General features: G+C 44.3%; 2 protein-coding genes across 2 annotated transcripts in view; one reads left to right on the plus strand and one right to left on the minus strand.

The window, feature by feature from the left end:
* Positions 1-15955, minus strand: part of LOC144097749 (uncharacterized) — a 20131-nt gene extending 4176 nt beyond the window's left edge. Inside the window, exons 1-9 of the mRNA XM_077630386.1 lie at positions 15832-15955; positions 14372-14478; positions 10061-10081; positions 9944-9976; positions 9306-9326; positions 9019-9159; positions 7652-7851; positions 3799-3875; positions 626-713 (exon numbers count right to left, since the gene is read on the minus strand). Coding sequence (XP_077486512.1) covers positions 626-713; positions 3799-3875; positions 7652-7851; positions 9019-9159; positions 9306-9326; positions 9944-9976; positions 10061-10081; positions 14372-14478; positions 15832-15914 — 771 coding nt within the window. The 5' untranslated portion in view covers positions 15915-15955. The remainder of the gene's footprint in view (positions 1-625; positions 714-3798; positions 3876-7651; positions 7852-9018; positions 9160-9305; positions 9327-9943; positions 9977-10060; positions 10082-14371; positions 14479-15831) is intronic.
* A 44796-nt stretch (positions 15956-60751) lies between these two features.
* On the plus strand, positions 60752-107325 carry LOC144097750 (sodium-coupled monocarboxylate transporter 1-like). The gene is made up of 15 exons (XM_077630387.1): positions 60752-61084; positions 64097-64162; positions 64267-64318; positions 65017-65084; positions 72935-73092; positions 75062-75202; positions 77264-77393; positions 87635-87723; positions 89952-90061; positions 90142-90209; positions 92487-92573; positions 94390-94562; positions 98272-98378; positions 100292-100392; positions 107176-107325. The coding sequence occupies exons 1-15, from the start codon at positions 60752-60754 to the stop codon at positions 107260-107262; spliced, it is 1770 nt and encodes a 589-aa protein (XP_077486513.1). The 3' UTR covers positions 107263-107325.
* Positions 107326-121896: the final 14571 nt, after the last annotated feature.

Here is a 121896-nt window from a genome sequence, read left to right on the forward strand (position 1 = left end):
TGGTCGGGAGGTCACGTGGCATTCTGACATTATCAAAACCTGCCCACGTGTAGCGAGCGACCTAACCAGAAAATCGAAATGAATAATTACAAATAATGGGATATACATATGTCGGCACCGTCACCGCATAGGGGATACCTGCTATTGCTAAGCAAGGGTCCATGCTATACAAACATGAACATGAAGAGAACAAGGGCACGCGCAGGATTGTACTGCGCAGTCACTTGCTTAACTGCGTACACCTGACTTTCCCTACAGTGAGAATTCTTGACCTGCTACTGCATCTAGTGTTCCGAACAGTGTGGTTAATGACGAGACATTTGCAAAAAAAAAAAAAACTGAACAAACAGACGTAGATGCTGCAACAGAAGCTGCATCAATTGCGATATTTCGTGCTAAAGCATTCTACTCTTAAATCTACTTAAGCATCAGCATAGATTTTGAATGTGAAGCATATAACACCCTCCTTCACTCCCTTATTGTCTCCCAAATGTCACTCAGAAAAGATCGAAAACGTTGATGCGACCATGACGCATACCATGTATTAACGATATTTTGACATGTCTGTTTATGTGCAAGGATTCCCAGAAATTTCACCACTATAACAGAAAGCATGCAAACTTACAATTTTTGTCTTGGGCTGAATGGCAGAAGCGGTATAAGGGCCTTGCGAAAGCGAAGTGTAGACACGCAATGAAGCAATGTGCACCAGGCTGTGGAGAGAAACGACAAAAAAGCGAAACTGATCTTAAAGGGCGAAATTTTGGTTTTAACCCTTAATATGAGCAGAGAAACTGCAGATCATTCTAATGTTTCGAGATTTGTCTCTTCATTTTATGATTCAATAATTGTGTTCATGTATATTTAGATAGAAAAGTCAGGGAGTGGCACCCCAAGTTTTTAAAAGCATGGAGTCCACTCAGTGATGATTCTGTTTTCTATATTTCTGTTGTATACTTTCTGCCAAAGCCACAGAAAAAGAAGTGGTGTTAGGAGTAATATCTGCAAGGACCCTTGACATGAATCTGCAAGCTCCTAACAGTTTTCGGGGTTAAAGTTGCTGTGAATAATTTTTCGAAGATTATTTTCACTCATGTATATTCAAAACACCCTTGGCGGCATAGTATTGCTACCAAGACAGTTGTGTGTGAGTTCGGCGCTGATATCCTATCTCCAACGTGAAAAGTGTTTTCGAAATCGTCTTAATATCACTTCACCAACAAAGCAGGAATACTCTGCCTTAAAAAGAGTTACCTTTTTTCACTCCAAGAAAAACAGCCGGAATATTTCCATGGCATTGAAGAAAGAAGAGGGTAGTAAACATGCGGCCTGCACAGCATTTGTCTCATGACGAGGCAGTATTTGCTCTACGCTTTCAGCTCCCCAGCGGTATTCGAAGCGTGCGTGCTGTCCGCATTTCAAAACTGTAAAAGGAGCAGCCCACAAACATGTGTTCTCCTTTCCCTTCTACGCGTGTCCATTGAGGAATTTCCGCTCACAGGCAAAGGCCAAAGTTTGCAGAAAGTTCCACGCAACTCGATGGCGTTTCCTCCCCAGAACCCCTCTGAAAGTAGGAAACTATCGATGGCTATGGGCTTGTGCGCCTTCAGAGATTTAGCCCTTACTTGGCTAGGGTCCGTTCTTCTCGAACATAGCAATGATATGCTTCCCGAGGAAATAACTTAAAAAAACGATGAGTTGCTTTCATGCTCCAGTTAGTAGCTGAGGCAAGCCTCCCCAAATTGCACAGCAATATCGTTACCCTCGTCATGATAATTAATGCACCTTCAAGGTAAACTAGACCACCGGACGGATGATGCATAGTATTAACATCCTATCACTAACATAGGCTTTAATGCGACCCTCACATCGTGTGCTAATGTGTCGTCACCAACGTTCACAAGATGGCTTATTCATTTTGCTTGGGGTGATTCTTCTGCAGAATTGTCATTTGTTGCAACTAGAGCTCCTTCTTGAGGTATTACTGTGCGGCCTCAGCTCCCTATATGGTTGTGCCTGATTAGTAACCATTGTTGGTAGAGTTTTAGTCTGAAAGAGTAAATGTCTATTCGTGCAGTTTGTACCAGTATTACGTCTTCCAAAAACAGCCGTACATGACATCATTCCTGCAATTAATTTTTAGCGCCTGCCGCTCCTTATGTCCAGTATCCACTCATGTTCTCAAAGTTCACATGACGCACCAAGACCTGTTTACTCCCCACGTCACGACACAAATCCCACAGAATGAATGAAGGGTTTAAGGGCGTTAGAGGTAGCGAACCTTTGCACTTGCTGTTTTGTTCTGAAAACCTCAGCATCGATGTTTATTACAGCGCGCTTCGTAAAAACCGGCATATGTGTGCGGACATAAAAACGTAAAAAAGGAAACTTGATGCATCGAATTTCGCCTGTTTAGGCTAGAAATGCCTTAAAGGGCAACAGAAGATGTTTTCTAATTTAACGAGTTTAAAGAGGTCGAATGCGTGAAACTTCCAGGTAAGGAGTGCGAAGTATTTGTGTGCTAGCGTTTGAAATGGTGACGGAATCAACGAATGAAGCCGCGTAGGCAATCAGGCTTCTCCGCAGTACGCAGCTGAGGGTGGAGCCCCAGTGAAGACGTCATGTACGGCGGAACTACGTTTAAAATGAAGTAACGGTTTTCTAGAAGGAAGAAAGCCAACGCCACCGAAGGTAAAGAACACGAAGCTTTTCTTGGTAGCGTCGGACGGCGCCTGGTAGCATGTAGGCGAAGGAAGTGGAAACTTTAAATCTCGGTGACAGTAGCGTCATCACGAGTTTATTGTCATGAGAAGAAGCCAAACGCCATAAAGAGAATGCAGTGAGGAGAAGCCTAAACATCATCGCTGTTTTAAGCTGCAATTACGTCGCAATTTTACACGCTAGCACAAAACTACTTGGCATGTTTCACTAAGAAGCTTCATATATTCGAATCCTTGAATCATCTGAATTTCTCGAAAAATCATTTCAGCTTCCTTTGAAGGAAGCCACACGGGGTGGTTTTTTTTTCAGCACTCATAGCGAAGATTGTATTCCATGTAAACTGTTTTTATTTTCATGTCCTAATAAATGAAACGCCGGTGCCCGAAGTTGAGATATATAGGTAGGCTACGAACTAAAGATTACATGCCTATGACACTTATGGTAATTTAGTTTTTTAACCCATGCAATTTATTTACAAGGTTCAAAAATATAATTGTAATTCTCATGCAGAACAATTTTCTTGTTGCATAGTAGGTGCTGCGCAATACACGGAAAAGGACATGTTCTTCGAATGTGACTTGTGCGTTCGTAAAGCAAACAGGCTGTAAGAGGAGCTGACCATCGTTAGAAAATCGCTGAAAAAATAGGGCAGTACAGGTAGCAAACGTCATTGATAACTTCATAAAAACCGTGTTTTTGATCTCAATCCCAATCGCAACAAACCGTGCAGGATTGAGACGGCGTGCGCACAATTTACAACCTAGAAAGTTATGTGTAGATGCTGAAATCAACATAAGCGAAGGCTAAGAAAATGCTAATGTCGGTAGCTCATGAAGCGCTTCTCTGAGCTCTTGCTCACGCTTCCTTATTTTCTTCATATTGAGTGCAAATGTTACGAATAAATATAGTCTTGGATAATGCGAACCAGTTGGTGAAAAAGAAGATAAATGAGACAACTTTTAACAAAAGGCGCTCAATATAAGCACTGCCTCTACATCCACATGTCGAGAACATCCCATGAACATTATGCTAAAGTTCATGGGAGGTCAGTCTAAATGAAACCAAGAATTTTCTTACCTCAACTCGACTTTGTTGGGCTTGTCAAACACAACGTGAATAAGGTACCCATTTTTATCAGCAAGTTGCCGGATTTCCTGCGGGAACAAAAAAGCGAATTTTTTCTTCGCGGCTTCCGATATGACTGTGAGCAGCTCATAGCTTAGGGATCCAATATCGTATGTCATAAAGTTGCAGGGCAGCTGCTGTTCTTAAGGAAGAAAAAATGAATTTCAGATTGCTGGTTTAACGTACCGAGGAAGTCTCAACGCTAGCCTTGTTGGTTCGTAGCCTTATAAGGGTCTTATGCAGCGAAACGGGACAAGACCGACATAGAAAACACCAGGACAGCGGTGTGCTGTTGTCTTCTCTCTGTGTCGTCCCTTAGCACAGCAAAAGATCCCTACAATAAGAAACACGTGAGCTATAAGTAACGCTATATTGGAGGGCTCTGGATTGATTTAGACCACCTGCGATGCCCACACATCGCACAAAACCCCGATGTTTTTGGATTTTGCTGCCTTCTAAACGCGGCCACCACTGCCAAGATTCAGTCACGCGCCCTTGGAATCAGCAGTCGAACGCCCAAGCCACTGAATGACTGTGGCAGATTTAACCAAGATATTTAAGGTTATTAGCTACAATCAGCTTAAATCGAAGTAAGAGATCAAAAATCTCTCCCTTATTTTCTTCACAAGGTGCGTGGTCTATTGCAAGTTTTCACGGCAGGGCACACCACTTGGGTGCAATCTTGGAACGTTAATTTTAACTCTGCCGCGCACACTAAAATATAGTGCATTTTTATTGAGCGTGTTGCATAAAAGGAGTCCTTTCTTTGTCTCGAGGGTGACCTGTACTATGCGCAAGGTTTCAGATGCGGGCGTTAAAGGGAGATTAGCGAAAACGTTTTTTACGTCGCCTGCTCTTTGATATTTCACGATATGAACAGATATATTTCATCCACACTTAATTTTCAGAATAACAAAGAGCATGCATGCAGACGCTTTAAAGGCTGGCGCTTTTCCAGTGGACTTGCAGGTCGTGCGTATTGGGGATAAGCAAGCGGTGCTAAAGCTTTCCAAACGCCCGCGAAGGAATGTACCTAATTGTTTTTATCCTGTAGGCAGGAATAAGATGTGTACGTACCAAAAAACAATGATACGAAATACAGGTACAATACAATTACCACAGCCTACACCCAAACACGCAGCTGCGACAGGGCTTTTAGTAATATATGGGTTATATATGGCCACATACTACCAGCAGGTATCCGAGTCGCTGCTAGTACTGCAGTCCGGAACTTATCGGCGAACATTTCTTGTTTGTAAGTAGGCGAAGAGGTTCTTAACAATAGAGACCTTGCGCTGAACAAGTGCTGCTTCAACCGTTCAAAACCGCAAAGAATAATCACTGCCGATAGCCTCTTGCGTCGCGACCAAAACGGCACAATTCCCTTAACTATGACAGACTCGCGTCATAATGACATAGTAGAATCTCGATAAACGGAAGTCGGTTAAACGGAAACAACTCTTAAATCTAACAAACGCATCGCATTTGGTTGGTTTTGTATCAAGGCAATGTAAAAAAATCTCGTTAATCCGAACAAAAATTTTCCGACCACCGTATAAACGGAACCGAAAATAGGCTCGAAACCGCAACTTGACGTGAACGCGCAGCCCAATCGCGGTACACATCACTGCCCCCCCCCCCCCCCCCCATCTCCTTTTTCCGATTGCCGTCTTTGGACGTTTCCGGTTTTCTCACGTACTGCAACCGCATCGCTTGCTTTCTGCCATGGTGTGCTTGCAGTTGTGTTCATCTAGGCTTAAGCCTTACATCCGCTGTTGAGCGTCATCTGCGACATTTCGTCGCGAAGTCACCATCCGATGGTAGCGCAGAAGCGACCTCACAATCCCCTTACGTTAGAAAGGAAGGTAGAGATAATCAACGACTTCCAGAGTGGCCGCTTCACAAAAACAGCGCTTGCGACGAACTACGCTGTCCCCAAGAGCAGCCTCACGAGGATACTTCAGGACAAGGATAAGCTGCGGCAAGCTTTCGGGACGTCACGCTTTGGCCCTCAAAGAAAACGACTGCGGGTGGCCAACCACGAAGATCTGGAGAAGTGCCTGGTGGTTTGGCTGCGGAGAGCCCGCAGTGAAAACATTCCGATCAGCGGGCCACTCATTCACGCGCAAGCAGAAGGATTTGTTCTGCAGCTCGGCATCGAAGGTTTCTCGTGCAGCGAAGGTTGGTTGACTGGATTTAAAGATCGGAATGGCATAGTGCGTCGTGCCGTTTCAGGGGAGGCTGCCGCTGCAGACACGACAGCATGCGCGGACTGGCGAGCAAGACGGCTCCCCAAAATTTTGCAGCAGTGAGCAGCCTGTCTATTGTGGGTGGCGCCATCCAAAGAAAACGGTTGCGAGAGCTAAAACAAGCAAACATAAAGTTCCTTTTCAGAAGCCAGTAAATTGCAGTTCCCTCTGATTTCGACGGAATGAGTGGACTATTGACATTTTTTTTTAAATTTCAGTAGTGTGCTGAAAAAAAAAAGTTCACTGCTTACTGCTTTTGTGCAATAAAGTTTGTGCCCATAGTGTACCGTTCTCTTTATTATCTAGATTTTGCCTTTGAGATCCGCTTCCGCGGAGATTGCCAAATGCGCGCACACCTGCCTCGTCGGGACCAAGCAGCGCGGAATGGATTGCGAAATCCTGAACCTTCTCTCTTTAATCGAAACTCCTGATAAACGGAACATCTTTGGCCTCATGCCCTTGACACGGCCACAAACTGCAGATGCTGGTCTGCGCATATACTTTACAAGAAAATCGCGTAGTGAAAACAGTCGGCGTCCTGGTCTAAACATTTAAATGTGTCCGATTATTGTAGATCCCAATCTCAACCACTCAGTCGAGCAGCATTTCGAAACCGCGGTGAAGTCGATGTTAAAGAAAATGATGTAATTTAACTCCAAGGTTCCTGAACGATGCAAACGTTTTCCGCCAAAAAAATGCACAGCAGGAAACGAAAACTTCCCCAGAGCATCTTCCCAAGCAAGATTCAAACCAACGCTACTGCAGATAAACAATATTCGTTTTATGCCATCGAGGCCACCCGGTCATCGCCATATTATCTGACGTTGCATGTTTTGAAGTGCTTCATTCCAGTTCCAACAGGCTTAATTGCCGATGTCGTGGTTTTTGTCAGTTCTTCGAGCGTTTGCAAATGCTCCCGGCGGCCGTAGTTGTACAGCCCCGGTCTCCTTGCTATGGAACCGCATAATTCACGAAATGGCACCTTTTGCCTATGTTGCCAATTGCAGCTTAATGTAGCAGCCCAAGAAGGTGAGAAGGCGGCCAAGGTGGCTGAATGCGTTTGAAAGGCTGAAGAAGGCCGATTGAGCGCTACGCCCCGTCAAGCAGAAAAAAGTAGCAAAGGAGGCAACGCCCACTGCTTAACACACACAAAAAAATAAAACGCCTTAACTCGTTAGCGCGCAAACGACCAAAAGCGGTGAGAGACGCTGAGTACGCAGAGGCCTTGGATAGAAACGGCCGGTGGCGGCGGATTCTTCAAGGTGCGAAAATAGCCATGGGGACAAACCACGCTTTCGAGCTGAAATAACAAAAGTGATCGATTGTGGTGGCGCATGCAGCAGCCAAGAGAAATAACTGGCTGTATCCTTTTTAAAGAGTGCGGGTACCAACAATTATGAGCTATTATATAACTTAACCTCCATTCCTGCAATGCAGTTTCTGCTTGAGCCTTGTCTTGAGGAAACAACACATATAATTGTTTTCTTATCGCTCACTCCAACTCTGCAGCGTTCTCAATTTGAGCGCATCTGGAGCAACTGCGGTAACGTGCTCACCGACAGAACTTTCAGCCAGTGCTCTTCGCCTTGCGTGTAGCGGACATCGATGCCGTGGAAGACAGAGTCGCGGGCTGAGGCGAATGCTCTGTCGAGCTCATTCGAGGTCAGTGACGAGATGTCGTCGTATCTGAACGAGAGCAGTTTCTTTACTCCGCCATTCTTTGTCATCGCCTTGAACTGCTCGAATCGCTGGTTAGCTGCGAACCAAGAGCAAATACAGTGAGAAGACGGACTGCGAAACGAATATCATTGAAACTTTAACGGCATACAGAAACTTACACCGTTATGAGCCTCTCAGCACTCAAGATGATTAAGGAGGTAATGGCACAAATCTTGATCTGTATAGCACTGTTAGTGATCCTTCCGGTAACACCGTGCTCAAATTTCCACGCCGAGCGATAATTACATCTTAATATCAGCTGTAATATGACACGAAACGCGGATTAACGACATCCTACTCTAAATCAAGAGGAAGAAATTGGCATGGGCAGGGCATGTAATGCGAAGGCAAGATAACAGCTTGTTCTTAAAGGTAACGGAGTGCATTCCAAGGGGAGGCAAGCGCAGCAGGGGAGGGGGGTGGGGGGGGGCAGAAAGTTAGGAGGGTGGATGAGGTTAAGAAGTATGTAGGGGTACGGTGGACGCAGCTGGCAAAGGACAGCGTTAGAGAGACATGGAACAGGCCTTCGCCCTGTAGTGGGCGCAATCAGGCTGATGATGATGACGATGATGACACGAAATACGCGGGTTCGATCCTGGCCACGCCGGTCGCATGCAGATGGAGGCTAAATGTCAAATGTCCGTGTAATGTCACATCAAATTACATCCCATCGTAGGGTAACTGGGAAATCACAAAACTGCTTTGAAAAATTTTGTTTCCATGTAATCCTGTGTGCGCTAAGCCTACTTTTCTCACCCCCATCTGATCCACCCGCCGCGAATTCCCCGATGTGGTTGTAAACACGGTGTTGGTCTGTTTTGTACAGAGGAATGTTGTGCGTTGCTCCTCAGTCCACGAGTGAAGAAATGTGGTTTCTTTAAGCGCCATCTGAAATGAGATCCAAACACACTGCGGCACTGGCAGCGTCATTTAAAAAAATATTTTTACGAATGTCAAAGATGGCGATCATAGCTTGTCGGGCATTTGCATCCATCTCACAGAGTACCTGCTCCGACTATAACTCATTTTGGCTCTCGATACAAATGTGGACATTTAATGCTGGGCGCTATTTATGTGGAGCAATTTTTATTTTTAAAAGGTTTACTGATAAAATACTAAGCGAAGACGCATACTAACGCTGATGCATGCGTATTCTATGCAGAAGAGCTGCACGATCTGGCGTATGTATTTGGGTGGCCCTTACTTCCGGCAACTGGCGCGGCTGTTAGCTTCGCCTTGTCAACCGTGGCCGAGAGGAAGATGATGTAGGAGCACATGTGCACCGGGTAGTCGTATTGCTTGCTGCCGTCAAACGAGCACAGCAGCGGGGGCTCCTCGGTGGTCGCTGCGGCAGGCACAAGAAATGAGTCATTGATTCAGTGATGATGAATTTAGTGAAATATGTAATTGATTTAGAATATCAGAAGTTCACCTTTCTGTATTGATTTATATCACTAGCCTAATATTCAAGAGTTTAGGGGATAGACTTACGTGTCCAGGTTAGGTTATTACCTACGAAAACAAAGAATTCATTTATGTAAGATATGAATACATTTAAAGTCCAGAAAGAAGGCTCGCCCTATTCGTTACGTAACAGAAATACCAGAACTGAAATTATATCCAAATTTATAACTATTAAATAAAGGTTGCGAAAGGTTACTGTGACGTTCACTTTCTTTATGCGCAACCTACAATGAAGCGGCTGTAAGCGAAACCAGAGGAAAGAAAACTGGAGTGCAGTCTACTTGAACGATAGCGCCCACTAGATCAAAGTGACTCTCTTTCGGAAGCTTCTTCAGAAGAGTATATGCCTAGCGGACGATTAAATAGACTTGACCTCACACTAACTGGGCATCGAAAACGTTACTACTTTATTAACGACTTCTTAAAAAGTTTTCTTCAAGTTTGCACTTCTTTTTGGAAACCACTCTTTACGTATAGCGCCTAAGTCTAAATAAAATTTTAGGTGTTTTTCTAAAGTCCACTGCTGTAAGTGTCCACTTGCAATTTTCGCAAGGTATGCTATACCAATCTGGTCTTCGACCACACTGAAGAATAGCAATTTTATTCAGGCGCACCTGCTTGCTGTCCATGTGCGCATTGAATTAAACCTAACTTCACCTACTTACATGTCTCGTACGATATGGTAGTGGTGGTCTTTTCTGCGGACAGAGGAATAGAGATTAACCTATGGCCCCAGAAATAATATGCAAACGTAGCACAGTTTAAGTCAGTTCATATATTACCTACGTCAATGTGGCTTGGACCTGTATGGAAAAAGAAGTATATAGTTTAAATGTTAATTTTATTCGGTACTTTTCGAGTTTTTGCAAACAGAAGTTTTGCACCCGAATAAACATCGTTGACTCGCACAAAAATATCCGGCATGCTCGACAAGCTCATGTTTATTACAACAGGTGGCAAACTTGCATCGGCGAGAACAGCGGAAATACAACTTATCGCAAGGTAAAGAAAAAAAACCCAGAAAATTCAGACTTGATCATTCAATTTCAGAAATGCAGTGCAAAGATAATGGACGAAAAATTTAATGAAAAAAGACGTTTTCAGTGCAGTGACATGCCTTCGAAACGCATACCACGAAACCACTTTACCAAACCCATAGGTAAAGTATGGTTAATAAGAATAGGTCTTCATTACCATCAGCCATAAACACAAAGAAAAACACCTGAGGCACAAAGAAATATTTTTCGGGTGGTCTGAGAGCGAGAGAATATTGCAACAAGTGCACCTTCCTAAATATCAATGCGTATGAAAATAGGTCAAGTTCAAATCGCTATTGGATTGGAAGGTTGCGGAACACCGCCGCAGCCTCGAACTATACTACTATTCATTGCGCAAGGAAGCACCGGCTCGTGCTACAATTGCGCCTAAAAGTTTATGCCATGAATGACTACGAATGTGCCGAGAGCATGTATATCAGTTATGAGCCAGTGGGTTGTAATAAACTACTCGGGCAGATAACTACGGCATGGTTGGAGCTATTTTTCGCCCAACATCGAAACGGTGTGCAGTACGGTCTACTGCGAAACGAGCCTTCCCCTAGTGTGGCTATGTCGCAGTGAATCGGCGACACCAGACATATGTACAGTGAATGTGTAAAAAGCAGAGCGGAAAAATATGGAATGCGAAGGGTGAACTAAAACAAAACCAGATATTCCGTGCAGAAACATAACAAACAAGTATTTCAGCGATATATATTTCCTTCAATTTCTATTCTTCTGAAGCAATTATTCCATCATACAAGTGTTGCAGGAGAGACATTCCTAGTACTCGTCCACTTCTCCTGTGAACGTACTGCAACAACCTTCTTTTGCTGCAGCGGGGCAATTATTATGTAAAATGACAGGCAGCCTGTAAAGGCATATTCCCGGCTTTGATATTTGTTGTGTCACTGTCACACTCGGTGGGTACTTGGTGTGTTGTGTGTTTGAAGTGTTGTGGACAGTAACCCTATTCTTTCACATAATGATCGGCCCACTGCAGCAACAGTGGGTTGCATTTAAGAGCAGAAAGTAGGCGACAGCGAGGGGAGATGACTCTCCTGCTCTACTCATGTACCCCAGAAAAATTGCTTCAAATAAATCGAAATGGAAGAAATATATTTTGCATAAATACTAGGCTTATACGTAGCTGCAAGAAAAAAATATTTCTTATTTTTAGTTCGGCCTTCTCCTTCCATATTTTCTACCCCTGCAAGCCAAGCACCCCCAGAGGGACGTAGCAGACGACGCGAGGCTGACCACACCTTCTGCACTCACTGCGAGTGCTCTTGGTGTCGCTGATTCTCACTGGATATAAAAGGGGGCGCTTCGAGGGGCACGTCGGACAAGCTGTCGGAAGTTTTCTTTGACACTAAACCGTACTGTAGATCTAGAACAAATCTAGGGTTAAATCTCGTGTTACAAGGACGCACAAATCTCGATGGCGTCACTGAACTGTAAGTACCCGGAGCAGAAGCACACCCTTACAGTCGAGATCGAAGCAGGCATGTTGATTAGAAAATATTCTAGAATAGAGTCCCACAATCAGCCACTCAATATCTGAAGCGCAGCCAAGAACTTTCCATCTTAAGAAAATGTTATAAACTATGCAGCGCTTTATATTTTGTTGGCGCATAAATGGAGACGCGGTAGCTAACGCCAACATACCAGCGGCCTAATTCCTAACGCGTCCTCAACGCGAAAACTAAATTTAACTAGCATGCGGAAGTAACTTTAGCAGCCTTCGAAACAAAGCAATGAGTCAGGGCGCCGGTCTGTTAGCAACAGCGCTAACACGGGAGCTTCCAGAGGTCTGCTCCTGATTTCCTAACACCTGCTGTAACTTGCACACCAGTGCTATAAAAGTGAAGCACAGATGCTTGACACTTTGGTACTAGAATGCAAACTGGTCTGCAAGACGATTTCACGCTTTCCGTCTGCTGCACGGTCAGGCCACATGTGGATGCGGAAAAACAAATTGCTCATGTACAAGATTCCTCTGCAAAGCTGTAGCTGAGTTATGGGGGTGGAGTGGTAGGACCTGTACATTACTAAACTGTTTAAATTCGTAAGACTTTGGAAAGCGCGAACTGGCACGGGAAGGACGCACGCAAACACACATGACTAAGGACGCTGTGTGTGTTCTTTCTGTGTCAGTTAGAGCTTTCCAAACCATTACGATGAAATATCAACTAGGCCGCATAGTAGCTCTTATGTTTAAAAATCGAACATAGAACCAAATATGAAATCAGCGAGAATACACAGTCCGCAATAAAGAAATTATTATGAAAGAGAGTGTTCGGGGGAGGGGGGGGGGCAATGTAGTTTCAACGTGTGTAGAAAACGGCAATATTTCCCCGGTAGCAAGACGGGTCTGCTATGTCATATGCCGTATATTGCCATACGACCACTTGAAGAGTATATACATGAAATTGAAACAGTAAGATGAACCAAACCAAAGAGCTAAGAATGTAAGCGCGACTTTCGGTCCCACGTCATACAAGATATATTTTCAGTTTTATGGGGTTTATTGCCCCAAAGCGACTCGGGCTACGACGCACGCCGCAGTGGAGAGCTTTGGATAATTACGGCCACCTGGGATTCATAACGTGCTCTGATTTTGCGCTGTGTGCGGGCCTTTAGCGATTCACCTCCGTCACAATCCAACCGCCGCTGCCTGGATGTAATATGTGTATAAATACCTTTCTCCGGCTTGCATTTACGAGGTTGAGACTTTCATTTACACTTTTTCGATTTATCGCATCAGGGCCTAAAATCAGAGATTCAGTGCCTGCTTCCGAAAGAAGTACCATCTCTTTTCGTACTAACTCCACGACCGTGTCTGAACTGTTTCATTGGTAATGTTTTTACTGATCACCGAAAATACACCTCCCGTTTGGCACAAAATGTATGGTGGTTTTTTTATGCGCTGTGCCACATCACTTGCATTTGGGAGCAAGAATGCTTTTGACGCAACCATAGAACGTAATAATTCATCCGGCATTGTGTTTTCTCTTAGTCACGGTAACTTAGCTTCAGCAGCGAAAATATGCAACACTAGCCTCTCTAAATAAAAGAACAATTTGACAAAGACCACAACTGGGCACGTGGGTTGAAGAGACAAAATTCCAGCAATAGATAGGGTGATAACATTTAAGGTTCGCGATTTATGAAGAAAAACGATGAGCTGCATAGGAAATGTCGTTCTTGCACATATTGCAATTGTCATACGCGAATCAATGAAGTCTTTATTCCTCATATAGTGTCAATTATTATAATGAGAAGCTAGAAGCGACTGCATTCCTGGGAAAGTCTATATAATCGAATACTCATAGCATGCGGCCGAATTTGCACGAAATTTTCGCAATTACCCATGCAAGCATGGGTAATTGCGAGCTCCGAGCTCCGAGCTCCGAACCGAGCTCCGCAAAGCTCCGCCTTCTCGGGAGGCATTCGTTGCATAAGTCAAGTCTTCCCTCTCGATAACTGATCGTTAGAAGAAAGTAGCTATTAACTTACCTGTGGCTCCACGCCGTTGGCAGACGAAACAAGATACGTAAACTCTGTCACGCGTCGGGGAAAGGTTTGCTCCTATTTTCCCCTCCTTGCATGCATCAGTACTGGTAATAATATCGATAGTTTTAGGCCAAAAGCTTGAAGCACGTGCGCCATGCAAGAGTTGTACCGAATGGTATTTGTTAAGAGTGCGATCGCCGTATGTTCCTTGTATAAGCATGGGCTCTAAATGCGGCCACCAAAGAGTTTATTAATTCCCCTGCCTTGTTTAGGAAAATAAGGAGTACACGTATATTATCTCTTTTTGTCCTCCTTCTTACACTAACATATGCTTTTCCAGCCCTTCGATTAAGGCTGGAGATTTTTACTCCGTCTATCTGCTTACTTATCTGACAGTGTAAGAGCTTTGAAGAAATCTCTGAGGGCAGCCTGCTTCGCAGAGGTAAAGGTATTCAAATGGGTTCATCTTACAGCCATCGCGGGCTCCCGTTTTTCCGCTCATTTTTGTGGCATACTAAGAAAATGAAGTCGCATGAGCACCTTTGTCCTTGATGAAAGCGTAGTAGACGCCGTAGGAAAACACGGCCAGGATCAGAACGCAGACGGTGCATAGCGTGCAGAAGTGCATCGGGTTGCCTTCTGGGCCACTGAACATAATAAGTAATTTGTGAGAGAATGAAATTGTTATTGATATTGCAGTATATAAATAAAGAATAGTAAATGCACCTTGCACACGAGTGATTGGTACCACAGAATGTTTGAGAGCAATTTCATCGAAAACATCGCCTTAAAGCCAATGTAGTCAATTTTAATCTTCGTAAGTTCTCATTAAAAAAAAAAACGTCAGAGAGCAGTGGGTGCGGTTTTTTACAGGTGGACTGTAGAGCAAGGGGGACATTATGCACGTAATAGAGCTCAATTAATTGACGAGTAGCCAACTAAAATAATCAAATTCTAATTCAGTAAAGCATGTACTGGCATATTTTGTTACTTTTTTTGGCATTCAGAGTTTAGTCTTTACGTTCATCTGTCTACACCATGAGACACTTTGAGAAAACAGAACACACGAGGAAAGAATAGAAAAAAAATACCAGCTGAGAGCCTTGAATACATTTAGGATAACTAACGCTGCAGCTAACCTCGTGAAACGGTTTTCTTAAGCATCCTTTGATTCAGATATTACGACGCAATATCTTGGCACTCGAACCCTCCCCAAGTCTTAAATATAGCGGTCTTTGTCTCTGAAGAAAAAAATGAATACCGCAAAAAAGTGCTCCCCTCAAGTCCCTTCACCCGGCGTACATCAACCTTACCCGGCGTACATCTACGCCATACGATGAAGAGGTCCAAGCGGTTAAGCATCTGTTAAGCAACGTGACTGCATGAATGCATAGACTTAGTGATCTTCCATAAAAGAGCTGTCATAAGCGCGTTATCGTGTGCGTCTCGCTCGTGAACAATTTTGTAGTGCTAACTTTTCAGCTGAGAGAATGAAGCACCAACTAGCCAAGCTACAAGTTTGGCAGCGTAACTACGAAGGTTTCCGAACAAGATCACAGTGTAACTCGTTCACGCTGAAACGTTTCGCCAGCCATCGTGCTCCTCTTTAACATCCACCCCAGCCTCTTCTCTCAGGCGCAGCTCTAGCAGGCTTGTCTTAAATGAATGATGGCCCTTAATCTTCTTCTGAGCACCAACGACAGATTCACGACACCCAGCTGGATTGCGGTCTGTTTGTCAAGAGAATAGTTGGATATCTTTCGGTTACAGAATTTAAAGTCAATAATCGTCGACAAAGTACGCCACAACCGCCACGGATGACAATCATATAGCTCCAGGTCTAAAGAATTCTTATCGCTATTTACCGGCTCTTAATTTTGCTTTCGAAAAATGTCCCCAGACCACTTTAATCAAACTCAGGAGGAAATTATTTAACGGCCTTCTATGACTGCTCAGCTAAGTGGAATATTTATCACGAAGAAGACGCCTTGTTAACTTACCCAGAGTCGTCTATAATCCTCGATAGACCAGATCGCATCATGGACCGCATCATCACGGAAGGAAGCACTGACAGCTCGCCCATGGTGTCTAGGGGTTGGATGGGCCGTAGTTGACGCACACACCAGAGTACTGGAAGGCAAAAGTAAGGCATTTACTTGGTAACTGTCATATATTCCCCCTTCAACTGCTCGTGTCTACCAAAGAATCAAATAAGCCAAAGCGTCAGAACAAAATTTTTTTTTCTAACAGGTATTGAAAAAAGAAAAACAAAATGCGGCATGTAAGACTTCTGCTAACCAAACCAAATGCCAAGATGCCATTTAGTCTAATAAAATATACCCTGACTGAGTTGCCCCTGCCACCTTTCGGGGGAAAATAAGTGACTGAACAATAAATGGCTTCTATTCGGTACTCTCAAGCTTACATGGCATGCGGGTGCAGTTACACCCTGTTGGGCTTCGCCTAAAGAGATAAAAATACAGCAGCGGGGGTCGCATTCGCTACTATCAAACTGCTGAGAACTGCAGGCTTGCGGAAGTAGTCTTTCAGGACGTTTAGACCCAACCACAAAGACTGAGGAAATTGGGTAATGAACTCGTATAGTAGGACAGCGAGTGATATTTCAAAGATGAAGTAGAGCATCAGAAAATATGTTTTCTGTAGCTTTAACTGCAGTAATGTGTGTTCCAAAAGTTGCTTATACCCCTGTCACACGGGGACTTGTAAGGCCTTAGAAATTAAGGTCCTTTGCCCCTAAGGCGCGTGACGCGCATCTGCACGGCAAAGCGTCGAGACCTTTGCGATAAAGGTCCGTAGCCACAAAGGCGGCCGTCAGCGGCCTTAAAGTTGCTTAAAGGAGCAACCCAGGCGGCAGCGCCAGCTAGCGAGCTCAAAGAATAAAAAATTGACGCAATTTTTATTTTTTAAGACGTAAAAACATCTAATTTATCTTATTTAATGGTTAATTTTGCGTTACAGTGCACTTAGTCGTAGAGGAGGCTATGACTTAAGACATCTACACTGCTAAGAAAGGACTTGAACGCTTTTCAGCAGCCGCATCGACACACACGTGCTCGCGCTTCTCGCTTCGCTGTTTTTTCTTCGCTTGCTCTTCATGGCAATTACACACTTCGTTCTAACGTCTTGTGGTGCGTCGCTCATGATTACGGCACTACGCTAACCAGGCACAACCTAATTTCTTTGAAATACGCACAAGGACACAGGCAACAAAGCAAGCTTCTCACACAGAACGAGGAGCCGAACGGAAAAGTGCGCCTACCGTGGTCGGACCGGGAACGATGAAAAACAACAACTTTTGTTTCAAAATATTTGTTTCTCACCTTCAAAACGCTCGTTTATTATCGTGATAGCTACTTTTTCCAACATAAACGAAAGCACTAGTCTTATCCTCTTAGCTGAAGTGCTACCGTCTGCTTTAATTTCATAATGTTACTAGCGCCGCTTCACACACAGCGGCGACTTTTGGCATTCACGGAGACCGCGTTCGAGCTCCTTTAGTGCAACAAGACAACTTTACGGCAAAGGCCGTGAAGAAGTCCCGGGTGACAGGGGTATTAAACGCTAGGAATAAAGTGCTCGAGATTCAAAGGCGCAGTTATCTTTGGCCTTATTTCTGCTGTTTTTTATGCCACCACCTTGAACTTTTGATTTTTTTTTTGCCTCATGGTTTGCGATCTATCTACGTTAACATATCACGAAGAAAAGAACTTCATTCAAATAATGCATCTGTGGTTTGAAATAAACGGCGGAGCGCTTTTCTTACAATTTCAAAGATGCTGCTTGTTGCTGTCTAGCGGGTAGCCGTTATAGTTCTGTGTGGGTAGGGTATACTGCTTTTGTGCCAATTCGCAGGTGATGAACCCCTACTCCCCCAGGCAGGACTTCTCAGAAACTACGAAAAAATAGTGACTTTCCGAATATTGAAGAAAACATGGTTGGCATTTTCTACCCAAAATTCTCTATCAGGAAGAACGCACGAGAGAACACAAATATTTGAAAGAAAATCACCACTATGGTTTCGGGACAACTAAGGTAGCTGGGAATAACTAATAAAGTTTCTTGCAGGGAAGGCTGCACTGAATATCAAACAAAGTACCAGATTTTCGCTGGTTTCGTTCATGCTAAAAAGTAAGCTGTAACAAATAAGTTTTCGAACTTAGACGTACCTGACGTTAAATACCGAACCTTGAGGTATCCCTTGAACTCACTGTGAATCACTAGATCACTGTGAACGTGGCTCGCTTGCACTCAGGAAAAAAGAATCTCGATCACTCATTTTATGGCTAATTGGTATGTTTCGCGCTGTCACGAATTTGAGTGATGTGTGATGATAGTATTTTTGTAGCGATAGCTGCATTACGGTAGCATTTCGAGCCTTCAGCGTGGCGTAACAGCGAAAGATGAACTAATCTCACAAAGTGCTTGAGCACTTCGACTTGGGACTCAGTACGGCTGAGAAAACAAAATGAAAGTTATACCTGAAGCCTTTGGAAGATGCCAGGAGGGGGAAGGCAAGAAGTGGTAGCGGCAAGCAGCTGCGGCATACGTCCAACTTCTTCTTCTTAAAACATGGCACACATCCACATGAGGGGATTGGACAAGTAGTGGTGGCATAAACAAGGAAATTTTCATAGGAGATTAAAGCAAAATTTTGGCACCTAGCGTGAATTTTGGAAAATGTACAAATAAAAACGACAGAAAAATACTTAAAGTAGAATAACTGACAAAATTTTGGTGAAAAAAAGACAAAATTAGCAAATCAACCTACGAGTTGCAAATATGTAATCATAGTGAATCCCACAAATTGAACCCAACGCAAATATTTTGGCGCTTGCACCGAACGATAATAAGACTGGTAGAAATAACGGGAACCCTAACCTGGTGAGAGGGACCTCCAGGTTAAGCTTGCTCTGAAGTGCGAACTTTGGACAGTAGAGCAGAAGGTGGTCTACAGATTCAACTTTCCCGCATCCGTCTGATAGGTTTGTCGGTGTCGACCCACACCTTTATAGATATAAATTCAAACTGGGAATCCTGCACAGCAACAGCGTCATTGATACCTCACACAGCCTGGTTTTACACGAACGGACGTTCCAATTGTATGCTAAGTGCTGATAATCAGTGGTATTTTGTAAGGGATCACGTAATCTGGCTGATATGTGTCGGAACCACTGAAACCTGGAAATCGCCAGCAAGCTGAAATTTGGGACGGGATGCCTGGATGCCTCACTGACCCGTCAAGAGCTGACCTTGCTAAGTAATCAGCCACCTCATTTGAATGAAGAGCTGCATGGTCAGGGACGCAGACAAAACGGACCTCCTTCAAAGTGCATGGGACAAAGAATCGTAGGAAACGGCCCAGAAAATCTTTCTTGTGAAGTTTCAAGGGAGACTAAAATTGACAAACAATGGGCAAGAAAAATAACGTGAGACACATGACAAAATTTTGTGCACGGCCATTCCAAGAATAAAAAACTCCGCAAAGAATATAGGAGTATAATCTTGGATGCGGACAGAATAGCTCCATGCAAAATCGTGCGAAAAGACACCAACTGCAGATTTTTGGCAGCTGATGGAGGAATCGGTAGAAAGCACCGTATGATGAGGGTATTCATCTATGTAATTAGAGAGAAGACGTTCAAAATGTTTGCGGGCATGCGTTTCGCATGAAATGGGAAGATGTGGTGAAAATGGAATTCCACTGCTGCCGGCGTGTCATCAACCCACTGCAAAGAACTGAGATCAACACCAATCGGTGTTAAAAGAATCTGCGTTAACATAATTTGTGGCATTTGATACCGTGGCCAATGATGAGAAAGGAAAAAGGCCGGCTGAGACACAAAAATAGGAGTACTGGCATCAGTCACCGGGTCCAACGACCTGAGCAAAGTTCGCACCGTGAGTATTTGAAAGCAGGAATTTAGATCGGGGATACGGGCTTCGAGATTAAGCAGGGAGTTTAAAACTGATTTTGGGAGACCAAGGAAGAGACGAAGAGCACGGCTTTTCAGTAAGATTAAGGGTTGAATCTTGTAGCTTGCGCTACCAGAGAACAGAATGCAACCAAATTCAAGTATAAGTCCTACATAGGTTTTGTATAGTAACTATAATGTGCCTCGGCACATTCCAAACTTCATATTGGCGATTATTGTCAGCCGGCCTAGAGCGCGTTCTTTTTTAAACACATTGTTCTTTATATGGCGGCTCCAATCTAATGCTGGGTGATAAGTAACACCTGGGTCTTTAACGGATTCCATTTGTGGAATCTGGCTAGAGCGATGGACTAATGAAATGTGCAGAAGCGTGTCTAAAGGAAATACCAAAACAGCGCATCTGTCAACATTCAGAGCAAATTAATACCGTTTAACCATACTACAAGAGCATCAAAATATGCTCGCAGAATCGCTACTAAACGGCTGTACTATACGGTTGAGAAGCAAAAAGTTGTTCGGTTACTTTTGGCAAATAGGGGATGTTGTGTATTCTTGTGGCCAAGTTGAAAAGAGTGCTGTCGATTTTTCGCCGGGAGACAACGAGGAGAGGGGGCGGATAGGGTCGGAAAAAATAATCATTTTCTGCAAGAAAATCTTTTCTCTCAAAGGCGCGTAAGCTTGACCCTCCCTTTATTACGACAGTTTCACTTTGCGATACAGGGCAGTGCTTTCTGTGCGGTGTTTTATTTGAGGTTCTGAGGGCGCATAATTCGTCACTGTGTTCTCCTGAACTCTGATGCCCTGGTGTGCGAGCGCACTGAAAATAAATTTTTCTTGCCTCTGCTTTGTGCGGGTTTGCAAATATGAACTCTAGGGCTCACTACTAGCGCAGTTTTACCTCTCACTAAGTAGTGCTATTTTTTCTGATGACTGTTTTTGCAGCGGAAGCTGTTAACCCTTTCAGGCACAGTGATCTCTATTAGAATTCACAAATTTAGAGGCCGCCATTCTTCGGTTGATCAAGAAAATCCGACTGTTCTTGCAGTTGTTCCGATATTCGCCACTTCAGCAACTTATTCTAACGACCTTTCACCTGGCCGACATATGCAAGTAGGCAAGAAAAGTTTATAGAAACTGAGTGCGCTTTGATATTGCCATCGGCTCCCACCACTTCCTCTATTCTTGCATCGTGTAGAAGAAAGAAAACCATTTCTGTTTTTTTCTCTAAAGACGTGAAAGGGTACAACTGAGCTTCACGTTACTGGTTCGAAAAAAAAATATATTTCGGTAAAGCAAATATACAAGTGCTAAAATATTTCGCCCAAAATAATGATTCCAAACGAAATCAACAGCACTTGGATGCGCTATTGAAGAATAAGCAGTGCGGTTGTGTTTGAGTCACATGTGACTGCTTTTGTCGTGTGAATACCGCTTCTTACGGAGCCTATATGTAAGAATAAACGTTGATTTCTCCGAAGATGTCTGCATTCTGCGCAAGCACTTTCATATGAAAGAAATAAGTTTCAAGAGCGGCCCACCACACCTGTTGAGGTCATGATTCATCCGATGGAGAAGTAGCAGAATTCATAGTATAAACATGAAGAGAAATTATAACATGAAAGCAATGAAAGTCCGGCAATACCACCTATGGCAGCAAATTGAACACATGGGTATGTAGAACCCAGTTGTAATGCAACTATGCCGAAGGTTGAAAGACATCCAGTTTTCAGCCTTCTAAAAGCGAACCAACTCACCCAAAAGTTCGTGCTGTGCATCAAAAAAAAAAGTCACCAAAGGAAATTGGGTTTTGGGGACACAGCATGTTGCCGCTGAACAGTGCAGAAATTAAAAATACGACGTCCACCTCGCAAGGACCACTTTGCTTGTATGAATACTAAAAAGCTTCAGAGCCAATCAAATCTTTGAAAATATCGCATTAAATGTTTCAGTGAACGCCGAAAAGTACATGATAGCACGAGGCACGAAATGTGGATACTGGGAGCGTGGTCACACTGCCTCTTACATTGCATCCCTCAAAGGAACCAGTGCTTCTCTACAAACAACTCAAATATCCCTCTTACAAAGGCCGGCACACTTGCCCGCGCACAATGAAAACGTATCAGCACAGGTATAAGCTATGTATCATGTTATTCTCGCGTTTTCTTGGTAACAGCTGTGACACACGCTATACTTCAGCAAGCACAAGTGCTGTTTCAAAGCAGTTGATATTCAATTAACTTTGTAAAAAAAATCTCTCTGCTAAGTATTTTGCAACCACGAAGTCCCAGTGATCCCTTTTGAAATTATGCAAAAAAAAACGAATAAAGAAGCAACGAAACTTTGGTTTTGTGGTCTCATTGAATGTTCCAACAAGAAATTTTGAACACTTGAAGAAACAGACCTGCCATCATCATCATCATCATCATCATCATCATCATCATCATCATCATCATCATCATCAATTGCCTGACAACGGCCACTCCAGGGCAAATGCCTCTCCCATGTCTCTCCAAGTAACTATGTCCTCAAAGAAGGGCTAAAATGCTTGAAAGGCTCCTGCGGCAACTTCATCTCAAACAGGTGAGGCGGCGACAGCAGAGATAAATAATCTGTACAGTCGATTTCACGGTGAAGTGCGCAGAGGGTTGACAGCGCCAGACCAGACCTGCAGAGATGAAAATTTGCAGGAGCGATAAAACAGCGCAGCCTCGTCAGAGACTTTAAGCTGCCGAGTTCGAGAAAATTTCCTGCTCCACGAATATCTCAGATGCCGATAATCCTTTGATGTTCGAAGTGCTCCGTTTTGCGCGCTTAATAACGCAGTCGCTCGAAACCAGCTGCAGTGGTATACGCAGCAGCCGGGAGGATATTTAAAGCTGGCCTTTGCGAGGTTGTCAGCAACTTCATTTATTGCCACACTGCTGTGACACGGTATCCATATTAAATGCACAAGGCTGAAATGCAAGGAAGCATGGATAAGAATGTGGTTAAAATAGAAGAGTCAGCAGGCGAAACGAGGAAAGAACACAAAAATAAAGTATCAATTATGACTGTAGGTGTGAAACGAGAGGTGTCTAGCTTGCGTCGAGCAAGTACTACCTCCATAAACTGTGCTTGAAAATACAGTTGAAATTAAGAATGCACGCGCCGCGGTGGCTCAGTGGTTAGAGCACTCGGCTACTGATTCTTAGTTGCCGGTTTCAAGCCCGACTGCGGCGGCTGCGTTTCGATGGAATCGAATCGCTAAGGCGCCAATGTGCTGCGCGATGTCAGTGCACGTAAAAGATCCCCAGGTTGTCGAAATTATCCCGAAGCCCTCCACTACGGCACCTCTTTTTTCCTTTCTTCTTTCACTCCCTCCTTTATCCCTTCCTTTACGGCGCGGTTAAGGTGTCCGCCGATATGTGAGACAGATACTGCGCCATTTCCTTTCCGTAAAAACCAATTTTGAATTTCGAATCAAGAATGCGGAGTCAAAAGGACCAGTATAAAAGCGGACGGAATATTCCAGCTCCTGCCAGTTCTTTGAATTGCGCGAGATCGGCTGCTATCGCAGTGTTCGTAGGACGTATTGTTAAATTATCTAGTAGAATGTGGTGTGGTAAATGTTTTGCATTTTGAGAGATAATGCCGTCATACACAATTTGAATAGACGACTCACTGCTTAGTGCTTGAAGAATGTTATAAAATTGCACATTTAAATGCTCAAGTAGGCATTGCACAAACATTTACCCGTGAGGTATGAAAACACGGCAGAAATAAACCAGAAAAGGAGCACGGCTGGTAACAGAAAATTCTTCCTTAGCGGTGCAGACGCGGTTCGTATGTCCTTACACAAGACTGCACAGTTAGAAACTGAAGTTTAGATAAGGGAAGGAGAATGCGGGCTTCAGAGTAAAGCAGATTGGCAGCCACAAATTTGGGGAAGGCGAGGCACATTAGACGCACTTCCCGCTACAAAAGGACGAGGGGACCAGCACTGTAAGCACCGGAGCCTGAAAACAACAAAGATCCCAATTCTAAGATGCGTCTGAGTTACATTATGCAAATTATTAACAGCGCATATCTCCGCATTCCGCACCGGTTAGTACATAGCTTACAGATCATGCCCACGGCACAAGCCCCTTTCACAGCGACATTGGCAATGTCGCCTCAAACAGTCAGTCACCACCTCGAACAATCCCTCCCGTACAGGCAAGGTAGGAAGGAATAGAATAGCTTACCAAAAGTGAGGCAAAGGAAGAGGAGTTTAGAAGATCTCTTATACAGGCGAAGTCTGGGGAACTGCACAGAATCCCACCGCATCTAAACTGTGGCGATCAGTGATTGTTTCGTAAAAATAAATGGCTCACTAGAGCGCAGCCCTAACAGCCTCAGAGTTGTTCATTTCGATTGCACCATCAGCATTAGGCACCAGTGCAACAGGGATGCCGCTGACCCCGCAGCGCAAAAAAGCTTACAAAACCAGAAGATCAGGATACAGGGAAGCCGACCCGGAGGAGCTCCGCTAGCCGCGAAACTTAGTGTGAATTAGCTGGGCTTACCACCTTGCCGCGTCCGTTATGAACCTCAAAACAAGAAGCGCTAAGGCGACGGCAGAGAAAAAGAAAGGCCTCAACCAGCTACATGCAAGTCAGCCGGCCCTTCTCAGAACGGATCGTCCTCCCCAGCTCTGCGTTCGCCTTAAGAACTAGACAGCGTTAGGATACCAGCACGTGGCGACCAGAGCCACGAGTTTCATGGCGCTCGTCATCCACGCCATCGTAGAGAACGGAGAGTATACGAGCATGTGCAAGCTGAAGTTCGACAGCTAGCACACTCCCAATATTCCAGCGTCGCGCTAAGGTTTCAAGGTCCCTAGCATTTCGCCCTGCGCGAGCACACCGCTTCGTTTTTCTTTGCGGTAGCGCTACAGGTTATACAGGCGACTTAGTAAGCATTTGGGCTGCTCTCCTAAATAAAATAATCGTAGAGCGCGTTGATTGTTTAATGCCTCTATTTTTTTTTCAGAGCATTTCATTCTGTTAAAGACGCTTACAGAGTGGATGTGCTTACAGGTTGTTGATGCAACATCCGTGATATACGGACTCCTTTAACTAATATGATGTATCTCCTGCCATAAAAAATAGCAGAGTTTATCATGGCTAAACTCGAAAGATCGAACGGTAGCACTAGCTACGGTGGGCACATACGGTCGTTACGTGCTGTTATACCTAAAGGCTCGTTCGACCTAAAGGCCATTGACTTAAAAGCATTTATCATAAAGGCCCTTAGCCAGGGGCATTTACAATGAAAGCCTTCATCGTAAAGTTCTTTACTTTAAAGCATTTACTTTTAAAGCTTCAGGGCTAAAGGCGTTTGACCTAAAGACCTTTACCACGAAGACCGTAGGCCTAAAGGCTTTTACTGTGAAGGCATTTATTTTCAATGCCTTCATTAAGGTGAAGGACAGCCAGGTGTAGACGCCTACCAGGTTGCTCACAACCCGGTGGGCACATGGGCCGCCTCTCCCCAAAGCAAGCTTCAGGGACGTACTACGTATATATACACGAAATCGAAAAATGCGCCTAGTAGTGCTACTGCACTGAAACATGTCTCGGCTTTTTTATCAAGGGCTCATGTAATACGAATATTTTATTCAAAATACTATGCAGGACTGCTTTATCATTCCGCACCAGAGAGAGAAGAAATTTAGGTGCAATCCACGGACTAACACTTCGAAGGAATTCATGCATGCTGGACAGTTTTTTTCTGGGGCATACGCAACGATCGTTATAATTGAATACACATTTATTTCATAGTTTCACGGCGCTTATCATCCACACCATCGTTCAGAATTGAGAGTAAGAGCATGTGACAGCTTAAGTGCGACCCCCACAGCATACTTCCTGTATTCCAACGTATTGCGAAGGTGTTAATGAATACAGCTTCCGTATTTGGTGATGCCGATCTTGTTGGCGCTGGTCGTCTGTGGTCAATACCATCACTTCATTCGTACTAATCTGAAACTTTTTATTTGTTCTCTTCTTTCGTAGGTATGAGAAACATTTTTGTTCATTAATGCAACGTCCATATCTCTTTTATGTCTCTGCTCCTCTGAAATTAGGCCGTCGCTTAGCAATATTCAACGTGCAAAACTTTAATTTGGAAACAGATGCACACCAGAAACAAGCACAGATGCACTTCGGTGTCAGAACTGCCATTTCTAGCTCCACACATGTTTCCGACTGCACGCCAGACGGGCGTACTATCCGAACGCGAGGTAGTCTAAAATTATTTCGGGCAAAGTGTATTTTCGGAAGTTTGCTACCGGTTCGATGGACGGAATGAATTTTGCGGGCATGGCGGACTGAAGCGCTAGACGTAACCTAACACAACGATTATGAAGCTAGCATAAATATATGGCACGAAGTTCGGGAAAATGGTAATTCGTTTTCCACAACCGCACGGTTTCAAGCTGAAAGTAAAGTTGACTCAGAATCATGACAACTAATTTTTGTGCACTCAGCACCCCTTTGAAATGTTGAGAAAATATCGGCTATGCGTCGCAGAGAACCGTAGCAAAACGAGTCCACTAGTACCCGCAGAAGAAGGCGGATATTTCAGTGGAACTCTGAGCCAACAATGGAATAACTCTGATACGAAGCATTTGTCGTTCACTCGGCCGATGTTTTGCAGAAAGTTTCCCGGTCATTTTCAGGTAAGCAATGCTTGAGTGTCCGCTCATATGTGGCCAGCTCGTGCAACTGGAGTCAGTCAAGATACTGTGCACAGTACAAAAGACATCTTTAAAGTTGTGCCACTTGTGAGCTACTACCTCAACTAGGTTTCTTCGCAGCAGTGAAGTCCTTCCCCCTGCTTGGTGTTCGTAAATTTTTTTAGAGCTGACAGATTATTTCACAGAGGATTCTTCACAGAGAAGGCCCCTGTGGCTCAGCCATGAAAAGTGAAACTGAAGATCCTGGTTTTGCTAAACGACCTCCTATGCATTTTTTATTCCACGGTGAGCACACGAACCATGTGTTTCTTATGCGTGATTTTCCTTTATTTTGCAGTCGCAGGTAGCCAAATGTTTAATGTCTTAAACTTTCAACCCTTCCTAGAGATGCACACGAACGGTACTGAAATTGTGTTTGCCGCCTACTACCTGCGAGCAACTGTGATTTCATGGCTCCAGATTATTCCTGGCCGCTACACAGTTCGGAATTTAAATCAGCCAGATGATATTCAACAGCATTGCTCAAAACAAGGCTTTCAACGTTCGTCGCTGTTCTTCCACGAGTGTACATGAAATTTGTAGTGAATTGTTTGGCAACAAATCCAAACAGTGTCGTCTTAAATCCGTACATCCTTGTTGTCGATACAAGCAACTTTTACATGTTGGTTAAAATGCTGAAAAATTCACTTGCAATAGCTAATGTGCTCGCCTTGAGTGTTCACCAAGTCACCGGATCCGACATCTTTCGCTGCTTGCTAGCATTGGCACAAGAACCATGGGCGCAGGTTCGTACTTAATTTAAAGAAGGCCGACTCAGAAAACCACGACTGCCATCACACTTGCTTCCTGGAGAGATTATAACAATGGCTGTTTTAGTCCAAGTTTAGACAACTCTTGTTATAGCACTTATAACTCCATTTAAGGGCTCTCCTGGCGACAAAACTATTTCTACGGTTATCGCAGAGCAGAGCATGTTTCGTGACGCGTATTTTAATATACGACATACTGATACGTAGCGAAATTTTCACCGACCGTAGGCATGCAGTAGCGTAATTTGCGGAGGCCTATTTTTTCTACGAGACATTTTGCGCTCTGGCTAACCACACGCGCATTGTGCCGCTGGTTGAAGCTGTTGGAAGCTCGTGGTGCGTGATTACCTCACTGGTGCGTTTGACGCTCCGCGCTTTAACTGCTGCTGTTTTTTGTCGCGTACAGTGCAAGAGGCTCTGGGTGTGTTCTACTCAAAGAGAAGAGGCTATTTTCTTTCTGGCATCACTGCTGGGCACCTCCTCAGCAGAGCCGCACAGAACTACGGTATTACCTTGTAGATTTGTGTACGCTCTCTGGTATATAGCAATACTCCCTTTCTCTGTTTATTTCAGGGACAGCTCATAAGTAACAATGAGTCGCCCTGCAGACCACATGAACACTCTCAATAAGCAGGAAGAAGCGCTCGATGAGAACAAAGCACATTTATGCGCTAGCAATGAGTCAGTTTCGCACGGTTCGTAGAATGCAACTTTTCCTGTTGGGTCTAGAACTCTGTTAAAGAAACTGATTAACTTCTACAAAAGGAGCGAATGAGTCGTTAGGCGGTGATTTTATGAATGATGAGTGCTAATTTTGCATTATAAATGTTAACCATATGTTTTATTAACCAGTTGCCTACTTGCGTGGTAAAGCACATATCAGGCGTGTCTGAGTTCAAGGAAACATTTCGCATGACCTTAAAAGCGTACCCAGTAGCAAATAAATTCTGGGTTATTCGTCCATGGAGAAGATTCATGCAGGCCGTGAAAGAAGGACTACTAAAGGTCAGAGCGTGCTCATGCGAAGGCGAAACGGGGATTGCTGGTGATACACTGAAAATCTGGAGTTTTGTTATGCATCATTTCGTAATTATTTCTATTACATGTGCCATGTGCTGTTGTCGCTGCCAAAGAACGCCTAGTTATGAGCAGATGTTTCCATACTTGTATCAAATTGCTGCCAGAAGGACACGTCGGTTGATGTCAATGGCCTCCTTGAATAAAAGATAAAATCAGTAAAAGAAAGTATTTTTCAGAGAGATGAACTGAATTAACGGCAACACTCAGCTGATGAACCCGTTCCTCTCAGGAGGCCTCGAAAAGCTATGCGGTTTGTAACTAACGTAACTAATAAATAAATTAATGTGTTATTGTCGGTAATATAGCGGCATGACCTACGTAATTGGAGATTTGTGGGGAATACATTTATCGTGTTGTTTACGAATAAATGCTTATTTGTTGATAATGATAATCAACAAACATGTTGATGCATACAAATAATCTACATTTTATATTTTGATACTTATGGACATTTCACGAATTTCATGTTCGTTTTCTTTTCATTTTTGGGTGGAACATGAGTATCGAAATCAGGCTGATGCGAAATGACCATATTTGTAGCACTTCCAAGCGGTGATGTGGAGCGGGCCGTTGGTGGCTCATTGTGCGCGAAAGAGACACAGCGAGTACTCTAGCCGTGAAAAAAAAAATCATTATTTGTGACGATAAGGAGCAAAACCAGAGAATAATGCGTCTACCCGATGCATAAGTTCTCTTTCAAACAGATTAAAAACAAAGATATAAGCTGAGAAGAAATAAACTAAAGGACACTCGCAGGCATAAAAACGCAAAACACACATCGACGAGTGGCAGCAGACTGTGAGTTTGCAGCCGACATCTGTCGCGCCGCACAAAGTGGCGCGTTCTAAGGATATTGGCAAAAAGACAATTCTTTCCTCTGTATTTCATTCAAGAAAAAATACGCTGATACCAGAGGACCAAATACACAGTCAAGCTATGAAACGAGAACTGACTATAAGGTGTGTAAAATTGGGGTGAAATTCAGAACAGTGCTGTGAATTTGCTGCGGAGAGACAAGCATGAAAGGACGTGGTGCTAGTCATGAAAACAGCAGCCTAAGTATCCGCTGCAAACGCCTTCCTCGGCCAAATGCATAAACCTGACCTGCCGTTCCTCACGATAGTTTCTGTTCGCTATGCAAGGCAGTGCGCAAGCGTTTTGCTCAAGCGTGTTCACTGCGGATGGTTGGTGCCATTGTCCCGGAGTACAATCCATTGAGCGAGCTGGTTACAGCGCATTCGGCTGTACAGAATAAATCACAGAGAAGAAGGAATCATGTAACACACAGAGCGCTGTTAAGCTCGCATCGTCCTACTAAAGTCAGATTGCCTGGATCGCACACACCCTCCAGATTCTTTATTCTTTTCTGGTTTTTTGGAAATATGAGTAATAGAGGCTACTGTTAAGACAGCTTTCTCCCTCACTGCATATGAATTTGGAGTCCTTTTGCCGCGGCAGTTGCCAAAGGCCTGTGTCCTTGGTTTTCTGCCGTAGCAGCTGCAGTAGTCAGGGTCAACGGAAAATGGTAACCATGCAAAAGGAAGAGGGTTACCATGGGAAGGAGGCAGTGTGGTGAGATCGGATCCAGAGGGCGTGTGTTCGGACCACGCCGGTGGAACATGGTTGTTTTTTCTTCTGCTTTCTAATCATTGATCAATTCTAATGAAAACAATATAAAATTACTAACTTCTCATTTATGAACACCGTGTATAAAAATAAAAGACATTCTCCTATGATTTTCTTGGTTTCGATGACTTGATTTTCTGCACATACAGTGCACATTGTGGAGTGGCATCATGGACTTAAATGCGTTTCACAATAATTCAAACTTTATAAATTCATCTCATATGCGCCGAAGTCGGACGTGGCTCCTATACTTGTTTCCTTCAACTCGATTATTACTGAGGTCGAAGTACAATGAATTAGCATATGTAAACTTTCGTAGAGAACAAGTGAGATCTTTTGAAGGGTCCAACGCTATAAATTTATGCCGACAAATCATATCTACTAAAGTAGGACTTCCAGCTCGTATATGAGGATCCCAGAGGAGCTCTGGCCGTGCACCGCAGGAAAGACTGGCTGGCAACTTGTCTCGCCTGGCCCAGGTGGCCAGTCGCAGCAGCTTGAGAAACGCGAGTAGAAATACAAAGTAAAAAAACTAATAGTTGATGTGTATTCCCGGACTCCAAGCCTGAACTACAAATTTCAGGGACGGGTTCTACACCTCACCACCTGCCAGTCTCTGGCAAAAGAGGTCACTTAGCCCCTTTCATCTGCTCAAGAAAAAGGTCACTGAATTGTAGTTAATGGATCCCTGAACAATGCGGGCTCGATGGAAATGAGAAGGCGCACGCTGAAGCAAAGAGTGGTCTCAGAGATGGCCTCCGTACAGCTGTTCTTTTCTTGAGACCAGACACCGCTTGTCTTCTCTCAAACTTTATGAAGAGTACGACGGCGAGATACTGGACCCAGCCAGACACTCGAAACATCCACCTAAAAACACTAGATCTGGGTATAAAATTTTGGGTACCGTGGTTTTATGCATGTAAATTCCGTGGTGTCATGCATGGTTGATACAGAGACTTCGTTCAGACGTCGCTTTAACGCGAAAGTACTTGCATTTAGTTGGACGAGCGGACACCGCGGACTGTTCCGCTTCCATGGCACTTCCATGACTGCTCCATGGCTGAGACTGTGGGCATGTGTTAGTGGTTTGTCCGGTATATGCATGCCCAAGACTAACGTTGGCTGCTTCCTTGAAGCGTTTGGACAGCAGGCCACTCTCTGGGTACCTACTGCTAGGCGCGTAGCAGCAGAGTTGGCAAGCCGCCCAGGCAGGGTTGGAATTTTCGCGTTTTTTAGTAACACGGGCCTTGACTCGCTGTTCTGATGCCATCAAATGTGCGTGCACATACTCTCATCTCCCTGCTCACCACGTCGTCACTCATCATGACCCTCTTTCTTCTCCTCCTTCCCTTCCCCAGTGCAGAGTAGCATCACAGATCTCAATATTTCTCACCAGCACACGGGGCATCTGGGCACTGGGCATCGGCCAGCACACTGGGCATATGCTCAACGGAGGGCACAAGCATTTAACCTGACATTTAATTTCGTTCAACTGGCCGCCGAAGTAAGAGACATGCACTGTGTACACGTGAAATCTCCCCCCCTCCCCGGCTTTGTGCGCCGCACAGGAGCAAAATGACGTCACCCGCACATGCGGTACTCTGCACCTTTGAAATATAGGTAAGGCAAGCGGCGAAACAAAGCGGAAGCCCTACTCTTGGCGAAAAAATAATTCATAGCGAGCGCGAACAGCACAGACCAAATCGGAAACCTCAGCCTGCCCTCCCTGAGACCGCTAAAGACGCCGTAGTATTCCCTTTCGAGAAGCTGCTGGATGACATGCAGCGGTGAAGCAGTAGAATTAGTTCGTCGAAGGTATCGTTCTATTCGCGCGTGTTAGAGGCGGTCTAGTGTCTTTCCTTAGTCCAAGCTCACTACAACCACGTTACGCTTGCGCGCATTAGTGACTTTAATCCGATTCTGAGTCCGACTTCGAAAGGTGAACGCACGACGTCCACGAACAGAGCAAGATTGCTGGGTGTAGATAGATAAAGAGGAGGAGGGAAAGGCAGGGATGTTAACCAGAAAGGAGTTCCGGTTGGCTACCCTCCACTGGGGAACAGGAATTAGGGGACTAAAAGGAGAAAGAGAGCAGGAGAAAAAGCCATAACACACACACACACGCACAACGCTGTCACAGTTTGCAACTCAATCCAGTCGCACTCAAGTAGGCAAAGAGTGCCTTGTATGCCTTAAGGGCAGTCGACTGCTGTGGCCACGGACCGAGGATCTTTTGCTCTGTTAATGGCGAGTAATTAGTCGAGGAAGAAAGCGGCTAATTCTTTTAGCAAGAGCTGTAAGGATATTGTAGTCTGCTTAGCAGGGTAAACGTGCTCCAACTGGATGCTGGCACCTGTCTGTGTCTAATTTCTGGAGCAATACAATTAGACTCCTGAACTAGCGCAGAGGGAAACCCATTGAAAGTGCGCCATTAAGAGTCCCAATTAGCACTGGATGCAATTGAGATAGCCAGGCGTTTTGCACCGCAGCTGCAAGCACGCTGCTTTACTGCCCTGCGTTGCGAACCCAAAGACTTTGAGTCGCTCACACCTCGGTGTCTTGCAGGCCACAGAAAAGTTGCACATAGGGCTGTTCTCCGTGCACACTTGCGTATGGCCGCGGTTCTCTAGCACAGCTGTGTGTCCTTTATGGCAATGTAAATTTCTATCAGGATAAACATTTACAGTCGGATCACCCGCCCACGCGTAAACACGTTTCGGCTTTGATTGAGCGTTCTATGCTGGACACCTCATGGTTTTCCGTAGAGCAACACTCTACCAGCCGCACTTCTTGGGGCAGGTAGCGATACCAGTCGGTAGAATGTAGCGAATGCAACAGGTGTTCCCGCAGGGTATACAGGCACCCGTTTCCTCCACAAGTGCACAGGTCCGGATGCAGGCATTTTCGTGGCGTTCAAGCGCACGAACTCGATGCACTCACCGGCATCGACCTTCAGATTGCACGCAGCTCTCGGCGGCGCTAAGCTTAATGTATGCAGCGAGCATTATAAATGAGACGGGGCGACAAAAATCACGAACATGGCAGCAAATGCCGCCCATGATCATCAACGTCCTGAAGCGCTCTTGCCGTGTTTTGCGTAAGAAACAATATTTATAACTCGATTTGCCGGCAGCCATAACTAAAGAAGGAAGGAAAACAAAGGAGATGCACTGAGTCACTATGTTATACTTACAGTGATGGGTAGTTAACTCCTATCATCGGTCGTCGTTCGCCGCTCCGTCGGTGCGGCAGATGCTCAGCCAGCAAGGAACTCAATGAAATGGAAGGGAAGGATCGGGAAGATATGTGCAATTCGTAGATGATGAAAGCTGAAAAAAAATTATGAAAGTTTCATTACGCATGTGTGACGTTAAAGAGGGATATGGTTTGCATATAAGGTGAATCTGACACGGGTACGTGCATTATGCAGATTCAGAGCACACGCTGCGCGGTGGCTCGTTATTACCTCATTTCCCTGCAGCTTGATTTTCGGCGCATGTGGAAACAATTTGAGTAAAATTTTAACTTCTTTATATGGTGTGGTTAGCTTTGACTAGAGCGCGTAGACTTTTTGAACCGGAAATCCATCGTCAAGATCGATGGGAAGCGCCGCGCATAGACTTCCTTGAGTCCAGTCACCTTCATATAGATAGGAAGCGCAGCTACACTGCCGTCATTTAAACGTTCACTTACCAGCCAATATGGCTTTTGCAGAAGTGCATGGGCTGTGCGTAAGAAGGGCCGCGCACTTTCGAGAGGTTCCCATTTCATGAACGTTTGCTTCAACGGAACGTGTTCAATACCCTGACCGTTGTACTCGAGAGCTATTTAGGCAGCCACACGCTGGTGTTACGTGGAGTGGCAAACGAGATTTAGTGAGTGGACTGCACGCCGGTTTGAGCTTTCTGGCATTTACCTCATTTTATTGCTGCTCTGTAGTAAGTAAAAGGTGCATAATATCGTTAGAACTGAACCGAGTAAGAACCAGTTGTCGGTTGTGCTTTCCATTATCCTTGATCAAAATTATGCTATTGGCACTTTCACTTTCTATTCGCTTGTTGCACAGTAGGGAAGGCACTGTGCGCCTTCTAATACTGATTCACAAAAAACTGACGAGGGCTGTAAGTACATCGGAGACAGGTTCAATCTTGGCTAATCATCGAACCACTTTTCAGCCCTTTTCTTAATTTCCGCTTCTTAAGCTATTGCAGTGCGTTAGCAATCAGGACAACTCCAGCTTTCTCGGGCCAAAATTTTGAAAATTGAAAAATTGTAAGACACTTATAAAAACATTGAAGGTAATGGTCCATTATACTGGTATGTAGCAAAATATTTCTATTAAAGTGTTTCCAGCGATCGCATCGAATACTTAAGACTGCCACAGAAAATGAATGATGGGCGCTTTGGACGATAGAAAAAATGTGAATAGAAAAAACTATAAGACTGCCGTCGGGTGACCCGCGGATATATGTATTGTTAGAGTGAAATCTTACATAATATTAAAAATGGCGTTCATAAACGTTTTTCTGCTCAAAAATGTTTTATCCATAGTGCTCGGCATGAACAATCCACCATGAAGAAACTCAGCAGTAGTTTGCTCAAGCTTAAAAAAAAGCGGCTCCTTGACAACACAGTAACCGATGTAATCAAGTCTCGGGAATAGAAACCGGGAAGTAATAATGAATGATGTCTTCGTCCTGAGTCCTTTTCATTGGGGGCATACATTATCGAAGAAATGTTTGCACTGCATATCTTGTGATCAAGTGAGCTAAAAAAAAACATTAGCAATACCTTCAAGTTTGCTTTAAAAATTAGGTGATGAAGCAGACTGGGTAAATGCAAATGTAGACTGCAGCTGCCACGGATATACAAAAGCGCGTTGTGCAATCATGTTCACTCTTCGTCCTGTGTTTCTGCGCTGAGAGAAGTCGCATATGTGCTCCACCCAATTTTTATTCTTCTGGTCATTTATCTCTCATGACACGGATCAGCGGTCACTATACTGCCCCAGGTAGATGTATTCAGCATCATTGCGTTTTGAGGAGTTAGTTGTTGATAGTGGATGAAAATTTTGCGCACGCAACAAACTAGGACAAGTAAATCCTCTGTGTGTCACCTTTCTTGTCCATACTTGTTGTGTGCGCAAAATTTCCATTCACTAGATATACTCTTTTACCACTTCTAGCACTCGCTACCAACCGTGAACTGCTGTTCCCTTCCGAGAGGGTTGAATATTACTTTGGTTTCTTGCGTCTTCATTTTGAGACCCACCGTTCTGCTCTGCCTGTCAATCTCATTGATCATGATTTGCAGTTCACCTCCTGAGTGGCTCAGGAAGGCAACGCCGTCAGCGAATCGCTGATTATTTAGGTATTTTTCATTTACTGTTATTCCCACCTGGTCCCAATTTAGGCCTCGGAATACCTCAGGTGGTGAATAGCATTGGTGAGATTGTGTCTCCTTGCCTGACGCCCTTTTTTATTGGAATTTTATTGCTGACTTTATAGAGGTCTACGGTAGCGGTGCGGTCGTCATAGATATCTCGAAGTAAATTCACACGACTCTTCTACATCCTGATTTCGCAAAGTATGCATGACGGCTGAGGTTTCCACTCAGTCAAATACTTTCTCCTAATCAATGAAGACTATATATAGGGGTTGGTTTTATTGTACTCATTTATCTATCACCTGATTGATGGTATGAATATGCTCTATTGCCGAGTACATCTATGAAGAAAATCTCCTTGATCATTTGGTTGATTAAAGTCTAAGGTTGCCCTGCCTCTATTAGCGATTACATTAGTAAATACCTTGTAGGCAACGAACAGTAAGCTGATCGGTCAGTAATTTTCCAAGTCCTTGGCGGCTCCTTTCTTACGAATTTCGATAACATTAGCGTCCTTCCAAGCTTCTGGTACGTTCGAGATTAAAGGGCATTGCGTAAACTAAGTGGCTAGTTTTTCTTGAAGAATCCGCCTTTCACCCTTCAACACATCTGCTGATACCTGATCCTCCCCAGCTGATTTCCCCCTTTGCATTGCTCCTAAGGCTGTCTTTACTTCCTCTTTCGTTACTGACGGGATGACGCATTGCTGTGCGCTACTGTCTCTATCATTAACGCTGCTCTGATTACATTGCCTACTGCATATATTGGGGTAGAACTCGTTTGCTGCACTATCTTCTCCATACTGCTAATGACATTGCCCTCCTTGTCTCTTAACGCACAGATCTGGTTTTTACCTATGCTTAGTTTCCTTTTCACGCTTTTAGACTGCCTCCGTTCTTTAGAGCATGCTGATTGTCTCCAAATTATACTTCCTTATGTCGAATGCCTTGGGCTTATTTATCAATATTGATAACTCTGGCAGTTCTAATCTGTCTGAAGGTTAGACGCTTTCACGCTTTGGCCTTTCTTAATCAGATCTTTCGTCTCGTGAGACAGTTAAGCTGAGATAGCTCGAATAGATAGGAATGCGAATGCCCGTATCAGTCAAGCACAAAAATGATCCAGAAGTGCATAGAATATTTTGTGATATTGGTATTTATAGGTCAGTTGTGAGGAGCATATAGTCCTGAGTAAAAAATTGACAGGCGCTAATAAAAAAAATAGGAGCAGTGGACAGTGAGAGTTGGTATACGAAATGATTAACTCAACAATGACTTCACGCATAAAGATAACGCTACTTTGCTTATTTATGCTTTGGGGAGAGAGGTTAGAATGCTTGCTTTGCTTTGAATGAAATTTTCTGGCACAATTACGGGTATTTTATCGGGCAGTGCGTCTGCAGGCACCTCAACGAGGGCGTGCTGTGTGTTCCAGCCACAGTTCGTGCATGGCCAGAGGCACCCAGGTTACGTGGAGCGCCCTGGGCAGAATGTTGGTTATTATTACGCCTCTCAAGTAATGTCCGCAATAGCTCAAGCCTTTTTTCGCATCTTGATTTTTTACTGCGGAAGCTTTGAGTCGAGCGAAATGCGTGTATCTAGGCGAGTGGGGATTACTCGACACTACAGCCACTTTCAGATTCATACCTTTGTTTAGTAATGTTGTCGACTGCGTCATATTTGTACTATATCATGATTTTGTTAACAAATTTCTTCTGCTTTATGACGATGACATTGACATCTGCAGCAAAGACTAGTGCGTCAAGTGCGATCTGAACCTGTGAGCGTGTTTTCCGTGTAGGCGACTAAAGGCGTTTGCCGGCATCTTAGAGCTCGGGCCGAACCCTATAACGACGAAAGTGGCACGACGCAGGCGGCACGGGCGCCGTGCGTGAGGTGATCACGTTATCGAGGGCTAACCGGGTCCTACTTGATGGCGGCGATGGTGGCGCGAGGCACGTGTGCTCTCGTGCCAGTGGTGACCGCCTTTCTCTACGCTTCGCAATGCTGGCAGCGGCTACGCATTGGCGAGGAAATGTCTAAGCAACAGCTGTCACATTCAAGTCAAGATACCTTGTACAGCGTCGGCGCAAAATCGATTCCACAATAACAAAACACAACTTAAGCGTGCCTTACATTAGGAAGAAAAAATGAAAAAAAAAAAGATGAGGCAAAGCCTAAACCTTTTAACTACACCAGAAAGTGTACAATCCGGCTGAGTAGGAGGAGCATGTTTACTATAGCCCTTCAGCCATTCCCGTTTAAAAATTGCTGTCTTTTTGCTTTATTTTCGTATGTCAGACCGTGTAGTAAAGACCTAGTGCACTCTTGCTTGCTCTCTGCGATCTGATCGGCCTAGTAATCAACGTATACATTTCCACTCGTGGAAGATGGTAGCCTGGAGAAGAAACACTGTCTTATGATATAACGTTAGCTCGAAACGAGTACATCCTGTTGGATTGCAGAAGCTGCGGATGAACTGTAGCATGAAGAGATTTTCCAGTGACGTGAGCTGTGGTTTTCAATTTCTGAACCAGTGCTTGAAAGTTAAAAGCTGGTATTGATACGACTTTCGACAATTTACACCGACGTAACTGTGAGGCGTATATCTGAGAACCTACCGCGCAAGAGTACATCGTGCACATTTGTTCAAGGAGTTGCTCCTATTTTATGAAAGGGGCCAGCAAGAAGCATAAGCTTCAGCCATAGTGCTAGCACGCACTCCGAGTATTTTCTAAAAAACTGGAATAAAAAATTGTTTGCGGCTGTGGCAACTTCTTCGCAGATGTTCTGACTGCAGCACCGAGGCGCGCGGTCCTGCAGTCGATAAAATCGGGATTGTATACAGTCCAGTAACGGCCGTGGTTGAATAGACGCTCGTTTATTGCAAACGAAGGCGATGGTCGCATCGGATTCTGTATTATGTTCACTGGCATTGCGTCTCCAATAAAACGAACCCCCAAAACTCATTGCTCGTTTATAATGAACGACGAGGCTCCGTAAACTCGCCCTCGCAGTTGAAACCTTTATTGTTCTTTATTATTACACACACACACACACACACACACACACACACACACACACACACACACACACACACACACACACACACACACACACACACACACACACACACACACACACACACACACACACACACACACACACACACACACACACACACACACACACACACACACACACACACACACACACACACACACACACACACACACACACACACACACACACACACACACACACACACACACACACACACACACACACACACACACACACACACACACACACACACACACACACACACACACACACACACACACACACACACACACACACACACACACACACACACACACACACACACACACACACACACACACACACACACACACACACACACACACACACACACACACACACACACACACACACACACACACACACACACACACACACACACACACACACACACACACACACACACACACACACACACACACACACACACACACACACACACACACACACACACACACACACACACACACACACACACACACACACACACACACACACACACACACACACACACACACACACACACACACACACACACACACACACACACACACACACACACACACACACACACACACACACACACACACACACACACACACACACACACACACACACACACACACACACACACACACACACACACACACACACACACACACACACACACACACACACACACACACACACACACACACACACACACACACACACACACACACACACACACACACACACACACACACACACACACACACACACACACACACACACACACACACACACACACACACACACACACACACACACACACACACACACACACGCACGCACGCACGCACGCACGCACACGCGCACACGCGCACACGCGCACACGCACACGCACACGCACACGCACACGCACGCACGCACGCAAACACAAACACAAACACAAACACACACACACACAAATTTATTAGCTCTGCATGGATTTTTCTGGTTAGGCAGTTCGGATACAATGGTACCATGTTTCTATTTTTGTTGAGATGTTAGGAACGCCTTTTTCTTTTGTTTTTGTATTAGATTTCCTACTCTAAAGTATGCTGTTTTCTTGCGAAGTGATTTTTTTTTCATTGTACATATGATTCGGCATTTAGTCACCAGTGTCTTGATGTGTATGCCGGGGTGTAGGCCTGGTCAGGAGTCATGCTTTGCCTGCCTCCTTTTGCATCTCCCTGGGGGCATATTGTAAATATGGCGGAATCAACTGTTCAATTTCTTCGACTTTCTCGCGATCGCAGATACAAAACAGCCTTTCCCGCCTCCAGTGGCTGGGAAACGCTTTCCTTTAGAAACGAATAATGACTACGTAACTATTCGAAAAAAACAACCGAAAAGGGGTGGGGGGGGGGGGGGGTGGGGGGCGTGTGCAAATGCCCAGCGGACTACAGTTTTTCCAGGTGCGGTTGTCAACAACACATGCCACGGAAGGCTGCATATGCGCAGGCATTAAGCTAAGCAAACATCGCATTAACACCCCTTTGTGAACACGCGTGCATAGCAGCAGCTGTCGGCTGTCGTTTGATATTAGCAAGGCTCGCAAAGCAGTGGTATTTAGCAACGACGTCATACAGTCGTGCGCTAGATCGGTGCACCGGAGAGAACACATGCATCATTCACGGGTGGCCTAGGGCTCGAACAGACATCTTATCGTGCATGCACATTTATATGGATCTAGTGCCCTCTATTTTTAAATGCCATCTTTGACCCACCAGGCTGCGGCAATTGTCATAAGTTCACAAAGAGCCTGCTCTTTGAGCACTCCAGACAGGTGTGGACAACTGAGCGCTGCTGGTACAACACAACCATTGGTATGAGGCCGGACTTCTCTTTCTTTGTTTCGACAATATTGCCGCTAGGCATCACTTTAAAAGAGGAATAGGAATAAAGTGTAAATTATTCGGCGAGACACTTGTTAAACCCGACTATAACACGGCTAAAAAAAATGCAGTGTTTAAACTAGTTAAATCAAGTAGACGTGCGAAAGCATGTGCTTAGTATGATTGGCTCATGGCTTTGCTTTCCAGGGTCGACAGCACGTCTGGTGACTATATCACACTCAGGTTAAGCTCCGATTGAGATTAAGCTGATCTGATCTTTGCGCGCTGTAGATGGACCTAGATGAAGACTATGTGCAATGCACAGTGCTATATTTACTGAGGTAAAGAATAAGAAGCGCGAGAGTTTTTTTTCTTGTTTGCAGTTTAACAAGAGGTGTCATCGTTTTTAAACTGCACACATCGACGCTAAAGTGATGATGGTAAAGTGATGTCTTGCAATTGATGGTGAATTGCCGCCTGCGCAATGCGCCAGAGACCAGTGACCATTTTCTATTCTGTGCAATGATGCTATGTTCTTCTGGGACATATTACAGGGAACACTTAAAAAGGAGATGAAAATCACACCCTAGAGTATCCGTTTTTTTTTTTACTTCGGGAGAAAAACTCTGTAGTGCCAAGCTACCGATTTATGTTGCTGGGAGTATTTAGTCTCTGGAAGAGCCGTATAATGGATCGCCCCGACGAATCACCACAGTCGTCAAACTCTTTGTTCCGTGAGCAGTGCGCTTTGGTGCGGGGAGTATATGCTGCCCTGAAAGAGCCGCCTAGCTGGCTCCCCTATCTGGATGCATGTGTGTGCCTCCCAGACTTTTTATTCTTGGGAATTGGTGGGGACGTGCAGGGGTAGCATAGGCTCATATTAAACAGTGTGGTGTTTTGTGGCAAGGGCATACTCTGATTTTCTTTTTCGGCACTATTTCCATACAGTAAAAAAAAAAAAACTGCGGCGATAGCATAGCGCTCTCGTGCAGTTGCCAGCGAAGCCGATGTGTTCGCGCCGCTGATGATTTGAATCCCAATCGCGGCAATATTTATTTCACTTATTTTATTTTGAAGGTCAAGATAACGGTCAAGGCTTGAGCGATGGCCCGGCTTTTGAAGTTCTAATTGTGAATTACAGACAGCTCTGGAGCGCACGTCGTGCCGCGGTCTCTGACTGCGGTCACCATGCTCTTCTCGCAATCGAATGCGACGCGCAAGACCAAATCTCAAGGTATGGACATCATTTACGCGATCCGTTTGTCGTATTGGTCGTGCTTCCTCCAGCGCATTCCGACAGCACTTAAGAGACAGCCTGCCGAGGTCCTGTTCTGGGCGTCTTTGTTTGCCGCCGCTGAAAACTTAAAGAGATCACTAAAGGCAACTATGAAGCTAAGCAAGATGGATAGATTAGTCGTCCGGAAAACTATTGACTTTTTCTTTATGGCGGAAATGGGGCTGCGTTGCTGCGAAAACCGCAATTGTAAGTCCCGAAAGCAGTCCACATTGAAAGCGTCTGCGGAAAATGAAATGCCGTGACGTCGTTTCTCTGACGTCTTTGCAATGGCGTTTTCCGACCAATCAGAGGCGCCGCTTCCAATGACCGGCAGCGCAGTCGGAAAACGAGAACAGAAACTGAATAGATCACTGGTCAGGGCGGTAAGGTGCAAGTAGAGGCCACCTCAGACCTCTGACCCTTACGGCGGAGGTTAATCCGGTTTCGACGATCTTTGTCTAAAGCAGGCTTGACCTTGAAAATGGAACCTTCTATCGTAACCAAAGTGAAAACCGAAGTGCTACCGCTCTTAATTTGCATTGTGCCTGATCATACTAAGTGGTAATTTTTTTATGTAATGCATGTGCGCACACGTTGAATATCTGAAATTCCTTGCATCGTGGGCTAGTTTCTGCACCTCTTCTGAGTTCATGGCGACGATGATGCGCTCAGACGTTTATCTCGTCAGGCAGAGAAGCACAACCGATAAGTTGTATCCAGCGGCATAAATTATAATAAAGAAACATCGCACAAATAATTTGCTTTCAGAGCAGACCACCGACAAATACGAGACGATTCATACGTAGTAAAATTGAAGTCGTGAGTATAGTGGAGCACGCTGGAATTCGCATGCTAATATAGATCATATGCAAGCATAAGTCCAAATGCATACTATAGTACACTAGACGAAAGTCCAATCCTTGGAGTGCCTTGGGTGTTGTTTTTAATCGTGACGAAACTTAGAATTTCACAGGGCATATATAGGAATGCGGGTCTTCACACTGTAAGTAAGAAGCTAAATTAAAACACTATCCTGCCATTGCGGTGACATTATATATAACAGCAGATAGTTCTGGGGACATAGAGATGTTTGATTGCGAAGCTTTCGCGAACAAAGTCTTCAAGCAGCACAACAGTTTAACTGAATAGCAAAGTTGTGTAACACTACTGAAATCTACGTGCATCAGTAATAGTATAATTTAGCATGCTCTGGTATACTTTACTATCCAATGTTATAATAAATAGATATACTGTGCTAAAAACATTTATAATGTAAAGTGCTATTTTAGTATACTCTTAGACTTGTGTTTTGCTCGAGGCTTGCACACATGTCAGCTTTGGCAGGCTTGTGCATAACGTTAAGGGTGAAACATTTAGTTCCTTTAAATGTCCATCCTATATCGCTTTCCTCTGTGGCATGGCGGGAGGGTAGAAGCTGAGCGAACTGAGCTGCGGAACTGTGTTCTATGAAGCGAATTTTGCGACCATGGGTGGCCGGACTACGATGGTGTGCCGGAGGCACGGTGTAATCTGTGTGCAAACATTGATGTGCATGGACGTTGCATATGCATGTCAATAACGAAAAATCAGAGCTCATTTCAACCTCGGTGTATCGCTTTGAAAGCGCTGCTTTTGTAGCTGAAAACGACAACTTTGTTCGCTTGCATGGTTCTTCTGTGCAACACAGCTGCTGCTACACTCTGTTCTTCGGTTGAATTTTATGCATAGACATAGCATATTGATAGCCGATTCCAGATTTAACAGCGCTCAAGTGAAGCTTTTGTGAAAATGTTAGCTGCGATGTGGCAAAACACATGTATAATATGTTCTTGGCGGCACCTTCCTGTTGACACAGACGAATACTGGGCAGTTTCCACCACCGGTCTGGGTATATTTAAAGCACTAGCGGATATAAATGTGACCAGTTTACAGGGCTTTGCTCTCCTGAGCAGTCACAGGACGTCGGATGCCATCGAAGCGATAGCGCGTCTGGCTGATATTATCTTAACTATGTTAGCTTAAGTATAGTCCCCTGAACTATAGCCCGACTGAAAAACACCTGTCACGCGATGAAAGTGCTATTAACCAGTTGAGCGCCGCCTTTTGGTCTTCGGTACTCGCAACAGGTCAGGAAGCTTTTATTACAAATCCCCTGTTATTAAGTGCAGGTTACTATATACGAGAAAAGAGTTGTATATTAAGTGATTTTTCTCGTCAGCACTTACTTTCGAGGCTTTAAGGCGCAGTTGAACAAAAACGGTAGATATCAGGCGGTGTTTATATTCCCTAGAACAAGAGAGAAACACATTTCTAGTTTACCTCGTCGTGAAGATTACATGTAAGCATAAATGCATTGCCGGGAGGTCGTCGCGCATTGGTAGATAGTGGCAGCCTCCCTCCGGTATGAGATATTCGTATAGGCTGCTGAACACGCCCAGTCTTCGTCCGTTTCTGTTCTTCGAGCTAGGCAGCGTGCATGCCTGCTCTGGCTCCTTTCGCGGCTTCACGAGCCCCCGCGATGAGTCGCTGTTCTTTGCTGAACAGCGCACTTGCGTATACCTTTGCCGCTTTTGCTTCTTTTCGTGCCAATTCGTTAAGCCGTTTCTTTTTTCACGCCGGAAAGAGCGCTAGCTCTTTCCGTACCACGCTTGTTGGCCATCGATAGCCCGCTAACAATGGGTGCAAACGTAAATTTCAAAATCGTCCGCACTGTTCTTGATTGGTTTGGTTTTATGTGGGTTTAACGTCCCAAAACGATTCAGGCTATCAGGGACGCCGTAGTGAAGGGCTCCGGAAATTTCGACCACCTGGGGTTCTTTAACGTGCACTGGCATCGCACAGTACATGCGCCTCTATAATTTCGCCTCCATCGAAATTCGACCGCCGCGGCCGGGATTGAACCCGCGTTTTTCGGGCCAGCAGCCGAGCGCCACAACCACTTAGCCCAGGCGGCGGCTTGCACTGTTCTTGAACATACGCATCCATCTACATTAGCTCAATACAACTGGGGTTTAATTGTTTCTTTAGTCGGCCTTTTTTCTGCTTAGCCGTGATTATTGAACCTCTTTTGGAGCATCGCACTCATCCTGAACGCAGCAGCTGCGTCAACGGCCGACTTTATCGATGATCTGGGTTGAAGTTACTCTGAGCATGTTGCCTCATCAACCGACTTTAGTTCAGAGAGCGCAGGAGACCCGAGGAGCCAGCCTAGAACGTCAATGCCAGCGCCATGTTTAACCGTTTTTCTGAACTCAAAGGATGTATTGGAAACGGTATTGACGTCACCGTTGTTATTTGTCGCATTTTTAGCGTACGCACATCATTTGGACTGACTTGATACCGCCAGCGCTTTGCAAGAGATCGCCCGATTCTTTCGCACAATAACAACTATAGATCCTAAAGGTATTGGTTTCTCGCTTGAAAATTGTGCGTGATAGAACACTGATTGATTTCGAAGTATTTAGAATTGGCTGGGGGGATATTTTTTGTGTCTCAACTGTTTTTAACACTTCCATTTTTGGGTGCAGGCATACTGCTGCCAGTATAGTTAAAGTTTTATCTCATAGCTTCGTTTTCTTATGTAAAATTTCAGGAGCAGGCATTAAACACTCTAACGCAGCTGGTAATATATAAAGTGTGTTTATTTTCCTTTATTTTGATGCATTTAAATAAATTTCAAACCTCATAGTTTTAAAAGGGAAGAATTCGCGAAAGCTCACAAAATACGGTCATTTTTCTGCCAGTGCCGAAAGAATATAATTCCTTCACTGCTTTCAGTGTTTAAATTACCGTAGCACTCAGTCGATCTTCATCGGCCTTGGAGACGAGTTTGGCGGGGGGGGGGGGGGGGGTGACAAAGCCGGCGCTGCCGACAATAGGCTACCGTTTCAACCTCTTTACTCGACCAAATACTGTTTGTTAGCGACCATTGCCTGAAAACGAGCAGTTATAGACGCGTTGAGGCAACGGATGAAAGTTGAGGGAAATAGAAGGTTATCAACTCTATGGTAGAAACGCCCCCGACTGTAACGCGATGCGCGCGAATCTGTGCTGAATGTTAAGTTTGTACTCTGTATGACATTCGTATGAATGCTGTTTATACCTCTACCTTTCCAAGCGGTACCTCTAGAATCGTGGCTATAAGAAAAAATATTTTAGGCTCTTCTTTGCACTGACGTATATGTGATGCATCGCAAGCCATTGAACAATCCTTTTTATATTGAAAGGGTACAATTTTTATGTGGAACCTGCGACAAAAGACATTAGAGGTAGAGTTAATTCTAATTTAGCCACAGTCTGCGACAACTTATACCCAGTGGTCATGATCACGAATCGCAGAACACGTTATTTCTGCTTGGACTGCACAGCCTGTAGTCAACGCGTATATCAACCGGAAAGCTCAAACCCATGCTTTCCCTAAAGCACATTTCAGTCAAATGATGCTCACGGAAATTTATGGCGAAAGTGATTTTGCAATGGGATAGTTTTTCATTGTTGGTGTGCTGTCTCTCCTTGTCGCGTGTTTGTCGAGTTGGTTGGTGTTTTTCATTTGGGTAACCTTTCCGCACCCACTAGCTGGCTGCTTTGTAAATAGTCTCTAACAGCAGTAAAATTGCAATAAGGGATGGTGCCAGGCAGGGAGACACGATTTCGCCAATGCCATTGTCCGCCCTGTTACAATAATTATTCATAGGCTTGGATTGTGAACACTTGGAGATAACAGTTAATGAAGATTACCTTAGTAATCTGCTATTCGCTCATGACATTGCCTTCCTAAGTCACTAAGAGGATGAAGTGGAAATCATGATCAATAACTTAAATACGAAGAGAAAGAGTGAGTCTAAAAGTTAGTATGCAGAAAATCAAAGTAATGTTCGAGAGTCTCGCAAGGGAATAGCAGTTCACAATTAGTAGCGAGGCGCTGTAAGCGGTAAGGGAATACATCTACTCAAGGCAGCTAGGGGCCGCTGATCCAGGCCACGGCAGGGAAACAACTAGAATAAGAATGGGGGGGGGGCGCATTTTTCCGCGTTTCTCAAATATTTAATATCTGGTTACCAATATCCCTCAAAAGAAAAGTATATAACGGTGCTATGTTATCGTTACTCACCTATGGGGAAGAAACATGGAGGCTAACGAAAGGGGTTCAACTTAAACTGGGGACAATGCAGCGAATTATTGAAAGGAAAATGAAAGGCGTAAAGTTAAGGAAGAGGAACAAAGCATGGTGGATCATAGAACAAACATGCGGGAAAAAAACAAACCTTTTATTTACGTGTCTCTTTGTTCGTAACTGCAGCATCAGTGAAAGTGATCATTATCGTGCCAAACTGTACCCATGAATGTGAGGACAATGTAACGCCTCTGTCGAAATCAAGAAATGGGCTTGGGCAGGGCATGCAATGCGAAGCCGAGATAACTGATGGTCTTTAATGGTAACGAACTGGATACCAAGAAAAAACAAGCATAGCACGGGGCAGCAGAAAGTTGGGTGGTTGGATGGGATTTTTGAAGTTTGCAGGCATACGGTGGGCGCAGCCGGCACATTAAGTGGTATGGGAGAGGCATTTGTCCTAAAGTGGACGCACTCAGAGTGATGCTATCGCCCGTTCTCGTGATAAAAGTTTTTTAATAGTAGTGCATATATATATATATATATATATATATATATATATATATATATATATATATATATATATATATATATATATATATATATATATATATATATATATATATATATATATATATATATATATATATATATAAATAATTTTTCGTTTTGCAATTAATTATTTAGCAATTAATAAAAATTTTTGAAATGCGCAAATATTGATTTCAGACAGAAAATGTGAATAGCAAAGTTGGAGAGCACCTTCAGAAACCCCCATTGGATTTATTTGTGATAAAGAAAACCTGAAGTGAATCTTTCTTCCGAGCTTCAAAGAAAGCCCGCGTAATGCGGAAGAAATCACGTGACTTGCGCATTCGTGCGCCACGATTGTGCTGCTCTCATTCCTGGCTTGAATGAACGAAATCAGCTGCTGGCAAGGCGCGATGACCCCATTGCTCCGGCAGGCCGATATGTCGACGGTGGTTGCGACGCCCGCGCGAGCCAGTCTGCAAGCGTGACGGTGCAAGTTTCGGCGTCGCGCTTGCACATGAGTGGTGAGTTGACCTCATAGCTTCGAGCGCTGGAGGAGGAGAATTTCACATGGACGCAGTTGCCGTTTCGGCTGGCGCTGGCTCGGTACGATCTCCAACAGCAGTTAAAATATTGTCTGGAGGCAGTGTCCAGTGCGGTGTAGAGTTATCTGTTTTCTGGTAGGTGAACTAAGTTCGATGCATTCCAGCAGCGCCTGTCACTTAGCAGAAAGGAATTACGGCCTCTCTGTCAGTTTTGAACGGACCCATGGATGAACGCGATATTTTGCTTCCAGTTGTGGGAACTCTCACCCGAATGAGTCAGCCTCTAGAAATCTAGGGGACCTAGCACCGCGTCTCCCATCACTGTACTGCTTGGAGTACGACTGGTTGTCTGTGAAACTCTCGAAGACTGGTTTCAGCACAGCGGTCGAGCGTACGTGCCCCCAGAAGGCATTCCGGCAATACTGAGCTGTGTTCTGGGTTGGTGACCATGCAGGATCCTTGCGGGTTGCACGCCTGTTGTCACGTGCGGTGTCAACCTTTACGTGCCGAAGTAGTCGACCAAGGAAGTCTGCAACGGCCGATTTTCCAACCTTGCCAATTATATGACATCTTTGACTACTGGGTTGGAACTTTCGATTGTACCATTTCTTTGCGGGTACTATACTGAAGAGCAACGATGTATAATGCTCCTCACACGCAATAATTCTTCGAACAACTGGGCTTAAATTGTGTATTCCGTTGTCCGTTCGACTTCATGCGGAAAGCCTTCGTGGCCTAATACCCAAAGCAGAAAAGCGACAATCGCATTTTATGTGACTGTTGGTGCAAATGCAACCTCAGCCACTTCGAGTGGTAGTCATTCAGTGTTATTATGTATCTGCAGTTGTTAGGAGCCCACTCAAGCAGTCCTACAATGTCCTTCCTGGGCTTTCGCCAAGTTCCTTCTTGAAATGTCACGGGCTGAAAGGGCATGTACAATAGCTCAGCAGACATATCAAGTGTCTGACACATGTTGAAGTAACTTCAACTTTTTTCTCTATCCGAGGCCACCAATAGATGTCACGCAGCGTTTGCTTAGTTCTTACAATGACAGGGTGGTTTTCTTATGCAAAGCTGACAGGCGTCGCTTTCAGCACATCGGGGATTGCAATCTTTTCTCCTCGGAGCAACAAGCCATCTCCTAGAGAGAGTTTTGTTCGCAAACTGAAGTAGGGAACGACTTCAAGTGTCCAGGTCTTTTTCAGGAGCAAGTCTGTAATGGCGCATTCCAAAACCTTTGGCAACACCTCGTCTGTAGCAGTAGCAAGCTGTAAATGCTTTTTTGTCCCGCATGGCGAGAGTATTTGCTCCTCTCAGGTTTGCTTTGAAGCGCACTCAATAGGCAGACGTGAAAGCATTTCAGCAATGACATTTTGAGACCCTTTTTTGATACTCAATGGAGAAACTATAGTACAGCAGCCGAGCGGACCATCTAGACCGCCGAAAGGGCCGTCGTCAGGTCGCAGCCGACGAAAGCAGGGTTACCAGTGCTTGATGGTCTGTTCGCAACACGAACTTTCTTCCCCAGAGGAAAACAGACATGCCAAGGCTTCTCGCTCACCGGCGGAATACCTCCGTTCTACTGCAATCAACGTGCGCGATGCGAATGCAACTGTGCGCATTACGCTGTGGAAACACAGCATCAAATCCTTGTCCCAAGCATCCGTAGTGAGGATGATATCTAAATATGGGATGAGTATTTGAATGATAGGACTAGCTGATAAGACACTTTTGAGGAACTCAAACTGCGTTGAGCCTTCTCAATCCCAGCGAATTTTTGATTTGATGGCAGAAGCTTTCTCAACGGTCTCACCAGATCAGCAAATCAGGGTATGAAATGGGAGTAGTACCCCACAAATTCGAGTACTGAACGCAGGGTTGTTAGATCATTTCCATCTTTTACATCCAATGTGCACAGTATGTCCCACTAATCCTCTTGAATAACGTTGTCGTAGGCTCCCCTGATATCCGGAAATGCTAGCCATAGGGGCCTGTGTTCCTTTTCGGGAATTTCTATACGCTGCATCAATGAAAACAGATTGTCCAAAAAGAATACCAGTGTCCAAAATCTTCTGCAACTAGGAGGAAGATGAAAGCCCTGATGTGCTTGTATCCTTGCTTGCGATGTGCAGCCTGCGTCGAATTTTCTTTAACAAGGAAATTAGACGAATTCTCTAATTCTGAAATTGCGAATAACATGTCTTTGTTGCAGATTTGGTTAACATTCAATAAAACGTCATTTAAAATCAATTGTGTGCGCTCCTTGTATTTGCTTCGAACTTTGTCTTGGTCCAGCATCTACCATTTTTTGCGCTGAAAATATTTACGCACACTAGAGTTAACAATTACTGCTTCTTTCTCACATAACAAATATACTACGCTACATTACGTGGTACGGCGCTATGTACAACACTGCATTACTTCACTACGTACAGGATTTATCAAAAGTTTACGTCGCATTATTCGAATTTCTAAGTGTCGCAGATGTAAGCACCGAGAGTGCTTAGACATTAAAGGGTTCCGTGGTTATGGTGGCTCGGCTGCTGAGCCGAAAGACGCTGGTTTGATCCCGGTTGTGGCAGTAGCATTTCAATGAAGGCGAAATGCTAGAAACCTTTATACTGTGCGAGGTCAGCGTACGTTAAAGAAACCCGGGAGGTCAAAGTTATCCGGACCTTTCTACCAGGCGTCCCTTATAAACATGACTCGCATTGGGACGTTAACCCCTATAAAAGAAACCCTTTACATTCAAGAAATTTGGAACGGTGGAAATGCAAAACCAGTCGCAGAGGTGTGCCGAAAACTCTCCGTGCTCATTAAATTTAACAAAAGGCACACATTTCAAGAATGCTTGCTGCGACGACGTTCTATTCGTCATCTGTTTTTCTAGTGGATTTGCTGAATTATCCTGTGACCTGCTTTGTTCTCTCCACTGCAGCGGAGATGAAAAGTTATTCCTTCTGTTTTTGACATTGTGTCAGAGGGGACAGGTGAACAACCGCAGCTTTAATGTCTACCCTTCTCACACGAGCACAACTAGACAGGCCACCTGAGTCAGACCAGCTGCACAGCATTAGACGTGACGCGAGAGGGCTCTAGTCTTACGACGCACATGGTAGTGGACATGACTTCCGGTCGATTCTGGCCGTTCGATTCGGGCTGCGTAAATTCCCGCAGCTGTTAGTTTCCCGCCACGGTCGTGCTCGGTAAGTCGCTTCTCCCGAGTTCATTGTTTATTAGTGATGAGCTAAATAGCCTAGAGCGTAATGTTTCCAATCCGTGCGCTCCTAAAGAGTCAATTTCCAGACTTGATTGCAGTTCACTTCTTTTACTATGATTAATCTTTGTTCTTTAGCGTGACCAAATATTTTTATCACGGCATAACAGATCGCTAAATGCATCAACCTGAGATCTCGTGACTGCAAGAATAGGCAGAGTAGCGCTGCAATGTCTTCTCTTGGAAAGAGGTAACTTTGTAGGGAAAAGCTTGGCAGAAATACACAGGAAGCATTGTGCTTGCCTAGCGCTCTTAAAACGAAATGTAGTGCGCGTGCAATGTCAGAAACAGATATGGCTACAAAATATTTTTTAAACTGTAAAAGGGGGTTGATTTCGTGAAGCTGAGGTTAATGGGACGAGTGGGGAAAACCATTCTGATGAAGTTTTCACCCTGAATGCAGATAGAGGATTGCCCATTTTCTTCTTTAAAACGACCCACGGGTAGAAGAGGAGTCATCCCGGCGACTCATGGAGACGACACTGCAACCGGGCTGAACTAATGCTTGAAGCGCTGGAAACGAACGGTCTAACGTCCGCGACGGTGGAGACTGAGAAACACCGTGAGCAGCCGAAAAATGTAATTGCGCCATGTTAACTAACTGTAGTCCAGCGTTCTTCAACATCAATTTTGATTATGAGGCAACTGTTGAATATTGTGAGATATTGTCTTGAATATATTGTTTTGAAGAGTAAATTCCTATGCGTAGCAAAATCTTGCTTTAAAGCTTTGATCTACATTCGCACCGAGCAAAGAGAAGATTATATGAAAACAACGCGGTTTGTTTTTGACAATAATTGTGAACCCGCTGCGGAATGCTGTAAGATACTTTTGTAAGACATGTTGCTGGGAATGGCTGATCTTTCGATGCCTAGCAATATTCTTGCTTTTAAAGTGCCTCTTTTGCGCGCTCTAAGTAGTTAAGAGTGCCATTTAAAAAGACTACAGTGTGTTTTTACAATAAACAACACAAACTTCCGAGCGCCTCTATGAAGACTCCCTGGATATATTAATCCTTATGATGCAACCTTACGATATGCGCAAAAAAAATGCGTTCATAAATCCTTCCTGTGGAAAAATGCGCTGGTCCAGAATTTCTAGCTGTGACGAAGTTTCGTAGAGAGGCCGAGAGTACTGCGCACGATCCACTTCCACACGAGCCAGCCTTGCTAAGAAAGTCGGTAGAGGCTGACTGTTGTCACAGCGGTACTTTTGGCGCCACTTATTGTTTGTCGCAAGACAACCGTGGTAACTGGCGGCAGCATAATGCGTTCTGGGTGGCCTCGAACACAGCTCCACACCTATATATACATGCGTTTCTGCGGTAGGGAATCACTGTGTCAAAGGAAGAGGATGAACTCCGAGCGTAGCGCAAAAAGAAAGGAGAGTAACCGCCCTTAAAAAAATTTTTAGACAGTGTATAGACTGTCCAGAGACTTCTGCCTATAAAGTCTAATACTGTCTATAGACAGATCCTAGAGAACAGTTCATAGGCAGTAAAATGCTATAGAAAGTATATAGACAATATATAGATTTATGGCCTTACACTTTTAGTAGAATTTTTTCTTTGGACAGTCTATAGATTATGATTAGAAAAAAAGAAATACCTATGGAAAACAATAGTTTATAAAAAGTCTATAGACTCTCTATAGATCATTTTTCAAGGACGGTAATGGTCTACATGACACTGTTATAGCCACAAGTAATAAAGGCACCTTGCACCCTCAGGCCGCATTCGTTGTTGACTTCTGGTCAGCGCCTCCGCGGGACCAGTTCTACATCCTCGTCATAAAAGTCTACACGCCACCGCGCGTTGCCGAAAGCAAAAGCAGCCATCAGTGGCGTTTCGTTACTCGTAGCTGTGAGATACTCGCCTATAGATTATGTGCAAGGTTTCCTTGGAGGCGTGAAATACTATCAGCGGCACAAGACATTTTAAAAATAACCATATCGCTGCGTGAAATTGTAGAGATGTTTCCGTCTGGCGGAAACATGTAACAATGTGCTGTCAAAGACTAAATCGACGATGAAAAAGTGATCTCAAAGGTGTTATTTTAGCAGTCAGACCTTATATTTACACTTTTCTTGTGCAGCCATTCTTCTCCAGGCCTACACGTGTCATGAGCTTGTTTAACTTAGAAGTCCAGCAAACGTCTATATCCTTAAAATGATACGTAGGAAAAATAGAAAGCAAAAGTGGTTTTGACAACGAACGAGTTGAATCTAACGCTCGCGTGCCTCTTCTCTTCCTGTCGAGTTTGCAGCCGGTTGTGTAGACTAAGCGATTCCAAAAGAACATTGTGAGCTTGCGAGCTGTAACGTTTTCAAAATTGAAAATTCCGTTAGGCATTTCTTTTTCCATCCGTTATACGTCGCCGGTAACTCTCACAAGCAACAACAAAAGTAAATTGCATCGCTTTGGCGCGATGATACGATTGGGATGGCATATTTTCTTTCTCTTTTTCTCAGAGCAGACGTTAGTTTAGGCAAAAATTAAAGTAAAATCAAAAACGGTCGTATTAGGCCTCGGCACGACATGCACCTGTTTGTCCGCCTGAAGTGAAAAGGCATTCTTTCTGGAAGCCACGTCATGCAATCAAGAAAAACTGACTCACGTAATTCATGGTGCCTAGATTAGGTGGAAACAAACATCACGCAATTCCAGTAAGGAGCAATAACTGAAATTAGATGTAAGAGCTAAGCTGAACATCTGCTGCGGGATTAGTGCATCCTGGTGACGTCGCAGTGGTAACAGTGTGACACCCCAAATAATATTTATTGCTCTGGCTTTGAGTTGGCAGTGGACAGATGCAGCAGACCTTAATTTTAGATGGAGATGGAGATTGTTTTGCATAAGATCTCTGTCTCATCAGCCGGCTTGGTTGGCGTGAACATGTAAAGCAAGCCAAAGGCTGGCTGAGGTTGGGTTCTCAGTAACATGGATGTTCTCTCACCCGAGGTGGACCCTATTGACTATAGGGCTAACCTGTGCTTCCTAAAGGGGGTACGGCGCCTCGGGACTGACGGTTGTTTGGAGCTGGTGAACCGCGGTCCCAACCAGAACATTGACAGTTTCGCAGATGATGGGCTGGAATGACTGGGCCGTCTGGGCTCGGCTGCCGAACCGGAGGGTTTGGCTACCTGGTCGCAGTCTAACTCTGCGACCGGGGCTGTGGAGTACTAGGTTTGCTCCCAGGCCGGGTAACGCTGGAAGGGGTAGCGTCCTCCTGTAACCTAGCGGGGGGCGGGCGGCTTCGGCGATGAAGGCTCTAGGCGTAACGCCGGCAGTAGCTGCGTGCTCCTGTAACCCATTGAATTGGAGGCGACTGTCGTTGGTGAATCTGGGAAGGGCTGTGGCGACCCCCTCCCTATGACCAGAAGCGAGAAAGTTCACACGCCGTGGCAGCTTAGGGATAGGCTGCTGTGGCTAAGTCTCACGCAGAGACGCTGCTGCAGGGAAATTCCCGCTGACTAAAGTCATCAGGGGTAGGGGCGTCCCTTTGTAACCCGAGCCCTACCATCACTCGGGAGTGCTGCTTGGGTCTGCCCGCGGTCCCCCTCCCTAAACGAGGGCCATCTTTAGGAAACGCTGAGGCCTACGGTCGTCTCAGTTGGCTGAGGGATCGAGGGCGAAGCGAAAGCAGAACTGGCGCTTGCGTCCTTTGAGAGTCTGTGAGTTGTACCGCTGCTAGACTATAGGGGTGTGGGATGAAGCCCACACTCGCGCTTCCCGGTACGTAGGCGGTAGGTCCTGACTTAGTACACCAGGGCCGGTGTCAAATCCAAGACGCTTAACAAAACTTGGTAGAATCGGGCTCTCGCTTGGAGCGCGTCACGAATAGGATACCCGAAGTCAAGGGCGCTTCGGCATCTGGCAGGGGTGCGCAGCACGGAAGCGCACCACGGGGTGTAGCGACCCCGCTTATCCGATGCTCCTGGGTTGGACCCAGAAACGACCAACGGGGTGGCAGTAGTGGATCAGCCCGCCACGCTCGATGGGAGGGATGACCAAACCTCAATTGGTACAAGAGCAGTCCCTGGTGTGGGGGTCCGCCAGTTGTCGAGCTTGCTCCAACTTATGGGACTCGCTTCTTGGGAAGTGGTCTGGCCCCGGCCTACTCTGTGTATGGCGGGGGGGGGGGGGTGACTTTTTGGCAGACCGAAAACTTCTTCACAGTTGTTTTGACTGATCAGCGATAAGTTCCGCCGTCAACAACGTTAAATCGCCTCGTGCGATAGAAGCCCATTCGTGGCCCTATTTCTCAAGGTTGGGTCAAAGACCCATTTTCCAAGCAATTCACCTTAAATAAGCCGAGCACCAGACCAGGGGAAAGCTTGTACCTATTGTATCACTGGTGGGTACTCCGCGGCACTGCGCGAGTTCACGAATTTGCGCGGGTGCTTGATATCTCAGGGCAAACGGACGTGGTTTTTTTTTTATTTCAGCAAGGCCTTTGATAAGGTGCCACGTTGCAAACTTCTCTATAAGATGGAATGTATGGGTATGCCTTTTTTATCATTCGACGGATTCAGGCCTACCTTACAGACAGACGGCAATATGTGGAAATTAATAGGACCGCTTCTAGTGTTGTTAATGTGCACTCTGGAGTTCCCCAGGGATGTGTGCTTGTGCCATTGTTGTTTTTAATATATGTCAATGGTTTAGTTACGGTTGTTCCTGATGATGTCTCTGTTAAGTTATTCGCAGACGACTGTGTTGTGTTTAAAGAAATTTCATACGAACATGACCAGAGCTGTACACAAAAAGCAGTTTTTGCTATTGAAGAATGGTGTCTGAAATGGGCTATGGAACTTAATAATGAAAAAACTCTCCTCGCGTATAACTAGAAAAAAGTTTCCCAGTTTGCTTCCTTGCCTTCTTCGCGGCAATATGATTTTGGAAGTTGAGAAATATAAATATTTAGGTGTAACACTTCACAACAAGTTAAAATGGTCGGCACCCATTACTAATATTTATAAAGCTGCATTACGAAAGCTAAGGGCATTACGAAGAAAGCTAAAAACTGCCCCAGCACATATAAAAAATTGGCTTACGAAACTTACTTAAAGAAGAGAATTGCGCTAAAAAAAGACACGGACGAGAAAAGACAAGGACGGGCGCGGTCTTTACTTGAATATGCTTCAGTAGTGTGGGACCCATACACGAAAAAAGACAATGATCCTTGAAAAAGTCGGTAGGAAAACGGTTAGGTTTATATACAAAAAATAGAAAAGGGAAGACTCTCCCTCGCAGTTAATGATCTCAAATAACATTAATACACTAGAAACCCGAAGTAAGATTAATATATTGATATTCTTGTTTAATAGTTTAACAGGAAAAAAATAAACTCAAGCTTCCAGAGTGAATTAAGCGTGCTGTAGTGGGAAGGACTCGGGGCGTTCATGAGCATTCACTTGCTCCCCTTTTCGCCAAAATTAACAGTTTTAAATACAGTTTTTCCCTAGAACAGTGCAAGATTAGAATTGTATACCGGCATCTGTTTTTTCCTCACAAAAATTTTCTGATGCGTTAGATCATGTACTTACCTGCTAATATTGTTTATATTATTGTTTTGTATCCGTGTGATGCTAATATTGTATAATTTTATTCGTTTGGTTTATTATTTTGGTGTCTGTGTGCTGCTAATATTACATAATTTTATTCTTTTCTTTATGTAAAATGTAAATTCATTCCTGCTTTGACCAAGCAGTGGCCTGCAGTATTCTGAAATAAATAAATGAAGCAGAAGCCAGGCTGCGCCTAACACTTACGCCGTGACACAGGCAGTCAGACGACTGCCTAGCTCGGACGGAATGCTTGATGGAATTTGGATTGTTGGGTTTTAACGTCCGAAAGCATCGCAGGCCGTGCTGTGCGCTGTAGTGGTGGGCTCTGGATTATTTTAAACCACCGGGGATTCTTTAACAAGCATTACTCAGCACACGCTCGTTTTTGCACTTCGCCTCGATGAAAATCCGACAGCCATGACATGGATTGAACTCGTGGTCTTATGAACTGCAGCCAAACGCCAAAGCCACTGAGCCACCGCGGTGGGCCGGAGTACTTGACAGAATCTTTACCAGCTGTGAAAGGCAAGACATTGCCGTTAGGAAAAATTTTGCCCACTTTCTCTTAAATGCGTTATGCGCCGGTCATGAGGGCTGTTTTAGGCAGACACAGGTTCACTGCAGTATAAAGCGATTCTACCTACTCCTCTTATGTTTGACTAAAGCCCGCCACTAATTTCTGAAACTAGACTTTACAATGTAAAAAAGGGGATTTCGCGGAACAGCAGTTTGAATGGTGGAGTACGGCACTGTGATTGGTGGAGTACGTCAGAAGAAGTTGAATCAGGTTAAGTGGTAACCACGTACCTTAAATGCACTTTTTGCCTTAACTATTAAAGATAGACACTTGCTTGCAATTAAAGATTTGTGAATGGGGATTTCTAGTAGCCACCTCACTATTTCGGAAACGCGGTTACCCTCAGCTGTGTGGCTGGAAATGTTTGGCAACTGCACGCGCGATCTGAAAATCGTGCGCCCACCTGCGCTCGTCACTTCGTCTCGCGCGTGCCAGGTGACAGTCTTTGTCGCTCCCGCGATACTGCACTTGTTGCTCCTTGCTGCTCGAGCCGAGACGGGGCAGAGAAAGTCGCGTGGCACGTGCACACTTGGGCGTAGCCGGGCGTGCTATTTTGTTGAGCCAGGATCTGTTGAGCGACAGTGGCGAAGGTAATCTCGTTTCCGAAATTCTTAACCCATATGTGTCTGCTACAATGGCCGGCTAGAAATCTCAGATTAGAGCTTGACGTCTATTTCTAATACTTGAAAATTTAACTAGCCACGCTCATGGCTAGCGTGGTTTAAGATTGTTTTTCAATGTCGTTAAAGGTTGGCCTTACTGTGCTGTAAAATCCATCTTGTTAGATGAAAAAGACAGTTTTTAATAAGCAATAGCGGCCTTCTCTCAACCCCCTGGAATAGCAAAGACACACATAAAATGATGGCTGAAAAACCTGCCGTGCATTTTTTTCTGTATAAATGCCTACAGAAGTGTGAGGGTCATGGGAGCTGTTAGGAATGTCGAGGACCGCGCCGTATAAATGGCCCTCGTGCAAATGCCAAATGTTACGCTCATTTCCTCTCCCCAGCTAATTGTGACCACATGTCGACCGGTTTGCCTAAAGTTAGCCGAGCTAGATCTATTGGCTGCGGTGTTAGCGGGCCGATTTAACGCCTGTTGTGTTGGTCAGGATGATGATCGCAGCGTAGCTCAGCATTGAAGGCTATGTTATCCTCTTACCTCTGGAGATTATCAACTTGCTGGTTTTGATTTGATTTGATTTATGGGGGTTTAATGTCCCAAAGCGACTCAGGCTGTGAGAGACGCCGTAGTGAAGGGCTCCGGAAATTTCGACCACCTGGGATTCTTTAACGTGCACTGACATCGCACAGTACACAGGCCTCTAGAATTTCGCCTCCATCGAAATTCGACTGCCGCGACCGGGATTGAACCCGGGTCTCTCAGGTCAGCAGTCGAGCGCCATAACCACTGAGCCACCGCGGCGGCTACTGGCTGGTTTTGTTGGGGCAGAATAAAAAGCCATATTTGCAAAAGTACTTTTGAGACAATAAGATATGTCCACCGAGGTTTACTCCGCAGAACGTCCGAGTGCTAACTCTTTGTCTTAGCACACATTCCTGGCAGTTTTTTGCAGCCCTTTGTGCTTATGTAAGCAGCTAACCGTGAATTCGCACTGTGAGAACTGCACATCTCATGCGACCATCCAGCTTCAATTTCGTCTAGTTTGTCATTAACGAAACACATCGCATGACAGTGCCGTTTCGGGATTGGTTAACGTAGTTGTTTTTCTGGAAAGGGCATTTCAGTGGTCTGAAACTAAATGTTGGGAGTGCGACAGAATTTACACGAGGTAGGTAAAAGACGCAAGCAGTAGTTCTTGATATGCGGTTTTACGATGGGAAGTTCCAACTACATTTTTCCGTGAGAAGTAAGTCCCGCTGCTGCAGAATAAAAATGTAGAAAGGAAGTTAAGCGAAACGGCACATTTAGTTGCGTTGGAGAGCTAAGGGTTTATCCAGGCGCTCACTTAGGTCTCCACTGCTGCTTTATGAAAAATGAAGGGGAATGCTTAAAGCTGACATCACCAAAGTGCGTTTTGAATTAAGCACTGCAATGCCATTTTTTTGGGGGGGAAATTCCATTTATTATACGAAGAAGAGGCACATTCTATAGATAAATGAACGCTGTATACGAGACACCACATGAAGGGTTTGATGTCCAAAAAGCACAGCGAGTCGAAATGAGGAAGGAAATCTAGGTTAGCCAAGTGGATGCAAAACTAGGTCATCGCAGTGACAGTTCACAAGATGGAGGCACTTGTGACACATTACATCGAAATGCTCCGGACACAACAAAAGTTTTCAACCGCGCATGTGACAGAGTGGAAGTGTGCAAGAGTTGAGGTGGGACGAATCATGCCCGCTGACTTAGGCTGGTGCCGATTGGAAGGACAATGCGCACTATAGGGAATAAATTCTGCCAACCCGTATGCTCGGATTTTCTACCTGACGTCCGCCTGCAGAACTCTCCAGCTGCGTTTTTATAAGGCCTACTTAACGAGGACTACCGGCTAGCAGAGTTTGTGGGAAGCTTGTCTTCGAAGGTGACCATGACAGAACTTAGCATTGCAACAGTTCATGCAGAAATAAAATATATATTGCGGTAACAAGGCTTCTAACCCGCGGTAGCACGAACAGATCAGCTTCGTTGGCCACTGCACGAGAGCACTGTACTATCGCCACAGCCGATCACGCCTCGTGCTTACCTGCAACACGCTCGCGCGCTATCATTGCTCATAGTCGTCCTCATCAGCTGTCACCTGCGGTGTGAACTGATCAGATTAGCTTATCCTCGATCACAGCTTAACCTGAGTCTAATATCGTCGCCAGACGTGCCGACGACCCAGCAAACCAAACCATGAGCCAACTAGGCTAAACACATGTTTTCCCACGTCTACTCTGTTTGGCTACAATAAAACCCTGCCACTTTTTTCCATTTACTCTTGTGTTACGACTGCAGTTAGCTGCACGCATATAATTAAGTAAAAACGAACAATATAGTTGATTACCAAACGGTACTCGCCGCATTCACGAGGGTTGTTGGGAAGTACCATAGTGGCAAGAAGGAGGAGTATGTTTGCTACTCCCATAGCTTTTGCATCTACCAGCATTCGACTGACTGTGTTCTACCTGGTGGCCGGTGGTGGTACATCATTCTGAACTTACAAAGCTATAGATAACAAGAAAGTCTTTTACTTTCGTCACCTATGTGCTCTTTTCTTCGTTTTCTTGATATGCCCGCTACCCTTCCCCCTAAGCAGTGTAGCTCTTCTGATTTACATCTTCGGCCTTTTTTCTTATTTTTCTCTCTTTCAAGACAAGAAGAAACATTGGTTCCGTTTTCATCTCTATAATTAGATCGGTCACCCCAAAGGCCATCTCGCAAATGCTGCAACCAGTATATGTGTGCGGATAAAACAGGATTGAGGGTGGCGTCTCTGCTTTAGCCGATCTTTGTCTTTTGCGGTATGCAGTTGATGTTCGAGAGCTGAAGTGGACCATGGTGCACGTGGCAGACTACGCCGTCTTCTCTCTGCTGACTGGGGCCAGTCTGTCTGTGGGCGGGTACTTCTCCATCCGCAGAAAACCAGGACTAGTGGACACCACGGACGAGGTTTTTCTCGGCAGCAAATCGCTGCGCATTCTCCCACTGGCGGCCTCCGTTCTGGCCACTGTGGGTTCAGCTACTGGCATCATCGGAATGCCGTCGCACATGTACGCCTACGGTCTACACTTGGGTTGGCTTTCCGTGTCCAACCTGATACTGATTCCACTCGCCGTGTTCGTCGTCGTGCCCGTCTTATATGAGCTGAACATCACGTCAGTATTTCAGGTTTGTTTGTCTAATTTCGGTAATAGTTTGTGCCACTTGCTGCCTTGTCCCAGGAGTTTTGCTTTTCGACAGCACTGCCCTCTTGTTTTGCTTGTTCCCGCTACTTATAAATGGAGAATGATTGTCGCAGCAGAGAACAAAAAAAAAACACAAAGCAATATGTGTTGTTGTTAATTAGAAAAAACCAGATCTTTCTGCCTAGATTAAGATTTATCTACTTGAATACAGAACAATTTTTCCTCTTATAGAAACACAACTAATTCGGCGACGGAATATTCCATCCCGTGTCCAGAAACGTTTCATCCTATTTCAGTACAAACGACGTCATGTAGAATTTAGAAGGTGCCACGCATAATATGAGAGAAGAAGTGACCAATTTCTTGGTGTTACAAGCGCCGAACGCGAGCAATCTAATAACACAGTGCTTAAGAGAAAGCAGAGCTCTTTCTTGCCCTCCTTTGGCTGAAAGAATTAATTATTGCTCGTTTGGAGCACTGAAAGAACTATAAAGTTCGAGTGAAAAATTATGGCTCAAATAAAAATTTATGGCAGTAGAAACAATGCGTCCCATCTTGAGAATGGCGCACCTCACCTGTTGAAAGTTTCGTGTCTGCAACGCGGTTTTACTCCGCTTACGGGGTCAATGCACAACCCAGGAACTAGCAACAATAGTCACAAATCACCCGGTGCCAATGGCCGGTGTCTTCTTCCTGCTAAGAGCTTCGAGTGCCTCAGTTAATGTGACATGGGAATCGGTGAGAACACTGTCGAGGCAGCATTTATGAATCGAGTAGTGTCTAGCTATTATTTACAGCCTAGTGCATTCCGCCAGCACTTTCACGGATCCATATTGGTTTCCTAAGAAATTGGAGCTAAAACTTTAGCTAAAAATAAAATACGTACGCGTGCTCATGACACACTTAACATTAGCGATTAAGTTTCGTTGCTACAGAGTATTTCGTCTCCAGTTGGACAGGACACTATGTATGCACTAGGCAGCAATAAAAGTTGCCGTGAATTATTTCTCGCATTATTTCGGCAAGATGATCGTTATTTGCCCCAAAACAAACCGTATATGAAGTCTTTTTATTTAATTCGTCCTGACCTTCTTATGAGGAGCGAAAAAAATCAGCAAGCGAAATGTGTTGAAATAAATGTGAGAACAGATGTATGTACATTGTAAGAAATTCAAAGTAATTTCCTGCTGACGAATTCAACGCACAATAGTTAATACAGATAGGGTTAATGTTAAATACAAATGTTCCCATGAATTATTTTGTATACTAGTTCACCAAGATGATCCTTTTTGTCGTGAAACGAACGGCATATGCAGTCTTTATTTCCGGCATCCTGACTTCATTATCGAAGACGATAAAAAAGCAAGCGAAATTTGTTACAATAAATTTTCGAACGGCTCTACATCGAAATAAATTTAAGTTTCTGCTGACGAATGCAATACTACAACAATTACTAGGGAAAGGGTGCATGACAAGTAAAACGGCCATAGTTGCCGATATTGTGTAGCAAAGCAAAGCTAATACAGCAATCGATACATAGCCAGTTATTTGGCGATTAGGATGACATGTTTCGAATGAATGGTCATTAGCTCTGGAGAGTGTAATTATCATCTTGTGAGTTTGAAATGTAATCAACCGGTGGCTAGAGTATTTTATTAAGCACAACTTTTACAACCAAGAGATTGAAAGGAAAGCTTACAGCTTAATTACATAGAGACACGTCTTATTGAATGAATGTACCGAGAGCAAACGGCTTAATATTATGCTGATAGCAACGCTCATACTCTCTGCTTCAAGTGCGTCACTTACTTTGATGAAGCACTCCCGCCTGAACGTTGAAAATAGTTTTTCTTCCATAATAAAAATCAGTAATTGTGAATTTAACATTTTTCTAACATGTGCTTTCGTTTATATAAAACTGCCGTGGCCTATGGAAAATAAAAATGCTCATACCATGTTCTAAATACACAAGCCGCACGCTCGTGTCACTGCGTTAACCTTATTTCAAATCCTGTTTTTTACTACCTGCCACCTCGTTCATGGTGTAGAAACATAAAGTACCACAACCTAGGCAGAGTTTTTCATCGAAATGACGCCCGATTTCTTTTTCCTCCGAATGAGAGTTGTTTTGCACTGGTAATGGTAGCGGTACTTACGTCCAAGCGGTGGTACAGCTGGCTATGCGTTTCTCGCATTCATTCGGCTCCAGGGGGATCGAGAGTTCTCTCATCGAAATGACCCAATACTTCTTTTACGGTTTATGGGTGTTCAATGTCCTAGAGCAACTCAGGCTATGAAGGATGCAGTAGTGAAGAACTCCGGAAATTTCGACCACCTGGTGTCCTTAAACGTGCACTGACATCGCACAGTACACGGGCCTCTAGAATTTCGTCTTCATAGAAATTTTACCGCCGCGGCCGGGAATTGTTTCTTTTTCTTCCGAATAAGAGCTGTTTTTCAATGATAAGGATAGCTTTACGCATGAGCTTGCTATGCGTTTCTCACACTGATTCGACTCCATGACGGTCGAGAGTTTTTTTATCGGAATGCCGCACTTTTTTTTTCTCCGAATGAGAGTTGTTTTGCATCGAGAATGATAGCGGTACGCATGTTCAAGCAGTGGTATAGCTGGCTGTGCGTTTCTCGCATTCATTTCACTCCAGGATGGTCGAGAGTTCTTTCGTCGGAATGGAGCGCTATTTGTTTTCCTTCGAATTAGAGCTGTTTTACAATGATAATAATATTGCTGCGTATACTCGCGTTGGTACAGCTGTTTATGTGCAATTCTTCAAGTAAGGGACTAATCTCTGCCGGAGTAGTTAACCATTATCATGAACCCTTCTTTTTGCAGAATTTTTGGTATCAGTTGTGTGCTATCATCTTTTTATTTAGCCTGTAGCTGAATTACAAACAATATACGCTTAAGAGCTAACTTACTGAGTATTTTGGTATCTTATCACGTGTACATAAGTGACATCCAAGTTTTCTTTTTCAGTACGTACGTATGCGCTACAACTTGACGGTGTCCGTGATAACGTCTCTCACATATATCGCGTTGTCAGTAAGTATGGATTAACTTCTATTTAATTTAAATCTGAGGGATCTGAAAACGTTGAGATGGTAAATTGTACCCTGAATTGCATCAAATTTCCCAAACGTTTTCAGCATATGATTGGAGCCATAGCAATCTACGCATCAGCAGTCGCAGTATCGACGGGTAAGTTGCAATTACACATGTATTCACTGAATACCACTGCGCGTCAAATACCGCACCAAGTAGAGACTCTCATTTACATTGACTACATTTGTAGCTGATATCGAAAGCATGTGTCAAAAACACGTATGATGCGTTTTACTGCAGTGACCTGCTAGGGAGGATGTAGTACCCTTGTCAAAGGTGTCCAGGCACGAGGTTTCTCAGACGTATGCTTCTCTTACGGCATCCGTAAAAACGAAAAGGTCCATGAAAGCAAGGACAAGGACTACAATGATTTTACAGAGATTTGAGGAAAAGGGCTGCCATGTAAGTTTAGACTGAACGCCTGGTATAGTTTACCAGATTTTTTTTTTCGAGGACGAAATAATTATAAACAATTCGCTGCCTTTCTCGTACACAATTTTTTCTTCCGAGAATACCAACTGGTGTGTCCATAAGAATAAAAGCTACAGTTCTAGCTATGCACTGCAAACATGAATCATTAGCGTCGCAAAAGCTGTCGTTAAGAGGTGTTTGAAAAATAAACTTATTTTCAGCCATAGAGGAGATGAGTTGGCCTGTCGTATTTACAGGCCTGAAAAATTTTGCCTCTTGTGCCTGCGCTACAGTGCCAGACCTAATGCTTCGAAAAAAAAAATTCGGCTGCGTAGTGACACGCAACATAAGCACTAGTAATCTGCTCTCTCTTTCTGTTCCAGTCTTCAACCTTAGCACCATCTGGTGCTCTATCACAATTGGCCTGGCGGCGACAGCGTACACATCTTTGGTAATTATAAACAAGACACATTAAGGCACACGCTCTCCTTGCTGGCAACTCTTGTGGTGGCCGACAAGTTCTATTCTTGCATAATATTAAACACAACTGCTTCATTGCGTATTATATACTTTTTACTTGTAAATAATCTCGAAAGACCGGAAATAATTTTCAAAGCTATGCTTTGCTACTTAGTGAAAGGATCAGCGTAAGCTTTCAGGACTTTGGTTTAAGCACTTAGCTTTGCATACTTCTTCGGAACAGCCCGTAGGTTGAGCATTTATTCGCCCTCTTCGTAACCTCCTCCTTCCACGGTAGGCAGCATGTGGGCTCTTCCCGTCGCAGGCATTCCTCCACTTTCGCCATACCCCGCCCCCCAACTCACAAGATCACCCGTCATTTCCCACCCTATCCGTGTCTTCTTTCTTGCACTGCCCCCTTAAAGTGGAGAGATGTATGACTTCCTCTCCAATTTGCTTCCGGCCAAACGTGGCAGGTTGTAATTGAATGGACTTCCATTGATTGAATTACCGGCAATAAAATAAACGTCATCATCTTGGATGAAATAAAAACACAAAAGAGTAATTAAGGTACTTCCGCTGACGGTGCTGATTCCACTGTAGAATGCGTAGCTATATGACTGAGCCAGAGCTCTAACCGCTTTAGCTCTAAACTAAGATCATGCTGTCAAAGAACAGGATTTTATAAAGAGGCACAAATATTTCTCCACATATCCATCCGTGCAGGTCAATAATCTTTACGACATTTCTAGAGCAGCCAGAGTTTCTTTCGAGTGTTGTTCGAGAAATCACTTTAAGGATCTTCTGGACCGTTAGACATGTCTAAAGAGGCTAGAAATATGCTTTCATTGAGGAAAGTTTTTTAAGTGCACCCAGTCAGGGCAGAACTCAGACTGGAGCTCATAATTCGATATATTTCTTGTTCTTAGGCAGCGCTAAATTGACTATGAGCTCCATCTAAGGCGCAATGTCTTAATGTTTATTGTCTGCGCTTTAAAGAACGGCATCATTATTTAGCTGGCAATAAATAGTTCAGGTTCCTAAGCGGCTGGTGTAGGGACGTATTTCAGTGGGCGCTTCATTCGCTTTTGGTGGAGAGCAGGTAAGAACCCACAACCCGCTAGCGGTGAAGACAGCGAGAATATTTAATATTAAAAATTTAATATTTATTAATTTAATATTGGAAACCTCATGTTGACTACATTATAAATAACGCTAACCGCATCCTTGGATACCTTCGCAGAAATTTTTCATGTGCACCGAGTTCATTAAAACTACTACTTTACAAAACTTTGGTCCGCTCTAAATCGGAATATGCTTCATCGGTGTGGAACCCTGGGATCGAATCTCTCATTTCTGACTTAGAATCTGTTCAAAACCGCGGTTGTCGTTTCATACTTTCCAACTATCATCGTACTAGTAGTGTACCTGCTATGAAAGCTAACCTTTCCCTACCGCTTCTTTCCCATCGCAGGTCAATAGCTTCATCATGTACTTTTCACAAAATTTATCATAATCCTAATCGTAAAGAGAGGTTGTTGAAAAAAAAGACCATCATATATTTCAGCACGCATTGATCACCGCCACAAAGTTTGGATCCCTCCTTGTCGCACGAGGTGTTTTCACGATTCATTCATACCCAGAACTTTTGTCAGCTGGAATCACCTTCCCCACGATATTGTTGAAATTACCGATACTGTTGCCTTTCGAAACGCTGTTACTAATTTTATATAAGTCTTTGTCTATATCTATGTTTTATTTTATATGCTGCTGTTTTCTTTTGTGGTTTGTTTTGTGTAATGCTGCCTTTTGCTAGTGCTGTTACTAATCTTAAATCAGTGTGTGCTGTAACTATATTCAAATTTTTTAGCTGCTGTTTTTGTTTTTTGCACTTATGTTATTCCCACTCCCCTCTGTAACGCCTAACGGCCCTGAGGGTAAATAAATAAATTAAATGAAATGAAATGTGAAGAAATGGTTAAGCGAGAAAAATTAGGGATATATAGAAACACACAGAATTCGACCAGTGAAACTATTGTGATTGTAAGGCAAGGTTAATAGAAAGATTATTTTAAGGCATAAGCTCCTCACCTTATTAAATAATCTACGCGTCTTGTTCAAAGCATAAATACTTTCTTCCTACCTACTCGCTCAGTACCCTCAAAATTAGCGGTCGTGGCTGAGCGAACTCAGGCACCGGAGATAATGTATAAGGTGAATAATTTTTGGAAGTGGAAATTTGGAGCCTTAATATTTTGAAAAAAAATGTTAAAATACTTTCACACTAACTTTTGGGCCAGTTGGTGCGTTGTCGGTCTGGAAGAGGTACCAGCGAAACACAAGGACGTGACACAAGAAAAAAGTGTTTGGCATGGCTGGGCGCTCTCCGTGTGAGACACTTCTTTCTTGTCCCGTCAACTGCCTTTTTGTTGTGGACGTTCTGATGGTACCCTCCACTGTAATCATATTTTGACTACAGCCGCCGCGGTGGCTCAGTGGTTATGACGCTTGGCTGCTGACCCGACAGGCGCGGGTTCGTGTCAGGGCGTGGGTGTCGAATTTCGATGGAGCCGAAATTCTAAAGGTCCGTGTATTGTGCGATGTTAGCGCGCGTTAAAGAACCCCAGGTGATCGAAATTTCCGGAGCCCTTCACTACGGCGTCCCTCATAGCCTGTGTCGCTTTGGGACGTTAAACCCCCATAAACCGTACACCATAATTAGACTGCAGAGCAAATAGACGAGGGCAAAGAGAGATGAAAGAACAAACGTGCGTTTTTTTCAGAATAAGTGTCTTTATTCTGAATTCATCAGATATAAAGCATAAGGAAGTCACACACAAAAAAACACACGCCCAAAACACAGGCACAAGATAAATGCCTCATACACGTCAGAGCAAAAAACGATAAATGCCACCAGGATAGCCAAGCTACTCGGTCAAGTTTGTCAAATACGCAAGCACTTTATCCTCCATGACACTGAAGGATCTCTTCCGCAGCTACCAACGTCATTGTCTACGAAACAAGCTTCCCGCGTGCTGTGGTTGTGTCCCTTAATTACCACCACTACTTCGAGGTATTAGCGCAGTGTTTACAAATTTAAAAACGTTGCCAACTGTAAAAAAAATTTAAGCCCATATAAGCGTTGTGGCAATGTTCACTGCCACAACGCATATCACTTTGTAAAGCACCGGTTTCCACCGCACCAATTCACATGCAATTCAGATATGCGAATGCCGCATTTCACGTGTAATTGCACTCGGCCCGCCCGGTGTCGAAGCGCCGCTTATTGCTAATCTTTTTCCTTCCTATTCTTTTAAAGTTCTGCTCCAATGGTGGCGATTCCCACGCCACGGCCATTTGATCTCCCGTAGACGCCGCGTGCCGAGTGCTGCGTGCTGCCGATGATCACGAAAGTTGCAGTTTCCACCGCTGCGGCGACGGTGGCGCTGACTGTTGGTGAAGGCTATCGGCATCGTTCGAACGAAAGTGCATTTCTATGCGGAATCCACTGCCTTGGGTGTGTCACGATTTCGGAAATAGAAAGCATAACGAATAGTGAATAACGACGATTGAAAATATACAGTGGCTCAAGAAAAATAATTAGTACTGCAAGCGGGGACTTTAATCGGCTGTATGTACGCGAAGAAAGGCTGTGCTTCAGCTCCGTGACTTCTGCTTCACTGCCAGAATAAAAATGTCGCGGAGTATAAAGTTGCCGTCGTGTATCAAAAAATACAGACAGGGCGCGTTAGTTTCCAGACTGCCTGAAGGCTACTGCAAGAACAGTGACTGCGAGTAGTATCCCTCCTGTGAAAACAGCGTAAACATTTATTACGCATTTTGCTAGCTCAGGAGGCAATAAAATATTTCACACAGCCGGGAGTTCTGGAACGTGCGCTGACACCGCACAGAAACGGCGTTATTTTATATCACTTCGATCGAAATACAGCCGTTGAAGGCGTCATCTCACATGCAATAGCGCGATCAGCAGCCGAATGCGAAAATTTCTTAAGCAACCCAGCAGGCTCCAGCAAATCATTTGGCAATAAATGCGCAGACATTTTGCTTTCACGAGTAAGAGTATACCAATTTTTTTTTCTAGCTTCATCTTCGAGGCTTGCACAAAACCAACAGCAGCTCACAAATACTGAAAGGTTGGTCTCTGTTTTCTGGTGTTTAACGTCTCAAAGCGACTCAGAATACGAGGGACGCCGTACTGGAAGGCTCCGGATAATTTCGGCCACCTGAGGTTCTTTAGCGTGCACTGACATCGCAAAGCAAACGGGCCCCCTGGCATTTCGCCTCCGTTGAAATGCGACCGCCGGGACCGTGACAAACTCGCGTCTTTCGGGTCAGCCACTCAGCCATAACCATTGAGCCAACACGGCGGCTCAATTGTTTATTAATGAATGATGATGATCATAATCACCCTAACTACACCCCTGCAGGGCAAAGGCCTCTCCCATGTTTCTTCAATTAACCCTGTCATTTGCCAGCTGCGCCCACCATATCCCTGCAAACTTCCTAATCTCATCTGCCCACCTACCCTTCTGCCGCCCCCTGCTACATTCGCCTTCTCTTGGAATCCACTACGTTACCCTTGAGGACCAGCGGTTATCTTGGCTTCGCATTACATGCCCAGCCCAAGCCCATTTGTTCCTCTTGATTTAAACTAGGATGTCATCAACACGCGTTTGTTCCCTCACCCACTCTGCCCGCTTCCGGTCTCCTAACGTTACACCTATCATTTTTCTTTCCATGACTCGCTGCGTTGTACTTAATTTAAGCTGAACCCTTTCCGTTACCCTCCATGTTTCTGCCCCGCAGGTGAGCAACGGTAAGATACAGCTGTTGTACACTTTTCTCTTGAGGGATATTGGTAAACTGCTATTCATGATCTGAGAGAACCTGCCATATGCGCTCCGCCCCATCTTTATCCTTCGTGTTATTTCCATCTCATGATCCAGATCAGCTGTCGCTACCTACTCTAAGTATATATACTTTACCACTTCCATCACATCACTGCCAATTGTGAACTGCTATTCTCTTGCTAGACTGTTAAACATTACTTTGGTTTTCTGCATGTTAATTTTTAGACTCACCGTTCTGCTCTGTTTCTCTAACTCATTGATCATAATTTGCTTTTCATTTCCTGAGTGGCTCAGCAAGGCAATGTCATCAGCGAATCTCAGATTATTTAGGTATTCTCCATTATGTCTTGAAAAATTAAAGACCGATCAGCATACTCTCCTTTGCCTACAAGGTATTTACTAAGGCAATCGCTAACAGAGTCAGGGCAACCTAAAACTTTAATCAACCAAATGATCATACAGGCTTTCATGAATATTGCACAGTAGATCTTATTCACACTATCAATCAGGTGATAGAGAAATGCGCAGACTATAACCGACCACTATATATAGCCTTCACTGACTACGAGAAAGCATTTGACTCGGTGGAAACCTCACCAGTCCTACAGGCATTGCGTAATCAGGGTGTAGAAAAGCCTTATATCCAAATACTGGAAGGTATATATAGCAACTTCACAGTTACCATAGTCCTCCATAAAATCAGCAATATAACTCCAATAAGGAATGGCGTCAGGCAAGGAGACACGATCTCGCCAATGTTATTCACTGTTTACAGGAGGTATTCCGAGGTCTGAATTGGGAACAGCTGGGAATAATAATAATAATAATAATAATAATAATAATAATAATAATAATAATAATAATAATAATAATAATAATAATAATAATAATAATAATAATAATAATAATGGGTTTTTTGGGGGAAAGGAAATGGCGCAGTATCTGTCTCATATATCGTTGGACACCTGCACCGCGTCGTAAGGGAAGGGTAAAGGAGGAAGTGAAAGAAGAAAGGAAGAGAGAAGTGCCGTAGTGGAGGGCTCCGGAATAATTTCGACCACCTGGGGATCTTTAACGTGCACTGACATCGCACAGCACACGGGCGCCTTAGCGTTTTTCCTCCATAAAAACGCAGCCGCCGCGGTCGGGCTCGAACCCGGGAACTCCGACTACTGACTACTGATCTCTCTCTCTCTCCCTCTCTCTCTCTCTCTCTCTCTCTCTCTCTATATATATATATATATATATATATATGTGTGTGTGTGTGTGTGTGTGTGTGTGTGTGTGTGTGTGTGTGTGTGTGTGTGTGTGTGTGTGTGTGTGTGTGTGTGTGTGTGTGTGTGTGTGTGTGTGTGTGTGTGTGTGTGTGTGTGTGTGTGTGTGTGTGTGTGTGTGTGTGTGTGTGTGTGTGTGTATGCAGCACATAGCGTGTGCCCGCAGAAGCGCAAGCGCTTGTGGGTGGGCACGGCAGTCACAATACGCGGTCAATAAAAAACACTGAAAGTACACAACTGTCATTCTTAGCAAAACAAAAAGAAGAGAAAACAATTCCTAGAACTTATCCCATAGTCGCCTACCGCCTGGTCGCTAGCCTGCTTCTTGCAGAACTTCGGACTGTGGTCGCCCATCAGTACCGTGTACAGTGATTTTACTTTGTTCATTGCCACGTCTTCATAGAAGCTTTCAACGGTCTGGTCATCATGACTGGATGTTGGCGCGTAGGCCTGCACCACCTTCAGCTTGTACCCCTTATTAAACCTAATTACGATAGCTGCCACCCTTTCGCTAATACTATAAAACTCATCTACGTTGCCAGCTATATTCTGATTAATAAGGAATCCCACGCCTTGTTCTCGTCTATCCGCTAATCCGCGATAGCACGGTATGTGCCATCCTTTAGTACTGTATACGCCTCACCTGTTCTCCTAACTGCACTAAGCCATGTGACATCCCATTTAATGCTTACTAGTTCCTCGAAGATCGATGCTAGGCTAGCCCTACTAGATAAGGTTCTAGGGACAAACGTTGCCATGTTCAGATTGTAATGGTGGCCTGTCCGGAGCCAGAGATTCTTGGCGCCCTCCGCTGCGACACAGGTCTGACCGCTGCCGTGGTCCGATGCTCTGCAGCCGCTGGGGACTGAGGAACGAGGGTTATTTGATTGATTCAAACTGCTGCTTAATGACGTATTCCGCTTCAGTCCGCCTGACACTGCTGGCGAATTCGGGCTCCGTGCCTACAATATGCAAATCTAAAGTTATGACTAATCCGTTCGCACATTCTTAATCATAATTAGCTGGCAATATCTTGCAAAACGTAGCACGAACTGACCTGAAGGCGCATCTAAAATACTATGTTCAACGACTGTTTAGCATGAGTTGTTAGCTCCTGGCAAGAATATCAGTTATCACGCCTTTTTCTGCAACACTTTTCCTTCCACTTTCTCTGGGGATAATTTTGTGCAGAATAGGGAGCCACCTTCTGTTATAGAGCTTCGCTTCTGGAAATTTGGGGTAGGAATTAAATAACAGTGCAATTTATAGGCGCCGTGAATCGTGCTGTGTTTCCTGTAATGTGCATGTAAGTTTAATGATGCTAGAGCTCACCGTCTGCGCTGCGAGGATGGTATGGCACTGTTTTTTCTTCTGGAAGGCACGACTATGAGCCATCAGATGATTAGCAACTACGAAGAGTGCTGAGCTTTTGTGCACCTGATTCTTGCAGCCTGAACGAATAGGCACCAACTGGCGTTTTCTCACTGTCATCTGCAGCAACATGCCATGCGCGCGACAAAACAAATTTCTGAGGTCGAGAATTTCGCTGTTTTTTTCCTACCTAGCACTCCAGGCAGGGCACCTTTATTTTAAATTGTTAGCCTTATTAACCTATGTCGCTATCCTGCGTGAATAGGAAGCCGCAAAATTTCTTTACTTTTCTCGTGCCAACCGAAACGAATGTCCCTCGCCTGCAGGGTGGACTCCGTGGCGTTGTCTGGGCTGACTGTCTGCAGGCTGTGCTGACACTCTCTGCACCGGTGCTCATCATTTGCAAAGTGGTGTTTGACGCCAGTAACGGCGACGACCGCATTCAGCCTCTGGCGGAACTGGACCTGCGCAAATATTTGTTCAAGTAGGTGTCATGATGCGTTTATAGAGGGTGAGCTGGCCGCTCTTGGTCACCAAATATTTGTTTGTTTGTTTGTTTCATCAAAACACTACTTCCTTCTTGTACGTCTACAACAAATTACGTTTAGCATCGTGGCGTGAGTTGGTAGGACTATGTAATTGAAGGTGCAAATGGAAGCGCTCAAATTTGCGGGGCTTTTCTATGAATGCAGGTGTCCTTCGTGCAAATACAGGCAGCATAGTTTGCGATACTTATTGGTAAACGCACAATTACTTTAATAAGAAGTGTTCAGGAACCGTATTATTATATGACACATCTCCGCGGCAAAAAAATACCAATCGTTTTTTATAATTTAGGACATGTAGAGATTTGCCGAACTTCCGTGAAAGCTTGATGTAAACTTGACTACATCATAATGAGCTTTGTAAAAAGGGGCGAAGGAGTTGGAAGCTTATTTGGCCACATTCATGTCACATTGTTTATTTATTTATGTGAGTAACTTAGGTGCCTTCAAACAGCATTCCCGCTTAGGCAGTGGTGCACCATTCTGCAGTCCATAAAAAAACGAAACAGGATATGAGGCCTTCGTTAAGCTTATACAACCGTACATAATCTATTCTATCAAACACAATTACACAAGATACTGTATCTTGAATCTCTTTGGAATAACAATGTCTACATCTAGATTTTTGTAAAAAATGTCACTTTTAGACATATGTTGAAAGCGCGAAAAGGGGCGGACACATTTGCGACAGTCCGCATAAAAGTGCAGGTGGTTTCTTGTACTTTGCCTGGGCGATGTGAGTTCAAGTGCGGCGTCAATTCGGGAGAGTCAGGTGATTCATGGAGACCTTTCGGTAGAAATGCACTGTCTTGTAGTCCGCGCCTCACCGAAAGTGGGGCCAGTTCCGGCGCAGACAACAGACGTTGTTAGTGAAAACAGTGTTGCCTCCCAAAGTAACGGTCGTATAAGATGCGGATAAACCTTTCTTTGTCGCGCACAACTCTCATGATCTCACCCGCTGTGAGTAAATTCCATTCATCGCTACAAATTTCAGCATTGAGCGAGCAAAGGACTTGTAGAAGTGTGTAAATATTTTTAGATTCGAACTGTTTCCTTAAGCGTACTACATTCATGCCAAAAATTCCAGGTGAGAGGATCACGAATATTACATGTACATCAAAGCTAATTACAGTCTAGGTATATTCCTAGATCACGGCGAATCACATCCACAAGTCTTACTGCCAAACAGCCTCGGGTCTCTAAAACACTACAAGCTCAGTTCTAAATTGCGATGTAGCCAATGTAGCGAATCGTGAAGCAGTCACGAGTGCCTTGTAGTTTGCCCACCTCAATGACCAAGGCTCCCAGATATTTCTGAGGAAAAGTAAAGGCCGAAACACACTACCTTCCTTTTAACCATACAAGTGATGGGAAATGAGGTGCTCGTTATGGCATACATGACGGAAGCCAACAGCCACCGAAACCAGGGAGCAAATGAGTTGTTTTTGTAGTAATTGGACCAACCGGCAGGAGTTCAAGCAGCGCAGCCAAGAAGGAGGCGAAGTGAGGCTTGGATTTTCGAGTGACGCCTGTGCCTGTGTCAGTCGTGTCGCCGTTCGACCAACGCCAACCAACCTGCGCTTCGAATAAACACCGTTATATTGTTTTAGCTTGTAGTTTGTAATAGAGATTTTGTAATAGAGAGTTTGGTACCCCAACACAGTTGATTATCTGGAGTATTTATCTGCATTGTGCAGCCCTTCCTGACATCAATAGCACGTTTGCGATAAGCATGTCGTTACGTGAGCGGACTCGCGGCCGGACACTTAGATAATACTTTAAGACCGGCTTAAATAATAATTTATCGGATCTTACCAAAATGTCTTGCCAGAGGAGAGATTTTCGGTCTAGCCATGAAGTTGGTACAACAGATGACTAATTTTTTACCATATTTCCTTTGCCGGTCAGCATCTCTGCCGACGTCACCACTGAGGAAAACGTTTGGTCCATACTGATCGGTTCCGCACCGATATTTATTAGCCGTATTTGCATGGATCAGGGGACCGCTCAGAGATACCTCGCATCCAGGACCCTGCAGGAAGCAAAACTGTGAGTGTTTTTTAGTGCTCACCTGCAGCCAAAAAAGAAAGCTTCTGGCGGCGGGATGCAGCTCTTATTGTCTGACAGAAAACGCCGTCATCCAGGAACACAGACCTACCGCATATAGGCTGGTGAAAAGCCACAATGTAATAAAACAAGCTGGGATCGGCAATCAGCCAGAACCTCTATTTTAGTGACTGCTCACACTGTTTACGAAAAGCCGCGATGAAGTTTCTCTGAGTTAAGTGGAAAACATCTCCAATTTTTTCCCCTGTAATCGAAAAAATTTTTTTCTAACAATTGCTAGCACAATAATTCTTGTTTAACCGGTTTTCCGTCCAATCGGGAAGTGCCAATTTTGGATCAACTCGCACTGTATTTTATAATAATATGAAAAAAATCTCATTCAACGTGTTTCAGTTGCTTTAAACACAGTTTTAAGCGCCAGACTACACGGCTAATTTTTCTTTTTCGTCGCAAAACAGGCCGTCTTCTTGCTTGCGAAATATATCTTGAAACGGAGCGCAATGAAAGCGGCAGCTTGAATGACATTGACATAATCCTCCTGGCAACGCCCACTGCAGGAAGAATACCCCGCCAATATCTCTTCAATTAACCCTGCCCTGTGCCAACAGCGCCACACTATCTCCGAAAACTTCTTAATCTCATCCGCCCATCCAACCTTCTGCCGACCCCTGCTCCGCTTCCTTTCATGTCGAATCCAGTCTGTGACCCTTAAGGACGATCGGTATATCTTGCCTTCGCATTAAATGCCCTGCCCAAACCCATTTCTCCCTCTTAATTTGTACTGGAATATCATTATGCAGTGTTTGATCCCTGGCCCCCTAAACTTTCTTCCTGCCTATTAACGTTACACCTACCAATTTTCTTTCCATTGCTCGCTGCGCTGTCTATATCTTAAGTTGAACCTTTTTGTTAGCCTCCACGTATCTGCCCTAAGTACCAAGTAGAAAGCAAGTAGGCCAAGTAGAAAGCAAAATCTGTTCAAGGGAAAGCCCGCGAATATCGCACCAGGCATTGATACTTACACATAGACTCTTCATGATATATCGTGACAAACACACACCCTTGTCAAATGGAGTTACATATCGGAGGTTTACTTTTGCCTGCAAAGGCCAGGCGCTACGGCGTACTGGCAATTGTTTCGGTTCAAAACAAGCTCAAGAAAGCGGGTGGCATAGTAAGCAGAATAATATAAAACCGGAGAGGACAAAATAAAAATAAGAAAAGGTCTATGGCATGCCATACTTCAGCGTTCATCACTTTCAAAACGGATGTGGAATATGAGCTGCCTGTTGGCTGTGGCAAGAGCTACGTAGGTCAGGCAGTACGTTGTGTAAATGTACGGCTAAAAGAACACGAGTAATCGATCTCCGGGTCGAAGTCCTCGCATTTGGTGGACGATTGCTGGGCATGTAAAGATTGTAAGCCGGATTGTGTGCCGGAATGTAAGCCTGTTTTATGCGCAAGCAGAAATTATGCGCAGCCTTTATGCGCAAGCAGAAATTTTGTCAACTCCTAAAGAACGACTTCAGCGCAAAATCACGGAGGCTTTTTATATTTAAGGATAAGAAAAGGCATGCATAAGCGCACCGTCAATTTATTTAACACCAAAGGACTGGCATACCTGGACCACGCCTGGAACTAATTTCTTCCGTCCTTACTCTGATTTTTTTGTGCTTTTTTGTTTTCATTCTCCGTGATTAAAACCATGAAGCTTCCTGCTTTTGCACAATTTATCATGTTACTTAGCATTCTTCATATGCATCGTGTCCTACGATTTTCTTGATGTTATTTTGTATGTTTCCTTTTATTTACTTTCACGAGATAGGTATATATCGTAGTTTTCCATTAAAGTTTTAGTTCCGAAAAACCGTTCGTGAGTAGGCTTTCTCCCACCTTGCTCCTCGTTTTTGGCGCTAACTACATCCTGAAACGAGTACCTCCAGCCTTTATTTATGCTGACAGGGTCATTGTATTGTTAAAATTTTGCCGAAATGCGGATACGGTATGCTCTCTACTAGATGCATTTTTCTGCGTCCCTTTCAGGATTGTCGTCGCGGGTACACTTATGAGTTGCCTGTACTATGCTTGCATGGCAGGAACAGGACTGGCACTCACTCTCAGGTACAAAGGCTGCGATCCGTACCTCGCTGGATTAATACGAGGACCTGATCAGGTAGAGTAACTGCACAAACTTCCATTCGCCGCGTGGACTAAAAACACTGCCCTTTGTGTAGCAGATTTGAGGGTCTTAGCGGCGTTGCGTTAAGGGCAGAAAATGTGTCTCTCTGCTCTGGCAGAAAATGCTCTGGCAGAAAAGGCGTCGTTGTCGTCGTCGGCATCGGCCTCGTTGACCGTGAGCGAAAAGATCCACGAAAAATCCCCGGAGAAGCAACCTAGAAGGGCGATGGGCAACCTTGGTCATGTGACCCTGCGGCGTCCTCACAACCTGCCCACCGGGTTTTGAGAAAACTTCGCACCGCAGCAGGTGGCAGTTAAATTAATGAATGGTCTTGAGAGGTTTCTCTCGGAGAGCACCTCAGGTTGCACAAGCCCCACCGGTGGCAGCACCTGCCATCGCAAGGCGGTGGCGCATCGCTTGATAACCGCTGCAGTACTGCGCCAGGAGTGGTATGAGGACTCCCAGCGATCGATAAATGTAAATTCGAGAATTACCAATTCCGCATACATGGGCATTAAACTATTAAAGATGTCGCGTTATACCCTTAAGGTTGAGCTTAAGTGTCCCCTCTTCAATATGTTGTGGCAGAATATGAAGTGCTGCTGTTTTTCGTGTAAAGCTAGAAGACTGCTTATAAATGAACAATGATTAGAAAAGCTCGTTATGGCTTGACTATTATTTCCTAGCGTGCCACTAAATATTGCGTCGAAGGCGGCCAGGTATCACACCATGGTATTTCAGAGCTGATATGCTGATATCAAAAGAGTGTGAGGAATGAATTAATCTAGTTGCCCTATTTTGAACTGATTCAAGTGAGTTAGTAAGGTATATTTGTTTCGGAGACCAGATGGGCGATGCGTATTTTAATTTTGATCGAACTAGTGATTTGTATGCGAGTAGCTTAACATGCCAGGGGCCGAGTGGAGATGACGCTTTAAGAAGCCAAGCGTTTTGTTAGCAGATGAAATAATGTTCGCGATATGGCTATTCCAGTTGGGGCCATGACTAAGGTGAACACCGATATATTTATATGATTGGACAGGGCCGATAGGAGCTTTAGATATAGTGTAGGGAAATAGAAGAGGATTACTGTGACGGTGGAAAGATATATACTTGCATTTGTTTATATTAAGTGTCATTAGCCAGCCGTTGCACCAGTTTTGTACCAGATTTAGGTTATCTTGTATGGATTGCAGGTTAACGGAGTCAGTAACTGTTTCGTCGGCAAACATCCGAATATGTCAATATAATTTCTGAGGTAGGACGTTAATATAAACGGAAACAAAAGAATTAGAGACAAAAGACAAAAAAAATTTGAAAACCTACAGTCTGTTTTTACTGCTTGTGCTACAGTTTCAAATGCATGCTTGTCTGGCATTTCCGAACAGGCCCAGGCAGCTGGTGTGATCTTGAGTGCTCCATAGGTTTCTTGCAAATGCATATTTGTACTGTGAAACTGAAGAGTTCAGTCGCGAAACAAGTGCACGTGGAGCTCACTGAGCCAAGGCGATTGGTTCGATTAATGTCCCGCACGATACATAAAGGTGCTCGCAAAAGAATTCCTGAATCGCCTTTCTGTTTCTGCATAGCGTTCATGTTGTCCTTCAGGAAGACCTTTAATAATCGAGTTGTTCCGTCTTATTTTTTGTTCATATCTTCCAGAACAGCTATCAGTTGATCGTTTGTTTTATGCACAGGGTCTGTGAAGTTTCCATGCCACAGGTTTTGATCTCGAGCGCTATTGTCGAAGGGTTGCGACACCTCCGAGGCCCTAAATCTCTATAAATTATAGGAGAAACATCTGTCTCACATCTGAGAACCCTGACAGCTTTATTGCTATCATACGCGGAAGGATATGCCGTTGAAAAGCAGACCCTGTGGCCTGGGAACTTCTGAGCAACCCTTTACGTAATTTGTCTTGACTTCCACGAAACAGGGCACGGAGTAGAAGTTTTCCTTCATGTGATGTACACTCGACGCAGTTTTCTTGATTATAGCAAGATAGTCCTGAATGTTCTCTATTCTCTGTTTGAATTTTTTTAGAGAGCCTGAGTTTTCAGCATGGCATTCTTTTAACTTGAGCACCTCGGCTCCTCATCCCCTTCTGGTAATGCGCGCTATGCCACCACGCAAATCTCACGCATGAGAGCTGCAGTTCATGGATGTAGAGCGTCTGTCCGCGGCGCTATTGCAACAAAGCTGTTTGTGCTTCTCACCAAACATTAACTTTATGCGTAGTGGCCCTATGCGAAACACTGTACAGTGGATTAGTATCACATAAGGGTATGGTGCTAAAAAGATTTCTTTAATTGTTTTGCACGAGCAAATGTGCGGCAATGAAATTCCTCCTCGACAGCTTCATTGCCAAACTGAGCGTGAGATCAAATGTTCCCGCAGGACATTGCGTGGCTGTCACGGGCTATTTGTGCCGTGTACTCCTGCAACAAAATTGCTTAGATGTAGTGTCTAATTACATTCTCAGAAACTGTGACGTCAATGATATGAATAACTATAGAGCTATTTGTGTATAATCCCTATATTTCCAAATAGGGTTAGGAAAACTGATCTATACGCAAATATTCAGTTTCTTTTACCAACAGAATTTAATCTCAACTGCGCAGTTTGCTTCTTCAAAAAGATACCTACTTAATTGGTCTTGATTCAGCAAAAAAAGAATTTATTTTATCCCAGATTGAAGAAAACAAGCTAATTCTGGGTATATATGAATATTTTTCGAAACCTTTTTACTGCATCTATCATGGTGCGTTATTGTAAAAGCTTGAAATCTAAAAACCGGTGACATCGTTCGTAGCTTACCCACTCACATCTTAATGATAGACAGCAATTTGTTAAAATTGAATCCTATCAATCTATTTTGAGACCGGTCAAAGGAGGTGTTCCCGACGGCAGTATCAACGATCCACTGCTATTCAATGCTTATATTAATTTCCGTACCAATGCTTCTATTAAGCAAAATTATGTTCTATGTGCGGATATTACTAGTATCTCTATAGGTTGTAATACACTTGTAGTCCAACCGTACTCTTTCCTTACAAACCTACGAAAGTGGTCAGTAGCAAACCAGTTAATAATAATTGTTATTCAAACAAAAGGCATTAATTTAGGTCAAATTTAAAACAAATTAACATTTCTGTAAGTTTAATGTGCTGAAAAGAACTACGAATAGCCGATAAGATGAAAATCCTGGAAGTAACTTTCTATCAAAAAAAGTTGTGGGATAATCATGTTCTCTCTATTTTAACGCGTTGTACTCGTATATCACGGCCCAGAACAGGTTTGCCATTTCAAAAAAACAAATACATTACTTCAGGATCCTTATGACTCTTTTGAAAAAGCTTGAATATTACCAGTGCGACTTGTCTACAATTATAAGCTAACTGTGTCGCGAATCGGTAAGGCGTCCCCGACTGCCGAAGGGGAGCGCTATCGCGTGCAGGTTCGAACGAAACAACAAACAGATCAGACAAAATAAAACAAAGCCGTATTTATAATTTAAAGGGAAAGAGCCGATACGAAACGAAAACAAGTAAGACACACACTCCACACGCATACAACAATACAGAGTAAACGAAAGAGTTCACCAGGTACTGAGCGTCCCAGGTGAGGCGGGGATGCCTTGCAGACAGGGCGGACGTGGGTGGATTTAGTGCGACGCGTCGCTGGCGTTGCGTCGACGGAAGCGGCGAAGAAGAACCAGGTGGTATCAGGAGCGGAGAGGAACAGAGGAAGACGCCGGTGGATTCCCGTCAGCAGCCCCAGGAACTTGGCAGCAACAGGAGAAGCGTAGCCAGGTCCCGTCGACGACGTCCCGAAACGCCGTAGGCTTAATGCAGGCTATCCAAGAGAGCCTCTCGGCAGCACGGACCCCCAATCCACCGGCTGCCACCTCCACACTTGAAAGGAACGCAGGAGACTTGCGTCGGCGATCCAAAGGAGATCCACGGCAGCACAGACCCAACATCCGACGGCTGCCACCTCCACGCTTGAATGACCCGAATTCTGTTGTGGTTAAAAAGCATTTCGCTGCCCAGCCATTCGGCGACTGCTATGAAAGTTATAGCTTGGTACTAAATTTGACCAAAATTGCTAATTTCGCGCGAGTCATACTTCTAAAAGCGCTGCCCAGTGCCGATGCTTTTGGCACAAAGTTCTAGCAGAAATTTGAGATAAATTGGCAGTGGCCGAATAATCACTGCTTTTTGCCCGACATTTGTTCTGCCCAAAATTTGCTCTGCCCACTTCGCCTGTGCCAGGGCCATAGCGGCTGACTCAGCCGGGGCCGGAATCCTTGTTGCATTCAGGTGCAGAGACAAGGGATGCATTTGAGCCAGCATCACAAACGCCCAGCTTTGTGGTTAATGCGGCTACTCCTAAATCGCATATCTGTGCACTCATTCTGCCGCCCAGAGATTAGCACGGGAGATTAGCACACGGAAAAGAGCCTTTTATCTGCGTGCATTATTATCGCGTCACATCACAAGAGCAAGTAGTTATGATTTCCCGGCGTTGTAGATCCGTGTTAGCAAGAATAAAGCACGTGGGCTCAGGCCACTGTGACTCTCCTCCGCGTGTAGCTGACGACGCGCTCGACCGGAAGTAAGACTGGACTTACTTAAGATCCGCCGTTAGTTCCCACTTACGGCGGAGGAATGAAACAACCCTTTATACTTAAAACCGGTACTACATGATACAGGATAGATGAGAAGTGGACGAAAACGACTGTTTCACCAAAAACACCGCATTCGGCCGAACGTTATTGTAAGTCACGTGCCATCAATCGAGATGCATACTAGAGGTCGATATATGCCACGTAATTTCCGTTTGTTTATGAAATTGAACGATCCATCGTGTGAAATGCTTTGGGGACATCTTAAAACATGAAACCGACATATCTACCAGCATCAATATATGGTACAATGGAATGGGCTAAACAAATCGGTAGGGGACTGACAAACTTCGAGAGCGAAAAGAGAACTGACAAGGACTGTGTATAGTAAATTAGGTTGATTAGCTCTAAAGGCAATTAGCGGCTTTACTTACGACTGGAAAACGTAGAGCTGTGAGACGGGTCACTGTAGCAGCTTAGTGTTTTGCGATTTTAGCGCGCCGATGCCCGCTGGAACAAAGAAACCTCATAATTCTGTCCCTCAGAAAGAAAAATTAACAGACTAATGAACGAGATTGTGTATCGAGTATTCAAAGTCAGTCAGAACAAAGCACTCTTTAATTTGATAATGCAAGGCATTACATAAAAAATATTTGGACCGATAGCCGTGCGGCTAATGAAACGGTTCAGTACAAAAATAAAACAAAACACACCAGACAAGCCCCGCCGCGGTGGCTCAGTGGTTAGGGCGCTCGACTACTGATCCGGAGTTCCCGGGTTCGAACCCGACCGCGGCGGCTGCGTTTTTACGGAGGAAAAACGCTAAGGCGCCCGTGTGCTGTGCGATGTCAGTGCACGTTAAAGATCCCCAGGTGGTCGAAATTATTCCGGAGCCCTCCACTACGGCACCTCTCTCTTCCTTTCTTCTTTCATTCCCTCCTTTACCCTTCCCTTACGGCGCGGTTCAGGTGTCCAACGATATATGAGACAGATACTGCGCCATTTCCTTTCCCCCCAAAACCAAATATTATTATTATTATGACCAAACAACCGTAAAGAGCAAAAATTGAAAAAATAAAATAATACAAACACAAACACCAACAAAGAATGACGGAACAAAATGCGCACTTGAAGTATCACTTAAAAAAAACCACAGAGTGATAAGGAACAAGAAAGAATAGCTCATAAACGTCAACAAACTGCTAAAAAAAAAGGTGGAAGTCAGGGCCCTGCCTGGTTGTTGTTAAAGAAAAAATTGGCAGTGGCTTAGTTCGGCTATGCCAGGATATACGTAGCGAGAGGTACGTTTCCCTGGCTGAGCTTGTTGTGGTCACTGTATGTTTAGCAATGAGAGTCATTGGGTATACACATATTTTATTCATTTTGCTTGACAGAGACGAAGACTTCCCGATGATCTGTGAAGTAGCATGCTGTGACCTCAATTTTGTCGACACAGCATTTAGATTTGGTGGAGCCTCTTCAGTATACAAGCTCTATAGAAGTTCCCCACTGTGTAGTCTGGACATGAGGGTCCGAAGCTAAATTAAAGTCAACCTTTTCTTTCATGCACTGACTAAGGGAGTCCTGTTTCCTGTTGAAATCCCCCCACCCCCCCAAAGTCACAGGCAACTGTAAAACCGTGCCGTATGCTGGTATACACGTGAAAACCACATCAATCGTCTGCTTGGCAGATCTTCCTGGTGCCACGTAAACTCCTTGCATGAAAATGCCGCTTTCCAGAATCCGAACACAGTGGGCTTCACCATTATTCACCGCGATCGAAAGGAGATGTCTGACAGCCGTGATACCTTGTTTCACGTACACACCGACTCCAGCGTTATTTGGCTCAGGCCAACTGCCAGGCAACAACCTCAGGATATGAAGAGTTAATCTTCTCTTGTCTATGCCACCGTTTAGCAGCGGCTGGACTCTCCTTCTCTGCGTTCAAATCAAACGTTGTGATAGAGAGGCCCAGTACATCTCCGCCTTTTATACGCAATCCTGCGCATTCGACGCGCTGTTCGGGTTATAGAGCGGCGTGCGGCGAGGCAGCGACGAAGAACGCGGCGCAGCTGTGGGGTCGGCGCATGCGCACAACTGCTCATCCACGTGACGTCACACTCGGCGTTGACGGTGGAGCGGGCGCGTGGGCGCGGGGACGGCGGATCGCACGCCGCACTTTGCTCCTCTTCGGTTGCCATGGTAAGGGCGCATGCGCACAACTGGTCTCTCCCATGTACCGCGAAATGCTTGACTGGTAGCCCCGTGTAGCTCTCGCTACAAAACTTGCAGCACGCCTTAAAGTTATTTGCAAGCTTCACATTAATAGGCACTGTATTCCAGACTTTTGTGCCGGAAAATTGAACTAAGCGTTTCCCGTATACATTGCGACAGGCAGGCAAATTGAAATTTCCATTTAATGCTTGTCTTGTGTTACGGTGCGGTAATAAGAAAAAACTTAGTCGTAGAGGAGTATTAGTATTAATAATATTGTTTACCAATACACATAGCTTGTAATTAAGCATGGATTCAAATGATAATATGCAATTGTCCTTTTATAGACAACTGCAGCTATTGCTTGAAGCCGCATGGTCAATTGCCTGCAATGCTCTTCTGTAGTCTCTGTATGGGAACTAAATAGGTGTTGTATGTTTGGCCCCACGATTCGCAGCAGTAGCTGATGTGACAATGAAATAGCGAAAAGTACAAGGAACGGAGTGCATTGTGCGGAAAATACTGCCTTGCCTGAAAAAGTGCGTAGCAGCTGAAACCTACTTTTTGCACACTTTTTTGTTCAAGCCAGTGCAGGTGTTGGTCAAAGATGACGCCGTGGTGTATGTAAGAAGACACCTGCTGAATCCTACGGTTGTTCAATGACATGTGAATCGTACCATTGTCAATGTTTCTTCTCCTAGAGTGGAATACTACATATTTAGTCTTATCTACATATATTGATAATTTATTCGCAGAAAACCAGGAGGAAATTTGAGACAGTTAAGACGTTATCTTGCTTTGCAGGACCGACAGCAATTCAGCTGAGGACGAAAGAGCAGTGTCATCCGCGTACATTAGAAGCTTTGAAAATCAAATGGCTTGCGGGATGTCATTAAAGAAAATAGAAAAAGGAACCATTCCAAATACAGACCCTTTCGGAACCCCGCAAGTGGTGGGTAGGAATAATAATAATAATAATTGGTTTTTGGTGGAAAGGAAATGGCGCAGTATCTGTCTCTTATATCGTTGGACACCTGAACCGCGCCGTAAGGGGAGGGATAAAGGAGGGTAGGAATGCGGAATGTGTTTTCTTCACATCCTCTTTTTGTTTTCTGCCAGATGTGTAACTAGCTTGGAACTGGAGAGAATTATAATTAAGGCCACATGCTTTTAATTTTGTTAGTAACTCGGAGTGACAGACGCATTCAAATGCCTTTTTTTATGTCGAGGAGGAGGAGGAGGAGGAAAGGCAGGGATGTTAACCAGACGAATAGCCAGTTTGTTGCAAAAGTGTTAAAACGGCAGTAGTTGTTGATTTAGCTTAAACAAAGTCATGCTGCTCTGCACAAATTACGTTATTATCAAGCAGAAACTTATTAAATTGTAGCGCTATTAGTTTTTTGAAAAGCGAATTTATTACACTAAGCACAGATATGGGTCTGTAACTATTGGGGGTCATTGGGATCCTTAGTCTAGCAGACTGGCACAACTTTCGCTATCTTCAAAGTTGTTGGATACTTGCAAATAATTATCGCGTAGTTAAATATGTTGCATAAGGGGACGCATAAAGTCTCAACACTGTATTTTAATACTTTCGCTGGTATTTGATCATGACCGGTAGCTTTGTTTTCTTGCTGAGCTTTAATTATTAACCCCACTTCATCTTCGGTAATTTCGCGAACAGCAAAGGTATTATACTTTGCTATAGGTGGGTTTAACCCAGATGTTGTTGACAGGAATGCCTTATCGAAGTTCCTTCCGCAATCAACAAAATGAATATTGAAAGTGTTAGCGACCTCGTCTGTGATTACATCAGGAATGGTGTGCTTTTTTCTTTAATCCATCAATATCTCTTACGATGCCCCTTATATTTTTGGAATTCCCTTGCTGCCGTGTAATTAACTTGCCATAGTATTCTTTCTTTGATTTCCTATCATTGCGACCGACTTATTTCGGTAGCACCGAAACTGTTCGCGGTTGTAATTATTAGCCCGATTGTTTTTCCACTTGTGGTATTACGAATCTTTCTTCTTCAGGACTTCAATTGTAGCTTTTGTCATCCAAGGGCATATACCGTGGTCGTAATTACGTCTAGCATATGTGCGAGTCGATTGTTCAATGACGCCAGTGATTTTGACCACCAGATTCTGGTATTCATTATCTATATCGTTATCAAACACGCCTTCGAAGTCGATGCACTGAAGCAGAGATCGCACGTGAGAGCAATCAACTCGAGTTGCACGTTCTCGAGTCTAGGTGGAATAACAACGCATAGGGTCACAGGAATAAAGCACAAAAGTGGGATTGGGGTCCGAAATGGCAATGTCGAAGACACCAGCAAACACATTTATGTCTTCGTTGCAAAGCACGTTGTCAATCTGAGGGGCGGATTGATTAGTTATTTGAGTTGGCTTAGCTAAAACATTTTCTAGGATAAAGCACTGTAACAGCAAAAGATAATCACACCAGTTATCTTTCAACAAATCAATCTTAAAATCCCCACAGATAATTAAAGGGGATTTGCTAGTCGCAAGTGGTAGCAGCATACTCTTCATAACTGAATAGCACTTGTTTATACAAGCGCTAGGTGGGCGGTAAACAACGCCTGTAGTAATGCCCCCCTGCAGCCGTATAAACATAGATTCAACTATGTTTCAACAGAACTTGTATTTGGCAGCAACAGTAACTGAGTTCATGTCTAACCAAAAGTGCCACGCCCCCACCACGTGATCCTCTATCCCGCGGTCCCGAAAGAAAATTGTACCCGGAAATTTCGACACTTTCATCTCTCTTAAGCCATGTCTCGCTGAGCGCAATAACCTCGTATTGGTATGAGTAGTCCGACAGATAAGCAACGAAGAGATCACGATTTTTCCTGGCACTCCGGATATTACAGTGTAACACGGATACCGTGCCGGACCAAGCCATTTGTTTCTGATTTGGGCAGAACTGTAAGTCATTCAAGGATAGATAGAGTAGAAATATATTACAGGAGACCCGGGCGAGGTCGGCCACACGTGTCACATGCAGTACATGCGAGTTCTCCGTTTTCCGCATCAAAATTTTGCCTTTTGTGACCCAAGCATACTTCCATCCCCCCTTTTTTTGCCTTCAGAGCATTACCTAGCAGCACTTTGTTTGCCAGGCACCAATGCTCGTTCATCTAGACTGGTGAACTCTCTTCCGCTGAGCTGGTGAAACCCAGCTGGAATGTATTCAGTCTTTGTTTTTTGGCTGCTTTCAGAATTTGTCTCTAGCGGTACGGGAGAGAAATTTAACTACGATATTCGACTCTTTTTTGTTCATCGATTTGTTCATCTGCTGTTATGCAACCTGTCGAGGATTTTGACGCAATAACATACTAATGAACTCTTACGTATCTTTTCCTCTACAGTTACTTCCGTTTTACATTCTAGAAGAATGCCGAAGTTTACCAGGGTTTCCCGGAATCTTCCTTGCTGGAGTTGTGAGTGCGTCCATAAGGTAAGACATTTGAAGTTTACTTCTTCGAGATACCCCAACAAAAATAAAGGTAATACCTAAATGTTACCGCAGAGTGTTAACGAGAAATGTATATTTTAATTGAAGCATGTATAGTAGACCTCGGGAGTTTTCTTCTCAGACGAGTTTTTGTCTCAACTTGCTAAAATGAAAACTTTCGTAAGAAAAGGGCAGGATGAATAGGATACATGCAGGCTGTTAGCATAAAGTTGAAATATCCGAGAAAGGGAAGTTTATTGCCCTTTGTGTGAGTAGTGTGCATGAAGCTAATAAATCGACAATTAAAAATCAATATCTGCACACTGCAACTCCACCTCCTAATAGCCATTCTAAGGTCTCACACTATTTCTGTCAAGAAACACGTCTACATTGGGAGCACGGAGAGTTCCTCACTCTTGTATGCACTTAAGCTTCAGAGGAGAAATTTTCTGAAGTTGCGGAGAGACTGAGAAAAAAAACTTTAGTGTCAAACTCAACTTGATTAGTGGGAACAAGCCTACGAGCCACCTCGGCACATCAGTGAAGCTTGAGTGTTGCTAAAATGAATTAGCAGGAATCAGAGTTTTCGTATATCGTTATCGTGATAGCAAACCCCCCCCAAAAATTCCGGTAGTCAGCCACAAGTAACTCACGCCACTCCCGGGGTGTTTTACTGTAACGCTTGGAAAACGTTAAACAAGATTTACTATAAATGGAAGCGAATATCCCTGTAGTATTGTTGTTATTGCCGGCAATTTTACAAAACTTTGTATTTCAGGGTCTTTTGCACACATTTAATAGATTAAGGCTGATTTCCACCATAAAATGACAAAGAAATACCTCGGTGTTAAATAATTCTGTGAGATAAGAAACGTAAACACAGTAGGGCCATCTAGATAAGGCAATGCTAAATACAAAACTATCGAGCAAGACTGCTTTCCATCAGATGACGAGTAATGCTCGAAATATATTTGAAATTTGATATAAACTGTCATGCTGAATTATTGAAATGCATAAAACACCATGACAAAGCTCGAAACCTATTTCTGTTAAATTAAAAGCAGTTGTGGTACGTTTACATCATACGCAGACAGCTGCAGCGCAGCTTGAGACCCCATTATGTCCAGGAGCGCCATAATCGTCCCTGTATCTCAAAAACTGGGCTGAATTAGAGCTTGCACATTGTCGTGGAAGTAAGGCCTCACATAGCGAAAGGCAACAAAGGCAACATGATTGCTCATTCGGCTGAAGTGGGTGGTTCTCGCTTCGCAACGCTAACTTCAGAATACTACAGTTAAAGAATAGGATTAACGCGACAGCAGAAAATTACATTAGCGTGTCGCTAGCAACTTATCCGCACGGAACTATTTAGAACGGACTGCAAAAAAAAAGTCCCCGTTTACTGCAAAATCTGCTCGTAAACCGTTTTCGGAAGCTTTCTGTGATTTTAAAACGGAGGTTCCGTAAAAATGATTCAATTTTTCTAAAAGCAACACTGAGAGGTTATGCACGAATAATGCAAGGAATGTAAAATGCGATGCAGAGGATTGGCATCAACATAATGATCATTCCGAAAATAATTACAGATCATTTATTCTTTTTTTGCAGTAGCTGTTCCGAATTTTTTCCCCTTATTCCGCAGCTTTTGAACCACGGTCTACCGATAAGCGCGCCGACCAGAACCGCAACGACTGCTTATTCGGTTGCAACGGGCGGCGGTACAGCCCGGAAGGACGCAGCCAAATTTTTCTTTCAAGAGCGCAAAAACCTCAACGCTAACCTCTGAAACATTCGTGCGTACGCTAACCTTATGTATACCCGTTAGCGTTCTTCGCATACGCACTTGGCATGCATATTCCTCCAAGCATTCAGTTACAGTATTAAGTGCCTGTAAACGCCTAAGAAATATGTTCTTAAATATTAATGGCAATGACCAAATTTAAAAGGGGCTCTTCACCTCCATGTGAAATAGAGAACGTTTAACGTTTTCGCATCACTGTACTAAATCTATCTTTGGGAATAAGTTGCTTGCGGCGCTCTAACGTTATTTCTCCTAGGTCCACTATGACGTTAACGCTATACTAAAACTCTATTCAAAGCGGTAGGACGTAATTTATGAATCGTCCTCTCTTTAGTACCTGTGAAACCCTACAAAGTGTGCAATGGTTCTTGTTTCTTGCTATCCTTTTCTTTGTTCTTACCAGCGCTACTGTCCTCGCTTTTTGTGGTAGCACAGTGTCCTCGATAGTCAACTCTCAGGCGGCCGTGTGGTACTTTGACGTTGTGACGCCCTTCCTGAACGTGCCTAGCAAGCGTGTGAGCTGCATCATAAAGGCATTGGGTAATGATCACAAATATTTTCCTTCAATTCCGATTGCTGACTACGGTTGAAAATTGTCTAACGCCTTTTTCGCTGAATAGCATTCGCAGTTGGTGCCGTCATGACTGCAATCAGCGTGGTTGTCCCGTACCTGGGTTCTGCTGTGTCTGTAAGGATTGCTGCGCTCAATTCTCATGATTTGTTGCAAATTGCACGCAATACTTTTATGCTATTTCTTCGGCCGTCAATTACCGTCGTTGACGAAAACTGAGGGAGCTGTGGATACATGAATAACCACACAGAATGAACACTTTAACTTCTTGACAGATTCAGGTTCCTTCAGTTGAACATTGACTCCGCAGGAGGTAGGAAACACACTTGGGGTCAGAACAAGGATTCCTCTTGTTCATGCCACATTCCCTACACACGCGGTTCCTTCCATTTGGGAACGCAGTCTGCATAAAATGGTCTGTGCAGCTAACACTATCAGTAAAGCCGCACAGTGCATGGCCGTGTTCTTCCCCTCTTTCAGCTCTAGCTGAATTTATTTATTTATTTAATTGCTCAACGTTGCAGGCTTTTAATGGCATTGTGCAAAGAAATTTACAATATCAAACAGAATGTCTGAATGCAGAAACATCCTTAATTACAACGCAAAATGCGCATGAAAGGAAATTGTTCGCTAAGACTGTCCACATAGCCCTGAACAACGGCTTGGAAGTTTGTACTCTGCCCATTCGGGGCATGAAACACGCATCCTAGAAGATATTTCTCATTTTTAATTGCGCAAATATGCCCTTAGGCATAAGAGAGTTATATTTACTATCGCGCTCAATATGAGTTGCGCTCAATATAAGTTCATTATATATTTCCTGTTATTGGCCCAATTAAGAATTGGACGAAATATTTGAAACTGAATTCAATTTCATGCAAGCGAATTCTGTGAACACATTTTATTATAGTAAAACGTGTTCACAGAATTCACTTGCATGAAATTGAATTCAGTTTCAAATATTTCGTCTAATTCTTAATTGGGCCAATAACAGAAAATATATAATGAACTTATCGATGGTTGTTGGGATGCAGTAGAATACCACAGTCAAATAGAATGCATTTCAGTTATACCAAGCTGTTTCCTGAGAGGGAGTGTGGTCGTTTCCTGGAATGGCAGTTCTTCCCAGAACTCCGAGTGATTGTTGGAGGATGTAGACGAGGGAGCCAGCTCCGGTCGATGACGGCGCGTTGGAACTCATATTGAGCGCAATAGTACATGTGTAAGCCGGGGTCGGCTATGAATGCCAAAGAGGCCCGTGTTTTGGCCCATGGGTCCAAATTCGAATGTCCGGTGGTCGGTTTTGGGTAGTAACCCTTAATGCTGAGGTGGTCGCCTAGAGCCAGGCTACCTTCTTTTAGGCTTCTGTAGAAGACTTTTAGTCAATCCTTCAAGTGACACCTGGAAAGAGCCTACACAACGGTCTTATACTTTACTGAAAAGGGATGCCCTATAGAAGACTATGTACTTCAAGCCAAGGAGGCCGCTCTGCATTTGTATGCGAGTTCCTATTTTAGCACTCCCCATTTGGTGTTCAGCATATCCGCGTCTTCGCTCAAAGGCGTTTCTTGTCAAGCAGGCTTTTCCCAAATGCTAATCGCAGCCATCAGGCAGATGATGATAAACAGAGGCGCGCAACAACCGACGGGGTACAGTAGGTGAACCTACTGGCGGTGACAAAGTTGCTCAGGGGAACGGCGACTGGACACGGCCTTTGTTTGTGCAAGTTTTCGGAAAGGGGGTCGAAACAATTCCAGTGAAGGGAATGTCCGAATTCCGAAAAATATGCCGTTTCGCCTGCTGTTCAGTTCCGCCTTTCAAATATTTTCTTTTTACGTGGTCTCCGCCTTAAGCTGGCCGTCCACAAACTTCCGGGGCTCTTAAAGAGCGCCGTGTCGTGGGGCTGCTATCATTTACAGGCAGGTGAATAATTATTTGATGAGGCACCCATCAGCTGAGATCGCGGTAGGCTTGTTCGTGTGTATTGATCAGGTGTGCCACCAGCAACAGATGAGACATGTACAAGACAACTGAACCCTGAACACGAAAATGAGAAACTTTTCACCGGGAGGACCTCAATACTAGCGCAAAGAAATTTCATTTTGAAAGCGCGGAGACTGCCATTTTGAAGTGTTAACTGATATTTCCTGTCTGGAGGTAATATTCTGAGGTTTCTGTGCAGGCACTTCAGTTCTCTTGTTCGCGTTTCATTCGTCGCTGATAATACATGTACAAGCTTTCCATCTCTTTTGAGCTTCCTTGCCACATGTCTCAATCTCAGTGTGGCGGGTACTAGGCATGAGTAAGTACAACTCTTCCCGGGGCTAGTTTGTTCATTCTTGAAGACGTGAAATGTAAGACATGTCTCCCAGTTGTTCGCCCTCTCTCTCACAGATGTTCATTGCCGTAAGCTCTGCTATCACTGGCCCTTTCGTTGGACTTCTCTTACTTGGCCTCACGGTCCCGTTCGCCAACAGCAAGGTAGGTTGCATTCGTGGAAAATGTCCTCTGCATAGAAATTAGCTAGATGCTTGCTTTGAACATCCCCATAGTTTCTCATACAAGTTCCATCCGACTTTTTCTTGGCCATACTTCAGCGCAAACAACGAATAATAAAACGGTCAAAGAAAAGAAGCACAAAAGGTCACATTACATTTCCTAGTAGTTCCCGGCAAGCCGAAGAGCCCAATTCGTTTCTCAGTACACTTGTGAAGATAATTTAATGCTGGTTTCTTGAACTTGCGAGGATTTACGCATTAAAACTCGCCAAAAGGTTTGGTACCAAAATCCACCTAAGAAAAACAAGCTGTTATTAACGGAATAACGCAATGAATGATAAAAAAAATTGTGCATATCGACTGACAAAATGCCAGCCACTTAGATAACCTGTACAAGCTACATCTGGCCAGTCGAACGGTTTCCAAACAGCTACAAGAGCGGTTAGAGAGTACAAGGCATTCAATATTTTGTTGCGGTGTTAAAGAAAGGAAATAAACCATCCTGCCTCATACTTTCCTTTGTGCGCTGCCTGTTGGAGCTGCAGTTATGTCAACATTTCTGTGGCTCGCTCTTCATTCAGGAATACTTTTCTTCTGGCATGTGTATCTGAAGATTGCCTCCGTGCAAATACATTCATTTTTATCTGGGGCGATTTCATTTCAGACATTCATATTTCGTGTTGCCTAATATAAATGAAACAAGGCACCCTCGGTCTCTAACAGGTTCTTGTTGCGCCTCATATTCGTGTAAAAATCTGTAGCGTTTATTTTTTAGGCCATTGTTGGAGCGAGGGCAAGCCCTACCGAATAACTCCGAAGAAGAAGGGATCACTCACTTTTGTTTACGCATTTGTTTTCATTAAGTTGCACTCTGTGAAAGTGCCGGGAAATGAAGTAAAGTTTTTACAGCTTGGTGGAAAGAAACGAGCACAAAGGAGTAAAATTTGTGCTCAGTTTGAGTATTCTGGCTCTCTTGAAGGTTATATGTAAGAAATCGTCACGATAGTCGATCTTCTCCACTGGTTAAGCAAGAGTGGCAGATCGGGCTAGTTGGTATTTTTCCATAATGCGATACAGCGCGAATAAAGACGGGGACGAAGCGAGACAAGACACCACAGCGCTGTGGTGTCTTGTCTCGCTTCGTCCCCGTCTTTATTCGCGCTGTATCGCATTATGGTTAAGCAAGACGCTTTAATTTAATGATGTCACGAAAGTTGCGATTCATAACTGGTTGAGCAAGACGCTTTAATGCAATGGACGCATTTGTTAAGAGGAACTAGACAAGGCTGTAGTGGCTGACTCTGACCGAACAATGCTTGCATGTTCTGTGCCTTGCCATGGGCTTGAATACAACGCAGACACATTTTGTCATAAACTATAAACTTGGCCAGAAGCGACTCCATTAACACTGAAAGAATCATCTATGAATTACTCGGTTATGAGCATCAAGGTTTTTCTTTTGCAGCCGGTATGTAAGATTGTGCGCATTTTAAGAATTGAGCAAGGAAGAAGATCCAGTATGTATGCAAGGCGAACCTCGTAGGCAAACAGTACATGAACGAAAGCACAGTGGCACACTTCTGATGGAATGCTGAGGAATGTTAGCGTGTGTCGCTTGAATAACGAAACTCCCAAGTAAATGGCATACGGTAAAAAAACAACTAAGAAGCACCCTTAGCTTCATGCGACCTTTTTAGACTTCCTAGTAATGCACAGTTGTGTATTTCTGCACTTTCGCCGTCTTGTGTGTCACGCTGTGATAGCGAGCGACAGCTTTTATGCATTCGCATATGATGCAGGGCGCTGGAATAGTGACGCTCCTCATGGTGGCCTACCAGATGGTCCACTTATTCTACAGACTCCAGAGTGGCGTCCGAGAGAGAAGAATGCCTGTGAGCCTTGACTACTGCCGACATAATGCCACAAACACCATACTCGTATCAAACGTCACTCTCAGCGTGCCTTCCGAAAGGTGCGTCTGTACGAACCTATTGCTCGGACGCCAAACAGAACGCGCTAGCATACGTAGCGCTCATTGCTAATATCCACAAAAACAACTAGACATTCAAGTGTTTGCAGTGAGTGGGGTCTTTTTCAGGGAAATGAAAATCAAAATTAAAAATGCTTTCTTGCTCTGTTTTTGCTTGAGAAACGCATATTATTCCTATATCTCTATTGAGGCTTGACTGGCATTCGCTATATTGAAATCATATGCAGGAGTGATTATTGTATTCTTCCTGATTATTACCAAAATTCAGGCATGGACATCTATGCACTGTCACGTAATTGGGCGTCATAACTAAAAGCTAGATAGAAGACTTTCGAATAGCTCTTTCGATGGAATGAACTTGGGCGGCAATTTCGAAAAAACGCGCGAAAGTTAATTTACACTTAAATCAACGTATCTCAAGGTTACTCCAGGGCAGTACGAAGGAAAATGCAGTTTCTTTGTGACCTAAATTAGTGTCATAGAATAATACCTCAAATTATAATATTAAGTATCACGTCCTGCATTTGCATTATAAAAAGTGTATCTTCGATGACGCCGACAGCAAGCCATGCAAATAAATCGATCTAATTATTGTTCACGCACGACTGTCTCGTTTACAGTAAGAAATTTCTGAAGCGTCAAAAATAATGCCGATTATTCTAGTAGCCTCGTCCATGTGGTGAAACTATCGGTTGTTATTGGTATGGAATCGCGCCTTTACAGTGATATGGTAGATAGTGAAGTCGTTCCGGGTCACTTCAGGTCTTACAGAAAAGATAGGGATGCCCGCAACTGAGACATAAATATACTTGTTAGATAAAGTTATGCTTAAGATAGTATTTTTGTATATGAAGGTTCGTGTGATACGGTATGGTGCTTGATAGACCGTCGGAACGGTAAAATTCTACCTATATTTTATTTTTACCGACCAGCAAGTAATTCACTCTCTGAATGCCGGAATTCGCGACTGTAGCTGAAAAAATAAGATGGGTTGTATTATTATTGGCGTTGAATTTAATCTCCCTCATTTCAACTGGAACCAAGAAGTGGCATGTTCTAGTGCAGGTCGTGGGCTTAATGACGTGATGGCTAACTTGAATAAATTTTTCGCGCTTACATAGACTGTGCTGCAGCCAAATAGAGGAAGCAATATACGAAATGAGTCTCCTGCTAGCAGGCGATCGCGAACGTTTGCATTGCACCATCTTTCTGCCACCTACAAGCGATCATACCGCAGTTCATTGCCAAATAAATTAAGATTATTCAAAAACACATGACAGAAACACATATACTAAACATGCAAGAGATCATACGCTGAAAATTTATTGTGCGCTAGAATCATACTTAACTAGAATCATAGTGCACTAGAATCATGCTGCACTAAAATCATATGGCACTAGAGTACGTAAAGCTAGCCATAGTCCACTCAGCGCTTGCGTTCGTTAACACAAAAAATTAGATTATTTACTGTACGTCTAAACATAATCCGACGAATAAAAATTTTAATAAACTGAAAACTGTAAGAAGTACTGTAAAGGATACGGTAGACAGTAACAAATTAGCTTTTCTTTAGGAATTTGATTCGAGTATCAAACAAAATCTCAAAATATTTTGGAAATACTTAAAAATAAATAAAAGAGACAAGTGCGTCATCACGCTTTCAATTTTACGTTCAGGCAAGGAGTCCAGTTTTATAGGCCCACTGTAATTACGACTCTGTTTTGCATGTCAATTGGAATAAGTCCTGTTTTTTTATAACTTCTAAACTTTTCTTTCACTCTGTATGGCGTTGAGCGGTTGGCTCAGCCTTAGCGTAGCGTTTTGTTTGTTTTGTTAAGCGTTTCGCACCTTGACTCTGCTTTGCTTCGACTTTTGACGCAGTTTAGCGGTGACAATGTTGTTTTCGTCTTTGCTTTAGTTGGTTGTTCCTTGTTTCTGTCATTTGCCTCGTGCTGCGAGGGCGTGTATTCTTCGATCTTATGGCTCTTCCTGGCCCTCTGGTTTTGGGTTCGGGGCTGACGTTGCGTCGCCTCGATGTGCTGTTGCTTTGATATTGTGGGGAATGATTTGTATCTGTTTTAGATAGTTTTATCACGCCTGCTGATTTATTTGGTCACGTGGGTTCTGGATGGCATTTAAAAAGCTGCTCTTTTCTCTGTATAAATGTGTTGGTAGTTAGCGCCAGTACTGTGAACTTCTTCGTTTGTCCTTGTCTTTTCGAGCTGCATTTTTTAACCATGATCACTAACCAACAATCCCAAACAGCCGCTTTAGTTCACTTGTTAAGAAACTGAAGTCACTGAAACTGAAGAAAAGGTAGGGTAATGTTTGTATTTTTTAATTTGTGCTGTTGATTTCTTCGAAATTTAGAGACAATTAATTGTTTACTTCATATGCAATTGATTGGAAAGTGGATGAAGACACTTTACAATCCACGACTTCGGCATGTCGCATATGGTGACCTATACACTGAGCTACGATGGTGGCTGTCAAAGTTCGAGTCTCGAGGTATTTGGGTAGAATGTAATCAAGCCTTCAAAGTGCTCACTTGCGCCAGCCTCGATCATAGCGGCTGACGTTGATACGTACTGTAAATCCGCAAGTGGCAAGTAGGACGTGATCGAATGGTGGAATAGGAAGCTGTGCGGGAACCCGCTTATGCTTCCTATGGCATGAAGGCATCCTCGACCAAGGTCCTCGTTAAGCTATTTAACAGACGAGGACAAGGAATTGCGGAGCTCGTTACGACACACAAAGGAAGAAAGCCAAACGCCATTAATACCCAGGAATGCATAGAGGGATGTTTCTATTTTTAATTTCTCGTTTTCAGTAATCTGAAATTAGTATTGTAACAATCGTTTACCTTCGAAGCGAAATAGGATGCAGTATTTGAAGCTAAATGACAAGAACTCAGCGCAGTAAGACGGTTGCCATTAAAGCGGTCATTTTTATGCTTCATTCGATAAAGAACAAATGGATATTTGCGAAAGTCTTGTGGGATTTCCTATAACAATTTGTAATTAACGTCGAAAACAAGGGCCCTCGTTCATTCGCGGACATGAATACCATTTATTTAACATATACAGAGTGCAGTATAATTTTTACTTCGGCCTCACATTTTACCGCTCCAAGTGGCAGCAGGAGGGCGAACATGTTCGATAACATGTTCGATAACACAGATTTCTTGACGCTTTCCGCGCAGTGTAGCTCCAAGCATGGGCTCAGAAATGAATGGAAGCTACTGATACTATACTATTGCGCAATACACATTAGCTCCGGCGAATCTCTGTTAATCGCGTGGCTCTGCTAGTTTCATTGTTCGCTTGTGACAGAACTGAAGACACAATTACAACAGAGCGCCCGAAGACAACAAATGGAAGGGCGCTTGTTCGCACGGAGGTGTTTTAGAAAATTCTTGACTGTTCTCGACCGCACACTATTGAAGGTCTCTGGCGTAGAAGTGGAAGAAAACCACGTGGCCAGGCTGGAAGTGTTGATTTTCTCCAGAAAACACAAGCATTCCTCATTCCACCACTGCCGAGTTTCTTCGTACGTTAGATTAGAAAGTGTCTGCTATGGCACCGCCTGTCAAGTGGGATTATTGCGATATAAAAAAAATATGGCGTGCAATATTCTCACATTCGTTCGGTTGCTAGCAAAGGAATTAATTAATTTTTGTTTTACTTTGCAGGCCGCAAAGCGGCACGTTTCCACTTTTCGACGTTTCTCCGTTCTGGAGCAGTTTCTTCACTACAATAGCCACGTATGTCGGAGGATTGGTTGCGAGCGTTGCCCTGGGTATGTCTTCTGTTAATTTTTTCTCTCTCTCTCTCTCTCTCTCTCTCTCTGTGCACGTAAATATAGCCTTGTTAAGCCAGTCACAGTAAGTTGTGAATCGCAAACTCACTACAATTTTAACCTCTTTGTAGCGAACTATTGGCGGATTCACCTGCCTCGTGACGCGCTGGTATTTAGAAAATGTTTCTGCAATAATGCCGCCTTTGTCACAAAACACTCGGTTCGATGTATTGCTTATTTCACTACGCGCGTCATTCGAAACCATTTGCCTGTTATAAAGATTAATGAGCGAGAACTACATTACGACATTTTTGTTCCTCGGTGGGAAGCATTGCAGTGCAGGTATATTTTAAAAGCATGATCAGCATTTTCCGCCCGGCACAGGGCAAAGAAAGTATGATGTTCACCCATCGCAGCGTTCTCGTAGTGAATAAAGCGCTGTTTAGAAAATAACGAAATACGGAGTGACACCTTCTTTGCCTTAGGTAGTTTCCAAAAACCGGGATGGCGGCAAATACAGGTGCCGTTGACATAATGGGCGCCGTTATGTATTTCATCAGTCATCAAGTGTAATGTGGTAATTGAGATTACACGACGTGCAACCGACCACCGTTATGCCCCGCGACAACCTTTCCTTGCCATTAATGGCGCCAAGGCTACAGAGCTGAAATACGCGAACTCTTTCTACGCATCGAATATAGCCTCGGTTGCAGTTATTGTTTTCCTGTTAAAATATAGCATATTCGCAACGCTCGTTCTTTTGGGGCATCTGTAACATAAATGTGCCTTTTTGTCTATAGAGGGTGGCGTGGAAAATGTTTGACTGTTTGGGTGAGGGATTAAGTGGTTGTGGTCCCTACTCCGGGACACCACTCGCTGTCGCTGCTGCCCGTGCCCTCTCGAGGAGTTGCTCCTGCTCCCCATCATCGGAGGAAACAGATCCTTTGATTGAAAATAGGTTCATACGCCTCTCTGGTTCTAATTAGCTTCCATAGATGGCGCCATCTGTTCCAGGAACGGAACGAAAACCCGCGCGCGAGCGGCGTGTACGAGGCGGCTGTCCGGCGTCCGAACCATTGGCCCAGTTACGCAGCTGGAGAAGCTCCGCCCCTGCGGCTTTCTTTTCATTGCTGTGAAAAACTCGCCTATTATAGCCGTAGCGCTCAGTCTTCATATGTAAGCCACTCGCGACCAGCGGCGCTATTTCTTGGTGAGTGCAAAGCCGGAGGGCGAACTTGAAGGACTTCGCATTTAAAACAAAAGCCGGCAGAGACACTTAAGTCTGCTTACGTGTGAGAATGCGCAAGCCTGCCCGCTCCCTTTGTGAACGTATACTCACCGCGCGCTGCGGCGTGATGCAGCCCGATGTCACGCTGCTGGCAATTTCATCTCTGCATAGCTCTACGTAGTCGCCTCCGCGACGCCGCCGTATCCCTTATGCTCTGCACGCTAACTTCACGGAGGCAGTCGCCGCCGTACCGCTGCGTCCACTCCGCCTTACGGGTATGACGCGATAGCTGATTGGCTAATGCCCATATATGCAGAATTGGTTTTTCTCTACTTAACATTCATAGATCTCTGGGAGTCCTTATACCACTTCTTGCGCAGTGGTGCAACGGTTAAGCGGTGCGCCACAGCACTGAGCTGGCAGGTGCTGCCCCTGGTGTAATTCGTTCGCTCCAGGCTGGTCTTCCCGAGCAACCTCGCGCGAGCAATCATTTATTTAGCCGCCACCTGCCAAGTTGCATAAGGACGCCATCTTTTATGGGTACCATCGACTGTTAAGAGACACGCACACACAGACGGGTTTTTGCTCAATGGGGCAAGTAAGGCTTACACCTTAAAGAAGTTACTCCTTACACCTTAAACGCGTATTATGAACATACCAAAAGTACTTTTTCATTTTCTGGCAGGCGGGAAAACGCTCTCTGTGACCGCAACGAGCAACCTAACTAGTCCCGCTCTCTTCCCGCTGTGGCAGCGACTGGGGTGTATGCAGAGCAAACAAAGAACGGTAAGTGTTTTGTCGCCTCAGCGCCCTGTCATGGTTGCTAAGGGTCTTCCGTTAAATCTGAGTTAAAGCTCTGGACGGACAGAACGTGCACAAGTGGTTCTTGTTCGCATCATGGTCCCCAAAACAGTCTTTCGGCTGCACAGAACTCCCACAGATGAAAATCGAACGGCGCTAAGCATATAGCTTCACCTGGCGCCAGAGAAATCTCGCAATATTTTAGTCGGAATGTTTCCGGCGACATCAGAAATTAGACAACTGTGGGAAACAATTTCATTCACTCGTATTTTTGAATTTCTGTCATTCCGACAAACCGAAGCCAAACAGGCATACGAGTGCTATTAGTTTGACTTCGATATCAACTAGATGTCTTGTCTTAAGGTATAAATTAGACACATTGCCTGTGATTGAGCACAAAAGCTCCCCACTAGCTACTATAGAACGCACTGTATGCAAGGGACGAAACTTTACAGGATGAACAGGAGTTTCGCCCTTTTGCTATTGGCCTGAGCGTTCTACAATTTCCTCCCTTTCTATACAGAGCATCCAATGGTAAAGACTTATTGTCAGAATTGTTTGGTTTCTTTCAACGCCCCAAATTGACTCAGGCCATGAGGGACGCCGCAAAGAAGAGCTCCGGCTAATTTTGACCACCTGGCGTTCTTTAACATGCAGTTGCATATAGCATTTCGCCTAAATCAAATGCAACCCCCGCGGCCGGGATCTAACCCGCGTCTTCCGGGTCAACAGCCGGGTACCATAACCACTGAACCACCGCGGTGGCTTAATTCTAAAAAATCTTCTGCGGCCCGCTTAATTAACTGCAAAGCAAAAATGCTTGCAATCAGGTATACCCATGTGGCACTCAGACGACGTGCCTAGTATTCAAGCCATTTTTTTTTTCAAAATGTTTGTGGTTATGGTATGGGATAAAACTGAACAACGTTCAAATTTTCAATATATTTAAAGTGCGAAAAATTTAATGTGCTTGGTTCTGGTTGGCACGAATTGTATTGACATGTCTGATATCTTGGAGGAACATTGCGTTTGTCAGAGCGAAAATACTGCTTTTTGCCTTGCGATAGAGTCCAAATGCACTGCCACATTTTAAGCTAGCTATTTGCATTGAAAAGAACCTCAGAAAATATTGCCGACATCGATTCCATTGCGAGAGAGAGGAAAAATTCCTCACATAATTGTCGAAGATTATTGGATTTCCCCGCACCTCACGCCAGGTGATGAATATGCTCTCGCATCGCTGAGCAAAGTGAAGGCAGGAGAGCTGATAAAACCTCCCTAGACTGGAAGATAAATCAGATTCACTTTTCCCTGTGCAACAAAGTGCTGCATCTGCGCTGCGCCGCATGCGCAGTGCGATGGGAACCCAAACTGCTCTTCGAGGAATCATACGTTTAGCACAAGGAGTGAAGTATAAAGGCACAAAGATAACTCTGTGTGTACTTTGAGAAATGAGTGCTCCAAGGTACGTACTATTAACGACTAAGGGCTCTTTTGTCAGGCACGTTTCAAATTTGGGTGAAGCCCCCCTATAGCTTTCTTGCTTCGGCAAAGGTGTTTCAAAATATTCGTCTTATAACCTGCGAAACCACTCTGGGCCGTAAATAAAGACCTAGCGGAGGGCTCAGGAGAATTTTGATCATTTAGACATATTCATCTTTATAGATATCTCAGGAAGCGACTGCTTTTGCATTTCGCTTAACGGGAATGCAGCCTCCTCACCCGTCAACGAACCCATGCGGTCGTGCTCTGTAGCCCCAAACCACAGGAATAGGCACCACGTAGGGTAGGATGCACAAGATTAATTGGCATCAGCCACACTCAACTATTCGCATTATGCGCTGAATGTTGCACCGACCTTTGTGCGGACCGTAACAACTGTTATAGGTATAACTTGACGATACTGACTTCAGCACCGCCTGCAGCGCCTCATAAAAGCGTGGTTTTAATGCTAGCAAGGCAGATGGGGTGGAATGAACTAGCTCTGAATAATGTTACACGTGCATTTCCTTCGCGGTCATGTAGGGAACGTCAGGAAGAGCTAAATTTCAACCCTCGAGTCATTAGAGATAAGGTTTTCTTCCAGTTCAGAATTCTTATTGGACTATGCTGCATGTGCACTGTTCAGGGACCGGGATCGAAGTGAACTTCAGAGCCAGGCACACTTGAGAAGTCTTAGCGCCGCGCTCCCGAACCGGTGGTGCATGAACGTTGCCGGAACGGTGGGGTAATAAGCACATCTTGAAAATTTAAATTGCCCCTATAAACTCGCTCCTCACGTCGCTCCGTCCTAGCCTGCTAAAAAGTGCTATGGCTGGAGAGCGGATAGTGTCAATTACATGGAAAAGGTACCTCGGCTGAGCTCAGACAGGCGTGGACAGTAACAAATCCTCTCGCATCGACGCGACACGCATAAAAGGTCTGAAGATATGTAGAAAAGCTCACTACCAACGCATTACAGTAAGGAAATACCCGTGCGGAAGGCCGTCAGGCACGTTGCACAAATATTCAGAGCCCTTAGTTGCGATGCATTTATACGTAGTGAAGTTTTGGATAGCCAAGGCAGATGCCACGCTAATCAAGACGCCGTTGTGCGTGGAAAAGGCTAGGTGCTGAGGAAATTCGGTGCGCTAGTTGAGCTGCAGCCGGCGAAATTAAAAAGGGGCTTGCGGCTAATTCCTAGAAGCATTTGTGCCGCATGAAACTTCAGGCGGAAGCGTTTAAAACTATCTTAGTTTTTTAAACTTGTAAAGCAACCCAATCACCACAGATAGGCATGTTTTTATGCTGATTTCAGGACTGCGTTTTATTTTATGCTAACTGGCATAGTTGCTGAGTGCAATTAGCAACCTTTTAAACTCATCTCCGGGGCCTTAAATAACTAGTTGTGAAGTGTATAAGATTCTTATGTAAGCCTGTCCCCAAAGACCTGTTCTGATCAATTAAGCTTTTAGTTCATTTTTACATGCCCGACAATAATGAAAATAAAAGTTCCAGTCTATACCTTAACATCACTGTCGACATAAAAACGACAATCTCTTACAAAAATAATCTTCAAAAACTCTTGCATACGTAGACAGAAAAATCTAGACTTTTATTGCGCTCTCAAACGTCTCAGAACTCATGTGCAAAAAAACAACGTCATGCTACTGTCATTCATTAAGAAATGTTTAAGTAATGACTGATAGCAATCGAAGCGAAAATTAAATCTGAAAAAATAAACTTAAAGTTCTTTCCCTCGTTTGCCTCCTTTATCGCTTCTTATGCTTTTTCTTACGGTCAAAGAAAATCAGCATTGCAACCAACCAAAGCTCTTATCATCTTTTCTCTATTCTTCATGGAGATACTACAAAAGGGTTGGAAATTGGGCGAGTTGGTACGAATTCATATTTTTGTGCAACCACAAAGACAAGGACGTAGACGGAGTGAGGACAACACAAATGTTCTTGCACTTGTGTTGTCACTCCGTATACGTCCTTGTCCTTGTGGTGCCACAGCACTATGAGATATTACAAGGCTGGTGCCTCGTCATCGCAAACTCGCGGGAATCGCGATGGACAGGGACCACCAGATGCGCTTTTCGCACATGATTTTCGACGAGCACACAGGAAAAAAACGTCATTGCCAAATTTATGCCGCATATCTCGCTATAATATTTATCACGATAGAGATGAAGACCCGAGGGTTACGAGAAAAGATAAACTGGGACACCGAAAATTTTCAACAATTATCCTGTTCATTTACCGCATCCCACTTTAACTTGGCTAATGAGTATGAGAACGCAAAAACAGATGCTGCGATACCTTGTGTTGAGCATATAGCTTGTAGGGACCGAGTCTATAGCTTAAACTATAATATCTTTTTATTGAATGGGCGCTCTGGTTTATGGTCTATGGATGTTTAACGTACCAAGGTAACTCAGGCTATGAGGGACGCCGTAGTGAAGGGCACCGGAAATTTCGACCACCTGGGCTTCCTTAACGTGCACTGACATCACACAGTACACGTGCCTCTTGAATTTCACCCCATCGAAATTCGAGCGTCGCGGCCAGGGTCGAACCCGCCTCTTTCGGGTCAGCAGCCGGGTACCATAACCACTGAGCCACCGCGGCGGCTAGAGAGGGAGCTCTGCTCTCATGAAAGGTTTGTGCGGTTGCAGGATGGCGCTGAACACTGCTGTCATGAAGCATGCATCGTAGACATGACTGCCGTATTGTGACGCTGGACACGTATTTATGATATTGCATGCCATGCTTTTATTGCAGTCTGCCCTGCAATAAAAGCATGGCATGTATGGTAGAGAAACGAAGTGAACGATTCAGAAAAAGCGTAATATTTTTCACTCGAAATTTTTTTTGTCTCCTGATATTGAGGAGGGAGTTTATACTGTCCATATTTTTGATTGTATTGTGAACGTCCTTTTCTGCATGCACATCTTAAAGGACGACCTACATCTCTGCATGACATCCACAAATCTCTTAGCCACCTGAATTTTATGTCAGAGTGCAAAGGGCGACACAGGTCTTGATGGCGTTCTGTGCTATTTTGTCTTTGTTTGAGCGCGGGAGTGAAATTAAATGGCAGTTTTCAATACGCCCAAAATTGTCTTCGTGCTTCATGTGTCATTTAGTTGACTGTCAGCATGAATTACAGTCGCTTTCAGCGCTCATCAGGACTGTTCACAGCCATCAGCAGGAAAAACAACGCTGTCGGTCTGATTGGTTAACCATAAAGCATGACTGAAATAGTAACTGTATACAACTGACGCAAATCACGGCTTTCTCAGCTATGAGGCAAACTGCCATGAAGCGTACTGACAAAATTGCTCTATTGATGGCTATCATGTCCGGTTTATAACCAGCTAAGAAAGCGTTTCGTTTTTAATCTGGCACAAGAAGCCTGATGACTGACATCATAAAAGCATTATCAGTGCTGCATAATAAAAATCTATCGACGCCCTATGTGAGACATAAGGTGCAAGTGGTCAACGGAGTGGTGAGGCCCGCCTTTGACCTGCGTACGATACCGTGCAAGTTACGTAAGTGCCTAGTACGCTGTTTTTTGAGGAACCTAAATAAGTCACCAGTGCAAGCGCGAGAACCTTTCTTCCCAACAGACTCTCACCACAAGCAAATATAGTGACGAATGAAACACCGCCAGTTGGTAGTAGATGCGCTACGACTACGGGATCTACTAGGCATGTTCGAAACTTAACGTAATAAAAAAATATATATCAGCTAAAGCTTTTATGGGCAGTTTTATTTTCCTACAGACATACTTCACTTTCCTACATATTGGCCATTCATTTCTGAACACTTTTCGTAACGCTTCACGAGCTTCTTTAATTCCTCTGCGTAGAAGCTCGCTGCCTGTGAATTTAACCAGGTGACAGCGGTGATCTTTAGTTTCTTCTCGTCTTCAAACCATTGCCCACTAAGCCACTGTTTCAAGTGCAAGAAGAGGAAATAGTCGCTAGTTGCAATGCTGAGATTGAGGGCATGCAGGAAAAAGTTCCCAACCAAAATTTGAAATCTTCTTCGTTCGGGCATCGGTGTGAGGAGGCGCGCTCTTATGGAGGATGACTATTCTGGACAGCAGTTTCCGGCGCCGTAGAATTTTCGTTGGACGTATAAGTTCGGTGAGCCTTTCGTAGAGCATGTCAGCTGTTATTTTTTCCTAGGTTCGATGAGGTCAGCCAGATGACTACCCTTTTCATCTCAGAAAACGGTAGCCATTGTTTTCGGACTCGAGTAAGGACGTCACTTACTTGAATTTTCTTGGCTTTAGTGAAATTTAATTTAGTCACTGCATTGAGTGTTTTGTTTTGCTTTGATGTAAGATATACAAGTCTCCTATCCCTTAACAATGTGGGAAAACAAATCGTCTCCGTCTTTTCGATACCAATCCAAAAACGCTCGTCCACTTGACATTCTTTGCGCTTCGTGTTGGACGGTAAGCAACTTCGATACCTGCCCTGCACAGAATTTTTGATATCCGAGATTTTTATAATAGTCTTGCAAATCGTGGTGCGTCCAACACGAGGAAATTTATCAGCCAGAGCACTAATCCTCAATCGTTTATCAAATCGCAGTTCTGGGTCCACACACCTGTAGAACTATTTTGTCGGTTTGAACTGTGCCTGTCACTCCGCTCTTGGTCATGCACATTTGTGCGGCAATTTTTGAAGTTTCGGCACCATTGTCTCACCGCTCCTTCCCTCGTTACGGTAGGTCCTGAAACTTGGCACAACGCTCAATGAGTTTGGGTAGCTGGCGATCCTTTTTCATGCAAAAATTCAATCAGCGCACGCACTTCGCAACTGGTAAGATCAACTATTTTCGCGGACATTTTCGTCTGCATTCACCGACAGGAAGGCAATTACTGAATCACAGCCATAAAATCATTGGCTTCCAGAACAACCAACAGATGGCGCTACAGGCGTAGAATTTTGTTCCGACCCGCTCATATTCAAACAAAAGCAAACGGCCCTTCCGTTCAACGCCTCGTGTGTAGAGAAAACGTTAAGGTTCTGAAAAGCAGCGGAAGCACCAGTTGTCTCGAAAGTCTCGCGACTATGGGCAAATTTCCCGTTGAGCTGTTTTTTTATATTTAATGCTATATTTCGTGGTTTGTACAGTGTTCAGCAACCAAATTTTCTTTCTAAAGAGCAGTGGGTATAGAGATGGGGTTATGGAGGTGACACTACACTTTTCCACGCCGATAGCACTACTCAGCACAGTGATGTTTCGTTTATCGCCATTTTTGCAGCCTCCACATTCGGCCACACAGAAAGAACTACCTGGAATGGCTGACCCCAGCGAACAAGCGGCGCTCTTCGGAGAAAATGTCATCTGACTCTGTTGTTTAGAATTGTCTACAATATATTTGTCATCAGCGAAGGTAGCACTTCCATCGAGCTTCCTGCACTTCTCACACACTCAGTTTTCCTTCTGTGAGGGGATAAGCGTCGGATTTTCCTGCGCTGCAAGGCTTAAAAGTTGGTGTTTCTCTTCTAAAACTCATACGACCTTCTCTTCTCTAAGGCTTCAAATTCTCAACTGACTCGGTCCTCCAGGCTTTGTTCATTGAAAAATTTAGTTAATTGTTGTTTTTACAGCTGAATAATTGTGGCGATTTGCGTCATCCCAGCCGATGTCCGCCGCGGGAGGTTGTTTGTTCTTGAAAACATTTTCTTTCTATGTTGAAAGCTTTATTTGGAGTAGATTTTGAATGTGTTTGCTGAAACATACTATATATTAGCATTAGAGCTAAGTTATATGCACAGTCGCAGCCGATTTTAGTGTTAGTGGTAGTGTACGTAGCTCTCCACATAGAAGCCCATATGTTAAAAAAATGGTAGCTTGAGGGGTGGAGCCAGTCCCATAGTGAAGTGGATGCACAACTGAAAAGTGATGTCACAATTAACAAAACAAAAAAACTTGACCTCATGTCGGGAATGATTTTGACAGGAAAAAAAAATGCTCGAACGCCTCGACGTTCATCGCGATTCGCGTGACGAGGATGAAGAAAGGAGACACGATGAATGCTTACTCCAAATAAAATGTTTAGGCAGTCAGTGCACGTTAGTCTTCTTGTGGTCAAAGAGCTATGCTGAGGGAGTGAAACATGCACTGAAGCGCTGACAGAATGAGGAATAAAAAGAAGGTACGAGAGAATCAGCAAACTTCCAATAGCGGGCTTGTAGGCAAAAGAAATTTCCAATAAAGCACTTCATTAAAAAGTACTGACTCCTTTGGAGACTGCTGAGTTCCTAACGCCGAAACAGCATTGGGGTTCTGGAAAAGTATCAGGCCATGTCGCGTAGTATACAAGTCTCTTTGATGATATAAGATAACTTATGTGTGCAAAAAGGCAATATCGCAGCCACGAAACATCTGCAAAGAGCACTGTGCACAACAAAATTTTCATTCGCAATACTACCCAGTAACATGGAAGTACTGCAACCGTCCAAGGCAGCACTCAGGTAGCACTTACGAAATAAAGAATATAGAATCTCTCTCTTGAGAGGCTGAAATATGAGGCAGAAAAATCAAATTTCTTAAAGAGTTTATTTCAGATAGAGTCCATAAAAAAAATTCTGCTGAGAACCATAGTGCTTCAAAATACACGTGGCAAGCCACTGTGAGCAAGTTGTTGCAGCAAGAGCTTTGACTCAAAATACACGTGGCAAGCCACTGTGAGCAAGTTGTTGCAGCAAGAGCTTTGACTCCTGCTCCTCGAGGACCCTTTTCTGGTCTCAAGTTTGGCAGAGGCTGTCAACGCCCTCCAAACACTCAACACTTCGCTGCTTTCAGCAGATGCCAAAAAACAGTTATTATACTCTACCACATGAAAATTTTTTCATCAAGCTGTCCGTGAGCTAAGACCAACCAAATTAGCTGCCAAAATTCTACCGGGCTCTGTCAAGTAACTTCGGCCCAACATGAGCTTTACTTGAACACGAGAACGATATTCTTTAACAAAAGAATAATGGGGCGCAAAAGCACGTCTTATGATGCATAATTGCGAGAGCACAGCTTCTCGCTGAGTGTGTCTCTTAGTTGTAGGGGACATTGGGGGGGGGGGGGGGGGGGCAACGTTATTTTTCTGCAGCAGCTCGCTTTGCACGTTTCGCTGCGTTTCAGTGGTCACGTACTTTGCCGGCACTGAACTGCCACCTCCGGCCCGGTTTGGGGTCTCACCTGATGATGTAGACACGAGCGATTCAACTTCGACGATGAAGAAACCATAGCGCCGCAACCTCATTCACCGAAAGTTGAAAGCCAACTAGCGGCTACGGCAGCGACTTTCTCTTTTTGTAACCTATAGCCGCGTTTACAGGAATACAACAGTGGCGGATCGTATTTCCTAGCGTGTCTCACAGAGGCAACACGCCACTGCTTAACATCAAGTCATCCGGGACAGTGGCAACTCTGCCAGTGCTTGTGATAGAAGGCGCCAGCCGCTCCCATCTTTAGTCTGGTCTGCTTTCTTTTCCGAGCCAGGGGTTGTTGCATAGCGACATCAGGGAGGAGGAGGGAAGCCCCCACAACTATTTCCATTCATCGCGGAAGTTGACCGGTCCTTTTCGGAGGGGTAGAGTCGCATTGATACTGATGACGTCACTCGTATGCAGCGTCTCTGCCACGCGTTGCTGCCACGGTTTTCTGGCTATGGCCGGATTTTCGCACAATGAGCCATGTATTGTTCGCGCATTAAAATTGTTCGTACTGAAAGACTATATTTAAAGCTTCTTCTCTGGCACATGTGCTCTGCAACATATTTATGTGTGCCATAGATGACCGAATCTTTCCAACCACGTGATGATGCCTTAGGGGTGAGACCTAATACTGCTCTCCTCGTTCAAGGGGATCCCTAAAGCAGGAAATTAGTACATTTCTTCTAGTAAGAGGCCAGCGACGGCAGCGACGGCAGCGACCATGATCACAGATTCTTCACCGCTACGCTTGTCTCTTGCTATGTTCGTTGGTTTGGACACGTTATGAACGTTCAGTTCCTTAGTGCTTTCGAATCGGCACCTTCTTCGTTTCCGGTAGGAACTTATAGGCGCCGTAGTTCGGCTTTAAGTGCGATTGCACGTTAGCCTACCAGGTCATTTCTTTGCAGCCCCGTGGTTAGACTGCACTCGACTGCCGCTTACGTTACTGCAACTAAGTTGAGGAAGAGTACAAGATTGAGTTAAAAAGCTGCTGATTATCACGCTGTTTACCTCATTGAGATCATCGCATCTGAAAAAGAAAATTTCGCTGACTACGAGAAACTGAAATTTCTTTCACATGGCGCGGTAGTATAGTGGTATTGTAAGCTTTTATCCGTACCGCTCAGGTTAAGCTTTTTCTCCTGGGCATTATTTGAAAAGTGTAAACAAGAGTTAGCACGTCTTCATCACCTTTTCCACCGCTGACCTTCCAGGAGAAGAGCTCAGGAAACACTAAGCGTTGAAATGAGCATGTTGCCACAGTGAGTCTTGCGGATGTAGCAGCAAACAATGAAACAGGAAATATTGGCAGTGGCTCAGCTCTGCTATGCCAGGATACACGTAGCGAAAGCTAAGGCATGGCTTGTTTAGCCTTTGTTAATCCTGACTGCAAGTCCAGGTTAGTCTGGTTGCCTGGCTAGTTGTTGTCACGCAGTTCGTGAAGCGGTTAGTCACGTGACCAGTCACGTGGTTGGTCACGTGGTGCGGTGCGACCACGGCGGGAATGCGAGCACCGGGAAATCGCGAGTTCGTGGCCAAAGTAGCTTCGCTACAAAAGTACATGAAAGTACTTTCCCTGCTCTCACGTCCTTCGTCCTCGCTTATTGCGCTCGAGTCACCAATACATTTAAGAGACACTGTAGCGCACGTATGCTGGTTCCCCGCCCTCGTTGTTCGCTCATCTAACAACATATATTTTTTATGTACCATGCTTGGGCTGAGTCACATTAATTGTTACCTTGTGGTTTGAGGAGCTTATACTACAATTCCATCGATAGTCATGTTACACTAATCGCGAAGCTGCCATATTTCTTAATCTTTGTAAATAATGTCTCAGTCTTTATTTTGATTACCGAACGACTCGATTAGATTGTGCATGTTGTCTACCTTGGCTAAAAATATATGTTGCCGGATGCGTTTTTATGGAGGCAAAACGCTAAGCCGCCCGTGTGCTCTGCGATGTCAGTGCACGTTAAAGATCCCCAGGTGGTCGAAATTATTCCGGAGCCCTCCGCTAGGGCACCTTTCTTTCTTCCGTTCTTTCACTCCCTCCTTTATCCCTTCCCTTACGGCGCGGTTCAGGTGTCCAACGATATATGAGACAGATACTGCTCTCTTTCCTCCCCCCCCCGAAAAAAAAAACAACCAATTCGCCTCGCATTTCATGGCGGACCCTGAGCATTGCTAAAGTGGATACTGATTATGAACCTCTGGGCAACGATATCAATATTGCAGGGATGCTAGCGTCTGAAGCTTTCACGATTTTTAATTTCTGGTTTTGACGACTGTGCGCAAAATCGCCAGTTTCTAATGTGTGCACAAGTGGATACAGATCGTAGTTGCAGCGTTTCGTTTATTTCTCAGAATTGCCCTAAGAGGATGGGGATCGCAGCTGAGCCGACCCCCGTGCGGAAGTGGAGGGGGTGTAGGGGGAGTGAGGACCGCTTTAGGTGCAACGCTGGAAGGGGCTGCAGCTGCAGTGCGGGGCGAGGGGTAAAGGATGACTGGGGCGGCCACACTGGCCCATTTGCTCGAGCACCGTTCCCGGTACTGATGAAAACGCGCTCGACACTCACTTAATCGCCATTCACTAGCAGGACGTTCCTACCAATATCGATGCACGTGTGCCCCAGCTTATTTGACGTTGACTTCCTGTGTCTGCCCAGACATTCATCCATGCCAAAAATAAGCCTTATTTGTTTCTTCATGGGCCCTCGAAGCTCAGAAATTGTCACACGCTTTTTTTTCCTGCTTATTTGTGTACAAAGAACCGCGCAATTATATTCACGGGACCAGTTTTTCACGTGGTGTTGTCAGCTTTCATTTTTCCCATTTCCCTTTTACTGTGTATTTGCAAAATTTGCAGTGATATGAATATTAACGAACGTTTTGCGGAATTATCTGTCGTTAAGTAGAGAGCGAGCTCCACGTTGAAGCGCGACATGACATTACGCCGCCTTTATGTAATGCCCTAACCCAAGGGTCCTTATGGGTAAATAAATGATGATGATGATGATGATTATGATGATGGGAGGTGAGGTTTAGGACACGCTTCAGCGTACGGGCGTCGCTTGAGCATGGTTGGCACAGAAACTCGCGTCGAGTGTTTTATAATCACCCGTCGCGTGACAGCTGATCCTAAATCTTTGCGCCCAACGTCACGGGCGGTTGGAAATTGAGCTGTAAACTTTGTTCTAGCGAACGACTCGATATACCCCAAAATAGAATGGCAGACTGCGCACATGACTGACAGGCTTTGAAATGCTGTTAGAGCGGCGGCACACAATCATGAGTCTAGCCCGACAGCCAGGACGCCTAAACTAGGGCTTGGAACCCTGAATCATGAGCCTTCCACGCAATGTAGCCAAGTACTGTTGTGTGACGTGCTAGCAGTACGAATGCTTGCCACGAAACGCCCCAAACCGGGCTCCTCGCCAGCTCCTGACGCGGTCATTTAGGCAGGGATGCTCCATTGTTAAACGTCAGCGGCAGCTGCGTACAATTCCCCTAGTGACCACTTGCCCTTAAGGGATTTAGGACAACATGATGCAATTACTGCGCAGCTTGCTTTGCGGCCTGAAAAACAGCACCGGTGCGCGGAATACGTGTTAATGCAGAGTAGTATGACCCTAAAATGAATCGCGAACAACACCACTCAAATGAGAGCAGTAAAATGGAAACAATTTTGTTGCGTGTGACTGAATATTACGCCCTTTATTTTTATATCAGTTTAAGAATGACGGCTGCATGAAAGCTGTTTTGTGTTGGATAATCACGTAGCAGCCACCTGTTCGCGTCTCATTACACGGTGAGAATACGTACCTAAACGTTTCTCCGCAGCAAAAGATGCGCAAACGAGTGCCTCCACCGCCTTTTGCATTGTTAGCTGCCGAAAGTGATATCACACACTAAACCTTCTCTTGGCTTGTAATGGCTTTCTAGCTGCCAGAACCAGCACATGACTGTTTGTGATTGATCAGCCGCCGAGCAAGGGACAACGAAATATTTACACGCAAATTTCTGAATCTAAATCCAGCATCTCATCTACGATGAGCTAACTTCATCCCCTCGCTGAGAGTAGCGCCACTGGCTCGGTAAAAGTCGAGATCTTACCGCGGGAAACGCACCCCTACTTTCACAGCCCCCCAGAAAGGAAGCGAGTTTAGGAAACTGTGGACGACGCACCCAAAGTTCAAGGAGGAATGAGCTTAGCGGTCGCCACCAGCCGCATCGCTATCACTTTAACCGCGCTGCCCATGCATCCTATAACCATATGGTACGGGCATGTCAGAAGAACCCAGCTGTACCAAGGATTAATAACCCAACAACTGAAGACTGGGAGGCGGCGCTGTCCTGCTCACGCTCGAAGGACGAGCTTTCACTTGTGAACCGAGCAGGAGCGACACCAAAAGCAAATGGGCTCCTGGAATGAGTGCCACAGAAATATATGCATTAAACGTTTCTCTCTCTCTCTCTCTCTCTCTCTCATATTGCGGTAGGATGTGCTGGAATGAAATCTTACTGTGCATCTACTGACTCACTCACCGATGCGTTTGGCTTCAGCCAGATTTACGACAAGGAGACTATGGAAACGACGGAATGCCGCCTGGTGCACTGGGGGAGATTTGGCGCAGTGTGACGGTTTTGGCCATAGAGTCGCGCTGTGGACAGTTGTTTCGTTCCTAAACATGTGGGCGGCTCTTTTGATATATATTTTTTTTGTTTATGCTATCTCGACCCACTTATGTAAGGATTGGCAGACTCATAGAGGCCGTGCCTTTTCCGAAAACAAAACAAAACAAAATGTGCGACGCTGCCCGACTCTTCTATGTGCCAGTCGGCTGAGCTGCTGGATGGGGTACCGTCCATGGTGCAGGGTGACTTTTTTTTTTTGAGCGGATATATTTCTCTTGAAACATTTGAACTTAATAACAGTAGGTTTCGGCGCAGGCTTCGGTGTAAATTTTGCCGCACTTTGGCGACGTTCTTCAACTGAAATAGTCGAGTGGAGATTGGGAGCTAGACGCATGATATGCTTAAAATTCTCTTTTAGTCACATTATATACGTAGGGCAGACTCAACACTGTCCAAATAAACCTTTCAAGCGACCCAATGCTTGGATTCAGCCATGAAGAGACAGACCAAAAATGGGCAATAAGTAACAGCGCAGGTCTGGATGTGTCTATGAGAAATTGCTCGTAGATTGGACATGGAGTCCTTGTCACGGTTAGAAAGAGAGCAGTCACAAGAACCTAATAACACGATAGGCGCATCTAGAGTAGAACGAACGTGTGTGCTGCAAAGCATCTACGAACATCACGCATTTTAATTACACTCACCTATAGTTGACGGATGGAAGGTGTTGAAGCCCTTTTAAAGGGAAATGCCTCGCTTATTTCTCCGGGTTTTCTTTAAACATTCCTTTACACGGAAAATCTTTGTGTGGGGAAAGCGGGTTATTACGCAGGGGCTGATCAGAGAGTGGGTAAGTAGGCATGTAGGAAAGCCGTTTGTTAGTTATTGTGCTCTCTAAAATGTATGTTAACACACCGCCCCGTTTGGGCTACGTATTCGTGGCCACAAGACAGCATAGTTCAATAAGTCACTCATTCCGAACAAGGAGCAAGCAGTCCTATTTGCCGAAGATTGCAGCCCTTTATTTCTACCTCTCTTTTATGCCCTCCCCTGCGCCCAACAAAAAATTCCACCGAAATTTCTTATAGGGCAAATGTACATAGCCCTCTGAAATCCTTTACGATATACTTGTTGCCGTGTGAGAGCTTTTGTTCTTACAGGATGAGAGCAAAGTTTCATCTCATTGCTGCCAAATGGCTCCCGGAACCCTACGTGGCCGCCTTTAATTTGCTGGCAAGTTTAATTGATTGCAAACTAAGGTCTGCAGAAGAAGACCTCGCCCGCACCACTAATGAAGAATTGAATACAGACTTTAATACAGGTGAAAAGAATATTTTCAGAGAAGCCGGCTTTGCACAAACTAATTGTGTGCTCCAGAAAAATGTGAGCGAACGAGTCACCGCCGGACTCTAATGAAGCTGAAGGGATATAATCGCCATTTTTTTACATAAAGTGCTTGAAGCTACTCATCTCTGCTAATGTGGGAGAATATTATCCAAAAAGCGGCGAGAAATTAAGGCTGAGTATGAAGCCGGATATTAAGTTGGACTTGTACCGAAACCTACTGGCTCTTCTCTCCGACCAATAAAGGCAGAAGAAGCTTAGAACAATATAACCCGAGCGCATACGAAGAAGCGCTGGTGCAATGAGAACGCTTTCGTTTTCCGATGCCTTCAACCACTCAGCAGAGAGAGGTTTTTATTTTTTTACATAGCAAAGTGGCATTATCTAAGCAAGGCTATGCCTCAAATAACCGCGGTCGCATAAGATATCCCGTCATACTGCCGCGGATCTTCGTAATGGTCACTATTTCGTCTCGCTTCTTGACAGCTACCACCATGCGACCTTGTCACTTTGCTATGGGAGAGAGACCTAATTCCGTTAAATCATTTCTACCTAATTCTGTTTACACGAGGTATTTAGAGGCCTGGATTAGGAACAATTGAGCATAAGACCTAACGGAGAACGCCTTAGTGATCTGTGATTTGCTGATGACAGTGCCTTGCTAAGTCACTAAATATTCGAATTGCAAAACATGGTCACTAAAATAGACACGGAGAGCAGAATGGTCCGTCTGAAAATATCTTATGCAGAAAACCAAAGTAATGTTCAAAATTCTAGCAGTTCACAATTCAGCAGCTCCCAATTGGCCACGAGGTGCTGTAAATGGTAAGCGAATACGCGTACTTAGGCAGGCAGTGCTTGCAGATCCAGACTGCGCGAATGAAATAAGTAGGAAAATAAGAAGGTGGGAAGAAAACAGTTGGCAGGTTCTCTGAGATCATGAATAGCAGGTTACGAATATCCCTCAAGAGAAAAGTGTACAACAGCTGTATCTTACCGGTACTCACCCACGGGGCACAAACGTGGAGGATAACGAATAGGGTTCAGCTTAAGTTAAGGACGACACATCGAGCCATGGAAAGGAAAATGATTGGTGTAACGTTAAGAGACCGGAAGCGGGCAGAGTGTGTCGAGGAACAAACGCGAGTTAATGATATCCTAGCCGAAATCAAGAGGAAGAAATGGGCTTGGCATTGTAATGCGAAGGCAGGGTAACCGCCTGTCCTTAAGGGTAATGGAATGGATTCCAAGAGAAAGCAAGTGTAGCAGAGGCGGCAGAAAGTTAGGTGGGCGGATGAGAATAGCTTTGCTCTTATATAGGGGCAGCAGCGTGCTCAGGATTGGGCTAATTGGAGAGATATGGGAAAGGCCTTTGCCCTGCAGTGGACGTAGTCAGGCTGGTGATGATGATGATATTAATATATATAGTAAACAACTATTTGTGCAATTTCAGAAATTTCGTAGGTGTTACTGGCGCCTTATATCAAATTGTCGTTATCACCTTTAAATGAAGCGCGGCCGAGAGCGACGCCCATTCTTGTCCTGACGACATGGAGTGCGTTGGCGCTACCGCCAACGGAGAGTTTTCTTTTTGAGAGTCCAAAATCGCCATAAATGTTCTTTTAGTTCGAGAGCATTACATGACTCAGCGACAACGAACCCTAACGCCGGCCTTGAACAGCAACAGTGGTGCGATAAATCCTAGACGACGTTACCGAGGTATCAAAGAAAAATAAAATGTCTTTTGAAAGGGCGGGATTTTGTAGCCAGCACCCTGAGGCTGCCAGGTGAACATGCAGCCCTTAAACCCCCAAAACAACGTTGCTTCTGGGCGAACAAAGGTGAACCTTGTATATTTGTTGCCTTACGAATGTATTCTAATGAGTAGGAAAATTCAAAAATAAAAACAACGCTATCTCATTCAAAGCACGTGAGTAGCACGCAAGTGCCCTCCGTAATTTGTTGTTACCCGCCAATCTTCTATATGCCATTGACATTCATAGCCGTGCTGCCAGCGTAGCCACGTTGCACCTGGTGAAGGTGCATGGTAAGCATCGCCAGAAAAAGCAGTGCTCTTTCCAACAGCTCGACGCTTATGAAGGCTATCAGTAGCTCCTGTTTGCATAAAAGTCTCGATGCTGGTGAAGTTTACCAATTTACACGCAAAATCATTACTAGTCTCATTACGAGAAATAGTAGCGGGGTGCGTGTGTTGGTGTGCGTACTCGCTAGGGGGCAGAAAATCCCAGCGATGGCAAAAAAATTGTGCCGCCGTCAAGCCGCTGTATGGATCACATAGTAAGCCGAGCATTGCCAGTTCAGGCAATCTTGTACATGTCCTTCGCCTATATATCTGCAGTTCTCACTGACGGACCTCCATTTGGCGTCAGTTCTACCGTCAGTCTGTTAAGGGGCCGCACAATTACCGCGATATTATGATTGGATAGCCCGGGTTCTGCAGAAACAGAAAAACTTCCAGTGTCCAGCTGAGAAATATCATGTCAAGTATGGACGCATATTTAACTCGTTTAACATTAAGACTGAGCATGGTGTGAGAAATGTGTGACAAATTCATGATAGGATTCGTATCGATGAGCGACAGTCCGAGCCGACTTCTGGAAAATTAAGATAGAGGAATATTTAATTAACTTGAAATTTTTTTATGTGCAAGGTCATATAGCTAAAACATTGAGGTGGTGAATCATGCACTCAGTGCACAGAGAGGAATAAAAACGAGTTAGCCCCGCACGACAGTCTTAAGCACGAATCCTCACGGTTGCCAGTCGGCTGCAATATGAATACAACTATATTTTGCTTCATCAGGACCGCCACTACGACTCCGCGTGGCGCTCTATGGCGGCGGAGCAGTTCCTAAAAACTGGGAAAAAGTTTCATCAACAATATCATCTCGCAGCCAAGTCTCGGTTATAACAACAATGCGTGAATGACATCTTCAAATGATGGCCTCCAGTGTCTGCAATTTATTAACAGCACTATGCTCTAAATTATGTGACATGGAGCTGCGCACGTTAAGCTATGCTTTGATCAATGTGATAGCAATTATGATATACTCTTACGTTTTAGTTGTGACTCCTGTGCAGGGTTACGTTGATTCGCAGTTTGTCATATATAAAGGACACCTTTTCCCCTGGAAGACTGTTTTTGAGTTCTTAAAATATTTAGATTCTTTGCTTATTGATATTTTTTTTCAAGGTAAAATTAGAGGCCGACAGACACCGTGGGACCACAGGTTCATTCCAAGAAACGTCAATTAAAACATTTTTTTCTGGTCAGCCTGATTTTCTCTGAGGCGCCATCTCTATGCCAAAAAAGTACAAGTTTCGGTCCTTCTTCCTGTCTGCTATGTCGGTTATTTTCTCCTGGTGTGTACATATTGTTTGTTATAGAGTGGCAATGTGCTTTTTTATGTTTCTCCAAGTCAGCAAACCTTAAGCCCAAATCATATACATGTTTTTTTTTTCACATTACTGCGCTGTTTCCTAAGCGCCCTCACTTAAGTGTGACCTTTTTACCCCAACAGCTGTTAAAACAATTTTTGAGCGTCGTTGCAAGATTGTGGGCCGGGATTCATTTCAACAACTTCAGAGACGAGTAGTTTGCACGCACTAAATACATTGAAGGCATCTTGAACACTTCTGCGGACACGGCAGAACCAGAAGCCAGAAGCCAAATATCACTACTAACCTGCAAAAGGCACAACAGCAACTTGTTAGGCCTTACCTATATGCTTGTTCCGCCGTGCCCATTGAAGTCATAAGCATGTGGGTGCAGCTTTAAAGGCGGGTTTGGTGAGATATCATGGCGGATAGATGGCGCAGCATGTGTGACGCAACAGCTATAAGTGGATGATCGAAGTGGCAAGCCCCCAACGGTTGTGAGAGTGCCAAAAGACATGTAATAGTTATTTCTGCATTCTTCTATCTTGTTGTTCGCTCAACACTGGTTATGAAAACCTGCTCAAGGTAGAACAGCAGCTTCTCAGACCATAAGCCTGTCCTTGTTGCATAGCGCACACGCAAGGAATGGCCGACAGTCGACTTGATTTCAGTCTATACAGAGAGCCTAAATGACAAGCCTACAACCTGCGACTAATAGCGTCCACCGGATACAAACATCACATAGATCGTACAGATTTTCCTCGAAGTGGATAACAGTACCACCTGTGTTTTCGTAATGCAAACCGTCTTTTGTCCGGCAGCCGGAAAAAAATGTGCCCTGAAAAAACGTCCCCGGAAGATACTTTCCTGGAAAAAACGTCCCCGGAAAAAACGTCCCCGCAACATACATCCCCCGAAAAAAACTACCCAATTTGCGAAGTAGAAAAACATGTCCTCAAACGGGTGACATCAAACGCATCGTAAGCCGCAGTAATTTGAGCATCCGGCCGCATCGTATGTGGGCATGCAGGCAACTCGCATGAATGTACGGCTCGCATGAGGCGTATACAAGTTGTTTGCCGGTGGAATGAGTCACTGACCCGTAAACGCAACGGCATGGTCAGAGCAACGCAAGTATGGCAGTGATTTATGGCTCGACGCTTGGAAGGTTTGCAACAAAACACATGATTAGAACGACATCCCCATACACAAACTAAGTACAAGCTAAATACAAGAAAATATTGTGAACTGCAGAATGCAAGTGCAATATATATATATATATATATATATATATATATATATATATATATATATATATATATATATATATATATATATATATATATATATATATATATATATATATATATATACCAAAAGTGCTTTCTGGCAGCTGATTTGGTCAATATAATATAAAATCACCAAAAATTGAAGAAACACAACAGGATTTAATTCACGACGTTTCGGCTGGAGGACCAGCCTCGAAAAAGGCTGGTCCTCCAGCTGAACCGTCGTGAATTAAATCCTGTTATGTTTCTTCAATTGTTGGTGATTTTATATATATATATATATATATATATATATATATATATATATATATATATATATATATATATATATAAATCAGATCATACCGAAGGTACTTGACATCATGACCGAACATTTCTTGCTTGGCATCCTGTTTTTAGGCACAAGGACTGCGCGTGTCTTATACACTATCATTGAGCTATCACAAGGCGCCAACGCAATATTTAGGGGGTGGTAGTTCACCTTCAGAAGTGCTTTTCCTTTGCATGACCAGGACTGCATGACCATGGCGCGGCCTGGTACTACAAAATACTTCATGCTTACATCTTTTCTCAAATGCAAAGAAGAGCCAATAAAGATGGTAATTTTCTGTCAGGTGGGTTCAGGAAGAAATATTTTTCTTCACTTGGGAACATTTTTTCCAAGACGGTACTTCCTCGGGAGACATTTTTTCTAGGGACCTTTTTTCCTGGGATGTATGCTCAAGGGACGTTTCTTAGTACACCCTTTTTGTCCCTAGCAGGCGCTTCGATAGACAGGCAATGGAATTAATATTCACCACTAAAAGCAGAGGCTCTGCTAAACGTCCTGCTATATAAACTGGAAAATATAAGAAATGCGTGTAAAATACTGCTTCTTTTTTTTATAAAATGTCTTTAATTAAGACACTCTAAAGATTAGTACATAGTACTGCCGGAATTCTGAATTCTTTGGATACACTTGCAAATGAGTCGAAAACGTCAAAGCTTTTATTGTCACTTATGTGACACATATCCTTATCAATAATCGACTGCAGCAAAAGATTTCCGGAAGAGAACATTGATAGGACCCGTGCTGCACCTGCAGGCTTTGTTTTATATACACATATATAATAGCTGCAAATAATGTACCTGATACTCGTAACCGGTTCCTTGACACAGAATAGCGCTTTTTTAATGCAGCTGTAGACAGAAACGCCTATAGCATTCAGAACTACTATGAGCTTCTGTTAAAGCGCAATGTTTTTTGTTGAAAGCATACATACCAAAGTAACTCTAGGCCTTTGACATAAGCTTGTTCGCGCAGTTCTTTGTCTGTTAGTTTCGCAGCGACAATTTAGGACTCGAATGTGCACAACACATGCCGACAGCGCTTCCATTTTTTTTACAACAGAACTTAAGTTTCCTTCATTCGTTTTTAAGCGGACCCTTCTTGAAGGACTGGAGCTTAAATTCTACCGTATTCAAAGCGACGAGTTCTAACCAGCTACTTTTCCTTTTTTATTGGTTTCCTTGCCGATCCCCTTTCTGATTCTCGAAAAATTTCGCGATCTTCACAGCGTAAGCTCGTTGCCCTTGGTTTTCAAGATTTTTGTCTCGATACACTAAACAACAAAATTGTAATATTCCATTGTTCGTTTCGAATGTTGTCACAGCATTTTGATTTTCTTTTCGCACTTACGATCACTGCACTGAACAAAATATCCTGCGTCGGCAAGCATGCATACTGATTAGACACTGAGGACAAAAAACAAAACAAAATTTGTTGATTCTGCGCCTTTTTCTGGATATAATGTTTCTCTTGTAACAAAAGACGGGATAATTGCTCAGTAAACTACGCTGAAAATTTTTTGATAACTTTTTTAAATGAAAGGTGCAGTCGGAACATCCGCCGTTAACGGCTGAAAAGCTGCATCGTCGCACCGCAGTTTACTATCAAAATCGGCCGTTGATAGACAAGCCCTCATTCCAAATTTTTGTATTTTCACTTGAGGTGGAGTGTTTATAATGTCCGTTTAAAAAAATTGTATCGTCATTGTTGTTATACAATAATTAGCGAGGCAGGTCAACTTCCGTTTTCTCTCTGTTTCCCTTTAATGAATCAGTT

This window comes from Amblyomma americanum, chromosome 7, assembly GCF_052857255.1.
Source record: "Amblyomma americanum isolate KBUSLIRL-KWMA chromosome 7, ASM5285725v1, whole genome shotgun sequence".
Lineage (NCBI taxonomy): Eukaryota > Metazoa > Arthropoda > Arachnida > Ixodida > Ixodidae > Amblyomma > Amblyomma americanum.

Coding starts and splice junctions, on each gene's coding strand:
- LOC144097750 (XM_077630387.1), top strand. CDS start 60,752: ATGGTGCACGTGGCAGACTACGCCGTCTTCTCTCTGCTGACTGGGGCC. Junction 90,062..90,141: donor CTGCATCATAAAGGCATTGG/GTAATGATCACA, acceptor TTCGCTGAATAG/CATTCGCAGTTGGTGCCGTC. Junction 94,563..98,271: donor CTCAGCGTGCCTTCCGAAAG/GTGCGTCTGTAC, acceptor TTTACTTTGCAG/GCCGCAAAGCGGCACGTTTC.